This window comes from Macaca fascicularis, chromosome 4 (genome assembly GCF_037993035.2).
Source record: "Macaca fascicularis isolate 582-1 chromosome 4, T2T-MFA8v1.1".
NCBI classification, from domain to species: domain Eukaryota; kingdom Metazoa; phylum Chordata; class Mammalia; order Primates; family Cercopithecidae; genus Macaca; species Macaca fascicularis.
Genome location: NC_088378.1, coordinates 137296321 through 137416285, shown reverse-complemented (window position 1 = coordinate 137416285; position 119965 = coordinate 137296321). Strand labels below are relative to the sequence as shown.

General features: G+C 42.9%; 2 protein-coding genes across 4 annotated transcripts; one reads left to right on the top strand and one right to left on the bottom strand.

Annotated features, from left to right (window-relative positions):
* Positions 1-3804: 3804 nt before the first annotated feature.
* NUDT3 (nudix hydrolase 3) lies at positions 3805-117777 on the bottom strand. Of its 3 annotated transcripts, XM_005553262.4 has the most exons (5): positions 117377-117777; positions 64712-64822; positions 13034-13078; positions 10872-10956; positions 3805-5791 (listed from the first exon to the last, which is right to left on the bottom strand). In XM_005553262.4, the coding sequence occupies exons 1-5, from the start codon at positions 117473-117475 to the stop codon at positions 5613-5615; spliced, it is 519 nt and encodes a 172-aa protein (XP_005553319.1). In that variant the 5' UTR covers positions 117476-117777; the 3' UTR covers positions 3805-5612. The 3 variants fall into 3 exon arrangements, with proteins under 3 accessions (XP_005553319.1, XP_073894451.1, XP_073894450.1); XM_074038350.1 differs by lacking the exon at positions 10872-10956; XM_074038349.1 differs by lacking the exon at positions 64712-64822.
* LOC102139875 (small ribosomal subunit protein eS26) lies at positions 14107-14571 on the top strand. The gene has a single exon (XM_005553261.5). The coding sequence runs from the start codon at positions 14132-14134 to the stop codon at positions 14477-14479; it is 348 nt and encodes a 115-aa protein (XP_005553318.3). The 5' UTR covers positions 14107-14131; the 3' UTR covers positions 14480-14571.
* Positions 117778-119965: the final 2188 nt, after the last annotated feature.

Here is a 119965-nt window from a genome sequence, read left to right as displayed (position 1 = left end):
ATGGGATTCTCTTCCTATTAATTTTTTTTTTTTTTTTTTGAGACAGAGTCTTGCTCTGTCGCCTAGGCTGGAGTGCAGTGGCGGGATCTCGGCTCACTGCAACATCTGCCTCCCAGGTTCAAGCGATTCTCCTGCCTCAGCCTCCCGAGTAGCTGGGACTATAGGAGTGTGTCACCACGCCTGGCTAATTTTGCTATTTTTAGTAGAGACGGGGTTTCACCATACTGGTCAGGCTGGTCTTGAACTCCTGACCTCGTGATCCACCCGCCTTGGCCTCCCAAAGTGCTGGGATTACAGGCGTGAACCACCGTGCCTGGTCCTCCATTTATTAATTTATAAGGGGACTAGGAGGACAAACTATTTGATTAATTTGAAGGTGAGAGGTATCATTTTCTCAGATGCTCCAACTAGGCTTCTCACATCCCTCAAAGGTTATCAGCTAAAGACAAGAGTTTCTGAGGCTAATGCAAAAACATGGTCCAATGTGAAACCACCCTTTTAGAGGCAGGGTTTGTGAAAGGCTGCTGGCCTCCAAAGGACAGCATGCCTAAACTCTCTGGGCTCCCAGGACCTGTGGTGATCTCAAGTCAACCTGATGCACAGATAACAGTATCTTTTAGGGATTGCAGCCAATGCTCCCCAATTCACTTTTTTTTGTTTTAATACCTTAAAATATCAAGTGTTTCATTTTTAGGTGATATTCCAAGTGACACAGAAACACAGCTCTCCTGGATGGTGAAGTCTCCGCTGCAAAACTCACCAAACAGCACAGAGGATGACTCTGGGGTCCTCTCCCACTTGCTCCAAGTTAGGTGGGTGCCCTGATGAAGGCAAGGCTGAGTCACTAACATGCACAGCTCCACATCCTGGAAGCCTCTGCAGCCTCGAGGAGACAGGCTCTATCCAACAGGACTCCGAATAAATGCCTGCCGCCTCAACTGGGCAGTCTGACCTCTTCCACCGTCTTTAAGAAACAGAAGGGCCATCTGCATTATTTAATCACCGTTCAATAATGTCCTCCCTCCCCATAGCTGCTTGAGTTAACTGTCTCACAAGTGTCCTATGTTTTGTAAAGATGAGGGTTATTTTCTGAAATGCAGATGAGACTAGGATAAAGCTGTATTATCAATTACAGCCAACTCTCATTTCTCTTAAAGCAAAAATTCATCCCACTGTGATTTCTCCAGGTATTTCCTTTAATTCTAAATCCACCCTTGATATTAGAGAATATTAAAATCACACAGTTGTGGCAAAAATCACAATGTGGCTATTAAATCCTTTTTTGTGAACTAAAAAATGTGCATGTGGCTTAGGCTCAGCTGTTTTGTTTTGTTTTTTTTTTAAAGATGAGGATGGGGACTCCAACAAAGGCATTAAGAAAGTACTAGATGAAATGAGAAATAGGTGAAGGATAACATGTGAAACGTACACTCAGGTCTAACAAGTACCTATTACTTCTCTGGTTAAGAAGGTTTAGCAGGAGCCCCCAATGAGCACTGTATGTAGAGAAAAGGGAAGGAGCAGGGGGAGGAACGGATTGGCACAGAATTTTTTTCTTCTTTTAAAAACCACAGAGGGTGACTTTTTTCTTCTAAGCAAGCAAGCCTAAGAGACAATACATGGGCTGGCTCCTAATATCAAAACAAAATATTTCTTTGCCACAAAGGAACTTGACTATGTAGCAACACATTTACAAAACTACTGCAAAACACTCCCAGAGGGCAGTGACCTACTCTGCTCCCCAGAGGCTGCAAGAAGCAAGGCCTCAAGTGCCTCACGTTCCATGGGGCTGTGCAGCGCAATGCAGAAGGCGGAAATCCTGCTGTGACACCACCCTCGAGACCTTCTGCAGCCTGAGAGGCAGTGATACTCCCACACCCTTTGATCCTTCCAGATGGCTCAGCCTAGACCTAGCAGTGAGAGAGCCCTCTCCATGCAGGGCGGATGGAGTGGTGGACACTTGCAAAAACAAAACAGTCAATTCACTAACTGTTCCATCCTGTTATATTTGCAATGAGGAAAATTAAGATTCCTGTTTCATGGGCTGCACTGTTTCTGGAAGGCTACAGAAAATCTAACATGGTTGACACCTCCTGGTAGCCCTTCTGTCCTCCTACACACACACACACACACACACACACATACACACACACACACACACACATACACATATATATATACACACAGAGAGAGACAGAAGAGAGGAGAAAATCCTGGTCCAAAAGACCACATGACCTTACTAGTGTTTCCCCAATGATTGTAATTTATAAACTAAAAATTTTTTAAAATCCACTGCTATCTTTTTCTGTCCTGAGTTTGGTAGACTTTAATGGATGCTCTAGCAATAACCAGAATCTAGGACATGCAAATTCACTGTGAGCAAGAGGCTAGGGATCTGCCCTAAACATAGGAATCTGTTTCTACCAAGTCTGAATGAGGTCAGCACTGGTAGAATTAATGACAAATCAATATCAATGAAATATTCTGCAAACAGGGTAGTTTTTGTGCTTTCTTTTGATTCTTTTCTTTGGGGAGATAAAGGTATTGCAACCATGGGTCTAACTAATGTATCACTAAAGGACTGTGATGATATTCTCAGTAAAGACGGCCATGGTGTTTACAGTGCCAGGGAGGGAAAATCCCCGATCATCAGAATCCCAATGCAACAGAAAACAGCACCAGTTTCAACAATTCTGATGTTGGACAAAGCCTCTTTTTGTCAGTTAAGAAAGCATAAGCACAGTGTCTCAGTTAATTGCATTAACAGGAATCCATTCATGTCACTGAAAAATACTTGTTGGCACAGTTCACTTTCCTGACCCAAAGACACCAACAACAATCAAAACTGCCCTTTCAGGGTAGTATATTATTACACTAGCCCAGTCAAAACACACTCAGACCATTAACAAATGTATACATTACTGTTAGCACTGCAGGTCTGTTTTATTTTCTAATTTATTTATTGACACAGAGTCTCGATCTGTCACCTAGGCTGGAGTGCAGTGGCGTGATCTTGACTCACTGCAACCTCCGCCTCCCAGGAAGGTTTAAGTGATTCTCATGCCTCAGCCTCCCAAGTAGCTGGGATTACAGGCGTGCACCATCACGTCCAGCTAATTTTTGTATTTGAGTAGAGACAGGGTTTTGCCATGTTGGCCAGGCTGGTCTCAAACTCCTGTCCTCAAGCGACCCACCTGCCTTGGCCTCCCAAAGTGCTGGGATTACAGGTGTGAACCACTATGCCCGGCCCTGCAGTTCCTTTTTTTAAAGAGTATTGACTGTTTTCCTGCAAAGGACTTTCAAATCCATACCATAAAGGTAGTATTTATCTGGAAGAATGTGTTTCTTGAATTCCACTTAGCACTTGGTTAAATCTACTTTATTTTGCTCTTTATTTGAACAGAACTTTAGAATGCTCTAGGTCAGGATAAGAAACAGTGTGTTCGTTTTTAAGAAGGATATGTGAATAGGAAGTTGGCATTCAGACTCAAGTTCCACAGTGGTGTTCTTCTCCAATGGGACCTCTCCTTGGGGATATAATTCCTTTCCCAGAGGTATCATGGTATCCCAAGAATACAACTGCTCTTTGGCTCTGTGTTTCAAGATTGGGAGAGAGAATGTAAACTAAGAGTACACAGCAATTTTTTTTTCTTTTTTGAGATGGAGTTTCACTCTTGTTGCCCAGGCAGGACGACAGTGGTGCAATCTCGGCTCACTGCAACCTCTGCCTCCCGGGTTCAAGCGATTATCTCGCCTCAGTCTCACAAGTAGCTAGGATTATAGGCGCCCACCACGCCCAGTTAATTTTTATATTTTTAGTAGAGACAGGGGTTTCACTATGTTGGCCAGGCTGGTCTCAAACCTCTGACCTCAGATGATCCGCCTGCCTTGGCCTCCCAAAGTGCTGGGATTACAGGTGTGAGCCACCATGCCTGGTGAGTAGACAACAAAATTTAAAGTTCACCAACTGATGTTCCCAAAAGTGCTGAACACTAAATGACACAGGCCTATGAGGTACATACATTTCTTTTAGTAGGAGGGAAAAGTAAAAGTTTTTCAAAGTTTGAGTGCTTTATTAGAATTTTTAAATAAGGAGAACTACGATTTTAATTTCACATCTTGGCTAAGGAGATGACACTGGGGTACAGAGATAATCTCTTGTTCTAAGCCAGGGATCAGTCAGTGTACTCCTCCCTATCCCTCAATCTCAAGACCCTCTTACTTCCGAACTAAACAACACAATTGGCAAATGAAGCCAGCACGAAACCTGTATCAAAAAACAACAAAACTCTGCAGTGAGCCAGTGTATTATGTAACCACTGTAATAAGTGATTATGTGGCTTCCCATATGGACCTTTCATATCCTGGTGGGAGATGGGAGACCAGTTTAATAGCTCTGAGCATGCTTCATGGTGCAATCACAAGTGTCGTGCCATTACAAAGACAAGCAAGCAGGTGAATTTCCCCAGTGTACTTTTCAGGAACACGGTTACCCAGTTCGGGGATGGGACTACATTGATGCACCTGCAAAGTACAGTTGGATGCTTCAGAGCACAAGGACAATATCCAGGTCAGCACGGTGTAAGGCATATACGGACACAAAGAGAGGTCGTTGTCGGTAATAAGTAGCATTACGGAAAAGATTCCAAACCAGCAGGACAGAAATGGTACCTGATGCTCCAGTTTTTTAGATAAGCAATCCCAAGAATCCAGTTCAAACCCTACTGTCAACATGTGGGGCAGAATTCAATTTCTATCATTGTTTTTACAGATCTGGGCTGAGACATTTGTTCCTAGCTTGGTTAAAAAAATAATAATAAAATAAAGGTTTCTTCCTGTTTCTTTCTTGGTATGGAAATACAGCTTAAAGAAGGAAAGGCCATGAGTCCTGGGAGCACTATGAAGGTAGCTAAACACTTCCCATACCTACAGTCAACGACTGGGAAATAGAGAGAGGACAGGGCAACCTGCCCAGCCACTAGCATCAAAAACGAAAAGGTATATTAATTGTGAGGCTCTCAATTCCAGAAATGCCCAAATTAAAAGAGAAAAAAATCTTGAAAAATTAAACAAATTTCTCTTTCTACAAGTCATTTATTTACATATTATATGTCCGATATATAATGTGTAGATAAATGTATCCTGCAGTGGAAGTGACCACTCTACTGAACTGTACAGCATATTATAGGACAAATTCTTGAAAGATTTCATCTTATACTGGTATCTTTTAATAAAAAAAAATTAAAAATCAAAGAAAACGTCTGGCCAGGGCTAGGATAAGACAAACAGGAACACTTCAGAATCCAAGGCAGGGGAAGGCTGTTGGCCTCTCTTCAGAGGACTGCAGGGGTAGGAAGAGGGAGGGACAGATCATGCACAAAAGTACTTACAAATTACACACCCAACCCCCACCCCACAATAAAAAGAGAAGAAAAAGCCCCATCAGTTAACACCAAACAGCAACATTATCAATACACCCTTTCTTTGCTGCCCACCATGCCTTATTTGAAAGAAGAGGCCTGTGAGGAGAAGTGGAAAGAGCCAGGGTGAGAGGGAAGATTTGCATTTCAGTCTAGTTTCCAATTTCCATTTCTCTTACAGGAAGTCTTCAGTCATCTGATGCCTGACATCGAGCTCTGAGCAGAAACCGAGTATGTGGTGGCCACGACTGGGGTGCCATTGTTGGCTGAGTAGCCTTGCCTCAATGTTTCAAAATATGATGCCTGCACGGGTTTGTGATACTGCAGCACTTTTATGGCATCTTCTATTTTAAACCATTCCCTCTTCCTTCCTGTGGAGGCAGAGAGAAAAGAAACTAGTACAAGAGCAATAAGGTTTCTGAGCCTAGAACTTTTGAGAAAATGTAGAAAACGTTAAAGCAATGTTTCTTAATACTTTTTTTCCTTACAAAAGTAACTCAAGCGCACTTCGTATGCTTCAAATATTATACAAATGTCTAATGTAGAAAATAGGCGAGAAACCTGAAAACTGAAGAGCTAAGAGTAATTGTGTAAAACCTGCCCTCCAGAGAGAACTATGGCTAGTGTTTTCCTCCTGCCCTCCTGGGTCTCTGAGCTTTCCTTGCTTGCACATACATAGGGATCAAAGCCCAGCAGCATCCCCATCTCTTGTAAAAAACTGACATGAGGGCCTGACGAGGTGGCTCATGCCTATAATCCCAGCACTTTGGGAGGCTAAGGTGGGCAGATCGCTTGAGCCCAGGAGTTTGAGACCAGCCTGAGCAACATGGCAAACTCGTCTCTACAAAAAATACAAAAATTAGCTGGGCATGGTGGCACAAGCCTGTAGTTCCAGCTACCCAGGAGGCTGAGGTGGGAGGATCACCCTAGCCCGGGAAGTTGAGGCTGCAGTGAGCTGTGATTGCGCCACTGCACTCCGGCAGGGTGACAGAGTGACACCCTGATCCAAGCAGGGGAAAAAAGAAAATCAACACAAACATCAGCTTCCAGAATTACTAGGATGGCTGGTTTGTAATCACTAATTTATTTAAAAGTTTTCTTTTAAGAGTGAATGTACTGACATAATAGAAAAAAAATTTTTACATATATATATATATAGAGAGAGAGAGAGAGAGAGAGAGAGAGAGACAGAGTCCTGCTCTGTCGCCCAGGCTGGAGTGCAGTGGCCTCCCGGGTTCATGTCATTCTCCTGCCTCAGCCTCCCGAGTAGCTGGGACTGCAGGCGCTCGTCACCACTCCTGGCTAATTTTTTGTATTTTTAGTAGAAATGGGGTTTCACCATGTTAGCCAGGATGGTCTCGATCTCCTGACCTCGTGATTTGTCCACCTCGGCCTCCCAAAGTGCTGGGATTATAGGCGTGAGCCACCACCCCCAGCCAGAAAATATTTTTTAAAATAAGAAAAAACAATCTCAATACAATCACACTTTTATTTTTCAGTTTACTTTCTTACTCTTTTCTAGTCCACGCTTTAAAATCCTTTATATTTTTTCTCTTATAAAAGTAATAGGTACCCATAATTTTGTAAACCAGAGAAGACCACTCTCAATACCCTAGCACAATTGCCTTTTTTGCATATACTTGAAAAAGAAACAATCTTGAGATAACTAAAATTGGATCATGCTTTCAGGTGCTCCGAATCCTGACCAGCTCTGCTAGAGTGTTATGGTCAGGAACAAGGACTCTGAAGCCAAAGTGCTGGGTTCCAATCACATAAATGGCTCCAATGAGCTGTGCAGCCTCAGATAGCTGTGCTCCTGCTCCATTTTCCTCATCTATAAAACAGACAATAAATAGGGCCTATCTCACAAGTTTGTTGTGACGATTAGTATGCAAAGCACCTGAAGAGTACCTGGCTGCTAAAAGTATGTACTACTGAATTTGCTTTTTAATTTTTGTTACTGGTTCTTTTTTTCTTCACATTCTTTTTTCTTTTCTTTTTTCTTTTTTTTTCCCCAGAGATAGGATCTCAGGCTGGATTGCAGTGGTATGATCATAGTTCACTGCAAACTCAAGCTCCCAGACACGAGGAATCTTCCTGCCCTAGCCTTCCAAGTAGCTAGGACTACAGGCACACGCCACACCTGCTTCTTCTTCTTTTTTTTTTTTTGGTGTAAATGAGGTCTCAAATTCCTGGCCTCAAGTGATCCTCCTGCCTTAGCCTCCCAAAGTACTTGGAATTACAGGCATGAGCCACCACGCCTATCCTACGTCACACTGTTTCTTAAGCAATCTATGTTATGAAAAAAATATGACATTGCCTTGCTAGGAAGGTTAAGGCAGGACTGCTTGAGTCCAGGAGTTTGAGGCTGCAGTGGGCTGTGATCCACTGTACTCCAGTCTGGACAACAGAGTGAGACCCTGTCTTTTTTTGGTCAGACATTTATGGCTGCGTTATATCTTAATATCTAGAATGGATGTACTATCATTCATTTAACCATTTCCACATCACTGGACATCAATTGTCTGTGATTATTATTATTTTTGAGACAGAGTCTCAGTCTGTCACCCAGGCTGGAGTGCAGCAATGTGATCCTGGCTCACTGCAACCTCTGCCTCCCAGGCTCAAGCGATTCTCATGCCTCAGCCTCCCAAGTGGCTGGGATTACAGGCACCCACAACCATGCCCAGCTAATTTTTGTTTGTTTATTTATTGAGACGGAGTCTCACTCTGTCATGCAGGCTGGAGTGCAGTGGCATTAGCTCATTGCAATCTCTGCCTCCCAGGTTCAAGCAATTCTCCTGCCTCAGTCCCCAAGTAGCTGGGACTACAGGTGTACACAACCACGACCAGCTAATTTTTGTATTTTTAGTAGAGATGGGGTTTCAGTATGTTGGCCAGGCTGGTCTCAAACTCCTGACCTTAAGTGATTTGCCTGCCTCAGCCTTCCAAAGTGCTGGGATTACAGGCATGAGCCACCCTGCCCAGTGATTTTAATTATTATAAATAATCCTGTTTTTAAAAAATGTTCCCCATTTTTTTTCTTTTTAACCATCTAGGGAAAGATATCTAGCACAAGGACTACAAAAATAGAGCTTTTGAACTTTCAAGGGCTCCTGATTTATACTGCAAAAGTGCTTTACAGAAAGGCGACACTGATCCCGAGTCCTGCTTGTGTCTGTCAGGATGTCAGTCTCACTACATCCCCGCCAATATTAGCTTTTCTTTAACATTGACTTTTTTTTTTTTTTTTTTTTTTTTGAGACAGTCTTTATCTGTTGCCCGAGCTGGAGTGCATTGGCATACTCTTGGCTCACTGCAACCCCCACCTCCCGGGTTCAAGCGATTCTCCTGCCTCAGCTTCCTGAGTAGCTGAAATTACAGGTGTGTGCCACCACGCCTGGCTAATTTTTGCATTTTCAGTAGAGACGGGGTTTCACCACATTGGCCAGGCTGGTCTCGAACTCCTGACCTCAAGTGATTTGCCTTTCTCAGCCTTCCAAAGTGCTGGGATTACAAGCGTGAGCCACTGCACCAGGTGGTGTTAAACTATGGTGTTTAACAGCTGTATAACATTCCATCAGACACATGTCATTCATTGATTTGTCATTCACTGAGTTATACATTTAAGATGCAATTTTTAACCGGTAAGAAAAATGGTAGTAAGATCATCTGAAGGAAGGCTCCATAGGCTTGTCATATTTTAGATTATTTCATTAGGGTCAATTATCAGAAGTGGGAGTACAAGGTGAAAGGTTTGTTTGAATATTAATAGAGCAACGGTACCTAAAAAAATGAGTATCCCAAGTGTGTGACTCCTGCCTGACAGAGTGCTCTGAGGATAGGGCCACACCACACATCCATTGCTGTGTCCTTTTCTGGCGCTAGCACAGCTGTCAGGGAGTCTGTTTTCAGCATATCCACAATGAATTTATTTCCTTGAGCACCCTGCATTATTACTAGATACAAAGCCATCAAGAGCCAAAGGGCTACGAACTGCCCAGAGTAACAATGTGAGGGGCATGGCAGCAAGGAAAACACTAACATTAAAGGGAGAATGTTGGCAAGTAAATTTTATCTGTCTGCCAATTTGTAACGGAAATTAGTGTTCTACTTTCTAGAATATACTTTCCTTCAGAGGTAAATAATCAAACCGTGAACCAACCTTTGCACCACCACAGTTTATAGTTCAAAAGATGTAAACATAATGGCCATCTGAGATAAAAGAAAATGACTCCTTTGGGAGAAAGCTGGGTGTACCTAAAGAGTGCACTCAGCACCCTTTTATAAAAGTTCATAAGCCGGGCGCGGCGGCTCACGCCTGTAATCCCAGCACTTTGGGAGGCGGAGGAGGGTGGATCACCTGAGGTTGGGAGTTCGAGACCAGCCTGACCAACACGGAGAAACCCCGTCTCCACTAAAAATACAAAATTGGCTGGGTGTGGTGGCACATGCCTATAATCCCAGCTACTAGGGAGGCTGAGGCAGGAGAATCGCTTGAACCTGGGAGGCGGAGGTTGCGGTGAGCCGTGATCGTGCCATTGCACTCCAGCCTGGGCAAACAAGAGTGAAACTCCGCCTTAAAAAAAAAAAAAAAATTCATAAATTTTATCATTTTTATATTCATATAAAACATGAAAAATATAAAAATATATATTGTAGATATATAAGAATAAAACTAGAAACTACCTGCACTATTCTGCATCTACTAAATGATTTCTAGAGGGACTCACACTACCTAACAAACAATTTTCTCAATAGGAACAAGACCAGGGTCCTGCTCTCACTTACGGTCCCCACGGCCAGCAGTGAGCCTGGCATGGCGGAGGCCCTCAATCAGTATCTGCTCAGGAGGTGCAGAAGTATAGCCCGTTTGGGAAGGACTCAGTTTGATTTTAGAAGCAACATTTCTTATTTTTAGGGGTCATGCTTCTATTTGTGGACCATATACTCACTTCAGATTCCATTTAAACATTTCAAAATACTATCGGGTTCAAAATGTACATGCTTGTTTTATTATACACATCCCTCAATTATTTCTATTTTTTATCCAGTTCTTGTTTTTTGTTGTTGTTCGTTTTTGAGACAGTTTCACTCTGTTGCCTAGGCTGGAGTGCAGTGGCATGATTATGGCTCAATGTAACCTCAACCTCCCAAGCACAAATGATCTTCCTGCCTCAGCCTCCTGAGAAGCTGGGACCACAGGCATGTGCCAGCACACCCAGCTAATTCTTCTGATTTTTGTAGAGATGAGGTCTTACTAGGTTGCCCAGACTGGTCTTGAACTCCTGGGCTCAGGTGATCCTCCTGTGTTGGCCTTCCAAAGTATTGGGGTTATAGGTGTGAGCCACTGAGCCTGGTAAGCTCTTGTTTCTGGTTCTGGTAATGACCTGTGGCATGGCAAGGGCTGGTTGTGAGGAGCCCTTTCCAGGCTGTCTGAAGATGGCTTACCAATGTTAACTGAGTCTTCCCAGTCTTCCAGCACTTCAGTGACAATGAGCACATAGACATACGTCCTGTGCTTCCTCTCCTGGTTCTGAAGGGCAAAGAGAGAAGGACAGAGAGAGTTTTTCCTTAGAAAGCTGGAATTACTTAAATGAAACACACTCTTAAGCATTATGTCCGGAGAGCTTAGACACAAAGATTCTAAACTTTTACTTTTTATGGTCCTACATGATTTAAAACAGGCCACACTTGAATTTGAGGGTGTGCTCTTTGCCTGGACTTCTAAAACCAAGTATTTATATTGTTTTTTCCTCCCCTTCCCCTAAACACAACTTCACAGGAATGCTGTGACTCCTTAAGAAAAAGGCATCATGTAAATTTAGCTAGAACACCAGGGAAAGCACTGTCGATGGGTGGGCCACCACAGAGGTCTCAAACTTCAGTGACCCCAGCAAGGCAAACAAGCTGAGTGTGACACACACACACACACCCACCCCTTTTCCCACTAACCCCACTTACCTATTTTTTTGAGAGAGGGCCTTTGTCACCCAGAGTGGAGCGCAGCGGCATGATCATGGCTCACCGCAACCTTGACCTTCCTGAGCTTAGGTGATCTTCTCACCTCAGCTTCCTGAGTAGCTGGTACAGGCATGCACCACCATGCCTGGCTAATTTTTGCATTTTTAGTAGAGACAGCGTTTCACCATGTTGGCTAGGCTCGTCTCAAACTCCTGACCTCAAGTGATCTGCACGCCTAGGCCACCCAAAATGCTGGGATTACCTATGTGAGCCACCGTGCCCAGCCAATTTTTGTATTTTTTTTGTAGAGACAGGATTTCACCATGTTGCCCAGGCTAGTCTTAAACTCCTAGGCTCAAGCGATCCTCCCATTTTGGCCTCCCAAAATGCTGGGATTACAGGCATGAGCCACAGTGCCCAGCCACCTTTTAAAAAGTTTTATTTATTGCCGGGGCGATGGCTCATGCTTATAATCCCAGCACTTTGGGAGGCCAAGGTAGGCGGATCACCTGAGGTCAGGAGTTCCAGACCAACCTGGCCACCATGGTGAAACCCTGTCTCTACTAAAAATACAAAAATTGGCCAGATGTGGTGGCGGGCACTTGTAATCTCAGCTACTTGGGAGACTGAGGCAGGAGAATCGCTTGAACCTAGGAGGCAGAGGTTGTGGTGAGCCAAGATTGTGCCATTGCACTACAGCCTGGGTGACAGAGCAAGACTCTGTCTCAAAAAAAAAAAAAAAAAATTATTTATTTACATAGCTATTTTTTCATTAGAGATCTTTCTTCTGATATTTTTATTTTTAAAACTTTTTGTAGAGATAGAGTCTCACTCTCTTGCTCAGGTTGGTCTTGAACTTCTACCCTCAAGAGATTGTTGTGCATCAGCTTCTCAAAATGCTGGGATTACAGGGGTGAGCCACCATGCCCAGCATCTGCTCATCTTTATTTCTCCTGATTTCTCACTTTTTTTCCTGCCTTGTTTCAAATTTGTATCACAGCTTATTTCCTTGTTTTTCCTCTCTTTGTTATTGTTATTTATCTTCTATTTTTCTTGTCTCGCTACACTCAGCTACCCTTCCTCCTACCTTGGTAGGAGAGGAAGAAAGGTAGGAATGGGGTAAAATAATACTTACAAATAATTCTAGTAGTTTAGGGGACAAGACTATGGGATTTCTTTCTTTCTTTTTGTTTTAAAGCATGTTATCCTCTGTTGGTGCTGCTTTCTTTAAAAAACTCACCGAGGTTGGGCACGGTGGCTCACGCCTGTAATCCCAGCATTTTGGGAGGCTGAGGCAGGAGGACCGCTTAAGCGCAGGAGTTTGAGATCAACCTGGGCAACCTGGCAAGACCCTGTCTCTACAAAAAAATTTGAAAATTTAGAAGGCATGGTGGTGTGTTTCTGTAGTCTCACCTACTTGGGAGGCTGAAGCAGGAGATTGCTTGAACCCAGGAGTTCAAGGCTGCAGTGAGCTATGACTGTGGCACTGCACTCCAGCCTGGGCGACACAGTGAGACCTTGTCTCAAAAAGTTAAAAATAACTAAAAAAACCCAAAAACTCGCTGAAACAGAGATGGCATTTTTCCTATGTTAATATCTGTGTGGTTATTAATACATATCATTTGTACCAAAGATTTTAACAGACTTACCTCAAAAATTCCAACTAATCTTCCCAATGTCCCTTTTACTCCAGCCTGGAAAGTGAAAAGAATAATTAATGCACTGATAGTATTATATTGCTGGTCTCATTCTCAGTCTTCTTAAGCAGTTTATAAAATAGAAACAAAAAACAAGAGGACACAGCTTGGGCAGACTCACATCTGTGAAGTGATACCAGTGTTTCCTATGTGTCACAGACTGCTAACAGCAGTGTATGCTCTGGGAAGTCAGAATGCCTTTCATTTCTTCTGGTCTCTCTCCCTACAGCAAAGCTAGCTAAACCTAGCAAGATAATCAAGGCCATGAAGCCACCATACCAAAAATATTTTGAGGGATTGATTACTTCAGGTCAGGCACTGCCACTGTGGGAGGCTGAATTGGGAGGATCACTTGAGGATAAAAGTTCAAGATCCACTTGGGCAACATAGTGAGACCCTGCCTCTAAAAATTTGTTTTCAAATTAGCCAGTCATGGCAGCATGTGGCTACAGTCCCAGCTACTGGGGAGGCTGAGGTGAGAGGATCACCTGAGCCCAGGAGTTCAAGGTTGCAATGAGCTATGACTACACCACTGCACTCCAGCCTGGGTGACAAAGTGAGACCATGTCTCAAAATTAATTAATTAATTAATTGGTCAGGTACTACGGCTCACGCCTGTAATGCCAGCACTTTGGGAAACTGAGGCGGGTGGATCACTTAAGCTCAGGAGCTCAAGACTAGGCTGGGCAACATAGTGAAACCCTGTCTCCACAAAAAATACAAAAATTAGCTGGGTGTGATGGTGCACAGCTGTAGTCCCAGCTACTCGGGAGGCTGAGGTGGGAGGGTTGTTGGGTCCAGGAGGTGGAGGTTGCAGTGAGCCGAGATCACACCACTGCACTCCAGCCTGGGTGACAGAGCCAGACCTTGTCTCTAAATACATACATACACACACAGATTACTTCATTCACTTATTAATTCAACAAATATATACTAAATGCCTAATTTGAACCAGAAAACAGTGTATGTGCCAGAGGTATAACAATGAATCAGCTAGAATGCAAGATCCCATAAGATTAAGACCCCCTTTCTTCGGTCCGTAGGTCCAAAATGACAAAGAAAAGAAGGAACAACGGTCGTGCCAAAAAGGGCCGCGGCCATGTGCAGCCTATTCGCTGCACTAACTGTGCCCGATGCGTGCCCAAGGACAAGGCCATTAAGAAATTCGTCATTCGAAACATAGTGGAGGCCGCAGCGGTCAGGGACATTTCTGAAGCGAGCGTCTTTGATGCCTATGTGCTTCCCAAGCTGTATGTGAAGCTGCATTACTGTGTGAGTTGTGCAATTCACAGCAAAGTAGTCAGGAATCGATCTCGTGAAGCCCGCAAGGACCGAACACCCCCTCCCCGATTTAGACCTGCGGGTGCTGCCCCACGTCCCCCACCAAAGCCCATGTAAGGAGCTGAGTCCTTAAAGACTGAGACAGACTATTCTCTGGAGAAAAATAAAATGGAAATTGTACTTAAAAAAAAAAAAAAAAAAGATTAAGACCCTTGTCTGACTTGGCTGTCCATATACAATATGCTGGAAGAGAGTTCAGCACCCTGCAAGAACTCAGGAAAGCCTAGATCAACAAGAACATAAACATGGTAATTCTGCTATGGGTAAGTATCATGACAGAAATACACAGAGTGATGTGATGACAAGAAGTGGCAGGGAGAGGGGCAACTTCAGTGGTCAGACCTTTTTTTTGAGTGGGGGGATGAAGTCTCACTCTGTCACCCAGGCTGGAGTGCAATGGTGCAATCTTGGCTCACTGCAACCTCCGCCTCCCAGGTTCAAGCGATTCTCCTGCCTCAGCCTCCCAAGTAGCTGAGACTACAGGTGCCCGCCACCACGCCAGGCTAATTTATTTTTTATTTATTTATTTTTTTTTGAGACGGAGTCTCGCTCTGTCGCCCAGGCTGGAGTGCAGTGGCCGGATCTCAGCTCACTGCAAGCTCCGCCTCCCGGGTTCGGGCCATTCTCCTGTCTCAGCCTCCTGAGTAGCTGGGACTACAGGCGCCCGCCACCTCGCCCGGCTAGTTTTTTGTATTTTTTAGTAGAGACGGGGTTTCACCGTGTTAGCCAGGATGGTCTCGATCTCCTGACCTAGTGATCCGCCCGTCTCGGCCTCCCAAAGTGCTGGGATTACAGGCTTGAGCCACCGCGCCCGGCCCAGGCTAATTTATTTTTATTTTTATTTTGTATTTTGAGGAGAGATGGGGTTTCACTATGTTGGCCAGGCTGGTCTCAAACTCCTGACCTTGTGATCCACCCACCTCAGCCTCCCAAAGAGATGGGATTACAGGCGTGAGCCACCATGCCCGGCCTAGGCCTTCTTAATATATACTTTTGTTTTTTTCTTTTCCTTTTCTGAGACAGAGTCTCACTCTGTCACCCAGGCTGCAGTGCTGTGGTGCAATCTTGGCTCACTGCAACCTCTGCTTCCCGGGTTCAAGCAATTCCACCACCTCAGCCTCCCAAGTAGCTGGGACTACAAGTGTGTGCCACCAAGCCCAGCTAATTTTTCTATTTTTGGTAGAGACAGGGTTTCACCATGTTGGCCAGGCTGGTCTTGAACTCCTGACCTCAGGTGATCCACCCGCCTCACCATCTCAAGTAGCTGGGACTACAGTCGTATGCCACCACACCCAGCTAATCAAACAAATTTTTTTTTTGTAGAGACAAGATCTTGTTGTGTTGCCCAGGCTAGTCTCAAACTCCTAGCCTCAAGTAATCTACCCACTATGACCTCCCAAAGTACGGGAATAACAGTTGTGAGCCACTGTACCTGGCCTGGATGACATATTTTGAAATTAATTTTTGCTAATTATCTGTCAATGAACTCTGTTCTTTTCTCTTGCCAACATGTCTGCTTTCTCTACCATTTTATATTCATTTACCCACGTGGCTTTTGGTCTACTTGAATGGAAATGTCTGCCTTTCTTAAATAAGAAAATAGTAAGTTGCTTCTCTCTATTTTTAGAAATAACTGCCCTCCACAGTCAGCTAAAACTAGCTAGCTTATACTTCATGAATTAACCAATGAAGCTGCCTGACAAGTGGGACAAGCTGCCAGGCCAGCCTGAGTTGGAAAGCCATTTCTGTACTCTGATCCCAGGCAGCCTGAACACACTCCGCTCATCTCCTGAGACATGTCACCTGTGCTCCTGCCACAAGCCTCCACTGAGGGTCTGGGAGGAGAGCTGTTGGGGCAGATGAGGGCCTTGGGGGACAGAGGTAAGAAAAAAAAAATTTTTTTTTTTTTTAAAACTCTTGTCGCCCAGGCTGGAGTGCAGTGGTGCGATCTCGGCTCACTACAACCTCTGTCTCCCAGGTTCAAGCAGTTCTCTTGCCTCAGCCTCCCAAGTAGCTGGGACTACAGGTGCATTACAGGTGCACACCACCACACCCAGCTAATTAAAAAATATATATTTTTAGTAGAGACAGGGTTTCACCATATTGGCTAGGCTGGCCTTGAACTCCTGGCCTCATGATCTGCCCGCCTCGGCCTCCCAAAGTGCTGGGATTACAGGCGTGAGCCACTGCACCCGGCCCGAGAAAAGATTTAAGAGGCCATCATTCACCTTTCTCCTCCGCAAAGGAGAGAGAAAGAGAGAGAGAAAGCATTCTCTTTAGCAGCTACTATCCAATTATTTTTTTCTTAAAGAAACTAGAAGTTTATAAAACAATCTCCAAACTTTTAGGGCACATATCAACTTAATATTATGACAACTCAATATAATTCATTTAAAACCTTTGTTTGGCTGGGCACAGTGGCTCAAGCCTATAATCCCAGCACTTTGGGAGGCCGAAACAGGTGGACTGCTTGAGACCAATAGTTCGAGACCAGCCTGAGCAATAAGGTGAAACCCCATCTCTACAAAATACAAAAAATTAGCTGGGCATGGTGGCACATGCCTATAGTCCCAGCTACTCAGGAGGCTGAAGTGGGAGGATCACCCAAGTCCAGAAAGTCAAGGCTCCAGTGAGCCACGATCGCACCACCGCACTCCAGCCTGGGCAACAGAGACACCTTGTCTCAAAAAAAACAAAACAAAATAACTTCAAAACACAAAACTTTCGTTTAGTAATAGTACCTCTGCATTTGACACCAACATGTGTCTATGATTCACTCTGTGTCAGATGCAGTTAAGAAAAATGTAGCCGGGCGCGGTGGCTCAAGCCTGTAATCCCAGCACTTTGGGAGGCCAAGACGGGCGGATCACAAGGTCAGGAGATCGAGACCATCCTGGCTAACATGGTGAAACCCCGTCTCTACTAAAAAATACAAAAAACTAGCCGGGCGAGGTGGTGGGCGCCTGTAGTGCCAGCTACTCGGGAGGCTGACGCAGGAGAATGGCTAAACCCGGGAGGCGGAGGCTTGCAGTGAGCTGAGATCCGGCCACTGCGCGCCAGCCTGGGTGACAGAGCGAACCTCCGTCTCAAAAAAAAAAAAGAAAAATGTAAAAGTACCTATCTGAAATAGACACAAATGTGTAAAATCTAGTGTAAGTCAAATTATGCTGCCATTTATGCACCAACATTTCAGTGGTATTTTTCATTTCCAATTAGTCTTCCAACTTGTAGAATGTAGAAAGTAATGATACTTGTTTGTTTAAAGAGGTGGTGTCTATGTTGCCCAGGCTGGCCTCAAACTCCTGGGATCAAGCAATTCTCCTGCCTCAGCCTCCTGAGTAGTTGGGATTACAGATACATGCCACCACACAGGGCTAAAGATATTTTTTATTTGTCCCTTAGCCTTTCTTTCATAGTATTTATGGGATCTAATTAGCAAAATCTATTTAATGTGATCTTACCAATAATTCTATACCATAAAGCAAATAAATATTTCCCTATTTACCAATTTTAGATATTGGAATTCAGCATTTTTCTCAGCAAGAGGTTCCCCCTTTAGTAAAAGGATTTCAGTTCTTTAAGGTCATAGTGCTGACAAAAAAGAAAAATTTCTCACAGGCAAAGGTTCTCCCAGTTTACCTTAGCTATCTTACTTTTTCACAAATTTCCCAGACTCAGAGTCCAACTTTCATCTCCTAGTTTTTTCTCAAATGCTGCCACAAGCAATCTGAGAGTGAGTTATTTTTATCTGTCACATGATGCCTGCATGCAGGTCGGGATATGTGTCAGGGTCACATCTGACAGATATTTGGCTCACACATTTGGGGATAAGATTAAATTCAGGGATATATTAAATTCGGTTCCATAAGGATGCTGGTATGGATCTGTCTTTTGCAAAATCATATGAAAGCAGTTACAATTTCAATCTATATGTCAAAAACCACTAATCTGGAGAGGGAGTCTTTACTTAAAAGTCCATCTTAGTAGAGATAGTTCTTTCACCCTTTTCTAGTACTTTAGGCCTGGTTAACAAAAATAATCTGAACAATTGCCTACCATTTCTCTTTTTTTTTAAGATACAGGGTCTTAGTCTGTCACCCAGGCTAGGGCGCATGGTCATAGCTCACTGCAGCCTTGAACTCCTGGGCTCAAGTGATCCTCCTGTCTTAGCCTCCCAAGTAGCTGGGGCTACAGGGATGTGTCACTACAACCGATACTTTCTTAATTTTTTTTTTTTTTGTAAGGCCAGGTGCAGTGACTCACGCCTGTAATCCCAGCACTTTGGGAGACTGAGGCGGGTGGATCCCCTGAGGTTAGGAGTTTGAGACCAGCCTGGCCAACATGGCGCAATCCCATCTCTACTAAAAACACAAAAATTACCGGGTTGTGGTAGACGCCTGTAATCCTAGCTACTCAGGTGGGTGAGGCAGGAGAATCACTTGAGCCCAGGAGGCGGAGACTGCAGTGAGCCAAAATTGTGCCACTGCGCTCCAGCCTGGGCGACACAGCGAGACAGGGTTTCGCTGTGTCGCCCAGGCTGGTCTTGAAATCCTGGTCTCAAGCGATCCTCCCACCTTGGTCTCCCAAACTGCTGGGATTACAGGTGTGAGCCACCTGCCCAGCCCTGCTTTTTTAAGAGAAAAAAAACACAAGTGTCTCTTTTTCCTTTGAGGTGTTCTACTGGGATTGAGGTATTTCTCTGGAAAGGGCTGGATCTCATCTTGCTCTGTGGCAGTCTCCCTGTATATGTACAAAAGCTTAGGCAGAGGCACTAATGTGGGTGATGGCCCTTTGAACCTGTGTCTAAAATGATCTACCACAAGGAATCCTGACTTTGTTGGCACAAAGTGGACCGCCATCTTCTGTAACCAGCTTTTCACTCTACAGTAGACATTTTGACTAACTGATGTTGGCTCAGCCCACAGGCATTCCCCTTCCCTTGCCGCTACCAGGGAGACCCAGATTCTGTCCAGGTGGGGGCTGTGGCGTACTTTCAGAAGGCATACCTAAGCAAGGCATAGGAAATTCTGCTCCCCTCTGCAGGGACTGCTTCACGGGTGTTGCATGTTCAACAGCTCCTTAGAGGCTGTCTCTCAGGGACTTCTGGAAAAGATCTCCCACCACGATAAAAAGACTGCACAAAAAGAAACCCTGTACTTCCTTGTCAAGTGGGGATGTGAAAGCTGGAGCTGCTATCATCATCTGATCATAAGGGGAAGGCCAAAGAAATCTAGTGAGAAGCTGACCCAGCGCCCTGATGCTGGGGAGCTGTGAAGCAATGAGGTAATAACGGCCAATGTCTGGGCCCTTCATGTTTCTCACATAACTGATGATGCTGAAGCCACTTTTAGACAGGTGTTCTGTTGTTATTCGCAGCTGAAAGGTTCCTGCACTTCTTCCCTTGATTTACAAGGCGGCTCTCTGAGAAGACCAAGAACTGTATTCCCCACTCCCTGCAAGAGGCAACTACTCACCTGAAAATGGTGTTTATCATTCTCTTGCATGTTTTTATACTTTTACTACTTGGGTATGTATCCACTTTTTTTTTTTTTTTTTTTTTTGAGACGGAGTCTCGCTCTGTCGCCCAGCCCAGGCTGGAGTGCAGTGGCGCGATCTCGGCTCACTGCAAGCTCCGCCTCCCGGGTTCACGCCATTCTCCTGCCTCAGCCTCCCGAGTAGCTGGGACTACAGGCGCCCACAACCGCGCCCGGCTAATTTTTTGTATTTTTAGTAGAGACGGGGTTTCACCGTGGTCTCGATCTCCTGACCTTGTGATCCGCCCGCCTCGGCCTCCCAAAGTGCTGGGATTACAGGCGTGAGCCACCGCGCCCGGCCCTGTATCCACTATTAACAGTATTTGTGCAAGTTTCTCTACTGAATTAAGAAAAGGTATTTTACCTTCTATAACTTTTTCCCTCCGTATTATGTTTCAGAGTTTTAGCTATATTGACACATGTAGTTCTAGGTAATTCATTTTAATTGTTGAACAGTTATCTATTTTATGAATTTACCATAATTTATTAATCCACTCACTTGTCAGTTTACTTCTGCTATTATTAAAAATGCTGCAAAAAATTCCCTTGTAGATCTAATCTATCTCCTCATTGTCAAGTGAAAGAGTTTCTCTGAGATTTACACTAAAAGTCAAATTTCTCAGTCACAGAGGATAAGTACCTCCAGATAATTTCAAGCTGGTCTCTTTTGGTAGGTCAACTGCAGATATGGTGACCACTCTCCACCTCTCCCTACATCCACATCCTTTGACACGTAATTCTGCAGCTTTTCCTATCAAGGGATAGAATCTACTTGCCCATCCCTACATCTAGGCTTGCCTTGTGTCTTGCTTCGGCCAACAGAATGTAGAAGAATGGTTTACCAGGTCCAAGCCTAGGCCTCAAGAGGCCTTGTAGTTTCCACTTTTCCTCCTGGAACTCTGCCATCGGCATATGAATAAGCCTGAGCTTAGGCTCCTAAAGGATGAAAGACCACAGCTGTCTAGGCTGAGTGGCCTACAGCCAGCTAACCTCCAAACTGTGTGAGAGCATAGCCAAGATCAGCAGAGTTGCCTACTCAACTCAGAGCTGGCTGCAGATACCTGAATAGTCCAGCTGACACCAGAAGTTGACCTTGGCTTGTAAGTAGTAATATGTACTATTTAAAGCCATTGCATTTTGGAATAGTTTGTTATACAGCAAACTGATACACTCTCCAAAGTACACAGGCAGTGTATGAGGTGCCATCACTCTTGTTCTTCAATACTTAGTATTTGTTGTTAGCCATTTTCCCTCCCCACTTTTGGGTCAATATAATGAGCGCGAAATTGTATTACATTAATTTTTTAACTGAAACTGTGTGCTTTTTCCTACTTCAGTGAACATTCAGATTTCCTCTTTGGAGAATTATATATTCATATTCTTATTTGACAGGTGACCATCATAATGAATCTGCAGTTCTTTGTGTCTTTATTAATTAATTTTTTTGAGACCAGTCTCTGTAGCCCAGGCTGGAGTGCAGTGGTGCAATCATGGCTCATTGCAGCCTCAACCTCCCAGGCTCAAGCGATCCTCCTGCCTCAGCCTCCTGAGTAGCTGGCACTACAGGCACATGCCATCACAACTGGCTTTTTTTTTTTTTTTTTTTTTGTAGAGATGAGGTTTTGCCATGTTGCCCAGGCTGGTCTCAAACTTCTGGGCTCAGACTATTCTCCCATTTCAGCTTCCTTCTTGATACTTATGCTTTACGCTCTGTGGTAAATATTTTCTCCCAATCTGGCACTTGTCTTTTACCCTTGTTTACAATGTTCTTTCCTGAGCATGTTTCATTAGACACAGTTTATTTTACTTATCTTTACCTTTTGTGTTAGCTATCTTGTTTAAGAAACACATCCCTGGCTGGGTGCGGTGGCTCATGCCTGTAATCCCAGCACTTTGGGAGGCCAAGGTGGGCGGACTGCCACAGCTCAGGAGTTCCAGACCAGCCTGGGCAAAATGGTGAAACCCGTCTCTACTAAAATACAAAAAATTAGCCGGGCGTGGTGGCATGTGCCTGTAGTCCCAGCTACTCGGGAGGCTGAGGCAGGAAAATTGTTTGAACCCAGGAGGCAGAGATTGCAGTGAGCCGAGATCATACCACTGCACTCCAGCCTGGGTGACAGAGTGAGACTCTGTCTCAGTAAAAAAGGTAACACATCCCTATTCCTATGGCATAAAATTAGAGTCACATTATCTTTTCTAATTATCTGAGAGTTTTATCATATGATCCATCTGTAATTTATTTCCAAATAGCCAATGGTCTAGAGAGTCCAGAATAGAGCCATAGATATTACTGTTTTACTAATCTAGTTGTTAATTTATGTACTAATAGCATATGCTGATGATTTTAACTAATACAACTTTATCTTAATACTTTGAATACCCTTCTCTGCTCTTCTTCTTTTTTTTTTTGCGACGGAGTCTTACTCTATTGCCCAGGCTGGAGTGCAGTGGCACGATCTTGGCTCACTGCAAGCTCCGCCTCCTGGGTTCCCGCCATTCTCCTGCCTCAGCCTCCTGAGTAGCTGGGACTACAGGCACATGCCACCTCGCCTGGCTAATTTTTTGTATTTTTAGTAGAGACGGGGTTTCACCGTGTTAGCCAGGATGGTCTTGAGCTCCTGACCTCATGATCCACCCGCCTCGGCCTCCCAAAGTGCTGGGATTACAGGCGTGAGCCACTGCGCCCGGCTTCTGCTCTTCTTTAACAAAAACTTCTAAGCCATTTTTGTACCTTTACATATAAAATGCCAAAAATCAGTTTTTTCAGATATTTTGGCAGTGGTGCAAACACAGCTTACTGCAGCCTTGACCTGCTGGGCTGAAGTGATCCTCCCTTCTCAGCCTCCTGAGTAGCGCCATCACAGATGTGTGTCACCATACCTGGCAATTTTTTTTTTTGGTAGAATTGGGGTTCTCATTATGTTGCCCAGGCTAGTCAGAAGCAGCAATACTCAGCTGGTTTTCTTGCATATCAATCTTATCTCCTGCAATCTTTCCAAATGTGTTCACTAATTCTATTAATACTAGAGTTCCTGTTGTTTTTCTTTCATTTTCTAAGTTAATAATCGCACCTTCTGTAAATAACAATTTTGTTTCTTTGGAATTTTTTTTTTTTTTTTTTTTTGAGACGGAGTCTCACTCTGCCGCCCAGGCTGGAGTGCAGTGGCCGGATCTCAGCTCACTGCAAGCTCCGCCTCCCGGGTTCACGCCATTCTCCTGCCTCAGCCTTCCGAGTAGCTGGGACTACAGGCACCCGCCACCTCGCCTGGCTAGTTTTTTTGTATTTTTTAGTAGAGATGGGGTTTCACCGTGTTAGCCAGGATGGTCTCGATCTCCTGACCTCGTGATCCGCCCATCTCAGCCTCCCAAAGTGCTGGGATTACAGGCTTGAGCCACTGTGCCCGGCCGTTTCTTTGGAATCTTTACAATTTGTATTTATTCTTATTGTCTTAATTGCAGTGGCTAGGATCACAGTTCAATATTAAATGTTAGCATAAGAGCAAGCAGAACTGTCTTATTCTTATCTGTCATGGGAATGCTTTGAACATTTCAAAAATATGATGTTTGCTCTTGGTTTTATTAGATGCTCTATCAGGTTAAGAGAGTTCCTTTTATTTTTAGCTTGCTAATAGTTTTTATAATGAATAGTTGTTGAATTTTAATAAATTTTTACTTAGAATTTGTGCAAATTCTCATTCATAAATGACAATTTACTGTTCCCTTCTAGTTTTAATTATCAAGATCAGGGGTCAGCAAACTATGGCTTACAGGCCAAATCCATCCTGCTATCAGTTTTTACAATTAAAGTTTTACTGGAACATAGCTATGTCATTCGTTTAAGTATTGTCTACGGCTGCTTTCACATTACAACAGGAGAGCTGAGATACCATATGAATTCTAAAGTCTAAAACATTTACTATCTGGCCCTTCAAAGAAAGTCTGCTATGAGGCCAGGCACGGTGGCTCATGCCTGTGATCACAGTACTTTGGGAAGCCGAGGCAGGTGGATCACCAGAGGTCAGGAGTTTGAGACCAGCCTGGCCAACATGGTGAAACCCCCCCATCTCTACTAAAGTTACAAAATCAGCCGGGTGTGGTGGTGCATGCCTATAATCCCAGCTACTCGGGAGGCTGAGGGAGGAGAACCGCTCGAACCTGGGAGGCGGAGGTTGCAGTGAGCTAAGATTACGCCACTGCACTCCAGACTGGGTGATGAGAGTGAAACTCAGTCTCAAAAAAAAAGAGAAAATTTGCTGTTGCTGGGCATGGCTCATACCTGTAATCGTAGCACTTTGGGAGGCTAAGGTGGAAAGACTGTGAGCCCATGAGTTCAAGAACAGCCCGGGCAACATAGTGAGACCCCCTTATATAAAGAAAGAAAAGAAAGAAAAGAAAGAAAGAAAGAAAGAAAGAAAGAAAGAAAGAAAGAAAGAAAGAAAGAAAGAAAGAAAGGAAGGAAGGAAGGAAGGAAGGAAGGAAGGAAGGAAGGAAGGAAGGAAGGAAGGAAGGAAGGAAGGAAGGAAGGAAGGAAGGAAGGAAGGAAGGAAGGAAGGAAGGAAGGAAGGAAGGAAGGAAGGAAGGAAGGAAGGAAGGAAGGAAGGAAGGACGGAAGGAAGGAAGGAAGGAAGGAAGGAAGGAAGGAAGGACAGACAGAAAGACAGACAGACAGACAGACAGAAAGAAAGGAAGGAAGGAAGGAAGGAAGGAAGGAAGGAAGGAAGGAAGGAAGGAAGGAAGGACGGACAGACAGACAGACAGAAAGAAAGAAAGAAAGAAAGAGTTTGCTAATCATTAATCAAGATCTTACCAGTCTTACAAAAGGTATGTAACTATCCTCTAAATAGTCTTCAAGAATATACGTATTTAAAATTTTTAGTAAAATTAATCTAGTCTGATCTTGGTATTTTTTGGCAGGAAGGAAGGTGCTTACTACTTAATTTCTTTAAGGACTAATGATCTACATGTAGGTTTTCAAATTTTTCTTTTTCCTTTTTTTTGTTTTTGTTTTTGAGAAAGCCTCTCATTCTGTCTCCCAGTCTGGAGTGCAGTGGTGCAGATCATGGCTCATTGCAGCCTTGACCACCCAGGCTGAAGCAATCCTCCCACCTAGTCTCCTGAGTAGCTGGGACAACAGGGTTCACCATCATGCCCAGCTAATTAAAAACTTTTTTTTTTTTTTTTTGTAGAGATGAGGTCTCACTATGTCACCCAGGCTGGTCTTGAACTCCTGGGCTCAAGTGGTCCTCCTGCCTTTGCCTCCCAAAGTGCTGGATTACAGGCATGAGCCATTGTGCCTGGTCTGATTTTTGTTTGTTTTTTTTGATATGGAGTCTTGCTCTGTCGCCCAGGCTAGAGTGCCATGGTGTTATCTTGGCTGACTGCAACCTCCGCCTTCCGGGTTCAATCGATTCTCCTGCCTCAGTCTCCCTAGTAGCTGGGACTACAGGCACGCGCCACCATGCCCGGCTAATTTTTGTATTTTTAGTAGAGATGGGGTTTCATCATGTTGGCAGGCTGGTCTCGAACCCCTGACCTCAAGTGATCCAATTGCCTTGGCCTCCCAAAGCACTGGGATTACAGGTGTGAGCCACCACGCCTGGCCTGGATTATTCTAAAAGTAAATTTGGGTAGGACTTTCTGGAAAATTTATATGAAAGTTTTCAAATCTTTCTGTTTGTTACTCTTTGTAACATTCTTATAATTTAAAAACCTCTATTATAAATCTGTGGTTATTTCTCTTTTTGGTTCTTCATTTATTTTTGTCTTATTTATCAGTCTTGCCAGAAGTTTTATCTATTTTATTAGACAAATAAAAATAACCCACTTTTGGTTTTGTTGATCATTTCTATTTTTCTATTAATTTCTACTCCTTTCCTTATTATTTCTGTCCCTTTACTTCCTTTGGGCTTGCTCTTATTTTTTCCAGCTTGAGTTGATGGCTTAATTTATTTAATGTCCATTTAACTTTCTAATATAAGCATCTAAGCATCAAAGAACTGACTGAGCTGTGTCCCCTAAGTCATGATGTGAAGTGCTTTCATAGTTCTTTTATTTATTTATTTATTTTTTTGAGACGGAGTCTCGCTCTGTAGCCCAGGCTGGAGTGCAGTGGCCGGATCTCAGCTCACTGCAAGCTCCGCCTCCCGGGTTCACGCCATTCTCCGGCCTTAGCCTCCCGAGTAGCTGGGACTACAGGCGCCCGCCACCTCGCCCGGCTATGTTTTGTATTTCTTAGTAGAGACGGGGTTTCACCGTGTTAGCCAGGATGGTCTCGATCTCCTGACCTCGTGATCCGCCCATCTCGGCCTCCCAAAGTGCTGGGATTACAGGCTTGAGCCACCGCGCCCGGCCTTTCATAGTTCTTCAGCTCTATTTGCTTATTTCTATGATTAATTCATGGATTATTTAGAACATTTTTTTTGTTTCCAAACCTGTTTCTCTTTTGATTTCTCTTTCTTCTCTTGTTGATTTCTAATTTTACTGCATTCTATCAGAGTATACATAGTCTATAAATACTGATGCTCTGGAATTTGTAATAATTCCTGTACAACATATGGTTATGTTCTTATCCTTCCATGCATGCTTGAAAAAATTACATAATCTTCGTTGGGTGGAAGCTTATCTCTCAACATAGCTACGTGCTCAATCTTGTTAATGGTGTTATTTAACCTCTATTTTTCTGTTTGCCACTTTTTCAATCACTTTCTAAATGAGATTTTATTGTTCTTCATAGGGACTATTAAGCACAAAATGAGATGTTTTGAAGTCTTCAATATGGCTATTGAGTTGTCGACTTTCCCCATAACTCTGATAATTTTTACTTTATATTGATGAAGGTTTACTAGGTGTACATAAGTTCATGACTACCATACTGTCTTGGCAGTCCTTAAATTTGCTTCCTGTGTAGCAAGCTTTGTGATAAGCAGCTTGTATTTGTAAGTCCATGGAATTAAGAGAAAGCTGTTAAGTGGCAACTCGGCCGGATAAGTTAGATTTGTCTAAATCCAGCAGCTGTTGGTAGTTTAATGATTGTGGCATCTCCAGAGGCAAGGGTTGCATTTAGTGTTTGCTGAAACCACTGTTAATTATATTGAAGTCAATGGAAAGTAAGCTGTGGATATATTTCCTAATGACTAAAAATCCTTTCCTGGAATGTGGAGCTGGATGGGAAAGCGAACACAACTGTTTTGGAAGACTCTTCTGGACTCAGTTCATTTCGCAGAAGGCGACTGGCTCCTGTCCCAGTAATTCCACCTCTATTCAGGGTTCCAACACAAACCAGCTCAAATACAGTACTATATTCTCTCTAACAGGGCACATTCTAATCTGTACACTTAGCCACTAAGCTTACTATTCGTCAACAGGTAGCATTGAATGTGTGTTATAACACAGACCACTAAACGGAGTAAAAAGATATCTTTCATTCCAATTGTTAAAAAGTGGTTAAAAACTAATTTAGGGTAGTTATTTGTACTAAAAGTATGCTAACAGCAAAATACCTTTAAATTAGTCAATTTAAAATACCAGTTCCTTGACTAAGGAGCAATTCTTTTTTAAATGCTACTAGATTTTGAGATAAATCATACACAGAAATGAGTGAATTTACAAATGTGGCCTATGTGCAATTTGTGAAGAGTAGTCTATTAAAAGCAAGATACTCCTGTGTAGTATCTTAGAGAAACAAAAACATTTATATCATTATTTTCAACTCAAAGGAAAAAAAAGAGATATAATTCTAAAATGTTGGGTGTGGTGGTACACAACCGTAATCCCAGCTACTTGGGAGGCTAGGCAGCAGGACTGCATGAGCCCAGGAGTTCAAGACCAGCATGGGCAACATATCAAGACCCTGTCTCTAAAAATAATAAAAATAATAAAAAACAATAATAATTCTAAAACTTAAAAAAGTTAAGGCCAGGTGTGGTGGTTCATGCCTGCAATGCAGCACTTTTGGAGGTTGAGGCAAGAGGATGGCTTGAGGCCAGGAGTTAAAGCCCAGGCTGGGAAACAAAGTGAGACCCCATCTCTACAAAAATAAAAAAATTAGCCAGGCACGGTGGCACGCCTGTAGTCTCAGATACTCAGGACGATGAGGTGGGAGGATCGCTTGAGCCCAGGAGGTTGAGCCTGCAGTAAGCTATGACTGCACCACTGCTCTCCAGTCTGGGCAAGAGGGAGAACCTGTCTCTAAAAATTTTAACAAAAAATGTAGTGGGAGACTATGTATATTATCTCTTCTTCCAAGGAACCCATTAAAATGAAGGATAAGAACAAAATAAAGAGAAAAATGAAATAATATAAGATGCTCAGTTGGGCCGGGCGCGGTGGCTCAAGCCTGTAATCCCAGCACTTTGGGAGGCCGAGACAGGCGGATCACGAGGTCAGGAGATCGAGACCATCCTGGCTAACACGGTAAAACCCCGTCTCTACTACAAAATACAAAAAAACTAGCCGGGCGAGGTGGCGGGCGCCTGTAGTCCCAGCTACTCGGGAGGCTGAGGCAGGAGAATGGCATAAACCTGGGAGACAGAGCTTGCAGTGAGCTGAGATCCGGCCACTGTACTCCAGCCTGGGTGACAGAGCGAGACTCCGTCTCAAAAAAATTAAAAAAAAAAAGATGCTCAGTTAAACCCACAAAAGGCAGAGAAAGAATGGAAGACAAGAACAGGAACAGAAAACAAAGGGCAATGGATAGAAAGCTATCAAACATGGGAGATATTAATCCAACTACATCAATAATCACTTTAAACATCAATGGTCTAAATACATCAATTAAAAGACAGGGTCAGGCGCAGGGGCTCATGCCTGTAATCCCAGCACTTTGGGAGGCCGAGGCAGATGGATCACTTGAGGTCAGGAGTTTGAAACCAGCCTGGCCAACATAGTGAAACTCCGTCTCTACTAAAAATATAAAAAAATTAGCAGGGCATGGTGGCACATGCCTGTAGTCCCAACTACTCAGGAGGCTGGGGCAGGAGTATCGTTTGAACCTAGGAGGCGGAAGTTGCGGTAAGCCAAGATCGTGCCACTGCACTCCAGTCTGGGAGATACAAAGAAACTCCGTCTCAAAGAAAAAAAAAAAAGGCCAGGTGCGGTGGCTCACACCAGTAATCCCAAGACTTTGGGAGGTGGAGGTGGAGGATTGCTTGAGCCTAGAATTTCGAGATCAGCCTGGTCAACATGGGGAGACCCTGTCTCTACAATAAATAAATAAATAGCTAGGCATAGCGGTGTGTGCCTACATGTAATCACAGCTACTCAAGAAGCTGAGGTGGGTGGACAGCTTGAGCCTAGGAGGTCGAGACTGCAGTGAGCACTGATTGCACCATCGTACTCCAGCCTGGGAGACAGCGTGAGATCTTCTCTCAAAAAAAAAAAAAAAAAAAAAAAGACTGAGACTGTCAGAGTGTATCACAAAACAAGAGTCATCTAGTACGTTTAATATGTTGTCTACAAGAAACCCCGTTTAAGTATAAAAACACATACCTTGAAAGTAAAGGGATAGAGAGTGATACATACCATGCTAACACTAATCAAATGCAAGCAGGAGTAACTACATTAATCTCAGAAAAAGCAGACTTCAGAGCACGAAAGTTATCAGGAATAGAGAAACATTACATAATGATAAAGGGATCAGTTCTACAAGACGATGTAATAATCGTCAATGTGTATATGCCTAACAACAGAATATCAAAATATATGAGGCAAAACCTGACAGAACTGCAAGGAGAAGTAGATGAATCCATTATTACTGTTGGGAACTTCAACACCCCTCTATCAGAAATAGGCAGATCTAGGTGGCAGAAAATCAAACTGTCATAAGTGACCTCTATAGACCACTTTATCCAACAACAGCAGAATACACATTATTCTCAAGCTCACGTGGAACATCCAACAAGACAGACCACATTCTGAACTACAAGACACACCTTAACAAATCTGAAAGAACAGTAATCATAAAAATGTATGCTCTCAGACCACAATGGAGTTAAGAAATCAATTAACTTGGCTGGGCACAGTGGCTCACAACTGTAATCCCAGCATTTTGGGAGGCTGAGATGGCAGGATTGCTTGAGCTCAGGAGTTCGGGACCAGCCTGGGCAACATAATGAAACCCTATCTCAAAAAAAAAAAAAAAAAAAGAAAGAAAAAAAAGACAGAAATCAGTAACTGAAAGATTGCTGGAAAATCCCCTAGTATTTGGAGATTAAACAACACACTTCCAAATAACATATGAATCAAAACAGAAATCTCAAGAAAATTTTTGAATAAAAATAAAAACATAACATCAAAATTTGTGGGATACAGTGAGAGTGGTGCTTAGAGGAAAACTTTAGCACTAAATGCATATATTAGAAAAGAAAGATCTAAAATTAATAATCTAAGCTTTTACCTTAGGAAACTAGAAAAGGAGCAAATTAAATCCAAGTAAGCAGAAGAAAATAATTAAAAATGAGAACAGAAGTCAATGAAATTGAGACAGAAAATCAATTGAGAGGATGAATATAACCCAAAACTGGTTATTTAAAAGGTCAGTAAAATTAAAAAGCCTAAAAGTATACAAATGTATGTTTAAAATATACAATAAAAATAAAATCATATAAAAATTGATAAGCCTTTAGCCAGGCTAATTAAGAAAAAAAGAAGACACAAATTACTAATATTAGACATGAAAAAGGAGACATCACTAAAGATGCCATGAACAAAAAAGAGGAAAATAAAAGAAAACTATGAACAACCCTGTGCCCATGGATTTCACAATCTACACGAAATGACCAATTCCTGGAAAGGTAGAATCTGTCAAAACTCACACAAGAAAAAACAATCCCAATAAATTTCTATCTATTAGAGAAATTAAATCAATAATAAATAACTGGCTGGGTGTGGTGCTGCATGCCTATAATCCTGCTGCATGCCTATAAACTTGGGAGGCTGAGGTGGGAAGATTGCTTGAGGCCAGAAGTTTGAGACAAGGAGGAGCAAAACCAGTGAGACTCCGTCTCTGCAAAAAATAAAAAAATTAGCTTAGCATAGTTGCCTATTCATGTAGTCCCAGCTACTCAGGAGGCTGAGGCTAGAAGACTGCTTGTGCCCAGGAGTTTGAGGCTCCAGTGAGCTATGTTTGTGCCACTGCCCGCCAGCCTGGGTGACAGAGCAAGACCCTGTCTCAAAAATAATAACAAGAGCAGGGCACAGTGGCTCATGCCTGTAATCCCAGCACTTTGGGAGGCTGAGGAATGAGGATCACTTGAGGTCATGAGTTCAAGACCAGCCTGGCCAACATAGTGAAATCCTGTGTCTACTAAAAATACAAAAAATTAGTTGGGCGCGGTGGTACATGCCTGTATCCCAGTTACTCAGGAGGCTGAGGCGGGAGAAACACTTGAACCAGGAAGCAGAGGTTGCAGTGAGCTGAGATCATGCCATTGCACTCCAGCCTGGGCGACAAACTGAGACTCTGTCTCAAATAATAATAACAACAACAACAACAACAACAATAACCATAATAATAACCTTCCAAAACAGAAAGCACCAGGCCCAGATGGGCCACTGGTGAATTCTACAAGTTAAGGAAAAAATTATACCAATTCTCTACAATTTCTTTTAGAAGGAAGAATACTTCCTAACTTAAGTCTATGAGGCCAGCATTACCCTAATACCAAAACAGGACAAATACATCACAAGAAAACTACGGACCAATATCTTGTAGTAAATCAAATCCAACAATGTGTAAAAAGAATTATACCTACAACCAAGTGGGATTTATCTCTCCCAAGCCTGGTTCAATGTTCAATAATCAATTAATGTATTCCATTACATCAACAAGCTAAAAGTCACATGGTCAGGCACAGATGCAGAAGACGCATGTGACAAAATCACACCTACTCATGATAAAAAAATCTCTCAATCTCCAATCATAGTTGGACACACACAAAAAAAAAAAAAAAAAAAAGGAAAAAATTAACCTCTCAACAAACTAGGAACAGAGGGAGACTTCCTCAATTTGATACAGAATAAGTACAAAAAACTATCGCTAACATCATGCTTAATGGTGAGAAACCAGAAGCTTAATGGTGAGAAACTAGAATAAAACAAAACTGTATTCGTTTGAGATGACATGATTTTAATTTTTTAAAAATCCAAAAGAATTGACAAAAAAATTGTGAAATTAAAACAATTAGCTTGTTTTTAGGCTGCAAGACACAAGGGTAATATACAAAAGTCAATTGCTTTTCTACATCCCAAGAATAAACAAGTAGAATTTGAAATTAAAAACAGTATCATTTACATTAGCACCTCCTAAAGTGAAATAATTAGGTATAAATTTATAACATACACGTACAAGATCTATATAAGAAAAACCACAAAACTTTCCGATTTCAAAGAAAAACTAAATAAATGGCAACAATCCATGTTAATTAATAGGAAGACTCAACATTATTATGTCAGTTCTTCCGAACTTGATTTACAGATTCAACATAATCCCAATTAAAATCCCAGCAAGTTATTTTGTGAATATTGAAAAAGTGATCCTAAAGTTTATAAGGAGATGCAAAAGCCCAGACAGCCAACTCAGTAAGAAAGGAGAACAAACAAAGTTGGAGAACAGGTATCCAACTTCAAGACTTACTATAATGCTATAGTAATCAAGACAGTGTGGTTTTAGTAAGAGACAAATAAATAAATAAATGGACAAATAGCGAGCCCAGAAATAGACCCACATCAATACAGTACACAGATCTTTGACAAAGGAATGAGAGCAACACAATGGAAAAAAAAATTGTCTATTCTACATATGATGCTGGCATTTTTGCCTGGCCATCCACATGCAGAAAAATCAATCTAGACACAACTTTATACCCTTCAAAAAAATTAACTCAAGATGAATCACAGACCTAAATGTAAAATACAAAACTATAATACTCCCAGAAGATAACACAGGGGAAAATATAGGTGACCTTTGGTTTGGCAATGAATTTTTAGATGCAACACCAAAGGCAGAATACCTGAAAGAAAAAATTGATAAGGTGAACTTCATTAAAATAGAAAACACCTATTAGGATAGCTAAAATTGGCAGGGCACGGGTGGCTCATGCCTGTAATCCCAGCACTTTGGGAGGCTGAGGCGGGTGGATCACTTGAGGTCAGAAGTTCAAGGCTAGCCTGGCCAACATGGCAAAACTCCGTCTCTACTAAAAATACATAAATCAGCCGAGTGTGGTGGTGCACGCCTGCAATTCCAGCTACTTGGGAGACTGAGGCAGGAGAATTGCTTGAACCTGGGAGGTGGAGGTTGCAGTGAGCTGAGATCTCATCACTGCACTCTAGCCTGGGCAACAGAGACTCCGCCATCAAAAAAAAAAAAAAAAAAAGGATAGCTAAAATCTAAAACACTGACAACACCAGATGCTGGTGAGGATGTGGAACAACAGGAACTCTCATTTGCTCACTGGAAAGAACGCAAAATGACACAGCCACATTGACAGCTTCTTACAAAACTATACATACTATTAACCATATGATGATAAAGCAACTGCACTCCTTGGTGTTTACCTAAATTAGGAGGTGAAAGCTTATGTCCATGAAAAAACCTACACATAAATGTGGGTCTATTTCTGGGCCCGCTATTGTTCCACTTATTTATTTATCTCTTACTAAAACTACACTGTCTTGATTACTGTATAGCAGCTTTATTAATAACTGCCAAAACTCGGAAGCAACCATGATTCCCTTCAGTAGGTGAATTCAGTAGGTGAATGGATAAATAAGGTATGGTACATCTACACAAAGGATTATTATTCAGTGCTCAAACAAATGAACTATCAAGTTATATATGTAAGGACATGGAGGGGGCCGGGCATGGTGGCTCACATCTATAATCCCAATACTTTGGGAGGCTGAGGTGGGTGGATCACCTAAGGTCAGGAGATCAAGACCAGCCTGGCCAACATGGTGGAACCCCCTCTCTACTAAAATTACAAAAATTAGCTGGGCATAGTGGCGCACAACTACAGGCCTGTAGTCCCAGATACTCGGGAGGCTGAGGCAGGAGAACTGCTTGAACCTGGGAGGTGGAGCTTGCAGTGAGCTGAGATTGCATACCTGCACTCTGGCCTGGGTGACAGAGCGAGACCCTGTCTCAGAAAAAAACAGAAAAATAAATAAATACATAGAGGAATCTTAAATGCATATTACTAAGTGGAAAAAGTCAATGTGAAAAGGCTACATACTGTATATTCCAACTACAAGACATTCTAGGAGAAGCAAAACTATGAAAACCGTAAAAGATCAGTGGTTACCAGGGGTTTAGGGGAGGGAGGGATGAATATACAGAGCACAGAGGATTTTTATAGGGCAGTGAAACTATTCTGTATGATACTATAATTCTGGATACATGTCATTATGTCTTTCTACAAATCCAAAGAAAGTACACCAAGAGGGAACCTTATGAAAACTATGGATTCGGGGTGATTATGATGTGTCAGTGTTGTTTTTTTTTTTTTTTTTTTTTTTTGGAGACAGAGTCTTGCTCTGTCACCCAGGCTGGAGTGCAGTGGTAAAATCTCGGCTCACTGAAAGCTCTGCCTCCCGGGGTTCCCATCATTCTCCTGCCTCAGCCTCCCAAGCAGCTGGGACTACAGGCGCCCGCCACCATGTCCGGCTAATTTTTTGTATTTTTACTAGAGACAGGGTTTCACTGTATTAGCCAGGATGGTCTCGATCTCCTAACCTCGTGATCCGCCCGCCTCAGCCTCCCAAAGTGCTGGGATTACAGGCGTGAGCCACTGCGCCTGGCCAGTGTCGGTACATTGATTGAAGCAAATGTATTGCTGTGGTGTGAGATGTTGATAATGAGGGCTATGCACATGTAGGGTCAGTAGATATATGGGAACTCTGTGTGGTTTGCACTCAATTTTGCTGCAAACCTAAAACGGCTTAAAAAAAAAAAAAAGTTTAGGCCGGGTGCAGTGGCTCACGCCTGTAATCCCAACACTTTGGGAGGCCAAGGTGGGCGGATCGCGAGGTCAGGAGATTGAGACCATCCTGGCTAACACGGTGAAACCCCATCTCTACTACAAACACAAAAAATTAGGCCAAGAGTGGTGGCTCACCCCTGTAATCCCAGCACTTTGGGAGGCCGAGGTGCGTGGATCATCTGAGGTCAGGAATTCGAGACCAGCCTGACCAACATGAAGAAACCCATCTCTACTAAAAATACAAAATTAGCCGGGCATGGTGGCGCATGCCTGTAATCCCAGCTACTTGGGAGGCTGAGGCAAGAGAATCACTTGAACCCAGGAGGTGGAGGATGCAGTGAGCTGAGATTGCACCATTGCATTCCAGCCTGGGCAATGAGAGTGAAACTCAGACTCAAAAAAAAAAAAAAAAAAAAGTGAGCATAGAAAAATTAAATAAACCCTGGCTGGGGGTGGTGGCTCATGCCTTTAATCCCAGCACTTTGGGAGGCCAAGGCAGGTAGATTACTTGAGGTCAGGAGTTTGAGACCAGCCTGGCCAATATGGTGAAACCCCGTCTCTACTAAAAATATAAGGCCGGGCGTGGTGGCTCACATCTGTAATCCCAGCACTCTGGAAGGCCAAGGTGGGTGGACGACCTGAGGTCAAGAGTTTGAGACCAGCCTGGTCAACATGGTGTAACCCTGTCCCTACTAAAAAAAAAAATACAAAAATTACCCAGGCGTGGTGGTGCATACCTGCAGTCCCAGCTACTTGGGAAGCTGAGGCAGGAGAATCACTTGAATCTGGAAGGTGGGTGTTGCAGTGAACCAAGATCCCACCACTGATTCCAGCCTGGGTGACAGAGTGATACTCTGTCTAAAAAACAAAAAACAAAACAAAACAAAACAAAAAACATTAAACCCTAAGGCCAAAAGTAGTTTCTTTCCTAACTACGTAAAGAAGCCTAAAATTATTCATATAGTTCATTAACTTGATTAGCATACTCCTGACAAAGTTAATAGGGTGATGGGAGGGGAAAAGGGAACATGAAAGCCCAGGACTTTGGGAGACAGTCCTGAGGGTTCAGGTCATAAGTCACTGTGGGATTCAGGGCAAATTAGTCTGTTTTTCTAGTAAGAATAATACCTAGCATTTGAGTTCTTACTAAATGTCTACCTGTGAAGCAGGTATTATATCATGATATCTATGCTCCACACAAGAAAACTGGTATCTAGAGATGATAATCAGCACCAGGACTAGAACCTAGGTGTCTTCGATTTTAAAGCACATACACGTACCAACCTCCTCATCTCCGCTGCTGGGAAAATAAATCAGGACACTTTCTGCAGGGGAGATAAGTTTATTTAAATGGAATATTAAACTATTTTTTGAATTTGCAGTTACTATTGGGGTATTACATAAATCTTTTGCCTTTTAGACTACCTGAAAAATCCGTATGAAGGGCCAGCTTTAAAAAGGGAGTTGGGGGAACAAACACTTAAGAAAAACTGGTTTTGCAGTCTTAAGTGATTCTGGTTCTCTTACTACCCAAAAGCCTCCTCAATTTTCTAGCTTTCGTTTTAAAGGCAGAACTGGCAGTTTCAGTTTGAAATGACAAAAAAATTCAACTTTGCCAAATATCACTACAAACGTGGTCTTGTTCTTTCTGAAACATTTAATATCACATCTATTCACTCACGAGAGATGAACAGTTTATTTTAAAGCAGCAGTAAGCTGCATCTACCTTTCTTATTCTCAATTTTCTAAATGACATCATTTTTTAATTTTATACAAATAGGTATGTAGTGGCATCTCACTATTCAATGGCATTAAAGGTAATTTATTTCATTAAAATTTTTTTTTAGACAGAGCACAACCCTGTCTCAAAAAGAGTTTACTCATTTAGATCATGTACAGACATATCTTTTATAAATATGTATTCAAAAGAAAAAACTGAAGGCCTGCATAGTTATAGGTTTCTGTTTGACCAAAAGTATACTAAACTAGATAACTTCTTGACGTCCTTTCAACAATGTGATTCTATGACCCCATAAAAATAAATTCCACTTAATATCACAGTCCCTATATATGACAGGCATACTACCTTAGGCTTCTCAAGTTTAAGGATTTTCTCAGTGATGTCCTCAATTCAGTTTGACACCCAGAGCTTTGCTGGTCACACAGCCAGAAATAGCTGATCGTCTTTCTTCCTGCTTTCATAAATCTCTGCTAAAGCATGTCATGGAGGAGCTCTCGTCATCTTGGTTAAAACAATCTCTTCCCCTCTTTGACTGCCTTACTCTCCACTCTAGAAACCCACTTCAAAAGCCTGGCTCTTTTCGCTTTGTTTTGTCGAGACAGGTCTCTCTCTGTTACCCCGGCTGGTCTTGAACTGACCTCAAGCAATCCTCCCACCTCAGTCTCCCAAAGCGCTGGGATTACAGGTGTCGGTCACCACACCTGGCCCAAAAGCTTGTCTCTTTTGAGAGAGTTTTTATGGCTTATTTTGAAACTAAAACCGTATCTATTTTAGGGCCTGATGTGGACCCCTACCAAGTCTCTTAACTGACAGAATGAGTTATTCAGATGGCATCCCAGACTGCCCTCAAATTCCCCACAATCACAAAAGGTAGTAAAGAGGAACAATGGAGCCAAATGAAATGAACACTTCAGTGGCAAAGAGAGTCTCCTAGAAATTCCCGCCTCATCTGAAGGACAGGACTGCTTCATATGGAAGAGAAATGAATGAGCAAGAATGGCAGGTAGGTAGATGAAAACCAGTATTTCATGTGGCATAGGTGTGAATGCTTGGACCTGCTACTTCTAGTATAAACACATTCTGTTATTTGAAACTTAATTTCTCATCCTCAGTACCATGGCATTTCTTCACCAATAAAAGGCACTTAATAAAACACTGAAAAAAGCAACAGGATGAAGTCTCTCTCCTCCAGGTTTAATGTGAGACTGTCTTATTTCCAACCATGGTGATTTAGGCAGAGGGAACAGCAATCACAAGGGCACTGAGAGGGAAAAGGCTTGGTATTAGAGGAGCAGCAAGGAGGCTACCAGTATTGCTGGAGCACAGTGAGAAAAGGGGAGTGAGAGCTGAGGTCCCAGAGGCAGACAGATCACAGGCCAGTCTAAGGGCTTCAGCTTAGAAAGCCTTTGAGTGACATGATCTGACCTGGTTTCTTTTTACAGGATCATTTTGCCTACTGTGTTGAAAGTAGCAGAGTGAAGAAGGCAAGAGTGCAGGGGGTATAGCTAAGGAATTGAGGTGAGTGGTGATGGTGGCTTGGACCAGGGGGATAGTGAAAAAGATGGTGAGAAGTGGTTGAATTCTAGACACACGTATTCTGAAGGTAGAGCCAACAGGATTTGCTGATGAACTAGGTATTAGGTGTAAGAAAAGAACAAAAATCAAGGATGACTTCTAGGTTTTCGGGTTAAGTAACTTAAAGGATGGACTGCCATTTACTGAGATGGGGAAGACTGCTGGAGAAGCAGGTTTGTGGGAAGGCAGTAGAATCAAGGTTTATACATATTGAGTTTCAGATGGCTATTGAACATTCAAATGGAAACACCAAGTAGGCAGGACAAGAATAGCAGTGGATGGGGATAGATTACTCACCCATCCACCCAACTACCTACTTACCCACTAATCCAACCACCTACTTACTGTATTTAAAGCCTCCAGATTGGGAGAGATCATCAAGGAATAAATGAGAAGCAGACAAAGAAAAAAAAGACAAAGGACCTAATCCTAAGGTATCTAATGTTAAGAGGTGCAGAGAGAGAGAAAAGTGAGCAAAGACAACTCAGATGTAGGAGAAAAACTTACTGGAAGCCTATGGAAAAGGCATTCAAGCTTTTCTCCCCCCACAGTATTTTGCTCTCAGCCTTTGATTCTTTCAGCTGAGGCTCCAGACAACATGGTACATGCCTGTACGTTGTCTGAATTCATATCTAACAAAAAGCATGAGATAACAAATGATTATCCTTATTTTAAGTTTTATTAGGTAGCAACAGATAACTCATCGCTTCTCAATACACAAAAGCATAAATTTATACAAGAGCAATATTCTCTAGTTCTCAGGCTGATTAACACATCTGATAGTTCTTCATGGATTACTTCTAGTCAAAGTGTCTTTTACCCCTTTAAAGATTAACCCAGTCCTCTGGAAACATAGTCAGTTATCTCAGTGATCTCCATGTGAACCACCTCTTTGCCAACTAATCTTATCCTCACAAACAAAACATTTTAATTTAAATTTAAAAAGTTAAAACTCTAAGAACAGCAAGGTCAGGTTTAAAAGCCGAAAATAAACTTGCATCAAAAGCAAAAGCCTAACTGAAGCTCTGCCATCTGCCCCCAGAGACACCTTCGCTTTCATTTCCTCGTACCCAAGGAGAAGACACACAGAACAGAGTTTCAGCAATTCTAATTTTAACTTTTCTAAGCTCAGATATATCCCTTTAGAATTCTTGGGGGAAAGGGTGGCTGTATCCTTAAGCACTTTAAATACTAACTTTACAACTGCACGATTGCTTCACATTTCTGCCCAGACTCTGGAAAAGATGACGGGGTTGTAAAAAATTTTTTTAAACTTTAGATAAAGTAAAAGTTTCCATGGCTTCCTTCCAGTCCCAATTCCTTCCCCAGAGGTAATCACTCTAATCAGTTTAATATTTTCCCTGCCAGATTCCACTCTATATATTTACATATATATGAACACATACAAATATGTTTTCGTACATTTTATTTTACCCAGATGGGATCACGCTTGCCAACTAACCTTATCTTCAACGAACATTTAACTATATGTCTTACAGGACGCTCTATGTTGGGATATATAGATTTCCTATATTATTTTTAAACTGCTGGATAATACAAAATATGAATGTGTCATATTTGACACAACCATTCTCCTATCAGTGGACACTTACTGTTTCTAATTTTTTGCTATTACAAATAAAGTTGTGATGAACCTCTTGTATATGCTTCTTTAAAAAAATTTTTTTTTTTTTTAAATGAAGGCTCGCTATGTTGCCTAGGCTAGTCTCAAACTCCTGGACTCAAATGATCCTCCCACCGTGGCCTCCCAAAGTGCTAAGATTATAGGTGTGAGCCACCATGCCTAGCCTGTACATGCTTCTTTCTGCTCATAAATAAGCATTTCTCAGCATATACTTAGAAGTGAAAATGCTGGGGTGAGATATAACCAAAAGGCACAGAAAGTTACAAGATTTGGTCAATGTGTCCAAGCCTGTGGCAAGAGAGGATAGGGATCTTCTAGGAAAAAAGGGCTGGGATGGTAGAAAAAGACAGCTGTGAGGCAGGGAAAACTCAAACCATGTTTTTTCTGTGCTCTCACACCAAACAATCAACACAGAAGTCTTCTGTAACAAAATGTGTGGGGGTTTTCCTCTCCCACACCAAGCAGGGATCAGTTCTGCAGGGGATGCCAGCAGGGTGTCATCCAATTCAATTCTGAAGCTATCTGCCAGGAGACAGCCTCAGAAACCAAGGTTGAGGGCTCAGTCCGACAAGACCCTCCTTCCTTCCTACCAGTCACAAGTCCGGGCCTCTGGAACTTCTGACTGACTAGTTTCAAGTTGGGATTTCCACGACCCCCTATTTGGGCTCAATTGCTAAAGCAGCTCACATAGCTCATGGAAACTCACATTTACCGGTATATTACAATGAATATAAGCCATACAGATTAAGAGATGCACAGGGTGAGGTTGGGGGAAGCTGCACAGAGCTTCCATGCCCTCTCTGGGTGTGCTGCTCTCTAGGAACCCCCACGTGTTCAGTTACCCAGAAGCTCCCTGAACTCTGTCCTCTTAGGCCTTTTACGGAGATTTCACTGGATAGACATGATTGGACAACCACATTGAAATGTGATTGAACACAAAGGGTATGAGTTAATACTAATCGACCGAGTAGGAAAACCTAACAAGGCCTGTTTGTTCAGATTCTTCTTGGCCTTTCTGTGCAGGATTTCTTCCTCCAACATATGGGGCATGACCCTCTCTGGAATGAGGATCTTGTGACCCACAATTAGAAAGGCAGGGAAAGATTAGAGCCCTGTCTTGGGCAGGTAAAAGGAGGGCAGGAGGAAGTCAGAGACAGAGATTCTGTTTTCTGAGGCCTGCTCCTGAAGCCTAAAGTGCTCCAACATTATAACAAAACACTGTTAACTCCAAAAGGCTATGACAGTTAGAAGCCGGGAACCTGAGACGAAAACATATATATATGTTTCAATATCACAACAGTAAAGAAACTTCTGTCTCCTTTTTAATAATTTATATGAACCTCCTAATTCACTTCTGTATCCAATATTTGAAAATACTCTTGAAAAGCCCACAGTCAAGAAGGAAGGCTGTTAATAGGCCAAAACTCAGACAGAAAGAAATACATCAAAATGTTACTAGTGGCGAGTATGAAAATTTTAAATTTGTTCTTTTTACTTTTCTGCTCTTTTTTTTTTTTTTTTGGAGACAGAGTCTCGCACTGTTGCCTGGGCTGGAGTGTAGTGGTGTGATCTTGGCTCACTGGAACTCCCACCTCCCGGGTTTAAGCGATTCTCCCGCTTCCGCCTCCCAAGTAGCTGGGATTACAGGCGCCTGCCACCATGCCCAGCTGATTTTTACATTTTTAGTAGAGATGGGGTTTCACCATGTTGGCCAGATTGGTCTCAAATTCCTAACCTCATGATCTGCCCGTCTTGGCCTCCCAAAGTGCTGGGATTACAGGCGTGAGCCACTGCATCCAGCGCCTACTTTTCTGCTTTTAAAACGTCCACACTAGGCTGGGCACAGTGACTCATGCCTGTAATCTCAGCACTCTGGGAGGTCAAAGTGGGTGGATCTCTTGAGTCCAGGAGTTCAAGACCAGCCTGGCCAACACGGTGAAACCCTGTTTCTACAAAAAATACAAGAAAATTAGCCAGGCATGGTGGCATGCACTTGTGGTCCCAGCTACTTGGGAGGCTGAGGTGGGAGGATCACCTGAGCTCAGGAGGTTGAGGCTGCAGTGATCTATGATCACACCACTCCACTCCAGCCTGGACAAAGTGAGACCCTGTCTCAAAATAAATAAATAAATAGTCCACATTAAATATATAGGAAAAACACTTGAAATTTACATTACAATGAAATGGTGAAACAAGCACTTATGTATCAGCACGGAAAGTCATAAAAGCTTTGATAAAATGTAGTGACTAAGCTGAAAACCGAAAGAGGTGTCTCTAGGTGGCAAGAGGATAGGGTAGGGTTTCTAGAAGGAGGGACAGGAGGGAACCACATGCATTATGTCAGATGTGTGGGGTCCTGGAAGGGAAAGCAGTTAGAATGGCATATAGGGTCCGAGATAGCACAGACATCCTTAAGGTTATAATATGTGCTATCTCAGGCCAGGAACAGTGGCTCATGCATGTAAACCTAGCACTTTGGGAGGCCGAGGCAGGTGGATTGCCTGAACTGAGGAGTTCAAGATCAGCCTGGGCAACACGGTGAAACCCCATCTCTACTAAAATACAAAACATTAGCTGGGCCTGGTGGTGCGCACCTGTAATCCCAGCTACCCAAGAGCCTGAGACAAGAGAATTGCTTGAACCTGGGAGGCAGAGGTTGTAGTGAGCCAAGATCACACCACTGCACTCCAGCCTGGGTGACAGAGCGAGACTCCATCTCAAAATAATAATAATAATAATAACAATGATAATAATATGTGTTGTCTCCTTCATCATTAATAGAATTAGTTTTAAAATCTTGGCTAATCTAATAAGAGCAAGATACCAGCTTGCTTTAATTTGCATTTATCTGATAATCAGTGAGGTATAATATATATATTTTTCACTTATTATTTCTTCTCTGCTTAGAAGTGGCAAATCTCAGGGAAGATCGACCATCACTATCTTTCCCAATCCATTCCACGGGTATGCAAGTCACTCAGCAGTACTACATTCTCACCAAGGCGCCCAGGTACTAGAACCTCCTCAAGTGACATGAGCATCAGGAAGCATACAGCATACCTATGTGCAACTCACCAAAAATATTTATCCTAAATCTAATCAAGCCTCCAAACCTGGGCTGTTCAAAATGGTGACCATGATACACATGTAGCTATTGAGCACTTGAAATGTGGCTAGTGTAACTAAGAAACTGAATTTTATATTTATTTATTTTAATTAGTTTGTTTTTGTTGTTGTTGCTTTACTGCTTCTCGTGGAGCAGAACTATCCCATAGGCAGTGTGCCCAGAAAGCCTTAATTAGTTTAACGAGCCACATAAGCTAGTGGCTGCCATATGGAACACGAAGATATATAACTTTTCCTTCACTTCAGAAAGTTCTATTGGATGGCACTGTTTTAGACTAAGCTGCTGGAAATACAGAGGATGGGGGAAAAAGTTAAAGGAAACCAGGAAGAAACAATCAAACAAAACCAGGATGTGAGGTATTTTATAAGACAACTACCCTGGACTCTTTTTTTTTTTTTTGAGACAGAGTTTCACTCTGTCACCCGGGCTGGAGTGCAGTGGTGCAATCTTGGCTCACTGCAACCTCCGTCTAATGGGTTCACGCCATTTTCCTGCCTCAGCCTCCCGAGTAGCTGGGGCTACAGGTGCTCACCACCACTCCCAGCTCATTTTTTGTATTTTTAGTAGAGACGGGTTTCACTGTTAGCCAGGATGGTCTCAATCTCCTGACCTCGTGATCCACCTGCCTCAGCCTCCAAAAGTACTGGGATTACAGGCCTGAGCCACCGTGCCCAGCCCCTGGACTCTTATAAAATAGTCAGTATCACGGGGGCTAGGCATATGGAAAGAATGGAAATACAGTTCTATGGTAAAACAGCCTAAAAAGACATACAATCAACAGTAATGTGTGAACCTAAGTTAAGGCCTAGTGAGGAAACAAATGTAACAAACATTTCATGATAACTGCGGACATTTGAATATAGAATCAATACCGGATAATATTATGGAATTATTATAAACCTCCTTAGGTGTGACAATGGTATGCGGTTATGCAGGAAATTGGCCTTATTCCAAAGAGATGCCTGCTACTATTCACAATAGCCAAGAGGTGGAATCAACCCAGGTGCCCATCAATGGTGGACTGGATAAAGAAAAGGTACATATACAAAATGGAATACTATGCAGCCATAAAAAAGAATGAAATCATGCCTTTTGCAGCAACATGGCTACAGCTGCAGCCCATTATCCTAAGCAAATTAACACAGAAACAGAAAACCAAACACTGCATGTTCTCACTTATAAGTGGCAGTTAAACACTGGGTATACGTGCACACAAACATGGGAACAATTGACACTGGGGATTCTAAAAGTGGGGTGGGAGGAGGTTGAAAAACTACCCATCAGGTACTATATTTGCTACTTGGGTGACATGGTCATTAGAAGTCAAAATCTCAGCAACATGCAAACATACCCATGTGCACATGTATCCCCCAAATCTAAATTTTAAAATGGAAAGACGGAAAGAGAGGGAGGAAGGGTGGGCGGGCACAAAGAAAGACAGGCTGGGCACAGTGGCCCATAATCCCAGCACTTTGGAAGGCCAAGGCATGTGGATCTCTTGAACCCAGGATTTTAAGACCAGCCTGGGCAACATGGTGAAACTCCATCTCTACAAAAAATACAAAAATTAGCTGGGTGTGGTGGCTCGTGCCTGTAGTCCCAGCTACTTAAGGAGGGAGGACTGCTTGAGCTCAGGAGGTGGAGGTGACAGTAAGCAGAGACTGCGCCACTGTACTCCAGCCTGGGTAACACAGGGAGATCCTGTCTCAAAAAAAGAAAAGAAACAAGAAACGAGAAGAGAAGAGAAGAGAAGAAAAGAGGAGAAAAAAAGAAAAGGAAAAGAAATACATGCTAAAGAATAGAATTTAGGAGTGATGTGTCACACTATCTACAACTTTACATTCAAATGGAATAGCCAAAAAAAGTTAACAATATAGAAAGACAAAGTGAGTATGCAAAAGGTCAAAAGATATTATATCTAGAAGAAGTATAGTGTTTGTTTTACTATTTTTGAATTTTTCTTGCATGTTTGAAAATTTTCATGATTGAAAAGTTGGGAAAAAATAATTAGCCATGGAATTAGGGTACTATATAATCTTCTTTGCACTTTCTGTCTTTTCATTCTACTAGGAACATGTATTATTTTTATAAACAGAAAAAAATGGTAAGCTATAGTGGGCACTAGCTTAATCAAGTGATCAAACTTGGCTACACTAATATATTAATAGCATCACTAAGTGCTTACAAGGAGCACTTAAAAACCTTCAGAATGGGCTGGGTGTGGTGGCTCACGCCTGTAATCCCAGTACTTTGGGAGGTCGAGGTGCACGGATTACCTGAGGTCAGGAGCTCGACACCAGCCTGGCCAACATGGGAAACCCCGTCTCTACTAAAAATACAAAACTAGCCTGGCATGGTGGCACACACCTGTAATCCCAGCTACTCAGGAGACTGAGGCAGAAGAATGGCTTGAACCCAGGAGGCAGAGGTTGCAGTGAGCTGAGATTGCACCACTGCACTCCAGCCTGGGCAACAGAGCGAGACTCCGCTTAAAAAAAAAAAAAAAAAAAAAGGCCGGGTGCGGTGGCTCAAGCCTGTAATCCCAGTACTTTGGGAGGCCGAGACGGGCGGATCACGAGGTCAGGAGATCAAGACCATCTTGGCTAACATGGTGAAACCCCGTGTCTACTAAAAAATACAAAAATCTAGCCGGGCGAGGTAGCGGGCGTCTGTAGTCCCAGCTACCCGGGAGGCTGAGGCAGGAGAATGGCGTAAACCCGGGCGGCGGAGCTTGCAGTGAGCTGAGATCCGGCCACTGCACTCCAGCCTGGGCAACAGAGCGAGACTCCGTCTCGAAAAAAAAAAAAAAGCCTTCAGAATAAAAGTCTTGTTCAGATTATATAGTTTTTTGTTATTGTTATTGCTGTTGTTTTTGAGATAGGGTCTCACTTGGTTGCCCAGGACAGAGTGCAGTGGCATGATCATAGTTCACTGTAATCTTGACTTCCTGGCCTCAAGTGATCCTCCTGCCTTGGCCTCCCAAAGTATTGGGATTACAGGCATAAGCCACTGCACCCAGCGTGTCTCCATTTTTAGGGTTAAAACTTTACAAATCACTCTAATGGTCTTAGTCAAAAGCACCTATATATTTAAAGCTAAAATGGTCACTAACACAAATATGTAATAACATTATGAATACCACTTTTCATACAGTCAATAGTATCTACCATGAATTTTTGCAAAAACCAGAATGACAGTCACTAAAAAGCCAATCATCTTAAGGATGACTCTAGAAGTAATCATGGAAATAATCCAGGGGCAGCCATTTACCATTCTGTAACAGCCTCAGAGCAGAGACGCTTCTCTGAAAAGAGAGAGAGGCGGTTCTACTAGGAACATGGCTCTGGGGCCAGTGTTGAATTACACTCAGCCACGTGAGCACAGAGCAAAAGCTGAGTACAGGAATCATCGCAATTGCATCTCAGCCAGGCCCTTCACTGGAGGCTATGTCTATGCCAAGGTTTGCCTTCATCCCTGAACTGTAACTGAGAGGGAAGGCCCTTTCTAAGTTCTCAGCTGCCAGAAATGGGATTCAACACCAATTTACTTAAGGGTCTGAAAGGTAATGCCAGACATCTATGGGATTCATTCTGTCCTCTAATGTAAAACTGCCTCACACCACCTTCTACATTAAAACATGATATGCTTTTTCTGATCACTTTATATAATCAATTTTTTTTCTTTTTTCTTTCTTTCTTTTCTTTTTTTTTTTTTTTAAAGAGACTCATTCTGTTGCCCATAGCTTGCTGCAGCCTCAAACTCCTGGGCTTAAGCGATCCTCTCTCCTCAGCCTCCTGAGTAGATGGAACTGTAGGTGTAAGCCACCATGTCTGCCTCATTTAAAAAAAATTTTTATAGAGACAAGGTCTCCCTTTGTTGCCTAGGCTGGTCTCAAACTCCTGGGCTCAAGTGATCCTCCCACCTTGGCTTCCAAAGTGCTGGGATTACAGGCGTGAGCCACTGCACTCAGACAAAATTATTTTTCTAAGGATAAGCTTTTAACTTCTTTTGCTATATTTTTGTGTATGAGTTTTCCTAGGAGGGCGGAATAAAGATGCTTCCTCACACAAAAATATATGTTCATGTTAGGTGAACAAAGGCTTTCCTGCAATTTTTATTTATTTTTTTATTTTATTTTATTTTTTTTGAGACGGAGTCTCGCTCTGTCGCCCAAGCTGGAGTGCAGTGGCTGGATCTCAGCTCACTGCAAGCTCCGCCGCCCGAGTGTACGCCATTCTCCTGCCTCAGCCTCCCGAGTAGCTGGGACTACAGGCGCCTGCCACCTCGCCCGGCTAGTTTTTTGTATTTTTTAGTAGAGACGGGGTTTCACCGTGTTAGCCAGGATGGTCTTGATCTCCTGACCTCGTGATCCGCCCGTCTCGGCCTCCCAAAGTGCTGGGATTACAGGCTTGAGCCACCGCGCCCGGCCTTCCTGCAATTTTTATTACGGATCCACATTTCCCACTAAATCCTTTAAAAAGAATAAATTGTCAGAATAAGATCCTCACATATAATGTACTAAGACACGATGATTCTTATATACTGTAGTGCTGTGACCAAAGGAGCTAAAAATATCTGTCTTCTTACCAAGTAAAAATAAAGACACGGTAGTGCTGACAGACATGGCAATACTGACAAACACACACTCTATATTAGGGAAAGTGGCATCTATCACATCACTGTCCTTTGTAGCTTCCAGCTCAGATCTTGAATGTAGTTGGTATATGATAAGAATTTATGCTTATTTTCTCAACTTTTCATTTTGAAAAATGTCAAACATACAGAAAAATTACTTGCCTATTTTAGTTCTGATTTTAAAGATAAAGCCACAGGCCATACATGTACATTGTTATTAGGAATTCATATTCATGTGATTTAAAATCCTTTAAAAATTAAATAATGGAAGTTCAAGAATTCCATCTAAATAAAGCCTGCTTTTAAACAAACGGGGTAACTCACAGTCTCTCTTATAGCAATTTACATCTAGATACACTTTCTAATTTTAATATTTTTATTTAACAGTAAAATATTCCCAAGGTTAAAAACCTTTATTTGCTTTCGGAGACAAAAAACAAAAACAAAAACTATCTTCTAAGAGGTTGGAGTTTATCAATTTACAGTTTAAAATAAAGTTAAAATTCGAAACACAGCTCATTCATTTAATTAACACATACTTCGGTTGTTTTTCACTATGAGCCTTTCAGTCCTACTATTGTTGTTGTCTTTTTAATTCATATGCAGATATTACTCTAACATTTGTAAAAGCCAATTTTTAAAATGAGTTGTCCACATTGAAAGATCAGAAGATCTTACATGAGAATCCATTTTTTTTTGTTTGTTTGTTTTTTTTGAGATGGAGTCTTGCTCTGCCGCCCACGCTGGAGTGCAGTGGCATGTTTTCAGCTCACTGCAACCTCTGCCTCCTAGGATCAAGCAATTCTCCTGCCTCAGCCTCCCAAGTAGCTGGGATTACAGGCACCTGCCACCATGCCCAGCTAATTTTTGTATTTCTAGTAGAGACAGGGTTTCGCCATGTTGGTCAGGCTGGTTTCGAACCTAACCTCAGGTGATCCACCTGCTGTGGCCTCCCAAAGTGCTGGGATTACAGGTGTGAGATGTAGGGTCCAGCCCTAAGGGGTTTGGCGGGTGTTCTCCCCGTGTGTGGAGATGAGAGATCATAAGAAATAAAGACGCAACACAAAGAGATAAAGAGAAAACAGCTGGGCCTGGGGGACCACTACCACCAAGACGCAGAGACCAGTAGTGGCCCCGAATGGCTGGGCGTGTTGATATTTATTGTATACAAGACAAGGGGGCAGGGTAAGGATGGTGAGTCATCCAAGTGATTGATAAGGTCAAGCAAATCATGTCATCATAGGACGGGGGCCCTTCTCTTATAGGTAGCCGAATCAGAGAGGGAAGGCAGCATACATCAGCGTTTTCTTCTATGCACTTATCAGAAAGATTGAAGACAGGCTGGGCGCGGTGGCTCACGCCTGTAATCCCAGCACTTTGGGGGGCCAAGGTGGGCAGATCACGAGGTCAAGAGATCGAGACCATCCTGGCCAACATGGTGAAACTCTGTCTCTACTAAAAATACAAAAAATTAGCTGGGCGTGGTGGCATGCGCCTGTAGTCCCAGCTAAGGCAGGAAAATCGCTTGAACCTGGGAGGTAGAGGTTACAGTGAGCCGAGATCACGCCACTGCACTCCAGCCTGGCAATAGAGAGAGACTCTGTCTCTAAAAATAAAAATGTTCTATTCTTGTATAAAATGAAACATGAAATTCTGCTTTCCTGTTAGAGACTGTTCGGAGATACCATATGGAGCCTTCTGGTTGCTATGTGTGTGTATATATATAGAGAGAGATATACATATAAATACATATATACATATACACACATATATACAAATATATATTTTATATATATATAATACATATACGAGAATATGAGAACAACCTTTTTTTTTTTTTTTTTTTTGAGATGAAGTCTCGCTCTTATCCCCCAGGCTGGAGTGCAATGGTGCGATCTCGGCTCACTGTAAACTCCACGTCCCAGGTTCAAGCGATTCTCCTGCCTCACCCTCCCAAGTAGCTGGGATTACAGGTGTCTGCTGCCACGCCTGGGTAATTTTTGTATTTTTAGTAGAGACGAGGTTTCACCATGTTGGCCAGGCTGGTCTTGAACTCCTGACCTCAGGTGATCTGCCTGCCTCGGCCTCCCAAAGTGCTGGGATTACAGATGTGAACCACTGTGCCTGGCCAAGAACAACTATTCTTTTGTAGGGACAGGGAATACACGGTACAGGAATTAGGATAAGAAGACACATATTTTAAAAATAAAGTTCACTAAGGCATTTCCCATGTTCTTATTAGAAAATACAAATGGTGCCGGGCGTGGTGGCTCATGCCTAGAATCCTAGCACTTTTGGAGGTCGTGGGCAGATCACTTGAATTCAGGAGTTCGAGATCAGCCTGGGCAACATGGTAGAACCCCAGCTCTACAAAAAATACAAAAATTAGCTGGGTGTGGTGGTGCGCGTTTACTTGTAGTCCCAGCTACTCAGGAGGCCAAGGTGGGAGGATCACTTGAGCCAGGGAGGTGGAGGTGGCAGTGAGCTGAGATCACGCCACTGCACTCCAGCCTAAGCAACAGAGCAAGACTCTGTCTCCAAAAAAAAAAAAAAAAAAAAAAAGAAAGAAGAAAAGAGAATATAAACAGAATCAAGAGTTAAAATAACTTTTCGTTTTTTTCTTTTTGTGTTTTTTTTCTTGAGATGGAGTCTCCCTGTGACACCCAGGCTGCAGTGCAATGGCACGATCTCGGCTCACTGCAACCTCCGCTTCCCAGGTTCAAGCAATTCTCCTGCCTCAGCCTCCCGAGCAGCTGGGACTACAGGCATGTGCCACCATGCCCAGCTAATTTTTGTATTTTTAGTAGAGATGGGGTTTCACCATATTGGCCAGGCTTGTCTCGAACTCCTGACCTCAAGTGATCCACCCACCTTGGGCTCCCAAAGTGCTGGGATAATAAGGGTGAGCCACTGCGCCTGGACTAAAATAACTTCTTGACAGGCTGCTATAAGATAGATTAACAAAGTGAGAGATAATTGAGCAGATCTGAACTCTTGCAGTGCCATTAGGAAGGCAACCTCAATTATTCTACATTAAGGTATTCAGACTTTCAAACTTTCTTTTTAAGTTGTCCATGACCTGCTGGATTTTTCTTTTTTTTTTTTTTTAACAAACGTTCTTTAATGAAGGTTAATTAAGTAAAACATGCTGTGGAGTTATTATTTTATGTATGATACTGTACATACATAACTTGTACAAAAACTTGAGGGAGGGCAGCAAAGATACAGGGAAATCTAAGCAGACATCACCAACCTGAAGATGGACTGTTTCTACAGCAAAGCAACAGGTGGCATGAGCCAGAGGAGTAGCACGGAACTACTATTACGACATAAGTGAGGAAGTCACAGAGAACTAATCACACTTTTTAAAAAAGCAATGGCTGTATCACAAACTATCAGGCTGACTGCAAATACAGTTGGCTCTCCATGTTTGTGCACTACACATCTGTGGATTCAACCAACTGCAGATCAAGAATTTTAAAAAAAATTGTATCTGTACTGAACAGGTACTGACTTTGTTCCCTTGTATTTCCTAAACGATACAGTACAACTATAGTTGATCCTTGAACAATGTTGATCCTTGAACAAGTTGGTAGGGTGCCAACTCCCACGCAGTCAAACATCTGTGTATACATTTTTTTGTTAACAGACAGGGTCTTCATCTGTCACCCAGGCTGGAATGTACTGGCGCAATAAAGGCTCACTGCAGCCTTGATGCTGGGCTCAAGCAATCCTCCCTCCTCAGAATCCCAAGTAGCTGGGACTACAGGTACATGTCAACATGCCCAACTAATATTTTTTTTTTAATTTTTTGTTTTTTGTAGCAATAGGGTCTCACTATGTTGCCCAGACTGTTCTCAAACTCCTAGCCCTAGCCACCATGTCCGGTGGGTATATAATTTTGACTCCCCCAAAACTTAACTACGAATAGTCTACTACTGACCAGAAGCCTTACTAATAACAGCTGATTAACATATATTCTGTATGTTGTGTGTACTATTACTATATTCTTTTTTTTTTTTTTTTTTTTTTTTGAGACAGAGTCTCGCTCTGCCGCCCAGGCTGGAGTGCAGTGGCGTGATCTTGGCTCACTGCAAGCTCCGCCTCCCAGGTTCACGCCATTCTCCTGCCTCAGCCTCCCGAGTAGCTGGGACTACAGGCGCCCGCCACCTCGCCCGGCTAGTTTTTTTGTATTTTTTAGTAGAGACGGGGTTTCACTGTGTCAGCCAGGATGGTCTCGATCTCCTGACCTCGTGATCCACCCGTCTCGGCCTCCCAAAGTGCTGGGATTACAGGCTTGAGCCACCGCGCCCGGCCTTACTATATTCTTATAATAAAGCTAGAAAAAGAAAATGTTATTAAGAAAACCATAAGGCAGAGAAAATATATTTACTATTCATTAAGTGGAAGTGGAGTCCAGTAAAGGTTTTTATCCTCATCATCTTCACATTGAGTAGGCTAAGGAAGAAGAGGAGGAAGAGGAGGGGTTGGTCTTGCTGTCTCAGGGGCCACCTCAGAGGCAGAAGTGAAGGAGGTAAAAGAGGAAGCAGGAGAGGCAAGCACACTCAGTGTAACAGTGTAACTTTTACTGGAAAAAAATCCACATATAAATGAACCCGTGCAGTTCAATCCCCTGTTGTTTAAGGGTCAACTGTATTTACATAGTGTTTACACTGCATGAGGTATCATAAGTAATCCACAAATGATCTAAAGTATATAGGAGGGTATGTGTAGGTCATATGCAAATACTTTGCCACTTTATATAAGGGGCTTGAGCATCTGCTGATTTTTATATCCACCAGGGGTCCTGAAACCAATATGAAGGAATGGATACTAATGAATGGCTATACTTAGGCCCACAATTTTCTCCTCCTTTTTCTGTTTTTGGATGTTCTCTATTTTTGTGATAATACTCTTGGGATGGCTGAGGTGAGAAAAGGTAAAGGAAATGGGAATGTAAGACAAACAGAAAACAGAACAGTTTCAGACACAGCTTCCCTTTTTTCCCTGTCAGCCCAGAGTTTTACCTTTCCCACTGAATTAGCAAGAAAGAATAGCTCTGAGATCATACAAAGAGGTGCTTTCCTTTTTTATTACAGAAAGACTATCACATGGCTGGCTCACACAGCTTTTACTGCCCTGGTCTAAATAGGCACTGTTACTAAAGCCCATGGCAGGCCATGGGAGCAAGCCTGTTCCCCTAACCCTGTAAGGGGTCACTCTAATGGGATTTTGACCAAGAGCAGCTAAAAAATCGAGGCTAATTTGCAAAAGGGAATATTTTAGCCCTCCCCTTAAATGTGGTTGCTAATGTGTCAACTGCTTCAGATTATCTGTTTCTGAAATTCAGCCAATATGCTACAATTTTTTTTTTTTTTTTTTTTTGAGACAGAGTCTCACTCTGTCGCCCAGGCTGGAGTGCAGTGGCCGGATCTCAGCTCACTGCAAGCTCCGCCTCCCGGGTTCATGCCATTCTCCTGCCTCAGCCTCCCGAGTAGCTGGGACTACAGGCGCCCGCCACCTCGCCCGGCTAGTTTTTTGTATTTTTTTTTAGTAGAGACGGGGTTTCACCATGTTAGCCAGGATGGTCTTGATCTTGTGACCTCGTGATCCACCCGTCTCGGCCTCCCAAAGTGCTGGGATTACAGGCTTGAGCCACCGCGCCCGGCCAATGCTACAATTTTTAAGATGGGCTGAACAAAGCTTTAGAACAGGTGGAATTTAATGAGACCTAGGACTGACAATGCCATGATAAACTACTGAATAATCTCAATCCTTTCATGTTTATATGGAAACTTTTTCTAGTAATAAAAGAAACACACACTCAATGCAGAGAACTTGATAACCTATAAACTAACATAAATATGACCACTGCAAACATTTTGGTGGACATCTTTCAAGGAGCTATAGCATTAGGAGTGTTGGGGACGAAAGATGTCCTGGATTCAAATCTTATCTTGAGCACATTAGGCTGGACACAACTTGTTGGGGCAAATCACTCAACCTCAGCCTTTTCTCTCCTGTAAAATGTAGATAATAACAGTTCCTACTACATACACAGGACCTTTGGAAAAGCTGCTGCAGATGGTACTTAACCATGGGTTGCCATGCTTTTATAGCATGTGACTTCACTACTCTGAGCACAGCTAAGAGAATTAAATATCAGCAACTGATGCAAAGGTAAGGTAGACATTTTCAAAATAGCCAGACGCTGACGATGTGGCCTGGCAGCTCTGCCTAAAGGGGCATACTACATGAAGTTGTCACTAGGCAAAACCAATCAGGTCCTCTCTTAGGAAGGCTGAATACAGAGTCAACAGACCAGTAAGTTTTGCATAAGAGAGGAAAAACACAATATAAAAGCAGTAAGCGAGGAGGCTGAGAAGAGATGAGATAGGCAGGTCCTCCGCAGTAGAAGAGAGGGGCTGAGCCATTGGCATGTGACCAGGCTCCTTGAGCCACTCTGCATTCCCACTGTTGTTCCACCTGCCACGAGTGATGCCTGCCTGTGCAGTGTGACCCAAGTTTCCAGCTTTGTACAGCCTTGGCTGGGCAGGTGCTGTGACAACGTCATGTTCTTCCTCACTTAACTGATGCATTTGGAGAATATGTCTATTTCTGACAACCTAAAAGGATATACTGCAGTTGCATTTCTGCAGCTGTTCCAATAGTTAGGTCAATAATTGTAGCACTCTATGAAGCACTTGAAATATGTGTTGAGCACAGGAGATTCAACAACGAGCAAGAAAAAATGGGGCCGGGCGCGGTGGCTCACACCTGTAATCCCAGCACTTTGGGAGGCCGAGGCAGGTGGATCACCTGAGGTGAGGAGTTCCAGACCAGCCTGGCCAACATGGAGAAACCCCGTCTCTACTAAAAATACAAAATTAGCCAGGCATGGTGGTGCACGCCTATAATCCCAGCTACTTAGGAGGCTGAGGCAGGAGAATCATTTGAACCCAGGAGGCAGAGGTTACAGTGAGCCAAGATCGTGCACTCCAGCATGGGCAACAACAGTGAAACTCCATCTCAAAAAAAGAAAAAATGGGGACCAGGTACAATGGCTCACACCTGTAATCCCAGCACTTTAGGAGGCTGAGGGAGGAGGGGCTGGAAGCTAGGAGACCCTTGGCAACATAGCAAGACCCTGTCTCTGATAAATAATAATAATAAAAAATTAGCCAGGCATGGTGGCATGTACCTGTAGTCCCAGATACTCAGGGTGCCAAGGCAGGAAGATTGCTTGAGCCCAGGAGTTTGAGGTTACAGTAAGCTATGACCACACCACTGAACTCTAGCCTGGGTGACAGAGGAAGGAAGGGAAGGAAGGAGGGAAGGAGGGAAGGAAGGAAGGAAGGAAAGGGATGGAAGAGAGGGAAGAGAGGGAAGGGAGGGAAGGAGGGAGGGAGGGAAAGAGAGCAAGAGAGAAAGAAAAACAGAGAGAGACAGAAAAACAAAGAAAGAGAGAGAAAGGAAGGAAGGAAAGGAAGGAAGGAAGGAAGGAAGGAAGGAAGGAAGGAAGGAAGGAAGGAAGGAAGGAAGGAAGGAAAGAAGGAAGGAGACTATACAGAGTATAAAGTCTAGCACAAAAGACAGATAATTCAACAAGCAACATCAATAAAGCATGAACAATACCACAGTGCTAGAAATACAGACTGCAATGGAAACATATAGCATTAGTGAACCTACTAGGAGGAATCACAAAGGCTTCATGAATGAAGTAACCTTCACGCTGATGCACTAAATTAGCTATGTTGATTCATGCTGTGTGAACTCCATGACCCCCAGCCTTGTGAAGTTATGGAGTCTTGATGAAGCAAAAGTGAACAGAGTCATGCCCTATCAGGTCACCTAAGAGTTGTGGCCTCATTTAATAGGAAGACTCAGTTTCTTCAGCAGGTAAGCATCTTTCAATCCTAGAAAGATTTAGAATTAAATATAAAAATGTTCAAGGGAATCAATAAGTATTTTATAATTTATAATACTTTAGTCTTAAATATTATAATGTTTATTACCACATTAAGTATTTCTGTGTTAAGGAGACCAGACATAATCTAAGATCTTGTAATGCTTACAAGAATGTTATCTATTCTGGCTGGCAGTCTTGTGGCCTCAAATTTCAAAAATATAGTTGAATAATTTATTTCTGACTCATGATTTTAAGTTAAAAATCTTACAAACCTTATATATAGCATGGGAATATTTAAAGACTCTAAAACATCTTATTTCTAAGAGTAATATATGAGAGTCACAGGAGTTTGTAAAAAAAAGTGTTTCTCTGTGTTTTATAAAACTTTGTATTTCTTTGAAAATGCTGTGTTTTGTTTTTCTTTTTGTTTTTTAAGATGAGGTCTTGCTATGTTTCCCTGGCTGGTCTTCAACTCCTGGGCTCAAGTGATCATCCTGCCTCAGCCTCCCCAGCAGGTGAGACTATAGGCCCATACCACCAGGCCTGGCTATAAATATTTTTGTCATTAATTTTAATTGACACATAATAATTGTACATATTTATGGAGTACAGTGACATTTTGCTATATGTATACAATATATAATGATAAATCTGGTTGGGCATAACATGGCTGTAATCCCAGAACTTTGGGAGGCCAAGGTGGGCAGATGGCTTGAGCCTAGGAGTTGGAGACCAGCCTTGGCAACATGGTGAAATACAGCCTCTATAAAAATATAAAAATTACCTGGGCATGGTGGCGCGTACCTGGAGTCCCAGGTACTCAAGAGGCTGATATGGAAGGATCATTTGAACTCAGGAGATGGAGGGTGCAGTGAGCCATGATCGTGTCACTGCACTCCAGACTGGGTGACAGAGCAGGGCTCTATCTCAAAACAAACAAACAAATGATGATAAATCAGGGTAATTAGGATATCCATCATCTCAAATATTTATCATTTGTTTGTCTTGGGAACATTCAAAATCCTTACTTGTAGCTATCTGAAAACACACAATTCTCTATGGCCATACCACCATGAACGTGCCCAATCTCATCTGAAAATAACACAGTAAGTATTAAGTATAGTTACCTTACAGTGCTATAGAACACTAGAGCTTGTACATACAAGAAAGAACATGTGGTGTTCATCTTTTCTGTGCCTAGCTTATTTCTCCTGTATTTTAATTTTTTTGAGACCAGGTCTCATACTCTGTCATGCAGGTTGGAGTGCAGTGGCATGATCATGGCTCACTGCAGCCTCGACTTCCTGGGCTCCAGCAATCCTCCCAACTTCAGTCTCCTGAGTAGCTGGGACCACAGGCGTGTGCCACCACACTCGGCTAATATTTGTATTTTTGGTAGAGGGGAGGTTTCACTGTGTTGCCCAGGAAGGTCTTGAACTCCTGACCTCAAGCAATCCACCCACCTCGGCCTCCCAAAGTGCTGGGATTACAGGTGTGAGTCACCCAGCTGGCTTTGCTTACTGTTAATGTCCTCCAAGTTCAGCTGCCATGAATGACATTATTTTACTCTTTTTTATAGATGAATACTATTCCATTTTGTGTGTATATGTGTGAGTGCTGTGTGTGTGTATACTTATATATATCACATTTCCTTTATCCATTCATCAGCTGGTGGGCACTTAGGCTGATTCCATATCTTGGCTATTGTGAATAATTCTACAATGAACATGGAAGTGCAGACTTTTAATACACTGAGTTCCTTTGTTTTGGATATACACCCAGAGAGATCACTGGATCATATGGTAGTTCTATTTTCAGTTTTCTTTTCTTTTTTTTTTTTTGAGATGGAGTCTTGCTCTGTCACCCAGGCTGGAGTGCAGTGGCACAATCTTGGCTCACTGCAAGCTCTGCCTCCCAGGTTCAAGCAATTCTCCTGCCTCAGCCTCCCAAGTAGCTGGGATTACAGGCACATGCCACTGTGCCAGACTAATTTTTGTATTTTCAGTAGAGACGGGGTTTTGCCATGTTGGCCAGGCTGGTCTTGAACTCCTTATCTTGTCATCTTCCCACCTCAGCCTCCCAAAGTTATTTTCAGTTTTCTGAGGAACCTCCATACAGCTTGCCATAATTGCTATACTAATTTGCATTCCTACCAATAGCATATAAGAGTTTCCTTTTCTCTGCAGCCTCCCTGGCGTTGTTTTTGTTTGTTTGTTTGTTTGTTTTTCTTCTTGAGACGGAGTTTCACTCTCGTCACCCAGGCTGGAGTGTAGTGACGTGATCTCAGCTTACTGCAAATTCTGCCTCCCAGGTTTCAGTGATTCTCCTGCCTCAGTCTCCCAAGTAGCTGGGATTATAGGTACCCACCACCAAGGCCAGCTAATCTTTTATTTTTTTTTGTATTTTTTGTAGAGAGGAGGTTTCACTATGTTGGCCAGGCTGGTCTTGAACTCCTGACCTCAGGTGATCTGGTCACCTCAGCCTCCCAAAGTGCTGGGATTATAGGCATCAACCACCACACCCGGCATCCTTGGCTTTGTTACTGTCTTTTTAAGTAATAGCCATCCTAACTAGGGGAAGATAATATCTCACTGTGTTTTTAATTTGCATTTTCCTGATGATTAGTGATGTTGAACATTTTTTCATATACAGCTTGACCCCTGAACGGCACAGGTATGAACCATGTGGCTCCATTTATACATGAATTTTCTTCCACCTCTGCCATCTCTGAGATACCAAGAGCAACCTTTTTTCTTCCTCCTCCTTAGCCTGCTCAATGTGAGGATGACAAGCATAAAGACCTTATGATTATCCACTTCCACTTAATGAACAGTAAACGTATTTTCTCTCTCTTATGATTTTCTTAACAACATTTTCTTTTCTCTAGAATACAGTATATATAACATACAATATTCAAAATATGTGTTACCTGACTATGTTAACAGTAAGGCTTCTGGTCAACACTAGACTGTTAGCAGTTAAGTTTTTGTAGAGTCAAAAGTGATATAAGGGCCGGGCACAGTGGCTCATGCCTATAACCCCAGCACTTTCGGAGGCCAAGGCGGGTGGATTGCCTAAGGTCAGGAGTCTGAGACCAGCCTGGCTAACATGATGAAACCCCATCTCTACTAAAAATACAAAAATTAGCCAGGCATGGGGGCAGGCATCTGTAATCCCAGCTACTTGGGAGGCTGAGACAGGAGAATCGCTTGAAACCCAGAGGCGGAGGTTGTAGTGAGCACTCCAGCCTGGATGACAGAGCGGGACTCCGTCTCAAAACAAACAAACAAAAGGTTATATAGACACTTTTGAGTGGGGTGGGGGAGTTTGGGAGTGGTGTTGCTGTCCCTAATCCCTGCCTTGTTCAATGTATTTCTTGGCTATTTGTCTTCTTTTGAGAAACGTCTATTCATATCATTTGCACATTTTAATATTGGATTCTTTTTTTGCTGTTGAGTTCTTTGTATACTGAATAGTAATCCCTTGTTGAATGAATATTTTGCATATGTATTTTCTCCCATTCTGTAGACTATATCTCCACTGTTGATTCTTTCCTTTGCTGTGCTGAAGGTTTTTAGTTTGATACAATCCCATCTGTCTATATTTGCTTTTGTCACGTGTGCTTTTGAGGTCTTACCTATGAAATCTTTGTCCAGACCAGTGCCCTAAAATGCTTCCCCCTGTGTTTACTTGTAGTAGTTTTTCACAAGGCTTTTTTTCATTGAAGAGCTTTATGAAGTTTTTTTTTTTTTTAAGTAGGACAACTGAAATTCTCAAAAAAAAAAATCAAATATATTAAATTTATAAATGGAATCTGAAACATCTGAAGGTTTTCAACTAATTGGTATAGAGGTATTATCCACAAAGCCCCTCAAAAAGTGGCTATTAAAATCTCCTACATTTCCAAATGAAAAATCAGATCTGAAAGCATAAACATCTTGAAAACTAAATAAACCTCTAAATAGTGCTTTGTTTACAAAAGCTTCCCTTCAAGGACAATAAAAAACATCTATCAATATTTCAAGTCTCTGATTTCAAGTCTAATTCTCTGTTAATAAAACTGGAAAATCCACTCCTTTCATTCTGTTTTGATGGAAGCCACTGAACTGTTTCTGTTTTTGTAATGACATGTTCTCTTTATTTTTATTGTGTGTACATTTTATTTATTTGGATACTTATTCTAAAGTTCAAAGCAGTTCACAGACATTTTTTTATCCTCTCAATAATGCTGGAATAAAATATGGGATAAGATTAGATGATTCTCCTCTGACTGCAGAAAAAATAATTTGCTCAAAGTCAGGAAGGATTATTATTTTTTTCTTTTCTTTTTTTTTTTTGAGACGGAGTCTCACTCTGTCACCCAGGCTGGAGTGTAGTGGTGCAATCTCTGCTCACTGCAAGCTCCGCCTCCCAGGTTCACACCATTCTCCTGCCTCAGCCTCCCGAGTAGCTGGGACTACAGGCGCCCGCCACCACGACCGGCTAATTTTTTTTTTTTTTGTATTTTTAGCAGAGATGGGGTTTCACCACGTTAGCCAGGATGGTCTCGATCTAAAGTCAGGAAGGATTCTTTAAGGCTGAGAATGGCAGGCAGAGCTTGCCTACAATCAAAGAAGAATCACATCATCATATCCCATACTTTATTCTAGTATTACTGAGAGAATAAAATTTCAAGATCAGGATTCTTTCAAGAGAGGAGCTAGGTAAGATACTAAACATATGAGGAGTGTAGTTTAATTATTTGTGCTGCACTTTTCATTTCCTTGTTTCACGAGCACTTTATTCCTATTTCACACTATTCTCCCTTTTACCTATAGAAGGATAGTATGCAATTTCCAGGAAACAAAAGTACAGTACCCTATATCCTTCCTACTCCCTCAATGCATTTCCTGTTGCAAACATCTGGTTTTCTACATCTTAGCTGCACTTGTATAACCGAGGGACAACTCGACTGTAACACTCAAACACAGAACAGCAACAGTGACAACAAATAAGGTAAGCTTTCCTGAAAGAGACACAAATTCCAAATGTGCTCTACAAAAGTAGAACGGCCAGATATATTCCAACCACAACTCCCAAAACCAAGTATCAAGTCTTTGCACAAGGTCTTTGAACCTTTTCCTCTCTCTCTACTAGAGAACCACCACTCCATTTCAGGTCTTGTAACAATCTGTCTGAATCCACAACTGCATGGTCACTCTCAAATACTATTTTTGCCTTAAGCACCTTAGAACCTACAGAAGCCAACTGGATTTAAATCAAAATTATTCAGTTTAGGTCCACCAACGGGCCCTACCACACCACTTATTTGAACAGTCAAACTTCGAGTTCCTACAGAAAGAATTAGGCAAAGCTTCTGGTGCCCTCAGGCCTAGGGATGCAAAGTACAGAATCATACCTGGCCTTCAGGGTGTGTCTACACCCTTCTAATTCTGCATTATCCCAGGTCTGACAGGAAAGTGGGAACCCAATTCTGCTTCACAGTAAAGAAAAGCTCACCAGCTACTTCATCCCTCCTCTATCTAATCTCCCTTATGTGGGGATATCATGTACAAGACCACCATCACACTACCTACTATATCCCCAAAGTCCCTCCAAAATGGAAAAATCTTAAATGAGCAGGTCTATAACCATCCAGACATTCTCCTAGGAGCCAGTCTTTGTGCCAGAGTTGGCTACTCTGCCAACAAGTGCCCCAGCATGCTGTACAAACTGTTCCCTCAAAGTTGAATTTTCAAATTATAGTTTCCTATTAACTCTGTATTCTTAGTGAGACGTTAAGCTCATGTGATGATGGTAGAACCCAAATTTCTGTATCCCCAATTTGTGGCCCGGTATTTTGTGCAAGATGGATAGGCACTCAATATCTGTTGAACAGACAAGTAACATTCAATCAGTAAACAGTTATGAGGAAGGTGCAGATTCTGAACTGGATTCTGTCACAGCTTCATTTTCCAACAGAAACAGGTCTGCCTGATTAAACTACTGACACACTGTAGATCAGACACCTCTCTCATGGGCCACTGGACACTCTTCTCTAGAGGGGGATGCTTTGCAAAGACACCTCAATTCCTTGATGGGTTAGCATGGCCAAGCAGAGGAGAACGTCTGATACAACTAAAGCAGCTGTTAACATTCACAGGGAATCTGGTTGGGTCAAGATTTTTAATTGCAGACAACAGAATTCCACCTGATTAGTTTAAGATAATGGTTTATAAGGGATAAAAACAGTTTACAAAATCACTAGGAGAGTTCAAGAAACACAGACCAAGGTTCCAAGAACAATTCTTAAAACCACATGGCAGAACTGGACTGCCAAGGGAGTTGCTGTCTCTGGGATGGATCAGGAAGCTGCCAAATAAAAGCCACCAGCCAAATCAGGAAGTTGACACTATAGCTGCCAATTCCAAAACCATATCTCCTTTGTCTAAATGTGTGCCACCAAAACAGATGGGCCCGCTGCTCTCAGAACATGACCTCCTCGTGAGTACAGCAATCTTGTACAAGTGCTTTGTATTGGGGATATCTAAATATCATCAAGGAGACTTAGTTGCATTCCTTACCTGAGTCTAGGAAAAGTACTTTTTAGCTTTCTAATCTCTCCATGTCAGAAGAGTCATTGGAATGGGTGTGGAGACCACTAAACCACAGTCCATCCCTCAAAGAGCATTTCTCTCCACAGATCCATCAGGAAGAATTCTCAGAACACTCATTGGTAAGAATTCAATACTCTAAGGCAGTAGGATCTCAAAATCACCAGAGGTCCTATTAGAATCAGATTCTGATACAGTAGATCTGGGTTGGGGTCTGAGATTTTCCATTTCTAACAAGCTCCTGGCTGATGCTGATGTTGCTGGTCCATCAATTACACTCTGAGTAGCAAGAGCTTAAACCAGGCATTATCTATGGTTCACCACAGTTTTTATAAATAAGGCTTCACTGGAACATAACCGGGCCCATTTTTTTATGTATTTTACTGTCTATGGTTACCTTTGCCCTATAATGGCAGAGTTAAGTAGCTGTGACAGAGACTGTATGGCCTGTATAATAAATTTTTTCTCACTCTAAAATTATATATTATCTATTCATTTTTTTAGAGTAAACATGTATTGGCACATTCCAATATAAGTTAAATTTCTAACAAAATAAACATTTTATCTTCTCTTATTGGTCATGCTTTTCAATTGCTTTAAATTAAAGTCTAAGAGGTTTCTCAAAGTCAAATCCTAGACGGTGAAGGCTCTAGTAGTTTAAACATGGAACTGATATACCTTTTGCCAGGAAGTTTAAGCACAAGCATGCGAAGCAACTCTGGAACACCAACATAAAGAGTCCGCTGGGGACCTTCTGGGGAAAATTTCTTTTCTCTCAAATAAAGAGACCCATGAGGTAAAACTGTGTGCCCTACATTTGAAAAGAATGTGTAAGGATAGAGCTGTGATAGCCATCTTGTCACCACAGGAGACAAGCCCGCAAACAAAAGCCAATGTACCAAGGATGGCAGAACAGAAAGACGGGAAGCACCTGGGTTCTTAATACTGCTGAGTCAGCCAACCTGGGACGACTTATTATGTGATATAATAAGCCTGTTACGGAACAGTAATGGGCATAATATTATTTTCAGCTGCATACATCCTACGTGGTAGAGTGATACATAATTCACAAAGGATATTCATACTCATGTTCTCATTTGAACCTCATATTCCCCTCCCTCCCTCCACGATGGAGTAAAAAGGAAGATATTCAAATGACGGACAAAGGTCCAGGGTGTTTAAAGTTATTTTCTCATAGGTCACACAGTTATTAACTGACAGTAACAGAAACCAGGATTCCCACGTCAATGTTCTCTTCATTACACCCTCTCTTGATTCCATTTGGTTCTACCCGGGTTAGCCTCCTGTAAGAATGCCTTCTCATATCCTCTCTGTCAATGTTTATCACTTTCTATACTCTGACAATTTCCATTTAGGGTATTTCTTCAGCATCTGCATTGTTCCAACCATTGTTCCATCTATCAAAGAAGCATATATTAATTACTTTCTGTTCACCTAGCTGTGTAATAGGCACGGAAAGTAAGGATTTTTGATGGGAAACGTGATTTTTGCCCTCAGAGAGAACAATTTAGTTATGGGAGTAAGATAGATGCTACAACGACAGTAACATAAGCCAATGTAAGTCTAGGAATTCAGAGCGAGAATCAAGACTTCCTTGGATATTCCAAGGGTAAGATTATTCTAAGTGCACTTCACCAAAAGCTGGATCCAAAAGAAACATAGAAATTAGACTTGTTGTAAGTGCTTTTTTATATGTTCTTAGAATCAATCTTAAATTCCCTCTAGAACAAGGAAATGGATTTCAAAAGCACTACCTATGTGACCAGGGTGAGTAAACTGTGGCAATAAAGCTTACACAACTGAGTTATGAGTCCTAAATGAGACAACAAGAAGAGCAGAGCATGGTGTCACCACAAGAGGCTATGGGAAAACAATAGTTCGTTTCTCTGGGTTTTGAATTGCAATGTTTCTCAGTTTCCCCCAGACTGTAAATGCTTGAAATAAGAGAACTAAGGGTCCATGACTTTATTTCTTCTATTTATTCTGGAGTATCTAGTAGGATATCATGGCCCAGAAACTCAACACATGTATGTGGAACATCTTGTGACTAAATAAAAAAGAAGATACTATTATCTCTCAAGTTGTACCATAGTATCTAGCTAACAGATTCACTGCTTTAGCCACAGTTCCATGGCTAGGATGCAGTAAGCACATGAAAACAAGGGCCTCCTCCAAAGCTTAATGACAATAAGTCATTTATACTAATGCTGCCTGTTCCTCTTACTCCTTAGAGGTGAGGAACGATTTGCTTCTTGATTTTGTGCCACAGGTAATAGGCAGTGTTGGAAGAAATCCATGGGAAGTCACAAAAGTGGCATAAAAAGTCATGGGAAGTCTGGCATAGAGTGCCTGGTTAACATTACCATGTCACAACCCCATCCGGTAATAAAGGAGGGACCGGGTAACCATTCATTGCCCTTTTTCTGTGACTGTACATTTAATCAGTGAGTGCTGATTTATTAAAGAACTACACAGATAGGACAGGTTCATGATGACGAGGCATAGCTGTGCCCTCTCTTCTCCATGCATACCTCCTCACAGACTTCACGAACTGCTGCCACACTTGGCTCCTCCTCAGGCTCCATGCCTCCTCCAGGGACAATCCATCTGTCTGGATGGCGACTACTGCTCACAAGTAGCACCTGTTAAGTCACAAAGGTTGCATGGGGGGGTTAAAAATTCAAAAAGACACATCCACACAAATTCAGAGTTTAAACACCAAAAACGTCAAAGTAACCAAGACCCATTCTTTGTTTATGCCTTCCCAAATCACTTCTTGCAAAGTAGCTTTCGTTTCTATTTGAAAAAGTAGGCAATCAGCCAGTAAAAGCAGAAGGGCATCTGAAGACCATTATCTCTACACTCCCCTCAGACACTCAATCACCTGCTCATTTATCCCCTCCTTGTTCCTTTTGCCCTTTGGACACAGACCTGACAAGGTGGAAAAAAGACTTAAAAAAAAAAGAAGATTGTCACTGATGAGCCTGTCAGCACTGAAAAAGCTGGCCAGAAGACAGAAGGCCCTTGACCATGATTGCCATTGTGATCCAACACTTCCCCACCAAGTTTCTCACTCATGAACTGGGAGCTGTATCCCAGTTCCTGCTCCATCAGATGGCCACAGGCCAATACAATACACCACCCTAGACTCTAAGGGACCCTAATTCTCCTGGCCACATGAGAAGTAGAAAAATTCCTTTCATCACATTTTCAGCTAAAATAAAACCGGACTTTTTTTTAAAGACTCAGCCAGCATTCTGGTCAGAGTTGAAATAAAAATCTAGAATTTGCCTAGTTCCTTTTCCTTCCTTATCCCTCTCTGTAGGAAAGATGCTAAACAAAGTCAGTTGGACTCACTGTTTGGAGGCTGAGTTGAGTTGGCATTATTTCCAAAGGAAATAAAGGAATCTTCAACTGCTCCCTAAACCATTACTTTCTGATGATGACCTGTGAGCCTACAAACCAAACTCTGCAACCATCCTTGTTGCCTCAAATGAAATGCTACTTCCTCTCTGGCCCTTACAGATTCCACCACTGCCTTCTAGTTAATGACATTCCAGTTATCCCCAGCCTCTTCCTTGAGGTCTCTGCGGCTATGGACCCTTGGAAACTCTACCTTCATCCTCAGTCTCTCTTTTCCCTGTCATAAGAGATTCTTCTGATGCTCATCTACAAAATATGTGATCTGTAGATTCATAGAAGATCATGGTGTTATGGGAAGGAAATCCATGAATCCATATTCAGTCACTTGTGTATAAGCCATGGACTGAAAAATTGTCTTAAATTTACAAGTACTATTTTTCAAATATATTTTAAGTTCTGCTTTGATTAATACAATGCAAAATAATTTAAAATACTATGAAATCCACAGTTTTTGGTTGATATGTACATATACTCAGTTAAAAGGTACTATAAGAGCCAGGTGTGATGGCTCACATCTGTAATCCTGGCACTTCGGAAGGCCAAGGCAGGAGGACTGCCTGAGCCCAGGAGGTCAAGACTAGCCTGGACAACATGATGAGACCTCGTCTCTACAAAAAAACAAAACAAAACAAAACAAAATACAACATTTAGCCAGACTTAGTGGTGCACACCTGTGGTCTCAGTTACTTGGGAAGACTTCTTGAGCCCAGGAGTTTGAGACTGCCGTGAGCTATGATCAAGCCACTGCATTCTAGCCTAGGCCACAGAGTGAGACACCCAACTCAAAAAAAAAAAAAAAATCCTCTCATTGGACTATCTCAGACCTTATATGAAATCAAAATAGACCAACAACCTAAACGTAAGAGCTAAAACTATAACACATTTAGAAGAAAACACAGGAGTAAACTGTCATGATCTTGAATTTGGCAAGATATGCCAAATTCTTAGATATGAAGCATGAGCAACAAAAGGGTAAACAAGATAAATTGATCTTTACTGAAACTAAAAACTTCTGTGTAACAAAGGACATAATCAGGAATGTGAAAAGACAACCTACACAACAGGAGGAAATATCTGCAAATTCTATATTTAATACAGGTCCAGTATCTAAAACAACAAAAAGATAAAACAGCATTTCTACAGAGAAGATATACAAATGGCTAATAAGCACATGAAAAGATGCTCAACATCATTAGTCATTAGGGAAATGCAAAGTAAAACCAAAATGAGATACTACTTCGCACTCACTAGGATAGCTATAATTCAATCAACCAAACACAGCATAAGAAGTGCTGGCAAGGATGTAGAGAAATTGGAATCCTCGTACACTGCTGATAGAAATGTACAATGCTTCATTCAGCCACTGTGGAAAACAATTTGGTTGTTCCTCAGTAAGTTAAACATAAAGTTACCATTAGATCTAGTAACTCCACTGCTAGGTATGTAACCAAAAGAACTAAAAACAGGTACTCAAACAGATACTTCCATACAAATGTTTATAGCAGCATTATTTACAATAACCAAAAGGTAAAAACTCAAATATCCAATAAGAGTGAATGAATAAACAAAATGTGGCCTATACATACAATGGGATATTATTCAGCCATTAAAAAAATGAATTGCTGACAGATGCTACAACATGGATGAACCTTGAAAACATACTAAGTGAAGGAAGCCAGGCACAGAAGGTCACATATGGTACGATTCCATGTATATGAAATACACAGAATAAGCAAATCCAGAGAAACAGAAACCAGATTGGTGGTTACCAGGAACTGGAGGAAGGGGAAAACGAGTAGCAACTGCCTAACAGGTACAGGGCTTTATTTGGGGAAGATGAAAGTATTCAGAAAGTAGATATGAAATGGTGATTGCTAAATGCCAATGAACTGTTCATTTTAAAATGGCTAATGTGGCCGGGCGTGGTGGCTCAAGCCTGTAATCCCAGCACTTTGGGAGGCCGAGACGGGCGGATCACAAGGTCAGGAGATCGAGACCATCCTGGCTAACACGGTGAAACCCCGTCTCTACTAAAAAAAATACAAAAAACTAGCCAGGCGAGGTGGCAGGCGCCTGTAGTCCCAGCTACTCGGGAGGCTGAGGCAGGAGAATGGCATAAACCCGGGAGGTGGAGCTTGCAGTGAGCTGAGATCCGGCCACTGCACTCCAGCCTGGGCAACAGAGCGAGACTCCATCTCAAAAAAATAAATAAATAAAAAATAAAAAAGCTAATGTTATGTGAATTTCATTTCAATTTAAAAAATACTAGTTTTGCAATCACAGTATTATTATTATTATTATTTTTTTTTTTTTGAGATGGAGTTTTGCTCCTGCTGCCCAGGCTGGAGTACAGTGGTGCAATCCTGGCTCACAGCAACCTCTGCCTCCTGGGTTCAAGTGAATCTCCCGCCTCAGCCTCCCGAATAGCTGGGATTACAGGCGCCCGCCACCATGTCCAGCTAGTTTTTTGTATTTTTAGTAGAGATGGGGTTTCACCGTGTTGGCCAGGCTGGTCTTGAACTCCTGACCTCAGGTGATCCACCCACCTCAGCCTCTCAAAGTGATGGGATTACAGGTGTGCGACCACGCCCAGCCAATCAGTCATTTTTTAAAAGCTGAAGGGAGTCAGTGCTACTTTTTTTCCCCCAGAGTCTATACCTCAATGGAGTAAGCTTCCAGGTTATCCTTAGTTTTGTTTTGAGATGGAGTTTCGCTCTTGTTGCCCAGGCTGGAGTTCAATGGCGTGATCTCAGCTCACCACAACCTCCGCCTCCCAGGTTCAAACGATTCTCCTGCCTCAGCCTCCTGAGTAGCTGGGATTATAGGAATGCACCACCATGCCCGGCCAATTTTTGTATTTTTAGTACAGATGGGGTTTCTCCATGTTGGTCAGGCTAGTCTCGAATTCCCGAACTCAGGTCATCCGCCTGCCTAGGCCTCCCAAAGTGTTGGGATTACAGGCGTGAGCCACTGCGCCTGGCCAGTGATTTACTAAATCATAAAACTAGTGCCTGTGACCAATAACTGTGACCAATCTTACATTTTAAAACATTCCTTATCAAAAGAAAATAAACCCAAATATAAGCATGTAGGTTAATTCAAATTACAAGGTTAAAAAAAAAAAGCCCTCCAAAGACTCTAGACAAAGGCATTTAAGTCATATTTATCCAACTACAAAAAGATTCAAGAAGAAAAAGTAGTAAAATGGGTTAATCCTCCACTGACTTGTTGTATAAATAACAACACATAGTCTTTCTTCCCTCACTTCCCGGTAAAGTGCTTGCCAGCCATTATAAACCTACGCATTGCTTCAAAGGCTGACTAAGGCCATGCAATGAAGTTACAGTCCAAAAGAAAAACCTTTACAGGAATATTTCAAAGCTAAAGCAAAGAAAAGGAAACCTCTGACAAAGTATAAGCATTCAATTTCTAAATTTCAATCAATGTGAAACACTAATTAGTAAACCTAGCAAGTGTTACTGCTTTGCACATTCAACCATGACTATATGAACTAAGACTACAATAATGAGGCTGAAGGAAGCAAGCCTCATTAGTTTGTAGCCACACTTCAAAGCAAACACTGTTACTGGTAAATAGCTCTCCTCGGTAAGTTTCCTTGACAACCTATTGAGAATTTACTACAAAAAAAAAAAAAAAGTTTCTGTTTCTGTGTTTTGTAGAGACAGGGTCTCATTCTGTTGCCCAGGCTGAAGTACAGGGGCAGGATCAAAGTTCACTGCAGCCTCAAACTCCTGGGCTGTAGGGATCCTCCAGCTTCAGCCTCCCGAGTAGCTGGGACTACAGGTACACAGCACCATGCTCGGCTAATTTAAAAAATTTTTAAACTTCATTTTTTTGAGATGGGGGTCTCACTATGTTGGCCAGGTTGGTCTTGAACTCCTGGTCTCAAGCAATCCTCCTGCCTTGGCCTCCCATTGTGCTAGGATCAAAGGCATGAGCCACTGTGTCCACCCACAAAAAATTTTTCACTTTAGCCAGTGGTTTTACTACTTCCTATCATATAAAGTACTAAATGGTGTTCTGGTCAGTAAATTCTTATTCTGAAGTTTGATTTTGACATATACAATTATCTGAAAAGGAATTAAGTGCAAAAGCTCCAAAAAGATTCTGAAAATAACACACTTAGGGGGAAAAAATTACCTATTCAACAAATGTTCATTAAGTATCATCATGAGCCAGGAACTGGAGACGTAGAGATTAAATACACTGCAGTTTGCAGGCAGATCAAAGTGGGAAACCAGTTGACCAGGTATCAGACCATTTTGAAGCTTTAGTCATTGAGACAGGTGATATCTATGCAGAGGTGGATAAAGAGACCCACAGAACACACCCACCCATAAACAGACTCTTGGATTCATGATACAGGTGGCTCTGTAGAGCAGGCAGAAATCAACAGGTGGCGCAGTGACAACTTGTTTTCCACAGGGACACAGCAGAAAAAACATTGTATTGATTTGTGACATGTGTGCAGTGAAATGATAAAGAAATCTGTGGGAATGATATACCTAATGAAGGGAGGGAGAAATACAGCAGGAACACGACTGTTTTATTTCTTAGAAATTGTTGTGGGGTTTTTTGCTAAATAGTGCTTAATATAAATTTTTAAAATATAAAAGAAACCCATAGTCCCTGCCCTAAAGGAACCGAGTATCTAGTGGAAGACCAAAAAAGAGTAATTATACAGACTGAGAAATACGTAGCTTGAGGATACCACAGTGATAATGAAAAGAGATACTTGCCCGGATGTACTGGCTCATGCCTGTAAACCCAGTAGTCCCAGTTACTTGGGAGGCTGAGGTAGGAGGTGCACTTGAGCCCAGGAGTTCAAGACCAGCCTGGGCAACATAGAGAAACCCCCATGTCTACCAAAATCAATCAATCAATCTATATATATACACATATATGTACACACACATATATATATGTGTGTATATATATATAAAATTAGACCAGGTGCAGTGGCTCATGCCTGTAATCCTAGCACTTTGGGAGGCTGAGGCAGGCAGATCACTTGAGTTCAGGAGTTCAAGACCCCATCTCTACAAAAAAAAAAAAAATTAGCCAGGCACGATGGTGTGAGCCTGTAGCCCCAGCTATTCAGGAGGGTGAGGCAAGAGAATTGCTTGAGCCCAGAAGGAGGAGGTTGCAGTAAGCCAAGATTACATCACTGCACTCCAGTCTGGGAGATGGGAATGAAACCCTGTCTCAAAAAACAAAAGCAACAACAACAGAAACCCTAAACAAAAAAAATAGCCAGGTGTGGTGGTGCATGTTTACAGTTCCAGCTTCTGGGGAGGCCGAGGTGGGAGGATTGCTTGAGCCCAGGAAGTCGAAGCTGCAGTGAGCTATGATCCCACTACTGCACTCCAGCCTGCGTGACAGAGCAAGACTCTGTCTCAAAAAAAAGAAACAACAACTCAGACTCAGGGAGTAGGGGATGGATCATGACTGAGAAATGATATGGGAAGGTTTCTCTTTTTTTTTTTTTTTTTTTTTTTTTTTTTTTTTTTGAGACGGAGTCTCGCTCTGTCGCCCAGGCTGGAGTGCAGTGGCCGGATCTCAGCTCACTGCAAGCTCCGCCTCCCGGGTTCCCGCCATTCTCCTGCCTCAGCCTCCCGAGTAGCTGGGACCACAGGCGCCGCCACCTCGCCCGGCTAATTTTTTGTGTTTTTAGTAGAGACGGGGTTTCACCGTGTTAGCCAGGATGGTCTCGATCTCCTGACCTTGTGATCCGCCCGTCTCGGCCTCCCAAAGTGCTGGGATTACAGGCTTGAGCCACCGCGCCCGGCCAGGTTTCTCTTTTTTTTTCAGACAAGATCTCGCTCTTTTGCCCAGGCTGGAGTGCAGTTGTACAATCATAGCTTACTGCAGCCTTGGACTCCTGAGCTCAAGTGATCCTCCTGCCTCAGCCTCCCAAGTAACTGGGACAACAGGCATGTGCCACCAAGCCTAGTTAATACTTTTTATTTTTACTTTGTAGAGACGGTGTTTTGCCATGTTGTCCAGGCTGGTCTTGAACTCCGGGACTCAAGGGATCCTCCTGAATTGGCCTCTAAAACCCAATTTGAGTTTTAGAAAGGTAACTTTGACATATGTTGGAGATGGGAAAGCATGCTAATGGAGCAGGTTCCTGCGGTAATGCAGGTTGAGAAATGATTAAGACAGTAGGAGTGGGAAGCGGAAGGAAGTGACAGGTTTCCAGATACATAGAAAGAAGAGTCTATAAGGCCAAGTGACTGACAGGACGTGGGAATATGACTCCTTGGATATGGGCTGGATCAATGGTGTAGCAGCCTTCCAAGGAGAATATGGAGGCGTCAGTGGAGGAGGGAACCACAGGGAGGAGTTGTGAAATCATCCTCTGAACATATGAATTTGAGGGTTCAGTGAGACGTCTAATGAGTATTTCTGGTGAGAAACTGTATGAATGTGGGACTGGAGTTAAGAGGGAAACCGACGGTGATTTTGTAAACAATGGTATCAGAATCTTCCAGCCAGAATAAGACTAACACAAGGGGAACATGGGCATTTGCAAAGCTCTGGCCAGAGGATCTGACCCCTTTCTCCCTATCCACCCACCATCCACCTTGGTATCAGCCAAGTCTCCATTCCTACTGCCAAGGGTATAGTGGGCATAGATACACTCCAGAGATCCTAGGTCAAAGTTCTGGAAATACTCTCCTTAAAGAAATTAGATTAGGCCGGGCACGGTGGCTCACGCCTGTAATCCCAGCACTTTGGGAGGCCGAGGCGGGTGGATCACGAGGTAAGGAGATTAAGATCATCCTGGCTAACACTGCGAAACCCCGTCTCTACTAAAAATACAAAAAATAAGCCGGGCATGGTGGTGGGTGCCTGTAGTCCAGCTACTCGGGAGGCTGAGATAGGAGAATGGTGTGAACCCGGGTGGCGGAGCTTGCAGTGAGCCAAGATCGCGCCACTGCACTCCAGCCTGGGCGACAGAGCGAGACTCCGTCTCAAAAAAAAAAAAAAAAAAGAGATTAATTACGGTGATAATCTATGCCATAGGAAATCGTGATTAACAAACTACATGATTAGACATGTTACTGATTTCTGGAGAATCAACTGCATGCAGTAAAGCACACTCAACATGATCTTGTTTCCAACAATGCAATTCCCGTGACATTTTACAAGCCCCTCAACACTGCCAATACTGCCAGAGTGCTCTGCTAGTACCCCAGATGGCACCAGGACCATATCCTATCAAATCTGTGATATGCTCTGCAAATTGCATCTTCAGATGAGCCCTTTAAATAATTTATGTGTCCCTTCTTAAAAACAAGGCCAAGATAAAAGTGAGTAATTATCTGTAAAAGTGAGTAACTATCTGTACTTGTTTGGATTCCAGATAAATGGACATTTACTATATTTTACACAATGTTTTAAAGAACAGCTGTCACAAGTTCTTGTGCATGATGATCCCATAAAATGTTTAAAAGATGAGTAAAGCTGAGTATGAGGTTAAATAACTTGCTGAAAGTAAATCAATAAATTATCATAGGGCCAAGCACAGAAGTTTCAGTTTCTACAGCTTTAAAGCATTTTACTATTTTTAACAACTCTTTTAAAAATTTAAAACTCTTTTTTTTTAGCTACAGAGGAACTAAAAAAAAAATGCTCAAAGAAGGAACCACTAGACATAAACAGTCAATTTACAAAATGCCTTATAAACATTGCTTCACCTTAGTTAGCTTATCAGGCCGCTTATTTAACCAAAGAGGAAATTCCCTGCCTAGTACAAAGAAACATCATACTGTGTTATGAACAGATATTCTGACAGTTTTTACCTTGGGAGCAACAAGATTATTTTAAGAACAATATGAAAAGGTTTCCACAGACACAAACTATTACACAGATATCGGGGCCAGGCACAGTGGCTCACATCTGTAATCTCAACACTTTGGGATGCACACTGACAGAAATTTTAAAAAGAAAAAAAAAAAAACTTTGGTGGCCAGGTGCAGAGGCTCACCCCTGTAATTCCAGCACTCTGGGAGGCTGAGGTGGGGGTATCACTTGAGCCCAGGAGTTTGAGAGCAGCCTGAATAACGTACTGAGACCCCATCTCTACACCCCCCCACCTCAAAAAAAAAAAAAAAAAAAAAACCCACACACACTTTGTGAGGCCAAGATGGCAGGATCTTTTGAGGCCAGGAGTTTAAGACCAGTCTGGGCAACATGGAGAGAGACCTTGTCTCTATTAAAAAAAAAAAAAATTAGCCAGACCTAGTGGTGTATGCCTGTAGTCCCAGCTATTTGGGAGGCTGAGGCAGGAAGATCACCTGAGCTCAGGAGATTGAGGTTACAGTGAGCTATGACTGTGCACTGCACTCCATCCTAGGCAATAAGGCAAGACCCTGTCTTTAAACAAAAAAAAATTAGAGGGCCGGGTGTGGTGACTCATGCCTGTAATCCTAGCACTTTGGGAGGCCGAGGCGGGCGTGTCACCTGAGGTCAGGAGTTCGAGACCAGCCTGGCCAACATGGTGAAACCGTATCTCTACTAAAAATACAAAAATTAGCTGAGTGTGGTGGCAGGTGCTTGTAATCCCAGCTATTGGGAGACTGAGGGAGGAGAATTGCTTGAACCCGGAAGGTGGGGGTTGCAGTGAGCTGAGATCGTGCCATTGCATTCCAGCCTGGGCGACAAGAGTCAAACTCCGTCTCCAAAAAAAAAAAAAAAAAAAAAAAAAGAAAAACTATATATACACACAGATGTATCATTCTTAAGTGAGTCCCCAGGGTGTACAGAGATTGCCTCTGTACAGTACCATCAGCAGTGCTAAGGAGGAAGTGTTTTACTTTAAAACCTTGAGTATGGCTTGAATATTTTAGAACAAGTATTTAAGATGTATAAATGGAGGTGGGCATGGTGGCTCACACCTGTAATCCCAGCACTGTGGGAGCCCAGGAGTTCGAGAACCAAGTGGACAACAAGGCAAGGTCCCGTTTCTACAAAAAAAAAAAAAATCTTACAATTGGCCAAGAACAATGCCAAACACTATTTCTTAGGAAATTTATGAAAGCCAAATAAAGTGAATGAAATATTTAAAATGCTCCAGTTTCTCGAGGTTATTTTACTGTATCATTATTTTTTGAGACAGGGTCTCACTCTGTTGCCCATGCTGGACTGCAGTGGAGCCATCTTGGCTCACTGTAGCCTGAACTTCCTGGGCTCAAGCAATCCTCTCAATACCCCCCACCCACTCCAGCAGCTGGGACTACAGGTGTGCACCACCACACCTGGGTAATTTTTGCATTATTTGTAGAGACAGGGTTTCACCACGTTCCACAGGCTGGTCTCAAACGCCTGGGCTCAAGCAATCCATCTGTTTCAGCCTTTCAAAGTGCTGGAATTAGAGGCATGAGCCACCACACCTGGCCTTGAGGTTATTTTAATAAACAAAGTCACAGTAACAGCATTTCCTGATATCCATGAATTGCATAATTTTCCCACAGTCTTAGAACTATAGGAATATACTGTAAAATTCCTGCTCATCAATATGCTGATTTTGCCAAGCCATGTACCAAATTATCGCCTCCATAATACGTGCTCAAACAGAAGACATTCACTGTAAACTCAAGGGCAGCTATTGTATTCCCGAGGTAGCATCAACTTATTAACCACAATTCAGTCTATTTTAAGATGTCAAAGTTTAAACCACAAATGTATACTGTCATCTTTATAGAGGAGGACAGTCAGGAGACTTTGGGTTACAGGTCTGCCTCTGACGCCAGTCACATAAATGCAATGAAAAAATTAACTCTCTCTAGACTTCAGCTTTTTCAGTTTTAAAATGAGATGGCCCAAATCTATAAAATTCTTTCAGCATTAATATTCTATCATTCTAAATTTATACAGGTATATGTGTCTAGAATTTGTCTTCCTAATTCTACTCTTTTCAAACAACTATTTTTTCAATAGTACATAATGTGTATATTCAAAGGGCATAAAAAAAAAACATAGCAAGCCTTCTCTTAACTCTGTCCCAAGAGGCACTTCTTGTGAAGACTTCTAGAGATATTCTAACGTATGAGTATAAATAAATACATATTTATTCTTTTCTTTCCTCTTTGTCAACCCCAATAGTAACCCATTATACACATTGTTCTACTTTGCCTTTTCACTTAAATCTTGGAGATCATTTTATCAGCACACTCTGAGAGCCCCTTCCTTTTTTAAAATAACCACAGGGTATGTTTTTAAAACTTATTATTTATTATACACAAATTTCAAACATGCATAAAAGTAGAGAGAAAATATAATGAATTCCTAAGTAGTCCAACTTCAATAACTATCAATGTTTGCCAATCTTGTTTTACTTACCTATACACAACCCCAAAGTATTTTTTTTTTTTTTTTTTGAGACAAGAGTCTTGCTCACTACAACCTCCATCTCCAGAGTTCAAACGATTCTCCCACCTCAGCCTCCTGAGTAGCTGGGATTAAAGGTGCATGCCACCACATCCAGCTAATTTTTGTATTTTTTTTTTGGTAGAGACAGGGTTTCACCATGTTGGCCAGGCTGGTCTCGAGCTCCTGACCTCAAGTGATCCACCTGCCTTGGCCTCCCAAAGTGCTAGGATTACAGGCATGAGCCACACCTGGTCTTGTTTTTAAGCCAGAATCTCGCTCTATCGCCCAGGCTGGAGTGCAGTGGCGCATCATAGCTCACTGCAGCCTTGACCTCCAGGGTTCAAGAAATCCTCCCACTTCAGCCTCCTGAGTAGCTGGGACTACAGGCGCCTGCCACCATACTTGGCTAATACTTATTTGTAGAGACAGGGTTTCGCCATGTTGCCCAGGCTAGTCTTTTTTTTTTTTTTTTGAGACAGAGCTGCCTAAGCTGGAGTGCAATGGTGTGGTCTCGGCTCACTGCAACCTCTGCCTCCCGGGTTCAAGCGATTCTCCTGCCTCAGTCTCCCAAGTAGCTGAGAATACAGGTACCCGCCACCAAGTCCGGCTAATTTTTATATTTTTAGTAGAGACAGGGTTTCACCATGTTGGCCAGGCTGGTCTCAAACTCCTGACCTCAGGTGACCCGCCCACCTCAGCCTCCCAAAGTGCTGGGATTACAGGCGTGAGCCACTGCGCCTGGTCCCAGGCTAGTCTTGAACTCCTGGACTCACGGGATCCACCTACCTTAACCTGCCAAAGTGCTGGGATTACAGGCATGAGCCACTGGGCCTGGCCAGGAGTTTGAGGCTGCAGTGCTCTATGATCATGCCTATGAACAGCCACTGCACTCCAGCTGGGCAGTACAGTGAGATTTCATTTCAAATAAACACACACACACACGTGCACACACACATACACACACACACACACATTTGGCCAGCAGCAGTGGCTCACGCCTGTAATCTCAACACTTTGGGAGGCCGAGGCAGGTAGATTGCTTGAGGTCAGGAGCTCGAGACAAGCCTGGCCAACATGGTGAAACCACATCTCTACTAAAAACACAAAAATTAGCCAGGCGTGGTGGCGGGTGCCTGTAAACCCAGCTACTAGGGAGGCTGAGGCAGGAGAACTGCTTGAACCCAGGAGGCGGAGGTTGCAGTGAGCCAAGATCGCACCACTGCACTCCAGCCTGGGCGACAGAGCAAGAGTCTATCTCAGGAGAAAAAAAAAAAAAAAAAAAAAAAAAAAATATATATATATATATATATATATAAAAAATATTTATATATTGACTTTATATTCTGTGCCATACTAAATTCACTTATTTGTTCTAGCAGCTTTTTGGTGGATTCCTTAGGATTTTTCTACATAGATGATCATGTTATCAGCAAATAAAGATAGTTTTGCTTCTTCCCCTTTAATTTTTATGTCTTTTATTTCTCATTCATGCCTTACTGTACTGGTTAGGGCTTCCAAAATAATATTGAATAGCAGTGGTAAGAGGAGACAACCTTATCTATTCCCAATCTTAGGGGGAATGTATTCATTTTTTCAATATTAAGTATGATGTTAGCTGTTTGGCGTAGATGTCCTTTATCAGGTTAACGAAGTTCCACTCCTAGTGCTGAGTTTTGCTTTGTTTTGTTTTGTTTTCTTTTTGAGACGGAGTCTCACTCTGTCGCCCAGGCGGGAGTGCAGTGGCCGGATCTCAGCTCACTGCAAGCTCCGCCTCCTGGGTTTACGCCATTCTCCTGCCTCAGCCTCCCTAGTAGCTGGGTTTACAGGCTTGAGCCACCACGCCCGGCTGTTTTGTTTTTTTTTTTATAAATGGATATTGGATTTTGTCAAATGTTTTTTCTGAATCTACTGATACGATGATATGGTGGTTCTTTTTTTTAGTCTGTCAGTGTGGTAAAGTACACTGACCAGTTTTTAAATGTTAAACCAGCCTTGTATTTCTGGAATAAATCACAGTTAGTCATGAAGTGTTATTCTTTTTGTATACTGCAAGTTGCTAATGTCTAGTTTAGGGTTTTGGGGTCTCTGTTCAGGAAGGATACAGTGTCTGATGTTCTCTTTTGTAGTGTACCATCTTGGTATCAAGGTAATACTGGCTTTATAAAACAGGCAAATGTTTCCTCTTCTAAAAATAAAGAAATTATACTTCTTTTATTTTCTAAAAAGTAAAGAAATTGTGTAGAATGGCACTATTTCTTTCTTAAATATCTGTTAGAATTCACCAGCGAAGCCACCTGGGCCTACAGCTTTTTTTTGGGGGGGGGGGGCTTAACTATAAATTCAATTTCTTTAATAGACATAGGCTTATTTATTTCTTCTTAAGGAAGCTTTAGTAGCTTGTATCTTTCAAGAAATTTGGATAAAAACTCAAGAGGACAGGGTTTGGGGAACTCCAGACACCTGAACATGTGCAGGTCCCTAGAGGGTGGTGCACCCAGGGAAGGCATGGAAGCTCGGTCCCCTTCCCCTATACCTCCCTTATGCATCTCTTCTTCTGTATCCTTTGAAATATCCTTTACAATAAACCAGTAAACATAAGACCCTGCTTAGGAGTAGAATGGGACAATCTCAAGAGAGAAAAGCATGACAGGAGCCACGAAGGGACTGGGTATTTTAAATGCAGGACACACTGTTCCTGGCTGTGTCTGTGATACTGGACATCTTAGGAACCAGATGCTTAACAATGTAAGAAATAAAGCCCTGGAAAGAAAGTATAAATGCCTGAGGTAATGGATACCCACTTACCCTGATGTTACTGTTACTCATAGTATGCCTGCATCAAAATATCTTATGTACCCACAAAAATTAAAAATTAAATTTAAAAAAGAAATTTGCCCATTTCATTGAAAATACTGATTTGATTGCCTTATAGTTATTCACAATATTCCCTTATTATCCTTTCTATATCTGTAAAACCAATAGTGATTCTTTGTACAGAATGCTGTACTTTCATTCCTGATATGGCTGATTCCATGACCAACAGGAAATATACAAGGTAAGTCTGAAACATCTTGTCAAATCAGATACTGAAGAAGCTATCAAAACCCACTAGGACTGTATCAAAAGGATTCAGGATTTAACTTGAAAAGGCTCACGCTAGTCAAAAATAGGCCAGTAAGAATAACTGTAACAGATTAGAATATCAAATATATTTAAATCCATGAGTTTATATTGATAATTTTTAAAAAATAAAAACAGAACTGGTAACCACTGAGGGATGCCAATGAACCAACTCACTAATTTGGGGAATAATGACAAATTGAGGGGGAAAAAAAATCAATCATTTATTTTGTGTTTTCTATATAATTATTTTTAGGTATAATTATGGAATTGTGTTTTGTTTTTTTTTTTAATCTTTTATTTTTTGACAGAGTCTCGCTCTGTCGCCCAGGCTGGAGTGCAGTGGCGCAACTCTGCTCACTGCAAGCTCTGCCTCCCGGGTTCACGCTATTCTCCTGCCTCAGCCTCCCGAGTAGCTGGGACCACAGGTGCCCGCCACCACACCCAGCTAATTTTTTGTATTTTTAGTAGAAACAGGGTTTCACCGTGTTAGCCAGGATGGTTTCGATCTCCTGACCTTGTGATCCACCCATATCGGCCTCCCAAAGTGCTGGGATTACAGGTGTGAGCCACCGTGCCCAGCCGAATTGTGGTTATTTTTTAAAGATAGTATTGTTTTAGAAGTACTTACTGAAAATTTACAAATAAAATTATATGGTGTTTGAGATTGGACCCAAAATAATAGTGGAGGGGGAAGAGTGATTAAGAACACATCCTACAAAATTGGCCATGAGCTGATAACAGTTGAAGCTGACTGAGGAGTACATAGGGGTTCGCTATACTATTCAGCCCACTTTGGAACAAGTTTTAAGTTTTCCATAACAAAAGGTTTTTTTAAGGCCAGGCATGGTGGCTCATGCCTGTAATCCTAGCACTCTGGGAGGCCAGGTGGACTGCCTGAGCCCAGGAATTCTAGACCAGCCTGGACAATATGGCAAAACCTTATCTTTATAAAAACTAAAAAATTTGCGGGGCATGGTGGTGAGCACCTGTAGTCTCAGCAATACTAGGGAGGCTGAGGTGGGAGGAGCGCCTAGCCTGGGAGGTTGAGGCTGCAGTGAGCCGTGACCATCCCACTATACTGCAGCCTGGGTGACAGGGCAAGACCCTATATCCCCTGCACCCTGCAGAAAAAATAATAATAATAATAATGCATTGGTTATCCTTAGCCATTTGTACTTTCATATATTTTAGAATGAAAATATTATTTTTTTAAAAGAAGAAACCTGCTGAGATTTTGATTAGTATTGTAAAACCAAATAGATTTCAGAAAAACTGTATGTCTTCTAATCCATAAGCAAGGTGTAGCTTTTCATTCATGTAGGTCCTTCAAATCCTTTCTTCTATGACTCAAATTAGCATAATTAGAAGGTCCTGTCTTAGTCCAAGATTACAATGAAATTATCCCAGGTTTTTTTCTAGTAATTTATGGTTGTAGTTTTTCATGTTTGTACTTCCTATCTATGTAAAAATTATTCTGATTATAAATATGAGGAAGGAACCCGACTATACTTTTTTCTAGGTATTTGTCAGTTGTTCCCATATGCATTGAGGTCTATTTCTGGACTATCTATTTGGTTCTATTGATTCATTTGCCAATTCATGATCCAGTTTAGTAGCATTCTATTTTAAGTACCACGGTCTGCAACATGGTTTCATGGGGCTAACATCACCATACTTGCCCTTCACTCTTCTTTTTCAGAGTTTTACTGGCTTTTCCTCCAAGGTTTCTTATCCATTCGAAATCAGAAACTGCATGAGTGGTTTACACACACACACACACACACCCCTTATAATTTCTACAAGAATCAAGTTGAATTTATAGACTAATTTACAATAATCGACAGGATGTTGAAACTTCCCACCTAAGAGCAAGATACTTTTTCAAGTTTTTTCAATAACATTTAAAAAGTTTTATCTTCACTGACCTTATCCATGTCTTAAGTTTATTCTTTTTTGTTACTGTTATTATGGGTTCCTAACTCCATCCTATGGCATATTATTTCAAAGGAGTCACAGAAAATTTTCACAGGTTAGTATTAAAATACTAATTCCACACATAAGCACAATCAAGTGATTATGTGGAAATTATTTTTTAAAGTAAAAAAGAAATTTTTATTTTATACCAATAGATTGTAAACCATGATAGCCTGGCCTGATGCCCAGCTAGAGCCATGATATATAAAACCCATGCCTCACAGGGGGGCCAGAGCTAGGGCTAGGCAGAGGAGCAATAACCAGAGAGTAGATAGGGCACAAACAGCTCTTCATAGATGTATGAATTCAAGTTTATTGTTCTTACAAACATGAGAACAAAAAAAAAAAAAGAGCCAATCATATGGTGGGCCAGGAATAAAACATTAACTATATAGGAGAAAATTAAGATAGAAAGATAGTTATTGCAGGGAAAATATTTTTATGTAATTTCAAGTACTATTTCACAAAGTTTTGTGTTCTGAAATGAATTAAATTTAACCATCAGACTGCTTTATCCTACTAGAAATAACATTTACTCAATTCAGGAAGGTAAGGAGTTATCACAAGAAATCACAGAAAAAGATAGGTAACAACCACATTAAGATTGAGAATTCAGCTGGGTGCGGTGGCTCACGTCTGTAATCCCAGCACTTTGGGAGGCCGAGACAGGCGGATCACCTGAGGTCAGGAGTTCGAGACCAGCCTGGCCAACATGGTGAAACCCCGTCTCTACTAAAAATACAAAAATTAGCAGGGTGTGGTGGCAGGCGCCTGTAATCCCAGCTACTTGGGAGGCTGAGGCAGGAGAATTGCTTGAACCTGGGAGGTGGAGGCTGCAGTGAGCCAAGATCGTGCCACTGCACTCCAGCCTGGGGCACAAGAGCAAGACTTCGTCCAAGAAAACAAAAAACCCCAAAAAAACTCATACCCATTTAGCAGGTATTCCCTGTCCCTGCCCTCTCACTGGCAACCATCAATTTGTTTTTTGTATCTATGGATTTGCTTATTCTGCATACTTCATATAACTGGAATCATACAATAAATATGTGACCTTTAGTGTCTGTCTTCTTTCACTTAGCATATTTGAAGGGTTCATCTACATTGTAGCATGTATCAGTGCCTCATTCCTTATAGTTGAATAACATTCCAATTTATGTATACACCATATACCACAATGTGTTTATCCACATCTACTGGTTAACATTTGGTTGTTTCTACCTTTCAGCTATTGTAAATAGTGCTGAACATTCCTCTACAAATGTTTGAGTACAAGCTTTTCAATCCCTTTAAGTACATACCTAAAAGTGAAACTGCTGGGTCAAACATAATTCTACATTTAAGCTTCTGAGGACCCACAAATCTTCCACAGCAGCTGAGCCATTCTGCATTCCCACCAGCAATGTATGAGGTATTCAATTTCTCTACATCCTCACTAACACTTGCTATTTTCCACTCTAGTGGGTGTGATATGCTAAAACTAGTTTTAAGAATGTCTATACTTTGGGAGACTGAAGCAAGCAGATTGTTTGAGTCCAGGAGTTGGAGACCAGCCTGACAAAATGGAAAAACCCCATCTCTACAAAAAATACAAAAATTTAGCCAGGCATGGTGGCATGTGCCTGTAGTCCCACCCACTCAGGAAGCTGAGGAAGGAAGATCACCTGAGCCTGGGGAGGTCGAGGCTGCAAAGCTGCAGTAAGTGGTGATTGTGCCACTGCACTCCAGCCTGGGCAACCAAGTGAGACCCTGTCTCAGAAACAAACAAACATACAAAAACAAACAACAAATGCCGGGCACAGTGGCACATGCCTGCAATCTCAGCACTTTGGGAGGCCAAGGTGGGTGGATCACCTGAGGTCAGGAGTTCAAGACCAGGCTGGCCAACATGGTGAAACCCTGTCTCTACTAAAAATACAAAAATCAGCCAGGCATGGTGGTGGGGCTTGTAATCCCAGCTACTCAGGAGGCTGAGGCAGGAGAATCACTTGAACCCAGGAGTCGGAGGTTGCCGTGAGCTGAGATCATCAAGATCGTGCCACTAGGCGACAGAGCAAGACTCCATCTCAAAAAAAAAAGATTGTCTATAACAATTACTTAATTTTTGAAGGAAAGCATAATAACCATTTAGTAAGACTCGAAAATGTTACTCCTATTCTCTCTCCCTCCCCCATAGACACACATGCAGAAAAAGTTCAAATAACTAGATTTTTTTTCCCCTGGAAAGTAAGTTAAAATGTACTAAATACCAAGAGAATGAGAAGACACAAGCCACAGGATGAAAAAAAAAAGATACTTGCAAAAGACTTATCTGATAAAGGATTCATCCAAAATATACAAAGGACATTTAAAATTCAACAATAAAAAACCTAATTAAAAAATGAGAAAAAGGCCGGGCGCGGTGACTCAAGCCTGTAATCCCAGCACTTTGGGAGGCCGAGACGGGCGGATCACAAGGTCAGGAGATCGAGACCATCCTGGCTAACCCGGTGAAACCCCGTCTCTACTAAAAAATACAAAAAACTAGCCGGGCGTGGTGGCGGGCGCCTATAGTCCCAGCTACTCGGGAGGCTGAGGCAGGAGAATGGTGTGAACCTGGGAGGCGGAGCTTGCAGTGAGCTGAGATCTGGCCACTGCACTCCAGCCTCGGCAACAGAGCAAGACTCCGTCTCAAAAATAAATAAATAAATTAATTAAATAAAATAAAAATGAGAAAAAGATGTGAACAGACACCTCATGAAGAAACATATACATATGGGGCCAGGAGGAGTGGCTCATACTTATAATCCTAGCACTTTGAAAGGCTGAGGCAGGAGGACTGCCTGAGGTCAGGAGTTTGATATCACTCTGGGCAACATAGCAAGACCCCATCTCTATAAAAAATTTTGAAAATTAGCCAGTGTGGTGGTGTGCACTTGCAGTCCCAGCTACTTGGGAGGCTGGGATGGGAGGATCACTTGAGCCCCAGCGTTCAGTTACAGTGAGCTATGACTGCACCACTGGCACTCTAGCCTGGGTGACAGAGTGAGACCCTGTCTCCAAAAAATAATTTGTAAAAGAACATATGCAGATGGTAAACAAATATAAAAAGATGATTCACATCATATGTCACCAGGGAAATGCAAATCAAACAACAAGAAGACACTACTTAACACCTATTAGAAAAGCCAAAATCCAGAACACTGAACACCACCAAATGCTGGTGAGGATGTGGAGCAACAGAAACTCATTTGCTCACTGGGGTGAATGCAAAATGGTAGAGCCACTTTGGAAAACAGTTTGGCAGTTTCTTACAAAACCACATATACTCTTACCCTATGATAACACAATCATACTTCTTGGTATTAACCCCAAAGAGTCAGAAACTTAAGTCACACAAAAACCTGCACATGTATATTTATAGCAGCTTTATTCATAATTGCCAAAACCTTGGAAGCAACCATGATGTCCTTCAGTAGGTGAATGGATAAATAAGGTGTGGTACGACCACACAAAGGAATATTATTTGGTACTCAATCAACCTATGAAAAGACATAGGGGAACTTTAACGCATATTACTAAATGAAAGAAGCCAACATGAAAAGGCCACATACTGTATGATTCTAACTAGGTAACATTCTGGAAAAGGCAAAACTATGAAGACAGTAGATCAGTGGTTGTTAGGGGTGAGCAGAGAGGGAGGGATGAACGGGTAGAGACAGAACAGAGAATTTTTAGGGCAGTGAAACTACTCTGTCTGATACTGTAATGGTGCATACGTTTGTCCAATCCATAGAAAGTACACCACCAAGAGAGAACTCTAATGTAAAGTATGGGCTTTGGGTGATAATCATGTGTCTTGGTGGGCTCACTGACTGTAACAAATGTACCACTGTGTTCAGGATGCTGATAGTGAGGGAGACTGCCTGTGGAGGCAGGGACCTATGGGAACTCTGTACTTTATACTCAATTTTGCTATGAACCAAAAACTGCTCTAAAAAGTAAAGTTTATTTTTAAAAGTACTAAATATACATTTATTATATATATACACACACATACACGCGCACACACACACACACACACACACACATACACAGAGACAAGGTCTTGCTCTGTACCCCAGGCTAGAGTGCAGTGGCATGATTATAGCTCACTGCCACCTCAGCCTCCAGAGCAGCTGGGACTACAGGAGCATGCCACCACACCTGGCTAACTTTATTTTTTGTAGAGATGGGGTCTTGCTACATTGCCCAGGCTGGTGTCAAACTTCTGGCCTTAAGAGATCCTCCTGCCTTGGCCTCCCAATGTGCTGGGATTACAGGTATGAGCTAGTGGGCTAGCTCGCAGATTAAAAATATTTTTAAATTATATGCTAGATTACCTCAACAGATCACTAAGGGTTCAATCTAAACTCAAAAAATTATTAGTAACAAGTGATTCTCCTGCCTCAGCCTCCTGAGTATCTGGGATTACACGCATCTGCCACCATGCCCAGCTAATTTTTGCATTTTTAGTAAAGACAAGGTTTCACAATATTGGCCAGGCTGGTCTCAAACTCCTGACCTCAAGTTATTCCCCCACCTGAGTCTCCCAAAGTCCTGGGATTACAGGCGTGAGTCTCGGTGCCCGGCCCCAAGTTCTATTCATGTAAATATAACCTAATTAAATTCTCACAGTAACCCTAGGAATCAGATGGTATTAGTGGATGTATTTCTATTTTACACTGGAGGAAACTGGTTTAGAGGATAATTCAGACCTGAACTTCAGACGTGACTCTAAAGCCATTATTTCCATAAACCACCTGTCTCCATTTGACAGCTACAGCACTAGCTTCCATGAGCTAACACTCATGATAGTCCTGAGAATTTACATCTGAATAAAGAGCTTTTGGTAGCTTCAGTTCTATATGGCACATGGATTCTAACAACTTAGACTAGTAAAATGTGCTCAGAATATACAGTTAACGATTGAGCACAACACTCAAATCAGCCAAGACGTGGTTTTCCCCTCTACTTTGCTGGGTAACCAAAACAGCTAACAGACATTCATAGCTGGTTTATGAACTGAGAGGTTGCATAAAATGCTAGCAGCCACACCAAAGTTTATTGGGTTCTAGGGCAGCAGAGCTTGGGGGTCCTCCAGATCCGTATCAACTCATGAAGGATAAAAGATTGCTTGGGTTCCTTTGCAAGTTAACAAGTATTGGCATTTAGTCACTTCCACTTGAGGCAGGTAACTATGCAAAAGAGATTAGCAGAAATGGCAAATAACCAAGGTAAATAAAGGGCAGACTTAACTGCTCATCCACCTCAGCACTCAAAAATAACTGAATTTTTATCCTAACTCATGAAGGGGAGCAAGGGAAGCAGGCTTGTCATTTAAGGATAAGCAGCAAACTCAGCAGTTGTGAGAGATTAGAGAGTCTTGGCAGTGAGAAAGAGGGCCCAAAATAGACATATTAAGCATGGGCTAGGTGAGAGTTCTGATCACTACATATTTTTAGTAATTGCACATTTGTAACTTTCCCATGTCCAGTTCAACATTAAGCTAGCCAGTCTTCTGATATGTCAGAAAAGTTCCTTCTACCCCCACAATCATCCTCACAATAGAAATAATCATAATCAGTGCCCAGCAGTAATTTTTTTTTCTTTTTCTTTTTTTTTAGATAGAGTCTCGCTCTGTCACCCAAGCTGGAGTGCAGTGGTGCGATCTCAGCTCACTGCAACCTCCGCCTCCCAGGTTTAGGCGATTCTCCTGCCTCAGCCTCCCAAGTAGCTGGGATTACAGGCACCCACCACCAAGCTCAGCTAATTTTTGTATTTTTAGTGGAGACAGGGTTTCACCATGGTTGTCGCCCAACGTCTGCTTCTCCTCTGTTCCAGAGATGCTAACAAGTAAGCTAGTTGCTAACTAACCAGGCAGTGTCAAGCTCTCAAGTAAGACTAAACCTGACCATGCTCTGTTTTAAGTAACAAATTTTTCTGCTGGTGTTTTCTATTGCTGTCAAATTATTATATAACAAGGGCTGTTTTTACCTACCTATGTTGGGCATTAAGAATGAAGAAACAGGCCGGGCGCGGTGGCTCAAGCCTGTAATCCCAGCACTTTGGGAGGCCGAGACGGGCGGATCACGAGGTCAGGAGATCGAGACCATCCTGGCTAACACAATGAAACCCCGTCTCCACTAAAAATACAAAAAAATTAGCCGGGCGTGGTGGCGGCGCCTGTAGTCCCAGCTACTCGGGAGGCTGAGGCAGGAGAATGGCGGGAACCCGGGAGGCGGAGCTTGCAGTGAGCCGAGATCGCGCCACTGCACTCCAGCCTGGGCGACAGAGCGAGACTCCGCCTCAAAAAAAAAAAAAAAAAAAAAAAAAAATGAAGAAACATGTAACATGATTATAAAAAGTTAGAAAACATGACTGGTGGAGGAAACAGTTAACAGCTGACAAGCTGTCTTACTGTAAATTACTGTAAATATAATTGAATTTAAATAAACGTACTAAGGTTTTGTCCTCATCTAGAAGCCAAGCCCTTTTGTTCTTTAGCATTATAAAATTCCCTTATCATTTCCAGTATATCCGACAGCAGCTCAACCTGTTGTTTGCCTTCTGTAGAATTTTTTTTAATAAGTTGATTTTAAAAATATGAGTGCTACTGACAGTTTCTAAATCTAAACAATGGTCTGCCATGGCCTAGGATATTAAAAAAAAAAAAAAAAAAAAAAAAAAAAAAAAACAGAACAAATCTAAACAATGGGAGGTCATACATAAATCCTCTCCATTCTTCACAAATACCGTGTCTTTTGCCCAACCTTTACCTTGCTTGTAAGTGAAGCTTTCCCTCCCGTCATAAATCACAAACTCAGGCAGGGCCTAAGAACTGGCCATTTATGTAACACACCAACAGCATCCAGTAGAGTGTATATGAAGTGCAACAAATACTTATTAAAAGAACCAATCAGTAAAATATTAGTCCATCCAGGACATGATGGTAACAAGTGACTTCCAGATTTTCAAAATTTCACAGACGCGTTTTTAAAATAAATCGGCCAGGCAAGGTGGCTCACACCTGTAATCCCAGCACTTTGGGAAGCCAAGGCGGGTGGATCACCTGAAGTCAGGAGTTTGAGACCAGCCTGGCCAACATGATGAAACCTCATCTCTACTAAAAATACAAACATTAGCCAGGCGTGGTGTCAGGCACCTGTAGTCCCAGCTGCTCAGCAGACTAGGGCAGGAGAATCACTTGAACCTGGGAGGCAGAGGCTGCAGTGAACCAAGATTGTGCCACTGCACTCCAGCCTGGCAACAGAGCGAGACTCCGTCAAATAAATAAATAAATAAAATTCTGGGATATTATTTAGCCTTAAAAAGGAATGAGATTCTGACACATGTTGCAAGATGAATAAACTCTGAAGACATCTTGCTAAGTGAAATAAGCCAGTCACAAAAAGACAAAAATTCTATGATTCCACTTATATGAGCTACCTGGAGTAGTCAAATTCATTGAGATAGAAAGTAGAATGGTGGCATAGTGGCTCATGTCTGTATTCCCAGCTATACAAGAAGCTGAGGCAAGAAGATCCCTTGAGGCCAGGAGTTCGAGACGAGTCTGGGTAACACAGCAAGACCTCATCTCTAAAAATAAATACAGGCCGGGTATGGTGGCTCACGCTTGTATTCCCAGCACTTTGGGAGGCCGAGGCAGGTGGATCACATGAGGTCAGGAGTTCAAGACCAGCCTGGCCAACATGGTGAAAGCCCTTCTCTACTAAAATACAAAAATTAGCCAGAGGTGGTGGCACAAGCCTGTAATCCCAGTTACCCAGGAGACTTAAGCAGGAGAATTGCTTGAGCCCCGAAGGCAGAAGTTGCACTGAGCAGAGATCATGCCACTGCACTCCAGTCTGGGAGTCAGAGCAAGACTCTGTCTCAAAAAGTCTAAATAAATAAATAAATAAATAAATAAATAAATAAAAATTTTTAAAAAGTAAGTAGAATGGGTCAGGCTCACACCTGTAATCCCAGCACTTTGGGAGACCAAGGCCAGCAGATCACTTGAGCCCAGGAGTTCAAAACCAGCCGGGGCAACATGGCAAGACCCCATCTCTACCAAAAAAAAAAAAAATTAGCTGGGCATGGTGATGCATGCCTATAATCCCAGCTGCTGGGGAGGGCTGGGGTGGGAGAATTACTTGAGCTGAGGAGGTTGAGGCTGCAGTGAGTCATGATTTTGCCACTGCACTCTAGCCTGGGTGACTGAGCAAGACCCTGTCGAAAAAAGAAAAGAAAAGAGAGGAAAGAAAGAAAGAGAGAGAAAGAGCGAGAAAGAGAGAGTGAGAAAGAGAGACAGAAAGAGTGAGAGGGAAGGAAGGACAGAAGTATGGAAGAAAGAAAGGATGGACGGAAGGAAGGAAGGAAGGAAGCAAGGAAGGAAGGAAGGACGGACGGAAGGACAGAAGGGAGGGAAGGGAGGGAAGGAGGGAAGGTAGTTGCCAGGGGCACAGAAGAGGCCAGAATGGGAACTTACTGTTTTGTTTTTTAGAGATGGGGTCTCACTCTGTTGCCTGGGCTGGAGTACAGTGGCATGATCATAGCTCACTGTAGCCTCTACCTCCTGTGCTAAAGCAATCCTTGCACTTCAGCCTCCCAAGAAGCTAGGACTGTAAGGTATGCCACCACATCTGGCTGGGACTTATTGCTTAATAGGTATAGAGTATCAGTTTGTGAAGATGAAAAAATTCTTGAGATGGACAGAAGTGATAGTTGCACAACAATTGGAATGTACTTAATGCCACTGAACTGTACACCTATAAATAGCTAAAGTTGTGCAAATTTTATGTTACATATATTTTACCACAATTAAAAAAAAATTTTTTTTTTTTGAGACAGAGTCTCACTGTGTCACTCAGGCTGGAGTCCAGTGGCACAATCTCAGCTCACTGTAACCTCTGCCTCCCGAGTTCAGGTGATTCTCCTGCCTCAGTCTCCCAAGCAGCTGGATTACAGGCGAGCACATAACTGGCTAATTTTTGTATTTTTAGTAGAGCCAGGGTTTTGCTATGTTGGCAAGGCTGGTCTCGAACTCCCGATGACCTCAAGTAATCCGCCCGCCTCGGCCTCCCAAAATGCTGGGATTACAGGTGTGAGCCACAATGCCCGACCTAAAAATATTTTAATAAATTGGCCGGGCACAGTGGCTCACGCCTGTAAGCCCAGCACTTTGGGAAGCTGAGATGGGTGGATCATCTGAGGTCAGGAGTTCGAGACCAGCCTGGCCAACATGGTGAAACCCTGTCTCTACTAATAACACAAAAATTGGCCAGGTGTGGTGGTGTGCACCTGCAATCCCAGCTACTCGGGAGGCTGAAGCAAGAGAATTGCTTGAACCTGGGAGGTGGAGGTTGCAGCGAGCTGAGATCGCACCACTGAACTCTAGCCTGGGTGACAAGAGTAAGACTCCATATCATTAAAAAAAAAATAAAGAAAAAATAAATAAGGTACTAGTAGTTGCCATTATCATATTTTGTAATGTAAGTAAATAAAAGATTAAACATAAGTACCATCCAGCATGACCATCCAGTTCATAAGGAACATTTTAGTACCAAAAACACTAGGACAAACCTAATTTCAGAACAAAAGTGGCAACCTTCCAAAGCACTTATACATACATTGGCTTTCTTTTTCTCATTTTACCATAAAATAAAAACTTGCTCCTAGCCTTGCATTTGGACACTGCTGCTCTAAGGGAAGTTCAGAGCATTACTTCATACCCTAGAAGGAAGAAAAGATGGAGAAGAAAGAGCTGTGCCACGGGCAAAACTGGCTACCATTTTGGGGAGTGGGGAAAGCTGGGGACTGCCAAAAGAATGGAGAGGTTAAAAGCTGTATCTTGGCCAGGCACGGTGGCTCACGCCTGTAATCCCAGCACTTTGGAGGTCGAGGCAAACGGATCACAAGGTCAGGAGTTCGAGACCAGATTGGCCAATATGGTGAAACTCCGTGTCTACTAAAAATACAAAAATTAGCCGGGCATGGTGGCTTGCATCTGTAGTCCCAGCTACTCGGGAAGCTGAGGCAGAAGAATCACTTGAACCCAGGAGGCGGGGGTTGCAATGAGCCGAGATTGTGCCACTGCACTCCAGCCTGGGCAACAGAGTGAGACTCCAACTCAAAAAAAGAAAACTGCATCTTCCATAAAGAATATTGTTTTCGGGTGTTTGTTCCTTGAGATGTTTTCATATTAGGACTACTTCAAGTTGCTTTTTCCCTCTCCTTCTTCCCTACTAAGTAGCTGGGGCCTGAGAAGGCCTAGCCTCTTTACAAGCTTGAGAAGGGACCTGAACTCTTGGAGGAATATCTGGAAAGGCACAGGCCAGGAGACCTCATAAAGCAAAGAAGCGCAGCAGCATACAATCCTCTGGGCTCTAAGGCGTGGAGAGAAAGTCTTGTTTATTTGGCTGTCATTAAATATCATCAAAACATACTACAGGGGAAAAACAAAAACACAGTATAGATGAATCTCAGACAGCAATTTTCAACTGGTAGCTCACAAACTCCCAGGTTTAAGCATCAATGTATGAAACAGTAGCTCTTTTTGTTTTGTTTTTCATTTTTGACATGGAGTCTCACTCTGTTGCCCAGGCTGGAGTGCAGTGGTGCGAGCTCAGCTCACTGCAAGCTCTGCCTCCCGGGTTCAGGCCATTCTCCTGCCTCAGCCTCCTGAGTAGCTGGGACTACAGTGCCCGCCACCACACTCGGCTATTATTTTTTGTATTTTTAGTAGAGACGGGGTTTCACCGTGTCAGCCAGGATGGTCTTGATCTCCTGACCTCGTGATCTGCCCACCTTGGCCTCCCAAAGCGCTGGGATTACAGACAAGAGCCACCGCGCCCAGCCCAACAGTAGCTCTGTTTTATAAGCAATTCACTGTCTGTTTTCTGGAGTGGATCTTGAGAAGCTTCCTCACAGTTCAACTCCCTTAGCAGCCTAGCTGATTCTGATTTAGTTCTATACTGTTTATTGGGTACCTGTAATAGATCACTGGTTGAACACAAGATATAGAAGGAAAACTTGTATAGAAATATATGTTAACAAGGAACATAAATACAATTCTGCAAATTTCTTTCGAAATGATTTCTACCAGATCTGTGAGTTAAATTCAACTCACCAAAATGACTACATAAAAGAAAAATATATAATGAAGACTTTCTCTGTCTTGACTTTTTATTTACTGGGGGTTACTTATAGCTACAACATTATTTACAAAAGGATACTTGCAAAAAGCATCCTGAAATCTCTCTTCTTTCATCATTCAGAAATAAAATTAATCTAAAAATATGAAATAAACCAGTAGTTGTCTTACAGTTGAAAGGCAAAAATTCCAAACATTAAGACATGTGTGTCAGACTTCTGTCTAGGTGATGGGGCTACAATGGTAAGCAAGACATAGGAGACAGCTGCTCTGATGAAGTCACAGTTAAGGACGGGGTCTTGTAAACAGGTAAGTAAGATAATGTCAAACAGTGATAGGTGCTGGAAGGAAATTAAAGACCATGATGTGACAATGTGTGGCTTAAGAGGGCAGCATCAAAGACAGGGAAGTCTTTGTCTAAGAAAAATCAACATATTGATCTAAAGTCATTTACCACGTCACCTCAGTACAATGAAAAGATTTTTTAAAATTCTACTGAATATTACAACTTATTTTAACTGAATAAGCCACAAACAGAGCAGGTGCCTGGAGGGTCTTCTCAGGAAACTTGGCAGTATTAGGCAACCGGCTGGTAGAAACTCCAAGGACCCAGAGACACTAATCCTGACCTCTTCCTGGTATGACTAACACATGCCACTCGTGAAAGGTACATAATATTCATAATCTTGGAGACAAAACTGAGGTTTCCTAGAGGCAGTTTATAATGTCTATTACCTGAAAATAAATTTTTTTTTTTTTTTTGAGACAAGAGTCTCACTCTGTGGCCCAGACTGGAGTGCAGTGGCACGATGGCACGATCTCGGCTCACTGCAAGCTCCGCCTCCCGGGTTCACGCCATTCTCCTGCCTCAGCCTCCCGAGTAGCTGGGACTACAGGCGCCCGCCACCATGCCCGGCTAATTTTTTGTATTTTTAGTAGAGACGGGGTTTCACTGTGTTAGCCAGGATGGTCTCAATCTCCTGACCTCGTGATCCGCCCACCTCGGCCCCGCAAAGTGCTGGGATTACAGGCATGAGCCACCGCGCCTGGCCGAAAACAAATTTTTTTTAAGTTACATTTGAATAAAGCCCCGAAACATAGTATTTAGAAAACGCTACATTTTTCTTGATTTATTTTTAAGAATATGGCAAGTTATTATTCAAAATCCAAACAGATTATCCATAGAACATTTATGACCATTTGCACCTGCCCTAATGGTTTCTGCTGCCTTCTTGGCACCATTCTGCAAGTCATATCCACTATGCTCTATGAATCTAAACCTGCATAATGCTGGCTAAAATAAATAGGAACTTAACTTTTCTCACTAACAGAAATCTGAGGAAGACTGCTACTGGAGCTGGTCTGACCACTTGATGCCATCAAGGCCCAGACTCTGTATCTTTGCACTCTCCCATTCCTCCTCATGGCCTCAAAGTGGCTGCTACAACTCCACATACAACTTCAACGTTCAAGGCAGATGACAGAAGTAATAGTGCCAGTCACATCTGTTCTTCAGCAAACTTCTGCTTCTGGGTCAGACAGCCACTCCTAATTGCACAGAAAACTGGGAAATGAGTATTTAGCGAAAAGAGGGTTCAGGATGTGGGGTCAGCCAAACAACAGTGTCTGTCACACACTGGTTGAGCCAAATATGGGAAACCAATGTCCAACTTCCTTCCCTGGACAGGACTTGACAAGTTGAACAATGGTGTTAATTTTAGACTAAGCTGACCATCAAGCCAGTGAAGTCCAGCACCTCTGGGTGAATTCTCACGTGTTTTCTTTGGCTAAAACATAAACACAGTTTTTGTTACAGGTGTTGTACTGTTAATGACAATCACCAACAAAGAAAACAATGCATTAAAAATGTCTAATACTGGCCGGGCACGGTGGCTCACACCTGTAATCCCACCACTTTGAGAGGCCAAGGCAGGTGGATCACCTGAGGTCAGGAGTTCAAGACCAGCATGACCAACATGGTGAAACCCGTCTCTACTAAAAATACAAAAATTAGCCAGGCGTGGTGGCACATGCCTGTAATCCCAGCTACTCAGGAGGCTAAGGCAGGAGAATCGCTTGAACCCAGGAGACAGAGGTTGCAGTGAACCGAGATCGCACCACTGCACTCCAGCCTGAGCAACACAGCAAGACTCTGTCTCAAAAAAAGGAAAAAAAGAGTCTAATACCGCTTTGCTGTGTCTTTAAAGAGCAACTTTATGGCTACTGAAAATGCTCTGGGCCAGGTGCAGTAGCTCAGGCCTGTAATCCCAGCACTTTGGGAGGCCAAGGCAGGCGGGTCATGAGGTCAAGAGATTGAGACCATTCTGGCCAACATGGTGAAATCCATCTCTACTAAAAATACAAAAATTAGCTGGGCGTGGTGGCATGGCGGTAGTCCCAACTGCTCGGGAGGCTGAGGCAGGAGAATCACTTGAACCCGGGATGTGGAGGTTGCAGTGAGCTGAGACTGCACCACTGCACTCCAGCCTGGTGACACAGCAAAACTCCGTCTCAAAAAAACAAAAAAGAAAAAATGCTTTGAAGATAGCAAGTCTCATACTCAGCAGATGCATATGCAACATGGGAAACAGGAAAGTACAATCACTACTAAATTGTTATTGATTCCTTACTGCAAATAAATCTATACGAGATCCTTTCTGAAACCATCAGAGATATCAGTCTGTTCATGTGGTTCACTGATTCGAAGAATAGAGAATCACACTAATTCTTATTGAGCACTGGGGAAATAAGACTGGTAAGAGGAGAATTATAATTCTTTAAGACGGTTGGCTGTCACTTTTTTTTTTGTATTAAGTTCTAGGGCACATGTACACAACGTGCAGGTTTGCTACATATGTATACATATGCCATGCTGGTGTGCTGCATCCATTAACTTGTCATTTACATTAGGTGTATCTCCTAATGCTATCCCTCCCCCCTCCCCTCACCCCACGACAGGCCCCGGTATGTGATGTTCCCCACCCTGGGTCCAAGTGTTCTCATAGTTCAATTCCCACCTATGAGTTAGAACATGTAGTTTGGTTTTCTGTCCTTGCGATAGTTTGCTCAGAATGACGGTTTCCAGCTTCATCCATGTCCCTACAAAGGACATGAACTCATCCTTTTTTATGGCTGCATAGTATTCCATGGTGTATATGTGCCACATTTTCTTAATCCAGTCTGTCACGGATGGACATTTGGGTTGATTCCAAGTCTTTGCTATTGTGAATAGTGCCACAATAAACATATGTGTGCATGTGTCTTTATAGCAGCATGATTTATAATCCTTTGGGTATATACCCAGTAATGGGATGGCTGGGTCAAATGGTATTTCTAGTTCTAGATCCTTGAGGAATCACCACACTGTCTTCCACAATGGTTGAACTAGTTTACAGTCCCACCAACAGTGTAGAAGTCTTCCTATTTCTCCACATCCTCTGCAGTACCTGTTATTTCCTGACGTTTTAATGATCACCATTCTAACTGGTGTGAGATGGTATCTCATTGTGGTTTTGATTTGCATTTCTCTGATGGCCAAGTGTCACTTTTTTTTTTTAAGTGTACTTTGTGCCAGGCGTGGTGGCTCACACCTGTAATCCCAGCACTTTGAGAGGCCGAGGCGGGGGGATCATCTCAGGTCAGGAGTTCGAAACTAGCCTAACCAACATGGAGAAACCCCATCTGTAGTAAAAATACAAAATTAGCTAGGTGTGGTGGTGCATGCCTGTAATCCCAGCTACTCGGGAGGCTGAGGCAGGAGAATCACTTGACCCCAGGAGGCAGAGGCTGCAGTGAACCAAGATTGCGCCACTGCACTCCAGCCTGGACAACAGAGGAAGACTTCGTCTCAAAAAAAGAAAAAAAAAAAGTCTAATACTGCTTTGCTGTGTCTTTAAAGTGCAACTTTATGGCTACTGAAAATGCTTTGGGCCAGGCGCGGTAGCTCACGGCTGTAATCCCAGCACTTTGGGAGGCTGGAATATATATACACACAATTTATGTATATTAAATATATACATATATATACACATATATATATGTATATATATATTTTTTTGTATTTTTAGTAGGGACGGGGTTTCATCGTGTTAGCCAGGATGGTCTCGATCTCCTGACTTAGCGACCCACCTGCCTTGGCCTCCCAAAGTGCTGGGATTATAGGTGTGAGCCACCGTGCCCAGCCATATATGTATATTTATATATATTTACATATATATTTATATATTTTTATATATTTTTTATATATATATAAAACTGTCATCTACAATAAGAGAAGAACATTTAAGTACCTTCTTTCATCATTTTCATGGGCATGTAACCATTAAAAATGTGTATACAGAATTCAAATTAGGAGAAATTGCATATTATATGTGAAAAAACAGATTATAAAACAGGCGCGGTGGCTCAAGCCTGTAATCCCAGCACTTTGGGAGGCCGAGATGGGCGGATCACGAGGTCAGGAGATCGAGACCATCCTGGCTAACACAGTGAAACCCCGTCTCTACTAAAAAATACAAAAAACTAGCCAGGCGAGGTGGCGGGCGCCTGTAGTCCCAGCTACTCGGGAGGCTGAGGCAGGAGAATGGCGCAAACCCGGGAGGCAGAGCTTGCAGTGAGCTGAGATCCAGCCACTGCACTCCAGCCTGGGCGACAGTGCGAGACTCCGTCTCAAAAAAAAAAAAAAACTGTATATAATCTAAACCTGTAGCCCAAGCTACTCAGGAGGCTGAGGTGGGAGGATCACTTGAACTCAGGAGCTCGAGGCCACCCTGGGCAACAAAGAAATGTCCCATGGGTTGGGGGGGAGGAATTGTATATAAATTAAACACAATGTTATAAAATTTAAAGCCAGAATGATTAAAGAGAATAACTTCCTTCATACGTTTTGGAGGAAACTAGAGGCTGCATGATATTTATCTTCATAAATAACTGTGGGCCTACTGTGTATGAAGCACCATGTAGGCAGCACAGAGGATAAACTATGAGCAGGAGAGAACGCTGGTAACTTATAACCTAATGGGCTAAAAAGAGGGTATTTTCCAAATTTGCTATGGTGAATGTGGAACATCTTTATAACGAAAGGAAGACTACTAAAACTGCCTTAAAAAGTATTTTATGGCATTCAAAATTTGCCAAAAATATCCACGTTTCTGACAAATTCAGCTTCTTCCTACAACACACATGCACTGGTGCTAGGATTCGTGATCAGCTTCAGCTAACAGTGACAACAGCAATAGATGCTGCTGAAGTTGGTATAGATTACGCTTCTATAATTGTGGTACAGCCTTTCATTCCACCTGCTTTTGTTTTTTTAAATACTGGTACTCGGAGTCTGCTTTAGAAATATATTTTTATTTGACTGGGCGCAGTGGCTTATGCCTGTAATCCCAGCACTTTGAGAGGCCAAGGCGGGCAGATCACCTGAGGTTAGGAGTTCGAGACCAGCCTGGCCAACATGGTGAAACCCCATCTCTACTTTAAAAAATACAAAAAATTAGCCGGGTGTGGTGGCATGCACCTGTAGTCCCAGCTACTCAGGAGGCTGAGGCAGGAAAATCACTTGAACCCGGGAGGCAGAGGTTGCAGCAAGCCGCGATCATGCCACTGCACTCCAGCCTGGGTGACGGAGCAAGGCTCCCTCTCAAAAAAAAAAAAAAAAAAATTATTGCATTCTACCTGTTTAACTCCTTTTGTGGATCTGTCAGAAGAAAACTGTGTTATCTTTGTATTGTTTTATCTTTGTTATTATTTTACCAGAAGTATCACAGTAGACAGATTTCAACACTCTTTTGGTTTCAGTTCCCTTATTTCACTGAGGTGGCTGGATAGATCATGTCCATGTTTACTTCCAGGTTTACAAATGTAAAGATTCTATAGCTTCAGGTCTTCCTCTCTTTCCATAAAAGCCCTTTCACTGTAAATTCAGAGCACCACTTACTGCACCGAATCTTTCCTTCCTTTCTCAGTTCTTATATTTTTTAGATCACATATCAGTCTGTCTTTGTGACGCTGTTATGATCAGCATCTGATTTTTTTTTAATGCCTGCACAATCTGTATTGGAGTAGCAGCAAATTTACAGTCATCCTTCAACACTCAGATCTAGTCCTTTTCCACTATGTCTGACTTCTCAATTCAGCGTTTGTCTACTCTTCCATTCCTAAAGCATTAGGAGACGGTTCTTTTACAGCACTCGTTTCAGTGTATCATCATCATTTCTTGGCCAGTGCGATTCCTTCTGTGGTTCCGGCCTTTGTTACAGTACCAACTATGTTATCTGGGAGGCACTTTACTTTCCTCATTCAAGTCTCACAACAACTTCATGAATTAGGTATTATTTATTCACATTTTACAAATAAAACAACTGACTCTCAGTCTACTTTCTGATTCCTCTGACCTTATACCATGCTCTTGAATCAGTCCCCAATCTAGGAACATCTCTACAGTTCTCTTTCCCCTCTCCAGTGTCTATATGCAAAGGGATAAGGAAATATACAAAACTTAAACAATATAAATTCCATCTCCTTTTGAGCCCACTAGGTTTTAAGTTATGAGAGTTCGGCCGGGCACAGTGGCTCACGCCTGTAATCCCAGCACTTTGGCTGAGGCAGGGGATCACCCGAGGTCAGGAGTTCGAGACCAGCCTGACCAACATGGTGAAACCCCATCTCTACTAAAAAATACAATAATTAGCCAGGCATGATGGTGCACGTCTGTAATCCGAGCTACTTGGGAGGCTGAGGCAGGAGAATTGCTTGAACTCAGGAGGCGGAGACTGCAGTGAGCTGAGATCCTGCCACTGCACTCCAGCCTGGGCAACAGAGTAAAACTCTGTCTCAAAAAAAATTTAAAAAAAAAAAAAAAAGTTACCAGAGTTCTAAAATAGTCTCTCCTGCTCATAGTTTATCCTCCTTGGAGTCTACATGCTGCTTTGTACATAGAAGGCCCACAATTGTTTGTAAGGATAAATACCATTCAGCCTCCAAATGTACCCCCTTATAAAACTATCACTTCAATCCTGACCACACCACAGTAACTCTGCTAGACTTTTTCTTGCCTCTCAAATCACCAGATCAGTATATTGACTGGAAGAGCAAATACGGTGAACTTCTTTCCTTCTCAAAATAGATCCATCTGGAAGGAGTTTTCTCGAATTCATGTCAATATAATTCAGGCTCTTGGATTTTTTCATTTATCCACCTTCCAATCTCAGAAGAAAATGCGCTTCTTTCCTGATTTAATCAACCCAAATCCACATGTCCATCTTACCATCCTTCTAACAGTTTTATAAAGTCATCGTTAAATCTGTTGCTACATCTCATCTTCATTATACTTGACGGCTCTAGGTGTGACCTATCACCCATCACATCTTTGTGAAATGTTCTTCCACCTCCGCTTTTATGATAGTGCCTCTTTGACTGTGATGATGCCCAAAGCTCAGGGTCTTTGCTTTCTGCGTACTTTCTCTCGTGCTAACTTTCTATTCTCCCTCTCCAAGGTCCCTGACACTCCACACTGTATCTATAGTCCTAACTTCTTACTCCCCTTCTAGTCCCACATCTCCAACTATCATCAGTTGAATTCAGTTCACCACCTCAAATTCGATATGACAAAACCAAAGTTCCATCTTCTCTATGAAACCAACCTCTTCTAAATTTCCATTTTTCCTGTCACCCAGGATCAAAATTTAAAAGTCATCTTCAACCATAAGCTCCTTCATCTTTTTTTTTTTTCTTTTCTTTTTTTTGAGACAGCGTCTCACTCTGTCACCCAGGCTGGTGTGTAGTGGCACTATCATGCCACTTGACCTCCCAGGCTCAAGTGCAATGGCACTTACTGCAGCCTGATCCTCCCACCTCAGCCTCTAGAGTAACTGGGACTACACGCATGCACTACCACGCCCAGGCAATTTTTTTTATTTTTGTAGAGACGGGGTATCCCTATGTTACTCAGGCTGGTCTTGAACTCCTGGCCTCAAGTGATTCTCCTGCTTCTGCCTCCCAAAATGTTGGGATTACAGGCATGAGCCACCATGCATGGCCTCCTTTATCTTTAACATATCATCTGTTACCAAACCTGTCCACCCTTTGATTGCATTGTCATTTAACTCACTACTTCATTCCATTCTCCTGCTACCATGGCTCTCACTTCCAGAAGAGAACATCATTCTCCCAACCATTCCCCCTCTGGTAGCCCCCATTAAGTTCACCCTGCATTCCTCTCTCACACAAACCTTTCCACAACCCTTCGAAGGACAACTGTGGTTCCCCACTGTGGGATCAAACCCAAACTCCTCATTATCTCAAATCAAGACTCTATAGCTTTAGCTCCCTGCCAGCTGACATCCTCTATCACTCCCCATAGATCCCCTGCCACACCACTATCCCAGACCCAGGTTCATATGCTCAGAGTCTCTGGCATGCAACAAACTCATTCCCACCCTCAGTCATGCTGGGTCCCCTTCTCCTAACATACTCTTTCCCCTTTGTACCTAAGTCCTATCAACTTCTTATAGCCCAAGATTGACTATTTCTGTATTCTGCATCCAAAATGAAGCACTCCAGAAGCACAGACTTTCCTACATTTTTTCTAACTGCTCCATGTACTTTATGTCCCACCTCTTTTTCTATCTGATCCCACCCAAGGCACATAGTGCGGCCACTTGTTCAACTGTACTGAAATGCCTAATGGTAATTTAATTAATTCATCAATTTAGAAAAGCATTCTTCCTGGAGAGCAGTGGACATGTCCACAGTTTTAAAACCATCACTGCATCAAGAATAATGTTTTGCAAAAAGTGAAGACTCAATAAATTCCTGTTAACCAAGACAGTACTTGGAGACTACAATATGTGTATTTTAAGCAGCATCATACAGTTTTCATAAACTTGGATTTCAAAAATTCATTTAAAAAAATCTGGTTCTTGATACCCCCAACATTTAAAACATTAAGAATTCACACATTCTCAAATACTATTTAGGATAATTCTAAAAAGAGAATTTAAAAAGCGTGGAGAGGGCAGGGCACGTTGGCTCATGCCTGTAATCCCAGCACTTTGGGAGGCTGGGACAGACAGGTCATTTGAGGCCAGGAGTTTGAGATCAGCCTGGCAAATGTGGTAAAACACCGCTGCTGCTGAAAATACAAAAATTAGCCAGGTGTGGTGGTGCACCCCTGAACCCCAGCTACTTGGGAAGCTGAGGCATGAGAATTGCTTGACCCTGGGAGGCGGAGGTGGCAGTGAGCCAAGATCACACCACTGCACTGCAGCCTGGGTGACAGAGCGAGACTCTGTCTCAAAAAAAAAAAAAAAAAGTGTGGAGAGAGCATGACTATGCTGATAAGCATTTTATAAAAACACTGGCGTTCAGGTTACTGTTAGTTACAGTGCTCTGATTTGCTCTAATTTGACTGAATTACTTTTTTGCCATTTAAAATCAATTTTACAAACTTTAGCATGAAGAAATTTTTACCACAAAAAGCGGAAAAATGGCCAGGTGCAATGGCTCACACCTGTAATCCCAGCACTTTGAGAGGTCTAGGCAGGAGGACTGCTTGATCCCAGAAGTTTGAGACCAGCCTGGGCAACACAGCAAGATCTCATCTCTCTCACACACACAAAAAAAAAGCCAGATGAAGTGGCACACACCTGTAGTCTCAGCTACCTGGGAAGCTGAGGTGGGAGAACTGCTTGTGCCCAAGAGGATGAGGCTGCAGTGAGCCACGATCACATCACTGTACTCCAGCCTGGGAGACAGAGCAAGATCCTGACTTGGGGGGAAAAAAAAGGAAAAATGTTAAAGTTTGCTTCATAAATAAAATGAAAAGCTCTTCCACACACAAAAAAATTTCTGACTCAACATGTATACGTTTCTTCTGGTGCACTGGATTAGTTGAGGAGTCTACCTTAAAAACTACTGAAGTGATATTAGACAAAGTTCTTGGTTGCAAGCAAAAGAAACGAAGCCTGGCTGTCTGAAGCCAAAAATAATTTATTGGAAAAAATATCAAACGCTTAGAATATTGCAGTGGCAAGGACTATAGGGCGAAACCCCATCTCTACTAAAAATATAAAAATTAGTTGGGCATGGTGGCAGCTGCCTGTAATCCCAGCTACTCAGGAGGCTGAAGCAGGAGAATCGCTTGAATCTGGGAGGCAGAGGTTGCAGTGAGCCAAGATCACACCACTGCACTCCAGCCTGGGCGACAGAGAGAGACTCCATCTCAAAAAAAGAAAAAAAAAAAAAAAATTAAAGGTAATCCACAAAAGTTTTTTTGTAGAGGCAGGGTCTTGCTATGTTACCCAGAGTGGTCTCGAACTCCTGGCCTCAAGTGATCATCTCACCTTGTCCTCCCAGGGTGCTGGGATTACAGGCTTGAGACACTGCACCTGGCACAGAGATCATATTTTAAAATTTATGCCAGGCGCGGTGGTTCATGCCTGTAATCCCAGCACTTTGGGGGGCCAAGGTGGGCAGATCCCTTGAGGTCAGGAGTTTGAGATCCCCTGGCCAACATGGTGAAACCCATCTCTACTAAAAATACAAAAATTAACCAGATGTGGTGGCACGCACCTGTGATCCCAGCTACTTAGGAGGTGGAGGCAGGAAAATCCCTTGAACCTGGGAGGCGGAGGTTGCAACGAGCTGAGATTGAGCCACTACACTCCAGCCTGGGCAACAAGAGTGAAACTCCATCTCAAAAAAAAAAAAAAAAAAGTAAATACATATTAAATCAATTTTCTTTTATGCAGTAAAGTACTAATTTTTATCTATTTATTTATTATTGTTATTATTATTATTTTTGAGACAAAGTTTCGCTCTTGTTGCCCAGGCTGGAGTACAGTGGCACGATCTCGGCTCACTGCAACTTCTGCCTCCCAGGTCCACGCGATTCTACTCCCTCAGCCTCCATGGCTGGGGTTACAGGCACCCACCACCATGCCCGGCTAATTTTTGTATATTTAGTAGAGACAGGGTTTCACTATGTTGACTAAGCTGGTCTTGAACTTCTGACCTCAGGTGATACACCCGCCTTGGCCTCCCAAAGTGCTGGGATTACAGGCGTGAGCCACCATGCTGAGCCCTATTTTTTTTTTTTTTTTTTAAAAGAGAAAGGATCTTGCTCTGTCACCCAGGTTGGAGAATAGTGGCAAGATCAATGCTCACTGCAGCCTCAAACTCCTAGTCTCAAGTAATCCTCCTGCCTCAGCCTCCTGAGTAGGTGAGATTATAGGCAAGATCCACTGCAGCCAGTTAAAGTACTAATTTTTAGTGGTATATAGTATTCATACCATGAAATGAAAAGTAGGTGAAATCGAAATCACGGATTTTCCTGGTTGATTTCACTGTTAGTTACAGGGTTCAAAATGGATAGAATTCTCTGTTGAGATCTTTGTTTTCATGTCCTTGGGGATGAGAAAAAGGGTCATCACTCTCTCAGACACTGGATTGGGCCCTCTTACTTTCTCTCTTTCTCCCAGCACAGATTAGGGGGACAGACAGGGCATAAGAGCTTTCTTTATCCACAATACGTTGATACAAACAGGCTTCCAAAGGCAGCATATCTGGGCCTCTGACTTTCCGTGGTCTAGCTGGCCCAGTGTCCTTCACCTAGGATATTCTTCTACTACCCATACTCGACCAAGCTGTTCAGGTCTAGCCTGCTCCATAAAGTCATCCCTGACACTCTAGCCCATCTTTCTTCACAGGCTTCTCCAATTCCTATAAACACCTCCTATAAACTCTCCACACTTCTCTATTTTACACTCCAAACTGCATCTTATTTTTCTTTTGAGACAGTGTCTTACTCTGTCACCCAGGCTGAAGTGCAATGGCACAACCATGACTTAGTGCAGCCTTGACCTCCCAGGCTCAAGTGATCCTCCCACCTCAGCCTCCCAAGTAGCTAGGACCACAGGCGCATACCACCACACCAGGCTAATTTTTAATTTTTTTTATAGAGACAGGGTCCCACTACATTGCTCAGCCTTGTCGCAAACTCTTTTTTTTTTTTTTTTTTTTTTTTTTGAGACGGAGTCTCGCTCTGTCGCCCAGGCTGGAGTACAGTGGCCGGATCTCAGCTCACTGCAAGCTCCGCCTCCCGGGTTCACGCCATTCTCCTGCCTCAGCCTCCGGAATAGCTGGGACTACAGGCGCCCGCCACCTCGCCCGGCTAGTTTTTTGTATTTTTTAGTAGAGACGGGGTTTCACCGTGTTAGCCAGGATGGTCTCGATCTCCTGACCTCGTGATCCACCCGTCCTGGCCTCCCAAAGTGCTGGGATTACAGGCTTGAGCCACCGCGCCCGGCCGTCGCAAACTCTTGAGCTCAAGTGATCCTTCCCCTCCACTTCCCAAAGTGCTAAGATTGCAGGTGTGAGCCACTGCACCCGGCCTAAATTCCATCTTGCCAGTAGACTGAAGCTCAGATTCTGTATTCTACACATTTAAAAACTCCTCAGTTTGAAGTATTCTTTATAGATATCACAATACAATTACTTTTGTAACCAAAAATAATAATTCCCTTTTGAAAAAAAAATGACCCACACGCCCTGGCAAAAGGATGATCGTGCCCAGCTAGCTCCTCATAAAATAGTTATTGAACCTACAAAAAAAACCCCACAGAAATACAATTATCATATACAGGAACTCTCTGGATTGTTTTCCTAACTTATATTGGCAATAAAATCTAAAAGTTTTGTCTTACTATTATTAAAGGCAAACTACCCAAACTGCAAAGCTTCTTAGGAAGAAATCAATACCACAGTCATAGGTGTAAAAGCTCTGAGTCAGGGCTCCGCACATTTGGTTAATGAGGGCTGAATATAAGTCTAGCAATCAAATCATTTCTGCAAGAGGAAGCAAATAAAAGTACTAAATAATAGGCCGGACACGGTGGCTCACGCCTATAATCCCAGCACTTTGGGAGGCCGAGGCAGGCGGATAATGAGGTCAAGAGTTCAAGACCAGCCTGGCCAACATGGTGAAACCCCAACTCTACTAAAAATACAAAAATTAGCCGGGCTTGCTGGTGGGTGCCTATAACCCCAGCTACTCAGGAGGCTGAGGCAGGAAAATCACTTGAATCTGGGAGATGGGGGTTGCAGTGAGCCGAGATCGCACCACTGCACTCCAGCCTGGGCAATAGAGTGAGACTCCATCTCAAACAAACAAACAAAAAAAGCCAGGCACGGTGGCTCACATCTGTAATCCCAGCACTTTGTGAGGTCGAGGTGGGCGGATCATGAGGTCAGGAGATCGAGACCATCCTGGCTAACACGGTGAAACTCCGTCTCTACTAAAAAATACAAAAAATTAGCTGGGCATGGTGGCAGGCGCCTATAGTCCCAGCTACTCAGGAGGCTGAGGCAGGAGAATGGCGGGAACCCGGGAGGCAGAGCTTGCAGTGAGCCGAGATGGTGCCACTGCACTCCAGCCTGGGCGACAGAGTGAGACTCCATCTCAAACAAACAAATAATCAATCAAAAAAAGCCAGGCGCGGTGGCTCACACCTGTAATCCCAGCACTTTGGGAGGCCGAGGCGGGCAGATCACGAGGTCAGGAGATCGAGACCAGCCTGGCTAACACGGTGAAACTCCGTCTCTACTAAAAAATACAAAAAAATTAGCCGGGCGTGGTGGCGGGTGCCTGTAGTCCCAGGTACTTGGGAGGCTGAGGCAGGAGAATGGCGGGAACCCGGGAGGTGGAGCTTGCAGTGAGCCGAGATGGCGCCACTGCACTCCAGCCTGGGTGACAGAGTGAGACTCTGTCTCTAAAAAAAAAAGAAAAAAAAAATTAAATAATCAAACAGGCCAGATGTGGTGGTTCATGTATGCAATCCCAACATTTTGGGAAGGCAAGGAGGGAGGATCACTTGAGCCAGGAGTTCCAGACCAGTCTGGGCAACATAACAAAACCTCACCTCTACAAAAAATAAAAAATATATATTAGGAGGGTGTGGCAGCACATGCCTATAGTCCCAGCTACTCAGGAGGCTGAGGTGAGAGGATCACTTGTGCCCGGAGGGTTGGGGCTGCAGTGAGCTATGATCATGCCACTACACTCCAGTCTGGGTGGTGGACCCAGACCCTGTCTCAAAACACAAACAAATTTCCAAGTATAATAAGCACAATGTGATTTCTCTTGTTTTGTTTGTTTTGTAACTTCCCTTAATGTGTATTTTATTAGGATTCCTAAATATTCAAAGAAAAATCATGGTTAGGTATAGTGGCTCACACCTGTAATCCCAGCACTTTGGAATGTCAAGGCAGGAGGGGCTGCTGCTTGAGCCCAGGAGTTTGAGACCAGTCTGAGGAACACAGCAAGACCCTGTCTCTACTAAAACTGAATTAGCCAGGCACGGTTGTGCATGCCTGTAATCTTAGCTACACAGGAGGCCGAGGAAGGAGGATCGCTTAAGCTCAGGAGGTCAAGGCTGCAGTGAGCCATGATTGCATCACAGCACTCCAGCCTGGATGACAGAGCAACACCCTGTCTCAAAAAAAAAAAAAACGAAAGCCCGGGGCGGTGGTTCACGCCTGTAATCCCAGCACTTTGGGAGGCCGAGGAGGGTGGATCACGAGGTCAGGAGTTTGAGACCAGCCTGACCAAGATGGTGAAACCCACATCTCTACTAAAAATGCAAAAATTAGCCGGGTGTGGTGGTAGGCGACTGTAATCCCAGCTATGCGGGAGGCTGAGGCAGGAGAATCGTTTGAACCTGGCAGACGGAGGTTGCAGTGAGCTGAGATTGTGCCACTGCACTCCAGCCTGGACGACGGGGCTAGACTCCATTTCCAAAAAAAGAAAAATCACAATCCTTCTTCCTTTTAAGAAAAGTATAAGCACTATGTCTGAGTTCATATCCATTTTTATTCAACATTGCTAAGCTGCTCTTATAAAACACATCAGAAATATGTTAAAAAACCAAGTCAAAGAAAAGATTTTCTAAGCAGCTCTTTAAAAGGACTTTACTGTTTTATGAACAAAGAGATTAACTAATTGTATACAAAGAAAGCCTATTTAAGGAATCATTTCATTATTTTATTTTATTTTTATTTTTTCTTTTTGGAGCCAGGGTCTCTCTCGCTGTTGCCCAGGCTGGAGTGCAATGATGCAAACACAGCTCACCGCATCCTAGACATCCCCAGCTCAAGCGACCCTCCCACACAGGCCTCCCAAAATGCTAAACAGTCTTATTTATCCATGTATTCCCACGGTCTTACACAGACACTCCGAAAATGTGTGCTGAAAAAATGAATAAGCAGTGGGCCGGGCGCGGTGGCTCAAGCCTGTAATCCCGGCACTTTGGGAGGCCAAGACGGGCGGATCACGAGGTCAGGAGATCGAGACCATCCTGGCTAACACGGTGAAACCCCGTCTCTACTAAGAAAATACAAAAAACTAGCCAGGCGACGCGGCGGGCACCTGTAGTCCCAGCTACTCGGGAGGCTGAGGCAGGAGAATGGCGTAAACCCAGGAGGCGGAGCTTGCAGTGAGCTGAGATCTGGCCACTGCACTCCAGCCTGGGTGGCAGACCGAGACTCCGTCTCAAAAAAAAAAAAAAAAAAAAAAAAAAAAAAGAAATGAATAAACAATCGTATTGCTGAAAAAGGGCCCTTCCTTTCTGTACTAGGCTATGAAGAAAGATATAGATTGCTTCACACAGCACACAGCAGATGTGCAGCACTATTTTTATTGAGAAATGAGAATTAAAGCAGAAGCAAAGAAGTAGGATTGGGGCAAGGAGTTAAAAGAATGGAGACTGCAGTATGAATTTAGACCAGAATTCACACCTTGGGAAGGAGGCAAAAAATAATGTAATGGAAGAAATGACTAACTGGTATTAGGCAAACAGAAGGGGAAGCAGGGGAAAAAAGCTTCCAGGAAAGATTTTGAGAAATGAGGAGTAGAAATGTCCAGTCATGACTGGATCAATGAACCCATCATGATCTTAGAGCAATGTTAATATTGAACAGCGACCAAGATGTGTTACAAAAGGACTCCCTGACCACCTTGGGATCTACCGGAAGCCCTCTGTCATGGTTATTGCCTCTGGGATTGCTCCTTGTGTCTTACTCCCTTCTCTAGAGCCTGCTGTCGGTTCACCTGCTCCTCTGGGGCATTTTACAGACAAACAGGCCACCAGTTTCTGCCCACTGAGGAGCTCCAATGTCAATCATCTCTCCATTCCAACCTGGTGAGCTGAAGGATCTGAGAAAATGTGAAGCAGCTCCCTGTTTGCCAAGAGACATAGGGCTTCTAGTGGAAAAGTACAACAAACAAACCTAACACCTTAGGAACAGCTTCATCCTTTCTTTATTAAAACAGCTTTAAGGCACAGGGAAATCTAACTCACACAATCCTATTAGTATTCATTTTTCTCCCTGGGTAAAAACAGACCCGTTAGGAGCAGCTTTAACTTTCCTAGGCACTGTGATGTCATTTGTTGTATGTTCTGTATCATCTGGCCTTTCTAAGAGTACAAACAAGCCCACCCCTGTCTCTCACTTCTCCTCACAGAGGCTCTAAAAAAGGAAAGACTGGGGGAAGAAGGATAATCTTACTGGAAGTACTTTAGGAGGGCCAAAGTTGAACAATATGACAGATGAATATCATATTACCCAATTTAGGATAATAAAATCTTACTCAAGAAGTTAGTCTTCTATACAGTTTATGCTAAAGTTCAAGTAAAGGATACTGTTGATTAAAAAATATAAATGTAGGCTGAGCGCGGTGGCACACGCATGTAATCCTAGCACTTTGGGAGGCTGAGGTGGGAAGATCGTTTGAGCTCAGGAGTTCAAAACCAGCCTGAGTAACAGAGTGAGACCCTGCCACCACACACACACAAATTAGCTGGGCAAGGTGGCATGCACTTGTACTTCCATCTACTTGGGAGGCTAAGGTGGGAGGATCACTTGAGCCTGGGAGGTGGAAGCTGCAGTGACCTGAGATCGCATTACTGCACTCCAGCCTGGTCAACAGAGCAAGACCTTGCCTCCAAAAAACAAAAACAAAAACAAAAAACTCAAAACAAGATCTTGGCCCTAAGAACAAAGATTAGCAGATAAATATACATTTATATGTACATACTTCATATATTAATTATATATTATTTGCAAAAAGCAAATGAAAATATTAAATAATCAAACAGGCCAGATGTGATGGCTCATGCCTATAATCCCAACACTTTGAGAGGCCAAGTAGAGAGGATCACTTGAGCCAGGAGTCCCAGACCAGTCTGGGCAACATGAGACCTCATCTCCACAAAAAATAAAAAATATGGCCAGGTGCAGTGGCTCACGCCTGTAATCCCAGCACTTTGGGAGGCCGAGGTGGGCGGATCACCTGAGGTCAGGAGTTCGAGACCAGCCTGACCAACATGGAGAAACCCCGTATCTACTAAAAACACAAAATTAGCCAGGCATGGTGGTGTATACCTGCAATCCCAGCTACTTGGGAGGCTAAGGCAGGAGAATCGCTTGAACTCAGGAGGTGGAGGTTGCGGTGAGCCAAGATTGTGCCACTGCACTCCAGCCTGGGCAACGAGAGCGAAACTCTGTCTCAAAAAAAAAAAAAAAAAAAAAAAATACATATACATATACATATACAGGCAAGGTAAGGTGGCACACACCTATAGTGTGTATGTATATAGTATATACATACATATAATGTATGTATATAATACGTATATGTATGCATATTATATACATACATTATACAAATGTATATACAAATACATTATACAAAAGATTATACAAATAAATCTTTTATATGCATATAAACATGTATTTATTTGCTAATCTTTGTAGGGCCAAGATCTTGTTTTGAGTATGAGTCTATTGCTGAATTGTAAGTTGTCTTTCTTTCATATGCCACACCCATAATAAATGATCTATGTTTCCCAGTCCTAGTTTCTATAAAGAACAAAAACCTAAAAACATTCATGAAGTAATCTATGAGCACAGTCCTAGACTTTTAAGATCCCCTCTCCAATCTTCTCCAGTTTATTTGTCCATATAAGTGAGCAGTAATTTATTTTCTTTTTCTTTTTCTTTTTTTTTTTGAGACAGACTCTCACTCTGGAGTGCAGTGGCGTGCTGTTTGCAACCTCCGTCTCCCGGGTTCAAGCAATTCTTGTGCCTCAGCCTCCCATGTAGCTGGGACTACAGGCACACACCACCGTGCCTGGTTAGTTTTATGTATTCAGTAAAGATGGGGTTTCACCATGTTGCCTAGGTTCGTCTCAAATTCCTGGGCTCACATGATCCGCCCACCTTGGTCTCCCAAAGTGCTGGGATTACAGGCATGAGTCACCATGCCCAGCCTTATTCTTTTCTGAACTCAAATTTCGCTGGTTAAGTTGCACAATTACAATAACAAGTACAATGAACATAAACAGATACAGGAATAAAGGTAACTAACTGTAATCACACAATTTGGCAGCTGGGAGGTCATCTGGTTGGGGTACACCAGACCCAGAAGCCTGCTGAGTAACTGCCAAGCATTCAGTGTACCAAGCTGGTTAAAGTAGTGGTTGGTTAAGAAACTGTATATCAGGTTCAACCTACTGTAATAAATGTTAGTACCACAAATATCCAATTTAAAGATGTTATCAACATATCAATAACAATCAGTAGAACTTGTTAAGTGGGAGATTTTTTTCTGTTAAATTTTGTTTATCAACAAGAAGAGGAGCCAGAAAGAGAAAAGGGAATCATTTTCATCACGCTGTTGGGTCTGTTTGTTGTTCCATCTCTCCCATTAGACTCTAAGCTCCCTGCATGTCTGTCTCCTTCATAACGGTATCACAGAACTTGGCACTCAATGAGTGTTCAATGAACTTACTACGTTGACACATCTTAACCTGGATCAGAATTTCAGCCTCTCGTTGCTGGTCTATAAATAAAGTTTTCTGGAGCTGGGGAAAAAAAAACCTAGAATGATAGGTTTGGCTACTCATGAGATATTATCTTCTAATATAGTCATGTACTACATAACATTTCAGTCAACTACAGACTACATATACAAGAGTAGTCCCAAGAGATTATAATGGAGCTGAGAAATTCCTATCCCATCGTAGCTGTGGTGTCATAGCACAATGTGCTACTCATGTGTTTATGGTGAGTACACAATCAAACCTACCGTGCTGCCGGTCACATAAAAGTCTAGCACAGTTAAGCACGGTGGCTCATGCCTGTAATCCCAGCACTTAGGGAGGCTGAGGAGGCAGACTGCCTTAGTCCAGGAGCTCAAGACCAGCCTGGGTAAAATGCCAAAACCCTATCTCTACAAAAAAATATGAAAATTAGCCAGGCATGGTGGCGCGTGCCTGGAGTCCCAGATACTTGGGAGGCTGAGGTGCAAGGATCACTTGAGCCCAGAAGGTCAAGGCTACAGCGAGCCGTGATCACACCACTATACTCCAGCCTGGGCAACAGAGTAAGACCCTGTCTCAAAACAACAACAACAAAAAAAATGTAGCACATACAATCACGTGCAGTACATAATACTTGATAGTAAATGTATTACTGGTTTATGTATTTACTATATTGTACTTTTTATTATGTTAGAGTGTATTCTCTCTACTTACTTACTTTTTTAAAAAGTTAATTGTAAAACAGTCTCAGAAGAAAGGATTGTTATCATAGGAGATGACAGTTCCATGCCTATTATTCTCCTGAAGACCTCCCAGTGGGATAAGATGCGGAGGTGGAAGACAGTGATACTGACGATCCTTGACCCTGTGTAGGCCTAGGTTAATGTGTGTTTGTGTCTTTGTTTTCAACCAAAGAAAAAGCTTAAAAAGCAAAATATGGGCCGGGCACAGTGGCTCACGCCTGCAATCCCAGCACTTTGGGAGGCCAAGGCGGGCGGATCACGAGGTAAGGAGATCGAGACCATCCTAGCTAACACGGTGAAATCCCATCTCTACTAAAAATACAAAAAAATCAGCCGGGCATGGTGGCGAGCGCCTGTAGTCCCAGCTACTCAGGAGGCTGAGGCAGGAGAATGGCGTGAACCCGGGAGGCAAAGCTTGCAGTGAGCTGAGATCACACCACTGCACTCCAGCCTGGGTGACAGAGCGAGACTCCGTGTCAAAAAAGAAAAAAAAAAAAAAAGTAAAATATGGGTAGGCAGAGGAACAAAAAGTAAAACAAATAAATAATAAATAATATCTTTAAATAAAGTTTCTAGAATAAAGATATAACGAAGAAAACATTAGCCAGGCATGGTGGCATACACCAGTTGTCCTAGCTAGCTGTTGGGAGGCTGAGGTGGAAGGATCACTTGAGCCCAGGAGTTCAAGACCAGCCTGGGCTGTTGCCTGGGCAAGAGAGCAAGAGCTCAACTCTTTTAAAAAAAAAAAAAAAGTGATTTTAGTGTGACAGGAAAAAAAGAGAAAATATTTTTATACAGATGTACAATGTGTTTTAAGCTAATATTACAAGAGTCAGAACGTTAAAAAATGTAAAAACTTATAAAGTAAAAAAATTACAGTAAGCTGTTAATTTTTGAAAAAAATAATTTTTTGATTTAATGCAACCTAAGCTGTACAGTGTTTCTAAAGTCTACAGTAGTGTACAGTAATGCCCTAAGCCTTCGCATTTACTCACCGCTCACTCACTGACGCATCCAGAGCAACTTCCAGTCGCACAAGCACCATTCATAGTAAGTGTCCTGGTCAGGTGAACCATTTTTTATTTTTTGTACCGTATTTTTCCTGTACTTTGCTTGTTTAGATATGTTTAGAAACACAAATACTACTGCATTACAATTGCCTATTTATTCAGTACAGTCACATGCTGTACAGTTTTGCAGCTTAGGACCAACAGGTTATATACCATATAGCCTACATGTGCAGTAGACTATACCAGCCAGGTATGTGTAAGTACATTCTATGATGTTCACACAACAACAAAATCACCTAATGATGCATTTCTCAGTATGTATCGCCAATGTAAGCAACACACGGCTGTATTTTCATCTCTTTTTCTTCACATTGCATGTATGCTTCTTGACATTGCTTAAATTTATAAATCAAGGTCCTATATATACTTATATTACTATCGTATTAATGCTAATAATATTCTGTAAACTATTCCATCTTGATTAAGGCCATCAGTGCCCATTAAAAATTTTTTTTAATTGGGTTGAATGCCCTATTCGGTTTGAATTTTACATTCCCACAATGTGTGGCAGCTAATGCTTCTGGCACATCTATTGAGAACATAAAAGTTCTCCTGGAACTAACAAATTACTTTCCTTCCAACACAATTATATAATCTGAGAGTTGAAAAGCACCCTAGAGATTATTCTGTGGTCCAAAATCCCTCCCGATTAAGGAATCTCATCTAAAACTACTCAACTCTGTCCACAGGAAGGGATGCTAATCTTTAGATTCCCCATGACACAGTGCTGCCGCCATCGTAGGCTCTTTAATACATGCTTTTTGTTGTTTTTAATACACATTTGTTGAACTGAAGAAATCTAAAATGGACGTATTTCACTCATTTTCTTTTTCTTCCCAGGCTTTAGCTGTAACACCCACTGCATCTGTAATTGAAAGCTTTGCATGATTCCTCTGCTCATTAACCAACATTCAAAAAGAAATTCAATAAAGGAAACTAAATGTTTCAATGCATTAAAGAAACTTCATTTTAACAGTTTAAAATTTTAAGCTCCTGGACTGGCAAAGTGGCTCTTGCCTATAATCCCAGCATTTTGGGAGGCTGAGATGGGAGGATCTCTTAAGCCCAGGAGTTTGACAATAGCCTGGGCAACAAAGGGAGAACCTGTGATATGGTATGGCTCTGTGTCCCCACCCAAATCTCATCTCGATTTGTAATCCCCACCTGTGGAGGGAAGGACCTGTAATCCCTCCCATGTGTTGAGTGAGGGAAGTAACTGGATCATGGGGAGTTTCCCCCATGTGGTTCTCATGCTAGTGAGTGCTCACGAAATCCAATGGTTTTATAAGTGTTTGGGAGTTCCTCCTTCGCTTCTCTTTCTCCTGCTGCCTTGTGAAGAACGTTCTTACTTCCCCTTTGCCTTCCGCCATGATTGTAAGTTTCCTGAGGCTTCCCCAGCCATGTATAACTGTGAGTCAATTAAACCTCTTTCTTTATAAATTACTCAGTCTCAGGTATTTCTTTATAGCAGTGTGAAAATGGACTAATACACCCTTTCTCCACATAAAATTTAAAAATCAACCAGGTATGGTGGCTTGTTCATGTAGTCCCAGCTACTTGGGAGGCTGAGATGGGAGGATTGCTTGAGCACAGGAGGTTGAGGTTGCAGTGAGCCATGATCACACCACTACACTCCAACCTGCGTGACACAGTGAGACCCTGTCTCAAAAAAATAAATAAATAAAGGCCGGGCACGGTGGCTCATGCCTGTAATCCCAGCACTTTGGGAGGCCGAGGCGGGCGGATCACAAGGTCAGGAGATTGAGACCATCCTGACTAACACGGTGAAATTCCGTCTCTACTACAAATACAAAAAATTAGCCGGGCGTGGTCGCAGGCACCTGTAATCCCAGCTACTCGGGAGGCTGAGGCAGGAGAATGGCGTGAATTCAGGAGGCAGAGCTTGCAGTGAGCTGAGATCGTGCCACTGCACTCCAGCATGGGAGACAGAGCCAAGACTCCGTCTCAAAAAAAATAAAAAATAAAAAATACAATATAAAAACTAGCCAAGCATTGTGGCAGGCGCCTGTAATCCCAGCTACTCAGGAGGCTGAGGCAGGGAGAACGGCTTGAACCCGGGAGGTGGAGGTTGCAGTGAGCTGAGATCAAGCCACTGCACCCCAGCCTGGGTGAAAGAGGAAGACTCCGTCTCAAAATAAATAAATAAATAAATAAATTTTTAAAAATAAAAATGTAAGCTCCTAGAATCGCCTGAACCTGGGAGGCGGAGGTTGCAGTGAGCCGAGATTCGGCCACTGCACTCCAGCCTGGGCGACATAGCGAGACTCTGTCTCAAAAAAAAAAAAAAAAAAAAGAAAAAAAGCAAGCCCTAGAAGGCAAGTCTTATGCCTGGTCTGACTTGTAAGATGCCGTGAGGTAGCCTAAACAGACAAGTAAGCTTTCAACATTAATGTTCCTAATGTCAGTGCATAATAAAACATTTAACAGAAAATGGAAAATTAAGCCTTTGTTAGTTTGCTTATGATCTATAGTTTTCAATTTATCAAAAAGACGTTTTCTATTTCTAGTATGATTTATTATTATTATTTTTAATTTAGAGATGGGGGTCTGTTGGCCAGGTTGGTCTCGAACTCGTGGCCTCACCACCTTGGCCTCCCAAAGTGCTAGAATTACAGGCGTGAGCCACCGCGTCCGGCCTGGTGTGATTTTTCTTTTTTTTTTTTTTTTAGTAGAGACGGGGTTTCACCGTGTTAGCCAAGATGGTCTCGATCTCCTGACCTCGTGATCCGCCCGTCTCGGCCTCCCAAAGTGCTGGGATTACAGGCTTGAGCCACCGCGCCCGGCCGTGATTTTTCAAAACAAATAGTCTTGCATCATTTGTGCAACTAAACTATACTTATAATTGGGGTGCTCACAGATTTAGGCATACTAGTGTAGTAAGACATGCTATTATGCTAATCAGCTTTCCCTTCAGTTAAGAGCCTGTGATCCCATCTGATTTCCCATAACATGATATGATAATGAAGAGAATAAAGCCTCTGGAGCAGTAAGCACCACGAATAATTTTACTTTACTCAAATATGCATTCCAAAACAGTGTATAATTTACAGCACGGCCCTGGTTAGCTATTACAATGCATCTGTTTTGGGGACTTTTACAATATATGGTAGGATACAAAGCATACGTTTCCAAATCTCCTTTCTTTCTGTTTTGCTGAAAGGGCGCACACATGGGATCCCTTAACAGCACAATTCACTAACTAATTTTCTTCAGGCAGTAATTCAAATTCCCACTTCCTCCTAAATACCTCTGGACAGCAACTCCTGGCAATCCATCTGTCTCTTTCGCCACAGCTTCTTTTCATAACTAACGGGTCAAGTTCCTTTCCCCATTTCGACACCATGCACTGTACTGCGGCCCTGCCACCATAGCCCACTGCTGAATGCTGGAGTATAACATATTGGATTTCACTGTCCTTCACTGTTTGCAGTTTAACTGCCATTTTACCACAATGCACATAAGAGAAATGCATTCCCACAGGCATCTTATGAATTTCCAAAGCAGCTATTCTTTGTGGATTTACAAAACATGTGCTTCTCTGAACTCCCTTCATCACCACAGAAACGGCTTTGGGAAGCCGAGATTTTTGTTTAAAGTACCCTATCTATTATAAAAAGAAACTGATTCTAAAACATTTTTATTTTCCTAGCTAATTTAATTCTAAGGCTCTTCCCACAAGGCAGTGGAGGAACGTCAGAGCAAAAATATTAAATCCTGCTTTTGGTCTTCCCAATTAATATGAAACATTGTCAGCACACAAAGATTATTATATCAAATGTCCTTTCTTCTCAGACTACACCATAAAGGCTACCCAGCGCACTGTAAAATAAACAGCTGGCTGTGGCTTATGCACAACGCCCTAAATCTTCCGAAGACACCCCCACCCCCATCCCTCGGCTTTGGGCTCACAGACACCTAATCCTTCGGCAAACCCCAAACCTGCCAATGAAGCGCACTATTTCTCTGCCACAAAGGCCGGCCCGCGCCTCGTGCACACCAGCCTCCGCACACATGTGCCTGGCTGACAAGTGCGGAGCGGCTCTTCCTGGATCAAAGCCGTTGGCCTGAACCGAAAGCCGCACTCTTCCCAGCCCACTGCCTTCTCCCGCGGCCGCTCTCCCCGGTAACAGGCGGCCGAACCGAAGCGCTCCGGCCGCAAGCCGGTCACCCCCTCCGCCCGGCGCGTCCCGTGCGGCCACACTCAGACCCGCTTCCCCTCAGCCCCAACGTCCTTGGTCCTTCCCCCCTTTTTCGCCTCAGGAAATTCCGTCGGAACATCATTCTGCACCAGCGGGGCGGCCCGGGCACACCCTCCTCCAGCGGCGGCGCCCCTCGCGCCTCCACCCGAAGGGGCCGGAGACCCGGCGACCCCGGCCAGCCCAGCCTGGCGCCTCACCTCCTCCTCGCTCTCGCTGCGGAAACACAGGCATGCGGCCCGCTTCTTGTAGCCGTCGCCGTCGTAGGTGCGGGTCTGGTTCGACTTGAGCTTCATCATCCTCTGGGCCCGGGTGGGGGTGCGGTGCGGGTCGCGGGAGTCGAGGGGTGGGGAGCCCGCTCTGGACGGCCGCGTGCGCGCGCGCCCCCGGCTCGGCCAAGGGAAGCAGGGAGGGGGAGCTTGTCCGCTACACGGCTCCGCCGCTGGCCTGCCGCGGCCGCCTCATTCCCCCCGGCCCAGGTCCCGCGCCGCCGCTGCCACCGTCACGGCTGCCGTCTCCGCTGCCGCCAGGGCCGCCGCCCCCTCTGCCACCGCCACCCCCGACGACGACCGCGCCGCCATCTTGGGCGCGATGCGTCAGCGGCGTAAGGCCGCACCGGCCTGCGGGACGACCGCGCGCTCGCAGCGCAGGCCGCGTTCGGGAATCGCGCCCTCCCAATCCGCGCGGCGGAAACCAGCGTCTGAAAGGAGCTGGCCGCGCGACTCCAGGCGGCCGCTACGCCGCCAGCGTAGGCGTAGAACTGGGGGGGCGCCGCGCGGAAGAAGCCGGGGGAGATCGGGTACCCGCGCAGGACGCCTAGCGGCCGGAGCGGAGACCCAGCGGTCCAGCCTCGGCAGTCAGCGGATGGGGAAGCGGGGACTTGGCCAAGGTCACGCCGCGTCTCCGCGGCCGAGGATGAACCAAGGTCATGCCACCTGCCCCTGGGCCGTGCCTGTCGGTCTCGAAGGGGTTGAGGAGGAAGGTCTGAAGGAAAAGGCAGGATGTAGTTAAAGGCAACGGAAGCTGCAGCTGGAAACACCTGAGATTTGGAACTGCACGGAAACGGGGCGTGGGAGGCGTGTGCACTTTCGTTGATAACCTGAACCTCTGGATGTCTTATGGGCTGGTGCATGTCGCCCATTACAAAGAACAAATATTTATCCTGCAATCCTTTATTGATGCTAAAAGCAATTGCTTCCTCTTACGGTAAATGAGGGCCAGAAAGGAAGACGCGCGCGTGTGCGTGTGTTACACACATAATGTAAATCATAAAACATCATCGTTTCTGGCAATAAATGAGGAGTGTGTGTTGTGAATGTCAAACAGATTCTCCAGAAAAAGATACACAGACAGAAGCTCTCCAGGAAGGAAAACTGGTGTATGACCTGTGAATGTTCTCAGCAACCCAGAACAAAGCTAGTACCATGCAGATGCCCTAAACGTACCAAAAGTCCTGTGCAGTGTCTGTGAATTGCTTAATACCCTTTTTGTTTTTTTTACTTTTTTAATTTAATTTTTTGTTGAGATTGGGGGTGGGCCTCATTTTGTTGCCCAGGCTGGTCTGGAATTCGTGGCCTCAAAGCTATCCACCCTCGGGCTTCCAAAGCGCTGCAATTACGATTACTTGTGTGAGCCACTGTGGCCGGCTAATCACCCTTTTTGAATTTGCTTGTATTTAGCATAGTCAAAAAGATCTGGGTTTGAAATCAAATACACCTTGGTTGTAACCTCAATTACATTTTTTTAATGTTCATACCACCCGATTACATCATTTTTTAACTTCTGCAAAATAAAGATGATAAACCTACTTGGCCCTGGCACATAGTAGGCACTCAGGGCACCCCAAATGCTATTAATAGTTTGTTTGCGTATTAAATATTCCTTTCTTCAAGAAAAGAGAATTAGAGTCCAGTAAATGTTGAATGAATAGATAGCTGGAGGTTTTCTTTTGGTTTCTAATTCCTTACCCTGGCTTTTTTATGGGCATGATTTTGTTTGGGATTTTTTATTCGATTGTTTGTTTTTTGGAGACAGGGTCTTGCTGTGTCTATTAAGGTGGCACATAATCTCAGCTCAACTGCAGCCTAGACCTCGTGGGCTCAAGCAATCCTCCTACCTCAGCCTCCCAAGTAACTGGGACCACAGGCACCTGTCATGCGGCCTGGAGCACTACCACATCCAGCCAACTTTTGTATTTTTTTGTAGAGACAGGGTTTCACCATGTTCCCCAGGCTGGCCTCGAACTCCTGGGCTCAAGCAGTCTGCCTGCCTCAGCCACCCAAAGTACTGGCGTTACAGGCATGAGCCACTGCTCCCAGCCTATGGGCATGTTTAGTTTCAAGAGCCAAAAAGATTACCCCCAGATTCCTTGACTGAGTAATAATTACTTTGTCTTTGTTGAGGGAACATTAACCAAGGGATTCTGTCCTTTCCTTGAAGACAATGGGTAAGTAGTATGTTTAAATTTGTTTTAAAAACTTATACTTGGCTGGGTGCAGTGGCTCAAGCCTGTAATCTCAGCACTCTGGGAGGCCAAGGCGGGCGGATCATCTGAGGTCAGGAGTTCGAGACCAGCCTGACCAACACGGTGAAACCCTGTCTCTACCAAAAATACAAAAATCAGCTGGGTATGGTGGCGCATGCCTGTAATCCCAGCTACTCGGAAGGCTGAGGCAGGAGAGTCGGTTGAACCTGGGAGGCGGAGGTTGCAGTGAGCCAAGATCATGCCATTGCACTCCAGCCTGGGCAACAGAGCGAAACTCTGTCTGGAAAAAAAAAAATTATAGTTA

What these genes read in the sequence shown, in the direction of transcription:
- NUDT3 (XM_005553262.4), bottom strand. Translation starts at nt 117,475, where the DNA reads ATGATGAAGCTCAAGTCGAACCAGACCCGCACCTACGACGGCGACGGC. An exon ending in GATTAGTTGGAATTTTTGAG is followed by an intron (nt 10,957 to 13,033) that starts GTAAGTCTGTTA and finishes TTTGCCCTTCAG; the next exon opens with AACCAGGAGAGGAAGCACAG. An exon ending in GGAAGACTCAGTTAACATTG is followed by an intron (nt 5,792 to 10,871) that starts GTAAGCCATCTT and finishes CTGCCTCCACAG; the next exon opens with GAAGGAAGAGGGAATGGTTT.
- LOC102139875 (XM_005553261.5), top strand. Translation starts at nt 14,132, where the DNA reads ATGACAAAGAAAAGAAGGAACAACGGTCGTGCCAAAAAGGGCCGCGGC.